This window comes from Balearica regulorum, chromosome 13, assembly GCF_011004875.1.
Source record: "Balearica regulorum gibbericeps isolate bBalReg1 chromosome 13, bBalReg1.pri, whole genome shotgun sequence".
In the NCBI taxonomy this organism is placed as follows: domain Eukaryota; kingdom Metazoa; phylum Chordata; class Aves; order Gruiformes; family Gruidae; genus Balearica; species Balearica regulorum.
In genome coordinates, this window is record NC_046196.1 from 5,771,940 (window position 1) to 5,900,305 (window position 128,366).

General features: G+C 38.2%; 1 protein-coding gene across 1 annotated transcript; it reads right to left on the reverse strand.

Annotated features, from left to right (window-relative positions):
- Positions 1-36,048: 36,048 nt before the first annotated feature.
- Positions 36,049-98,849, reverse strand: CDYL2 (chromodomain Y like 2). Its single transcript, XM_075765986.1, is given in 11 exon segments — positions 36,049-40,607; positions 42,833-42,976; positions 43,711-43,921; positions 48,631-48,803; positions 55,843-56,060; positions 64,808-65,402; positions 97,734-98,048; positions 98,051-98,216; positions 98,218-98,303; positions 98,305-98,600; positions 98,771-98,849. Coding segments are annotated over 11 exon segments (2,442 nt in total). The 3' UTR covers positions 36,049-40,448.
- Positions 98,850-128,366: the final 29,517 nt, after the last annotated feature.

Consider the following 128,366-nt stretch of genomic DNA (forward strand, 5'->3'; position numbering starts at 1 on the left):
AGCCAGGCTAGTGGTTTTGTTGTGCATCATTGTGGGGAATTGTTTGATTCTCCTTTCTGAGTCCTCTTTCTCTAGGTCAGCAGCCAGCAGTGAGTAACATTAAGTAAAAATAAAACTCCTATTTTTAGTTCAGCTACATAATGTCCTATTTATAATACTGAAATTTCAGCTACTACCTGGCCCCTTTCAATTCTATGAACCATCTCTCCTCTGTTAACCCTCATCACTCTTTTTTCACATCTACCCCATTTGATTCTTTTACAGTTATTTTTGTAGGTTTGGGGATGCTTTTCCTAGACGGCTCTTAATTCTGCACAGTGCTGACAGCTATCAATGCAAGTAATTTGACTAGAAGTAAGGGCAAGTAGCAGGTAGCAGGGGATACTCAAAACTTGGCATAATTCATCCTCAAAATTTTAACACCATGGAACTCTTAAAAGAAAAAAAAAAAAACCAAAACCAAACAAACTGCAATCATAATGATGTATCAGTTCCTGCAACATCCAGATAAATATTTGCTTCTGGTTTCAATCCCTCATGACTACTGAAAATAAGATACTTTAACTTCATTTTCCTCCAGATGATACATGACAGTCATTTTCTCTTTTTTCCTCCTTTTGTTTTGTATAAATTTTAACACAGCTCACCACACTGACAATATACCAGTGAGAGGGAGACAAAGAAGGGCATATACGTAACATCTCATGGCTAGCCAGTAATCTGCCTACTCTTTGGAAGTGAAATTGTTAAAAATGTGTTCAAAACCTCAGAGTCCAGCTGAAGTCTGGGGTTTTGGCAAGTAAAAGATGGCCCTCGGCACAGGACCTTAGGAAAAATGCATTTGTGCAAAAGCAGCTGTTACCCTGCCCGCAGTCTTGGAGATAAGGCAATGATTGTAACAACAGGAATAGTTCCAAAATATGTTTGTCACTTAAAGAGTTACAAGGAAATGTTGATGTGCCACTGGGCATGGTTCTGCCTCCATCATATTGTGGGCTGCAAAATGGTAATATCACTCTGGTTAAGCCAAAACTAATATGGAATAAATCCCAGTTAGAAGAAGCTTATGAAATCAGATAGACCCTACTGTCCACCAGGGACCAGGCACTGAAAATAACTTTTGTAAAACATTTTATTTATTTCTTCCATATGATGTATCTCACTTGAAAGAAATGAAATTACTTGTAAACCTACTGCTTTTCAACAGGGTTGAGTCATGCTAGAGACTGATGAGGAGTTGGATGGGGGTGGAGGAGGAGGGAATGTAATTCTGGTAATGTGGAGACCTTGTCATTGTGTGGCAAAGTTTGAGTGTTAAGAGCCATGATTATGCTCGAGAGAAATTTTTGCACGATATGTATGATACATGATGCCAGATATACTGTGCTGGGCTGGGCTGTGTTGGAAACTGAATAAATAGATTGAGCAAATAGTTAGCTAGGTATGGCTGGTTTGTTATAACAGAGGTAGCAAAGTCTGATGGCTAGAAACGGCCATTCTTTAGGAAAATGGGGGGGGTGCTTTAAAGGAGGCAAAAATAATGTAAAACCACAATTAAAAAAAAAAAAAGCAACAAAACCTTTAACCCATGCTGCTTCACAAAACTCAGTGGCAGAGGTACAGAACACTATATGTAATTAGATTCCATATATAAATAGCTCCATATTTCATGGAATTTCAGGTGTCTTCTGACCGCTAACAAAAAAGCTATTGTTTTCTCATGTCCTGTTTCATCTCCTTATTTGAATACAGATCCAAAGAGAATTTCTCCTTCTCAGAGAGCTCTTTTTTCCCCTCTTTAATATGCATTTTTAAATATCAGAATAAATGATAAAAAAATGAAAAACAAATTAGGTATAAATAAAGGAAAAACTATATATCTTATGGCTGCTCTGTCTCAAAACTTTCATCTGTAGTTGGGTAAAAGATTCCTTTAGGAGAGAAGGGCAATGGAATGAGGTTAGGTGTGATAAACATGTAATTCTATTGTTATATTTAGTATTGCAGTATCTGTGAGAGGAGAGAAAGGTGGCAGGGTAGAGATCTGCAAAAGAGGAATATTTGAGGGTTGTCAGTCCCAGCTTGAGTAGACCACATGAGTGAATGAGGTCAACAGAAAAGTAAAAATAGAAAATGTGAAAAAGAGGTAGGGTGAGAAGAGCCCCTTGGAAAATGTCCACAGAGTATGAAGGGAGGAGGAAGAAGAGAAGACTACTGAACATAGCTCTGAGAAGAAAGGCAGGGAGGAAGCCCACTGAGTATACAACTATGTACCGAACTGAGGTTTTAGTGAGAGATGGGTAATTTGTGATGTCAAAGATTTTGATGGGGGTTTGTAAGAGATGGTAAGGAGAAGATGATATTAGGTCTTGAATTTAAAAAGGCCATCAGTGATGCCTGTGATGGCTATTTTAGCAGAAGCTAGAAAATGCATGTCTGTAGACCTGAGGTGGAGACTGTTCTGTGTTCACAAGAGCTTCCTGAGTGAAGAAATTTCCATTTTTAACCTTCTTTACCTTTAACAAGTTATGATCATTTCATGTCTTGTAACAGACATCCTCCAGCTATTCATTAAATGACTAATATTCTTGCACTTTATACAGTCATAAATAATGTCTGTTAGATGTGACCATTCCTGGCAGAGCTCCAAACTCTGTTTCTGCAAAGAAGCATTTGTTTCCCTTCTACTTAATAACAATCACGGGAATGAGGATAATGCTATAGTATTTTTTCAAATATTTGGAGAGTTTACTGCAACATAATACATTCGCTACTCATCGCATTCTCCCAAATTATTTTTATTGATGACTAACACCCGCCTCCTTTCTGATCTCCCTTCCTCTGTGCACCTTTCACTTTGAGCAGAATCCTTTCCAAAGCAGTCAGCTAGATCTGACCCAAGTACAAATATGCTAAATTATGCCATTGTTCTTCTGTTTTTCCTGAAGATTTTTTTTTACCCATTTGATATTGTCTTCTTGGCTTTGTGGTACACGGTACATGCATTTAGTATTTCAATTATTTCTGTGTATTTAATTTCGATATCTCTTTTTGGTTTGCTTTTCATAAACTTTGCAAATAGTTCCGAACTGGTGAAGTTTTCAAACCTGGTGCTTTACTTGTTTCTAGAGCCTTAAGTGCCAACTTAGTATAGCTACGTCTGCATTTGCAGTTAAACATCTTCACTTAGAGGCTGGTTTAAGACAGGAGAAAAGGAATACTGACACAGAATTTAGATGCAGCATAATTCTTTTCATTTACATTAGAGAAGAATGGTTCATGCAGGCAATGATGGCTTCAGATATTTTCTTTGAATTAAATGAAAAGCTACTATAGTTCTAGAGCATAAAACGTGACGATAAAATGCGAATACACTGCTTGCTTTTGCACACATGCATTCTGCTTGCTGTGGATGAAGGGTCATGACTGATAATGAAAAAAGTGGGTGAAAACAGTTTGCGTCCCTGTATCTTTGATTCATTAAGGTAGATAGTGCACTGAACAGGATTGAAAATATTTGTCCATAAGCAGGGAGAATATTTACAAACACAGGTGATGAGTAGTTTCTTATGGTGGTATAACTGTTCAAGCTTGTCTGTTTCATGGACACTAACAGAACAGATCGAGTTTGTTCCTTGTGAAAATGGGCCAATGCCTATCTGTTGGGTTGTATTAATCAGCGCTGTCAAATTAAACTGTAGGTGAAATTCCAAAGGTAAGGCAGCTGATCCACTCTTTCTGGTGTATGTGAGAAATATGACTGAAACACTGCTTTGGTTTTTGCTTTAAAAGTCTTGATTTTTGTATTAATAATAATAATAAAAAAAAAGATACAGGAGAAATACAAATTCCATTAAATAAATGAATATGTATAAGAAAGAGAAGGCTATCTTAGGAGCTAGCTGCAAATAAGAGAGAGTCTTAGTCACAGGAAATTGGGAGCACAGTTCAAATAATATATTTAAGAAAGTCAGCAGCATTGAAGCAGCTAGAAAAGAATGTGTGGTGAGAGAATACTATGCTAATAATATATAGAAATACAATGCTACTGCAACCAGTAATAACACAGAAAACGGTATGTAACTGTCTTCAACTGAGATGGAGATAATGAAGCAGAGATAAAGTAGAATTTAAGCTTGAGATACAAACTGTTGCTTCAGAATCCAGAAGTTGTTCATTAATTATCTTGGAAACTGAGAGCCTTCGAGATACTGCCTCTTCCTTGAATAGTTTTGTAAAAATTAAAATACCAAATTAATTGCAGAGAAAACTGTTCTTCATATTTTGTCTGAAAATTAGGAATCTTAAAAATTATTTCTCATCCTAGCCAGAAAATTTCTAACTTTTATTCAATGAAACTAGTAGGTCAAGAAGCATAAGTTTATCTTGAAATTAGGTAAGTTGGCAGTATTATGTCTATGATAGGTTACTGTCATTCCAATCATTTCAGTAGTGTATTAACAAACAGCTTAGTAGGCAACTGGAAGATGATCCCAGAACACATTACATTCACAGATTCAGTTGACAGACAATGCAATCCTAAAATCCTTGCTCTGCTGAAACACAGTGTGGCTAACAGTGAATCTACCAGAGAAACACTTACTGGCAGTGATAGCAACATAATAGGGAAAAAGTAATAAATACAGAGGCCTTTATGATCAAATACAAGTTATCCTTTGTCTTTGCCATATGCTGAGGTTAAATGATGAAAAATATTGCTAGAATTTTATGATTTGCTACCAACTATGTTTAGAATTTAAGGTACTGCTTTATTTTGTATCCCCCAGCTTTTCAATTCTAAATCTGGTTCTCCTGAATAGACTTGGGTTCTGGAAATTTGAATGATTGCTGTAATTTGCAAGAGCAATTGTGTAATCGCATTTTGCAAACTAGGTGGTAGAAAATTCATTTTGTGGAAGACAGAGCAAGGTATGAATTTATGTTTCAGAAAAGCTTTCTTTCCACCACTGAATATCATGATACCTGTATAAAAATAATAAAACATCAGTAGTACATGAAGACAGACATGCACGAACCTCTAAGCACATATAGAGAACCAGTTTGTTGGTTTTTTTTTTTTTCCAAAGAACTGGGGATCCCAAGGTCATTAAAATGCCATAAAAGCTTAGGTTTTGAATACTATTTTGGAGCTCCTCTGGAGCAGGAAGAAAAACAAAAGTGAACAGGCAGGACTTGCAAAAGTAGACCCCCAAATCTGTGTGTGATGTTCGAAACACCAAGTTCTTCACTGCCACATTCTTGCCCTTTCAGCTGAAATGGGGCATGGAAGAGCTGAAGACTGGTCTGGGATTCTTGAGTGCTCTGCTGTCCAAGACCCTTTATAATCTGCACAGCATTCCTGTCTTTTTCCTATCGTTAGATCCTTTTTTGAGGAAAAAAAAATCTAAATCATATTGTGGATTTTGAGATTTTGCATCCTTGAGCTCATGGTTCTAAGGGAGTAAACTTGAACAAGGAGGCAGCAAAGACTTATTTGTCCTTCTTGTCCCAAATGTTTAATCATTAAAATGCACCAGTCAGATAATTTTATGTGTGAAAATTTTGTAATACTGCAAGGCAATATTTCTTAAGTGATTGAAAGGAAGCATGGACTTAAAGGGTAAAAATACACTGCTCCAGAAAAAACTTCCACTTGGTTAAGTAGGATTTTTCCCTCAAGAGTAGTTCTGAATCTGGTCTGTTTATGCAGACCCCTTTTTTGCTGCTAATTCATGTTTTGCATATGCATAAGTCTGTTCTGGTGGTGGTGTTCTGGTGTTGGATGTCCTAGGCTCTAAATGCTCTCACTTTAGTTGGATAAGTAGATGTCCTGGTTTTGGCTGAGATAGAGTTAATTTTTTTTTCTATTAGCTGATACAGTGCTATGTTTTGGATTTATTATGAGAATAATGTTGATAACACACCGATGTTTTCAGTTGTTGCTGGGTAGTTGTAGTGTCTACACTAAGTCAAGCACTTTTCAGCTTCTCAGGCCCTGCCAGTTGGGAGAGCGCAGCCAGGACAGCTGATCCAGACTGGCCAAAGGGATATTCCATACAATATGACATCATGCTCTGGATACAACTGGGGAAGTTAGCCAGAAGGTGGGATCGCTGCTTGGAAACAGAGTGGGCATCAGGTTGTTGGTTTTTTTCTTCTGTTGTGGTGAGCAATTGCATTTGTGCATCACTTGTTTTATTATTACTATTAATATTATTATTGTTGTTGTTGTTATTCTCTTCCTTTGTTATCCTATTAAACTGTCTTTATCTGAACCCATGAGGGTTTTTTTCATTCTCCTCCCCATCCCCTTGTACAGGGAGGAGTGAGTGAGTGGCTGCGTGGTGCTTAGCTGCCGGCTGGGGCAAAACCTCGACAGTAGAGAAAAGCAATAAAATTAGCAGGTAAATGTCTCCTTTAATTCAGCTGTGGAAAAATCCAGATGCTCCATCAATTTGAGTGACAGCTTTGGACAAGAAATTATCATGTTTATTTTCCTCCCAGTCATCTTCCTCATTGTTAAAGGACAGGCGAGTAGATAACTGGTTCTCTGCTGGTAATGTTCATGACAGCATAGAAAATTAGCTTCAAGTAGGTGTATTTCTGAAATGTATGTTTTTCAGTCCCTGTCAGGGATTGGAATTTATTGGCTGTTATGGTTTTAGTTGCTAGTTAGCATATTTTTGTCTTTTATTCTTGGGACCTGTGTCACAGATGCCTGTGTCTCAACAACAGGTGCTCGGTGCATGTTTTGCATGGTAAAATTTGGTACAAAAATTAGGCTTGTATACAAACTCCTATTTGCCATGCTTTTTTGGTTTGAAATGAGAACTGAGCCATGATTCTAAAAGTTGCTGTCCTGTTTGAAAATGGTTAAATGGAATCGTGCAATTTATTCTGCACAAAAATGAAATTAAAGCAGATAAAGATGCTCTTTGCTTACTGTTGCTGTCAAGTTCTCCATTAATGGTGGCACATTAAGAAGAGGAGGAACATGCTGTTCATTGTTTCTTTGCTGTTAACATAAAGCAGTTACTCTTGATTGGAATTTGGAAAAAGCAGTGACGTTTCTAGGGAATTGTTCATGACTTGATACTTAGTGCCCCTGTAGTGATATAATTTTCACTCATTCTTCTGAATTTTATCCTTTTCTAAACTATCTTAGTTTTGGCCCTTTCCCCTTTTTCTGTATCTCTACTGTGTATAAACATAAATAAACACAAATTAAGATATTAAGTAGCTTTTGATATGAATATGTGCAATAGGAAACTTCCTCTGTTGCCTGATCCTTTAAGAATTATGTACCACATAGTAATGTTGCCACTAAGATTTCCTAGACCAGTGTGATCCATTTTGTTTTTCAAGAAGACTGCAATGATCTTTGAGTTTCCTCTTGCTGCTTTTCCTTCTGACATTTTGCTATAATTCTGGAGAAGGTGGAATAGGAGCCCTTTTTGGACAATCACCACAATTTCCTGTGGAGGAGAGTTTTTGCCTTCCCCTCAAATGTGTGCACATCTTAGAGGCTTATTAACCTTTAAGATAGACAGAACTTTTCTCATGCAATGGTGTGTAAGGTGCATAACGATAGAGGCCAACCCTTATAACCTTTCTGCTCTTATTAGGTACAAAACTTTAATAAGCAGGCGTTAGGTCTTTCATGTCTTGGCTGTTTGTCTTAGTGCTGTTCTCTTTCCCAGTGTATCTGTAATATTGATTATAGCAGCTGTCAAGGCATGTTGAAATGATCGGTGTAAACTACTATCACTACCAAAGGAACAATGTGTGTGGCAGTGTTTTGCCTCCATGAAAGTTTCTCCCCTGACACGTTTGCTGCTTCCAGACACGTGGGGTACCAAGCCGGGTAAGCTGTTTTGCTTTGGTAGTTGTGCATCATGCCTAATTTTTTCTCTACTTCTCCCCGAGCTGGCAGTGATTCCACAGGCAACAATGCAGTTCATTGACAATCATCCAGGAAGAATTGCTTTGTTTTCTTTATTAAACTGTGAGTTGATAATACAGAGGCTGGAATGGGCTTAGTTCTAGTAAGTTAGAACAGCCTAGAGGGTTTTCTGTGCTATACCAGCAATCTCCTGTGTACATCCTGTAACATCCCTACTGCAGTGTAAATCGCTGGGTAGCTCAGCATACCTTTTATTTAGCTGAATATAAATAAACAGCAGGATACTTGAAAGAAATAACACTCCAGAGAAAACACAATCCTAGTGCAATTAGAGCATTTCTATTTAGATAATTGCTCACTGAAATTATAAGCTTGGATCTAATCCTCAAAGGATACAGAAAATTGGCAGTTCCAGGATGATCTGCTTCTTTCACTCTTCCCCCCCCCCCCATACATTAATATCTTTGTTTCTCAAACCCTAAATGCTGATTTTTTTTTAATCCTTTTTTTCCTGCTATAGCCAGAGTGATACTGAAAATGACAAAATAGCAAAGGATGCCCTGGAGATAATCTAATTTTTGAGGGAATCTGTGTAGAGGAGTGATAACAAGCATGGTAATTTACTGCTGCTTGAAAGAAAAAGATGACCTCATGCAGTTACAGAGGGGCTTGCCCTAATTATGGGTGCAGACAGGGTGGTCACTAGGGTATCGGTGAGGCAGGCAGTAATCTCCACAAACAAGTACTTACCTCAATGACTGTTCTCTCCTACCCTCTCTTTTATAGGACTATGCTTTTTGTGAATATTGTTTTACATTTCTAAGGACTGTAGCTTGGTGCTTAGGCAAGGAGGTAGAAATAAGGTTCTGTCCTGACTGTCCTATTGACTTTGGATGTGAGTTTAGGTAGGCTAACTCCATTTCTTTGCATCCTTTCCCATATCTATAAAATGGGGATTACCAGCCATGGGTAGAGCGCTTTGAGTTACTTCACATGCTTTAATTTTGTTTCTTCTTCACTTCTCTATTTGTCAATTTTTTTTTTTTAATCCTTAAACTTTCTCTTAAACTGAGACTCTTAAAAGCCAGAAAATTGGGAGTTCAAAGAGACTTCCCTGTTACACTACTCAGCAGAGTGCTCTGAAAAAGTAATGGTTTGGCCAGAAAGAAACTGTTTTTAAATACTGTAATCCATGTCACTGCTTTGTTCAGTTGTGTTTTCTTAAATGTCTCCTCAGTTCTCTGTTTGCAATGCATTTTATGAGACATATTTGCACTTGCAATTTATAGAAACACTTGCTGCCATCAACACCTGCCAAAAAGTAGATTCTTTAAAGATGGAACTAGCATAAAGATCTTAGGGTATGTTGCAGTTCATAAGATTAAAACCAGAAGTTTTAAAAAATAGCATTTCAACACATTAATTACTGAAAAATGATCAAATTCATTGATAAAGCAAAATGTGAAGCCAGTAAAGATGTGTATGAAGTACTCTTATGGGTATTGAAAATTGACTCTGTATTTATATGAGAAGATTCTAGATCAGAAAAATCAAATGTTGCCCTGACTTAGAAATACTTGTTGGCTAGAGGAGTAAAATATGCCTTAGAAATAATTTTTTCTGTGTGCAATTTTTTTTCTGCATATTCCAGAACTTAGATTTTTTTCACAAATATAGGAAAAAATGGGTATGTATCCATATGCAGTTTCTGTGCACTAGGCCTCTTCCCCAGCTCTTTAACATTTAAGGGAAGGGAAGAAGTGTGGGTGTGAAAGTATGGGGGCAGTTTGAGAAGGCGCTCTTTAAATGGTATGGGATTGTGTCATTCTGTCTCATAAATTACATCCTCAAACCGTCATTTACTTCTTAATCCTACTTTTGAATAATGAATATTCATCTAATCTGTTCTTGGTTCTCCATGTGACTCCCATCGCTGAAGAACATCTTCCCACAGCCACAGAAAGGCACTCTTAATTTCACTCCTTAGGACGACCGTGACTGAGATTCGCAGGGGCTTGGTCTGCTGTGTTTGGAACAAGCCTGGAAGGTCTGAGTGCAGAAGGATAGATGAAATTGCTTATTCTCCTTTCCACGCTATAGCCTGATGGCATCAATCAGTTCCAGTCCCTAGCATAAAGTAAAACTGATACAGGCTAAGCCTCTGCCTCAAAGGACTGGTCTTACTGATTTGGAATTGGTAAAATATAGTGACAGTCTGCTCAGTATCCTCCCCATTCATGGTCTGTTTGACAATCCCACATGGGCACAGAGTAAAAGCTACAACAATGGAGGGTTCTTCTGAGCTGAGGAAATGCTTGTTGACAAATTTCCTTGATTTTAATTTTGAATCATGCTGTTAGATCAGGGCACATCAGACCTAATGGCCGATGAAGTCATCCATGTTTTCCTTTGTTGCTTGTGGACTGCTGAATGTTCACTTGTATTACTGCAGGACACAAGTTTATGAAGTTGATGTGTTGTTATCAAAGCCTTTTAGTGTGGCCATTATACACCTCTTTTTTTTTCCCCCTCCTCTTTAGCAGTCAGCCATCTGCAAGAGCTGTTTACTGTATCCAAATGATTGTGATAGCATTCAGTTAAGGTATAAACAATAGCAGAGCTGGTTTCATTAGCAAAGGGCATGCAGAATCAATGTCTAGGTCTGATTCCTTCATTCTTAAACTTGTATCAGTATAATTCATGTTTAAGTGGTTAACTTCTGATTTACTTGAGCTCAAGTGAAAACAGATACAGGTCCACAGACTGACACTATTCATGTTGATGGGAAACCATTTATATTGCTGCCAAATTGTTGGGGTTTTTTATTACAGTGGCAGTGAATAAAAGCCAGAGTAAATCATAAATTTCACTACCTATAATATGTAAGAAACTGAGACATCTTATAGTAGCAGCCCTAAATTAGTTCATAACAGTCATTTATCTTCATTTTTTTTTTTCTACAGAGAATGGCTGAACATTTTTAATACACATAGCTTTATTTGTGCACTGATATGAACTATTGTTACCTTTCTTAGTGTTAAAACACTCTTCACTGATTATATAGTATTTGTCCCAGAGAGGAAAACAGTTGAAGGACTCCCATGTCAAATTTTTATTCCTGTAGCTTCTCAAAGAATATATATATATATAAAAATAATTAAAAAAATCTCATGAATCTGAACTTAGGCTGCTAGATTTCTACATTTCTGCAGGGAGTGTATCACAGATGAACCAGGCTTTCTCAGGGGGGATTATACCTCATTACTTGGGAAAGTTAATTGGTAGTGCAAACCCCACAGAAGCATCCACTTCATCTGCAGGCACAAGATACCTGAGCTGTCCACAATAACCTCATTTTCTAGTCTTAAAAAAGAAAAAGGAGAGAGTCTTGTGCACTTGAATATTATGAATTTAACTAGAGTGAGTCTATAAGCTGCTGAAACAAATGATTCCACTTGGTGCGTTACTGAACGCTGTCAGGAATCACATTTATTGTCTCACCTCACACTACACTACTGTTTTGCCGTGCAGCTTTATATTGAATGCTCCCTGGGGAGAGTCACTGTGCCCAGCACTGAGGAGCACGTGCGTGGAGCATTGTATGTGGATATTCAGGGAGGGCGTTTACCACCAAAACCAGCTGCAAACTTCTGTATGTCATCAGATTCCTGTGAATTCATGTGGAAGAGAGTGGGACTGGAAGGCAATGTCTTGCCTGTATGGAACACACACAAAAGATCGGAGTCAGAGGGACTTGGACGCACCAGCATCTTCTGTCCTATCATATAAAAGGCTGCCTGATATTTACAACAATGTACCTGATTTTCCATTTGCGTAGACTTTTCTGAAATACAGTTTACTTTTTCTTTGCATCTCCTATAATACATATGTTGGTATTGTTACTGGAGCGAACAGAGGTCTTTTATTTCTGTACGTCTGTGGGGAAGGTCCCCTGGTCTGTTCAGCTTCCAAGCTGAATGGATATTAAAACTAGTGCTGACAATATCATGTCATCACCAGTTCTTTGGAATAGGGCTTGTGCTCATCACAGTGTTGAGTGTTTCTTAGAAGACTGCATTCTAGAAGGCATAGAATTACTGGTGCAGGAAAGAGGCTGGATCCTATGTGAAAATAAAAGCAAGATTGTATTAAAATAAGACAATATTTGAAACAACAGCAGAGGCTTCTCAGCATTCACTGCTAGCTGTTGTTGCCTCTTAGAGACAACTGGATATTACATGCCTGGAAAGTCTATACCATTCTTCAAGGTTTTTATGATTTTTCTTACTGCCAGTGGTTAGCACATATCTGTACATAAAACTGTTCTGAAAATACCTTTTCTTATTATAACTCATCCAATCAGAAGAATAACTGCTGATTCAGGTACTTCAGGCAGGTTTTGGGACACAGGAACTGCTTTTGTGACTAGGCAGTTTCGATAAACAGCAGAGAATGGTACCAAGCTATGGCACCAGCATTTGGGGCAGTGCTTACGCAGTATGTCTGATGACATGGTGGCAATGACAGCATGTTGGAGGATGCAAGTTCCTTTTACAGACATGGGTGTTTACAAGGTTTGTGATGCCAGCCCTGTGTAGCCTGTATTGGTTCACACCAACAAAAAAATGTAGCCCATAAACACGGAGAAGCAGGAAAAACAGATCAGAATGATGATGCAGGCACTCTCAGTGTTTTTTGTCCTTTGTACCATTTAGCCCAGGCTCTTTCTTCTCTGCTGCTCTTGATAGTTGTCTGTTCTTTGGGACAGGAGAGCAGAATTTGAGAGTTTTGGTGATAAAATATAAGGTCAGGTCCAGTCAGGGTAGAGACATAATGTTGTTATGTCCCAGCAATAGGGAGACCTAAAGAAATGAAGAAATGCCTTGCCACGTTACCATCTCACATCTTCCCTCCTCTCAGCTTGCTCTGACTCTCACAGCCATGGTATAAAGGCTCCTGCACAGAGTTATCCATTGGTAAATACAAGAAACCGTCTGGGGGGAGTAAAGAGAAAGGGAATGTTGTGCACTGTGGTGTCAGTTATGAGGCTTCAATGTTTTGTTTGCCCCAGGACCTGAAACAGCTTGTGGTCTGAGAGCTGAGGTTGAGCTGGAGTTCTGTGCTTTGGGGGGACACAGATCAATAAATGCATGTTGATAACAAAGGAAGATCTGACCCTTGGCTGTCACTTCCATCTGGCAGCTGGAGGCCAGGGAGGGATTTCTTGCAGCGGGGGAAGGGACCGATTCGTTCTGTAGAACTACAGCATGACTCTGCTGGCAGAGGCCAGCGACCGAGAAAATGGCTGATGCTGATTTGAACCACTGAACTGGTATCATTTCACAGCCAGTCTAAGTCAGATTGTCTGTCTTGTTTCCCTTATTGCTTTTATGTGTTGATCATGAGCACTATACTTGCTCTGGTGTAACACCAGTGGCTTTGAAGAACTCAAAAGTCGAGGAGGAAATGCACACATGCACACGTAAGCATGCACATGCACATGCACATGTAAGCATGCACATGCATAGAAGGAAATCAGGAGTCAGCAAAGCAAGGAAGAGTTGGCAACAGAAAGTGATAGAAGTGTAGGAAAGAGTAGCATCTTGAGGAAGTCTTTTAAGGGTTCCTCCTTTCATCAACCACATGTTTTAGTGATGAACCCAGTGAAAGGTTTAGTAATCTTACAGCAGAAGCAGAAAAGGAGGAGATTCTAGACAGCACATTTTTTCTTGACCAAGCAAGCAATGTTTGGATGAAGTAGACCTTTATTGTTTTGAAAATAAGGCAGTGCTCAAAGCCATGTTTGGTTTAGTACTTTTCATTACTGCATTAAAAAACCTAGCTTCTCCCTGAAGAGCTTACAATAAAGTAAACAAGGCAGAGGAATAAGGAAGCATGTGAAACGATAAGTATTTATTATAATTTTTAAAATAGATGGAATAGGATCAATAATTTGCGATACTGTCTACAGTAGGGATTTTTCAGGGGAGTGAATGTTGTTTAAAGGGGTTATTTCCATCAAGGTCAAAGAATTATGTTGTTCCAGGACACTGTATTTGTGAAGTGCTAGACTGCCGAGGATACACGTTGTATGTAGTCTTTGTTGTCAGTTAGCTCAAGCAGGCTAACCCTCAGGGATCTGTTCTCCTCCTGTCCTCTGGATGTTATTGATCCTGCTGTACTGCTATTTGTACATGTTCTTTCAAGGTATTGTTAGACTGGCTGAATAATGTACTTCTGAATAATAATATTTTGGCACATACAACATTTTATTAGCCAGCCAACTTTCAAAGAGTGGGAATGAAATAGTGTTTGTGGAATGGTATACTGGGAGTCAGGACATAGAGTTAAGCTCTTCTGGCTATGGGTCCCAAAGGAAAAGATGAATGTTCGGGCTGGAATGAGAAGAGCTTGGACTCCAGGTACGAATGGAGGGGAAGGACTGTCTTGCACTGTACATAAACCACACTGCATGACAGACCTCATACAATGCTTTATTTGCTAGTCTAAATCGCCACAGCTATATGAGGGGCTAACAGGGATGGTCTATATGGAGGCTTCACCTTCATGTGCCTTCTCAGTGTGGAAGTGATCTGCCATCCCTTCTTGGTCGACATCAGTACTACCTAGGTCACACCTGATGGTTTTGCCATCGTGGACAAAGATGATGGCTCAGGCTTTATCTTCTGTAAGAAAAGATAATCTTGGAGTGTTCTGTGCACAGCAGTTTTAGATAATATGTGTTAAATTTGTCATTGCAAGATTTACCCAGAATGCATTAAAACATGTTAGTTTTGTGAAAAAAGACCAATGCTTCTAGGTGAGATTGTTATCCATGCAGTGGGCTGGAAGAAATTGAAGAGCTCTGAAAGTTTTGGTCTGAGCTTGTTGCCACTGTGTTGCAGAAACACAGTTGCCATAGCTAAGGTGTCATTAGCTTTTAGGTCAATATTATAGTGCTTTTGAATTACCTTCCCTAAAATAGACAGCAGTTCTACCTTTTCTTTTTGTCATTTTGTTTCCACAAATTAGACACTGCACATTAAAAAATGCCTTTACATACATGAACACATGTGCACTCTCACACTGTTTTTTCTTTCTTTTTTTTAGCCAAGCAAACACTAGAATGCATACATAAAATTAAATGCAGGACAGATGTCGTAGTTATCATATGCATAAGCAATAAGTATAATTTTGAACATGACAGTATTATCTGTTGTACTACAAAGCAGAGAAACTACATCTTTTCTACACTGACAGAAGCAATAGTAAAAGTTAAAACATCATTTTTCAGGTTCTATAAACCAAACTGACTGATGTGCTGTCTGCTGAAATATACATTGCCTCAAAATTGATGCTGCTGTTATTTTTTAATATGTCTAAACTTTTAGTGATTTGTCTTCCTCAAAGACAGAAAAAAGAGGTGGGGGAAAGAAATTCCTAGCATCTGCCCATAATGAAGGATTCTTTTTATTCTGTATTTCAAATCTTTCTTGATCAAACCCATGCCATTCTCTGAACTGCTTCTCGAGAAGGAAAAATAGTTTTTAGCCTTGAAGACAAGAATTAAACAGCTTGCCCTAGAGGGCTCTAAAACTAATAGCAAGGGTGAACACTCTTGTAATTACTCATTCTGGTGTTTCAGGTTTGGAAAATGTAAAGTAAAACAATCTGAATAGTGTTTCTAAATGGCTGCACAGTAAAAGATTTTCATGTCCTGAGAAGGATAGGAGATCTTGATTCTAAAGGAGAGGAAAACCTGGGATGGTTTAAAACTGTCTTACAATATACTCGGTTTACTCTTTTCTGGGCCATTACTTCTGTATTTTATCTGTTGAAGAGGAAACATAATATTTCTCATCAGGTGAAATAAATTAACCTTCCTTCTGTTTCCCATTTATATACTGAAGATAAAAAGTCATGACTTCCTGGTTGCTTTAATCTAGGATACACCAAGAACACAGCTGAAGAGGGCCTTCCTGCTTTCCCCCTTCCCTCCAGTTTTTCCCCTGTTCAATAAAAAGTCATTATTTATCTATTTAGCATCCTGCAATGCCTAAAGGGGTCAGTTAAGTGCTGTTGCTTGCATGAGGGAGATGATGAGTGAATTGGAGGGAGAAGGGCAGGGGATGCATTGCCAACTTTCATCGGTCTAAATTTTTCTAACAGTATTAAGAGGCAGGTCTATGCTAATCTAGTTTGTTTTGGCCTAAGTGGTTTTGGTACCAGTTAAAGTGAACAGCTGGGAGCTGCTCTGAAGGGGCAGTGACTTCTGCAGCTGAGTTGGTGGTGAATGTCGGGGGGTAAACCTTTTCCACCAAAACAGCTATTCACAAGGTGGGTGTTTGCCCACACCCTTAATTTCTTCTCCTTGCAGCATTGAAATAGGAATCTAGTAAAATAGATGGCTGCATGCAAAACCCTTAGATATCTGCTTGGTGCTGAAAGGTCTAGATGTTAGTTTCTTATTATTTCTCATCTCTTCCTATTTGGCAGGTATGGTATTTTAGTTTATTGGAATACAGAGCACAAGGAAGTTTTGCTATGACATGTCTCAGGAAAATATACTTGAACATACTGTCAGTTAAGGGATTGGCAGACATCTTACTTGATAGTTGCAAGAAAATTCTGAGAATATATTGTTCTTTAATTTCTTTATTCCCATTAATTGAATGACTGATTTCTTCAGGAATTAATAGCTCCATCTTCTTTCTCTTCCCATCTCTTGATCAAGACCACTGAGGGTCTGCAGTAAGATAAAGTAGGGAAGAGCTGATGGCAGAAGTTGTGTTTTGTGGTATTCCCAATCCGGTGTTCTTCATTCTTAATCAGGCATTGATTAAGAACCCATGGCATTGTTTTAACAGGAAAAATGAAATCAAATTATAACAAAGCATGAGCTATTACTTTTTTTCTCCAGTCCTGCCACCCAAGGTTTTGAAGGAAACCTGGATATGAGTGCGTGCTAAGTCTCTCCACTGCACTGAACCATTCAACCAGAAGCTAAGTGAATCTACTGTTTGCCTCTGCTCTGGCATGGCAGTTGTTGGACAGCTGTCTGGATATCCCCATCAGCCCTGTGACACTTTCATGCGCAGCAAACCTATTTTTAAAGATTGGGAGCAATGTCCTTAAACAGCAATAAAAGAAGCATGTTCCTTTATGTGGCATGGGCTGTGGGTGTATAGCGTGTACTTCTTAAACTTTGAATTCTTGATCCTGTTAGAAGGCAAACCAATAGCCAATCTGTTATGAAAATTCTTATCATGAGAACTGTCATGGCAAGAGTTCAGTACACACAGCATAAAACATGCTTAAGGCAGGTAACAAAACGAACAGAAAGATTTTCTTAGATCTTCATCATCCTCTTTGTTGTCATTGTTTTGTTCTTGATTCCCTTTTTCAGAAAATATTGTAAAATGTCAATGATCTGGATGAGGGGATCGAGTCCCCTCTCAGTAAGTTTGCAGACGACACCATGTTGGGCGGGAGTGTTAATTTGCCTCTTGAAGGTAGGACGGCTCTACAGAGGGATCTGGACAGGCTGGATTGATGGGCCGAGGCCAATTGTATGAGGTTCAACAAGGCTCAGTGCCAGGTCCTGCACTTGGGTCACAACAACCCCAAGCAATGCTACAGGCTTGGGGAAGAGTGGCTGGAAAGCTGCCCAGCAGAAAAGCAGCTAGGGGTGTTGGTGAACAGCTGGTTGAATATGAGCCAGCAGTGTGCCCAGGTGGCCAAGAAGGCCAACAGCATCCTGGCTTGTATCAGAAGTAGTGTTGGCCAGCAGGAGTAGGGCAGTGATTGTCCCCCTGTACATGGCACTGGTGAGGCTGCACCTTGAGTACTGTGTTCAGTTTTGGGCCCCTCACTACAAGACAGCCATTGAGGTGCTGGAGTGTGTTCAAAGAAGGGCAAGAAAGCTGGTGAAGGGTCTGGAGAGCCAGTCCTGTGAGGAGCAGCTGAGGGAACTGGGGTTGTTTAGCCTGGAGAACAGGAGGCTGAGGGGAGACCTTCTCGCTCTCTACAACTACCTGAAAGGAGGTTGTAGCCAGGTGGGTGTTGGTCTCTTCTCCCAAGTAAGGAGGAATAGGATGAGAGGAAATTATGTCAAGTTGTGCCAGGGGAGGTTTAGATTGGATATTAGGAAAAATTTCTTCACCGAAAGGGTTGTCAAGCATTGGAACAGGCTGCCCAGGGAAGAGGTTGAGTCACCATCCCTGGAGGTATTTAAAAGACGTGTAGATGTGGTGCTTGGGGACATGGTTTAGTGGTGGACTTGGCAGTGCTAGGTTAACGGTTGGAAGTGATGATCTTTTCCAACCTAAACAATTGTATGATTCTATGTCAACAGCACAGAGCTTGGAAATTAAAACCTGCATAAATTATTCTCTAGTACAGCAGAAACCGATGTATTAAAAATTATGGAAGCAAGTGTCTTTTACTAAAGCAGAGTCTTTTGTACAGATCATAGCAGCTGAAGTTGGTTATTTAGCCTTTCAGAGACCTGGTTTATATTTTATGATGGGAGATTAGAAGCATTATTGAAATGTGATAAAAATCAGCTGCATGTTCTGAAATTAGCGATGTATTTCATCTGGCTGCTTTGTTTTTCATAGGATTCAGTACCTTCTGCACTGTAGTGCACGCTAGAAGACCTTCGGAATGAAAACATCCTAGATTTGATATTTGTGTCATGACCAAGGGAAAAAACAATTCAGTACAACTATCTAAGGAGCAAGATTCTACATGGATGTAAATTACCACAGCTCCATTGATTTTAGTAGATCACAGTATATAATGTACAACTTGGGGACCTAGTTCTGAATAATGTTCCTTACAGTATTTGATGCCATGAATATTTATGTTTATCTTTCTTGCAGACATGGTAAACTAAACAACTTGCAAATGTCTACGTTAGAAAAAGAAGTCCAACCAGAAAAATGTTATTTGAGCAGTTTGTGAGAGGAGAAATAGCCAATCCAAGTATTGTATTTGAGCTTCATGCTTTTTTCATGCTGTGAAAATGACAAAAGTCTTAGCTGGGATCATGTATTGGTTTTAAAACTGAGAAACCTGCTTTGAGAAGTTGATGTGATCTCAGCTTCCTGCTGTGTTCACTCACACCTGTAAGAGAATATTGAGTGTCAGTGTGCTTGGATAGATTAGTGTTGTTTTTGGCAGATGATACAGACTGGTAAAAATTTAGTATTGTTTCTTACAGATCAGTAAGAATCAAGAAATTGGGTTAGCAATTTTTTTTATATGATGTGCTTTGGCTTTTGTTATATAAAAATATTTGACAAAGTACTGTAGATGCTCTTAAATAAACTATCTGCTGTAATGTCATTCTCAACTACCCCACCTCTCAAATTCTGAAGTAAAAAGTAAAGAACAAAATAAGCGAAATATGTAAACTGAGCTGATTTGTGATCTTGTAAATGCTAAAACCAGCTCAGATTCTTCTCAGAATATCTGTTTGCATATTGGTGCCTCCTAGTAGATTTGATGAAGTGCAGCTAACTGTAACAAGAGGCTTTGGGTTCATTCTAAGTACTGCTGAGAACACCATGAGATCGGAACACAGGAAGCTTTAGGGCATGTCAGAAATGGAAAGTAAAAAATCTTATATTACATGAGGACTAAGAAGGCTAAAAAAAAAAATCCGTTGAATTTTATCTGTGGTTATAGGCTTTGCTACAGTAATCCTTGCACATGAATGCATGCATTCACAGCTGTTCTTTAATGTACATAAACAGTGCACATACTTGTTCCGTGCTGCATTGTGCTTCCTCCTCCTCCTTTTCAGCAGTAGTGAAACCTGTTCTTGCAAATGCTGGTAATACCCATGTACGAAGAATGTAGTAAGGAACTGGGGCTTTTGGTAATAAATACATGCTTATCTGACAACATGTATGTTTTCTAAAGTACTTATAGTCAGAGCTCAAAAAGAGCAAGTTATTTTTGGAGTTTTCAGTGTTGCTTCATGGGTTCATTTGCTTCATTTCTTCTCTGTAACAGCAAGAATTCACCTATAGTTCTTGCACCACAAGCAGTGAAGTGAGGAACAGTAAAATAAGCTCTGTTAACAAAAGTGGTGTCCTTGAGGAAGATCTGCTATGTAAAATACTCTGCAGCCTATTTTGACATGCTCAGAAGATAAGTGAATTTCCATATGTGCATACCTCCATCAAAAAGCTGAAACTTTGATTGCCAGTTTCCAGTTTATTGTAGGCTTGTATGTCAGCTGAGTTTAATGTTGTGCGTGGTATCCCTTCCATAAATGTTTTATGCAAATTGCTGAAAGCGCATTGTCAGATTTACTAGAAAGGTAGCAATTTCAAGAATGAAATTCGTGAATTAACTTCCTGTACATTAAAATGGCCAGCAACTTGGTATTTTGTTCTTTTCTGATTTTTCAGGTGACTTATGCACAACATTCACACTTAACCATGTAGACAAGAAGAGTAATTCCTTCAGAGGCTTTCTTGTATGATATGTTTGTTCCGTAATCATCAGAGTTTTTCAGAACAGTCTAAGAGATGTGTGAGTACTATCCCTGTTTTACAGGTAATAAACTGAAGTAAAGGAAAGTGAATGACAGTTTATGCTAATGCTGGTTGCCTAAATTGAGACACCTAGGACCTAAGTTACCTTTTTTCAACCACTATGTGGTACATACACTCTACGATCAAGGAACAGCTTCCATTGCAGTTCATTGGTATTTAGAAATGTTGTACCCAAGGATCTCCAGGCAGAAGCTCTGAAACTGTGGAACAAGTTTGATTCAAATGATTTTCCAACTATGAGAAAGTAAAGCAGAGATGGGGATGAAATCCCATTCCACTACATAATATTCGAGTGTCCTAACATGAGACTGTCTTCTTTTTGCTTGCCTTTCTCTTCCTACTGCCTGCCATTTTGTTTCAGATGTGCTTGTGAACTTCAGCAAAAACATTGCAGCCTTTTTCTCTAAACAAACCAAGTCCAGCATGTATCCGTCCTGAGCAATAGGGACTGTGGAAAAGAATAATATGGAATTACATAATCTAGGGCCATATGATAGTGCATAATGTATGGATGTTTCCCCAAATACTAGTTCTGCTGCCACCTTGCGTACCACCTCCCAAGTTCTTTCCCTTCCTTTCCCCCTGCAAAGTCTTATCCTGCCAAATATGTTTTAGTTCTCTTCCCTATTTATCTGCTGTTCTCGTCCATCTAGACAGACTCCTGGCATGAATGTTTAAAGTCTGGCATTGTCAACTGAAAGCAGAGTTGCTATGCTAGGCTTTACCTTGGTGGGGCTGCAAGGCCAGGAGGATTTCTGTAGAATAGCAATAGTTTACTGAGCTGCTGCCATGCAATACCCAAGCATGTTTTTGTGAGAGAGACTTTGTTAAGCTTCATGTTTAATGATTTGTTGACTTTAAGTATAAAGCAAATAATCAGGCTGAGTACCGTTCCTAAATGGCATCAGAGTAACCTTCTGTAACCTCTTACTGTTTTTTGTGATAAAACCTCTTTAATAGACAGGCTTGCTCTGTGAGATCGTACCTTGTTCAAGTGGCTGGCCCTGGAACAAGAACATTTAACTGCTTAAACAGAGGTGCTCTTAGCTTGGAGTGTGGAAGACAAGTTTGATTTTTGTTTCAAGATGTGAAAAATCCAGTCTTCACTGCCAAGTCTGTGTAGTTATATGTTGTTGTACATAGTCTCATACATAAAACACGCTACCATGTTGACCCTGCATATGTGTATAAAATAGGACAGTTTAGCTTAAGCTTTGACTGTACTTCCATCCCTCTGTTCAGTGCATAAGAATAACCAGACATCCTATCATTTCATTATTTAGCAGCAAATTCTCTACCCATTCAGAGGTTTTACTGTAGGTTGTGACTGTCAAAAAAAATATAGTGTATCTGTGGCCACTGTAGAGCATTGATGGAAGAGTTGTATTGAAGCCTTACTCAGTGACACAGAAGAGAGGATTTTTCTATACAAACATCCTTTGGCAATTATTGTTGACAGATGTAACAACAGAAAATAATGATACTTTAATGGAAGTTAATATTTCAAATGTATTGAGTATATTGTGGCACTAGTGACTTTCTGCAGTTGTCCACAGAGCATCCCAAAGGCATATTTAAGGTGCATTAAGCAAGAACTACTTAGTGTATATTTTAAAACACTTAGGGATGGTAGAGCACAATAGAAGAGAACATTGTCCATGATCTGTGGTTTCGTTTGCAGTATATTCAATTCAAATCCTGCAATTTGTGGACATTTCTGCTTGCGTATATCAGCTGCAAACTAAAACTCAGAGATCCATGTGCCCATTTTTGAAGATATATATGCAGTTTTGATGGTATGAACACCTGTACCTTTTAAAGGTAACAGAGAAAAGAGGGATGATTTGAAGTTGTTGAAATATGTTATTGGAAGGGTAGAAATATTGTAGTGTGTTAATAGCTTTACTTTCCTTCCCCCCATGTGAATTACGTATGTTGTACTAATAGACCAAGTGTATGTTGGGATGAATGAGTAATTGAATGAACTGTCATATCTCTCTCCCACTCACCAGCTTGTGGAATCCACACTTAGGGACTGTTAGCAGTGATCTCAGCTGCAGGGCAGTAGATGTGAAGTTCACAGCTAATCTAGCACACTCACAGTTAAAAATGTTTGCTTATTGCTTCAAAAGCATCACTGTGAACTCTCACACTGGGGTTCCAGTAGACCTCATAAAAAGTTACTGTTCATGAATGTGCAAACACAAAAGGGAGAAGGTTCAGTAAATAAAATGGCACTTCAGTCTTGCAAGTAACTCTAGAGATATTCAGTGTTTGGTTTATGCAGTCGATATTTTCAGGTGTATTCTTCTCAAGTGTAACTTCCCTCGTAGGTCATACCAAAAAAACTTGAAGCTCTTCAGTTCAAGAGTTAAAATAGCTTGATGCAGCAAGGAAGCAAAGTTTTGAGATTTAGAATGACAGTCTAGATGGAGTAAGTAATTTCTTCTAAAAGTAACCTTCCCCGGGTGTGATGTATTTTAAAGTGTGTTTGGTAATGAATGCTATAGTTAAATTTAGACTTGCACAGTAAGCCTGTTTTATAAACTCATTTCTTTTCAGCAGATTTTTTTTCTCATCTTAGAAGATGATTTTGTATGATTTTAGATTTTGAGAAAAACTGCAAAATCCTTATTTTTCTTTCTTCTGCCTAAGCTTCTTATCTACATTCAGACCATATCATAATTTCTGAGTGTTTTTAATATTCATCAGGGTCACAAGCCAAAACACATTACTGATCTCTTTGGACATTTTGTTCCCCAAAACTTCACCCCTTTCATTCTTGTGGCCTCCCTCCTTGTCCCTGCTTTCATTGCTTTTTTCCCAAGGAGGCCTCTCTCTGTCTTGGATACATTTCTTCTAAACTGGGAACTGTTTTTACCCTTCCGCAAAAGAAAAAAACTTTAAAGAGCTTAGAAATTCCTTAGCTATGTAAAAATGCAAGCCAAAATCTAGAATGCCTTCAGTGATGTAACTGATGTCATTTGATTCTCCGAAGTTTCCTGACAAGGACAGGGAAACAGGGACTTGGTGTGCCTAAAATAAAATAAAATAAAATAAAATGTTTTAGGAAATCTCTGCTTCCCCATATGCTTTTTTTTTTCCTCCTTAATTTAGAGGCACATCAAATATTGTCGAGAAATGCTAAAGAGCAAAACGAAACATTCTGTATGATTCAACCTAAAAAGTTATATGATATTTTAAATTCATAATCCCTGAAAGTAGAAATTGCACTCATTTTTAGTGTTTGTGGAATCACCACTAATAATAGGAAAATATGTAGCTTTTGTATATCTTAAATGAACACACAGTTGATATGTTTATGGTAATGTTTTCAGTGTACATGTGTATATATGTTGAAAACACAAAAAGAAATTTATCCATTAACATTACCAATATTTCATGATCAGAAGTTTGATTAATTTAATACTAATATTTTCTGATTTCCTGCTCTTCTGAGAATCACTTTTAAACAGGATATTGATTCTGTTTACAAAAAGAAGAGCCAGTTTATTAATATAAAATTGGAATTGTGCCCAGATGGAAACATGTACTCCCCTGCAGCTATCTGCCTTATATTGGAGCTCAATGCTGAGGTTCACCCACCATCCACAAATAGTATCTGACTATACAGTAAAAGACTTTTGGGACTTCTTTTTAATTTTTCTTTCTGTATATCTTTGGTAGATTTCCTGCAGAGATTACACGACAGATATCTGCTGAGGGTCTGGGCCAGTGGAAGTGAAAATGTCTAGGTTCTCAGTAGAAGGTCCAAGGCTCTAATCCTGACCCATGGAAATTAGCCTATGTTTTGTCACTGGTCTCAGTCCATATACAGTTATGCCCTTTCCAAAGAGAGATTTGTTGACACTACTCATGCAATATGTATTATTTATTTACACATAGTCTAATATGTGTAATTTCTTAGTCACTTTATTTTGCATTTACTTAAAGTAAAATTTCTAGCTCCACAGTTATCTTGTGTGGAAGAATGGTTAGTCTATGTGATACTCTTTATTTTTCAGAGGAACCTTAATATCTCACAAGAGGACACTTAACACAAGTGTAGAGTGGTGTACATGTATAGAACAAAAATATGTCTCCATTCCCCTCTGGTATCTGAGCTTTTAAAAAAACTTATGTTTTTATTGTCTCTCTTTTGACTTGATCAGTTGAGCACAGTTTTGGAGTTTAGCATGATAGTTAAGTTGGAAGGGGGAACTGGTGGTGGAAAAAGGTGCTTCATTGATACAATCTTGTTTGGGGGATTTCAGTGAAAAGTACATAAATATCTTTGCAGATTGAGACTGAAAGCAGTTTGTATGTCACGCCACGTGTTTTGCTGGAGCAGAGAATTGAACCTGGATTTTGTATAGCTAAACCTACCACCTTAACCTACCTACTTGTTTTCTCTCTATAAAATGGCTGATTCATTTGGATTCATTTGAACTTCATTTGAAGTATGAACTAATTCATTTGAATGATTTGAAGGTACTGATTCATTTAGAAATGCACATATGACCATGAGAAAAGTAAATAGAGGATTGCAACAAACTTGTATTGCAAAGAAGGGAGTGCAAATTTGATCTGCTGTGGTGTCTCTGAGTTCAGCTGTATTGGCTGGAGCTTAATTTGGGGACAAAATATGTTTCTCATAAATATGATTAAACAATGCAATAAAGCAACTGATACTTTTCTGGTAAATGACTGGTCACATACGAAAACCTCTCAGTCTTCCACCCTCACAAATCATTTAAATTCTGTAATTCCTTGGGGTTTTAAAATTACTTCCAGTATTTTTAAAAGGGGCCATTGAGTAGAGATGAGTAAGCAACCCTTTTCTTGAGATAAAATAGACTCTTTGGCTTGCAGTCCCTAATTCATTTGTCTTGCTATTGGTCACAGTGGAAGTATCTTTACATTTTTTGAATCAAATGTTGTTCATAACGATGAACTCTAAAATCAATCATGTGATACCCACTAACTGCTTGTTTGCTTGTTAATGTCATTGTGCACTGAGAACACTCCATTCTCAATATCCTTACATTTCTGTGGTTATTTTAACAATTGTTGTTTATGGACTTCAAAATATTATTTAAATTAATCAGTGCATTACTCTGTCACTCATGTTCAGGCTAGTTCCTACTTCCCTTCAAATCACTAAAAGCTCTCTTATCTATTACCTTTCATTATGTGGGCTGACAACAAATCCATAGATGCATTGAGTAATTCCAAGTTTCAATTTTGAGAGAAACATTTTATTTCTTCTAATTACCTTTATTAAAAAAATGCATTTCGCCACCCTCTTTTCTTGTAGTAAAGCCCTATTTTCTACTACTTCGTTTTGTTGCTTACCCTGTTAGTTTCTAAGCCCTGTGTTCATGAAGCTGTTTCACAGTTCAAAAATTTGTATCAGCTGCTAACCTGTGCTGCTTTTTACTTGTGTAGTCTCTCGATCCCCAGCCTCAAACCCCATTTTTAAATCTCATACAAACTTATTGTGTTTCTTTCTGCTTCATATTGATCCTGAAGACCTCCCTCTAATGTGATGATTGTAATAAATGAGACTGTGCAAAGGCTAGGTAGAGTCTGATGAGCAAAACTGGCATATCTCCCATATCTGGGCTTGATCCCATTTCCATTCAAGTTGGTGAAATATCTCTCATTGATTTTAGTACAGCAAGGTCAATATTAAATTTCCATGTATCTGTATTTATAACTCTGTATTTCTGATGGTGAATTTTCCTCCTTCTGGGACAGGAGCTATGTCTTTGTCTGTGTTAGCACAGCATCTTGGCAGCTAAGCCAAATCTGGGTTTGGGATCGCATCTCTATTGTAATACCAACAACAAAGACTGGGAAAGAAAAAGAAAAGGGAAAAGGATTTGGGTGTTACTGATCACCTTACTGACACATTGGAACCAGTGAATTTGCTCACTCTGTATTCAGTTTTACAAATTCTTAAGTGAGAGAAGATAGCTCGGCTGTATTTTATATATATGAGCACTGTGTCTCATCTCAGACTGTGTGTATACATATTATCACCATCCTTTTGTCTGTTTGTAGTGACAATGCAGTATCATAATGCTCCCACTGTTTTGGTTTTGTTTTAATTACATGACTTAGTGTTATTTACTAATCAGTCTGGGAAGGTTCCTTGAATTTAACTGCTGCATGACATGTAACATCCTGCGTTGTAGCTGAGCAGCGGATATCTAATGCCACATGAAATAAAGACCTAATTCTCCTAAAATAATAACACAGAATTCTGCAGAAAATTAACTTCTGGATTCTAGGGGCCTGTCTTGCAACAATCTCTCAAATCAAAGCTTCCTTCTGTAAAACTTGAAGAACTAAGTTTGTGGACTAATTCTGCACGTAGGTGATTTAGATATATAACCAAGCAGGAAAATGCAAGAAAAATGTAAGAAGGCCAATGAATAGATACTATCTACTTCTATCCAGTATCATAGCTTTTTTCCAGAATATGGAATGTGAGAGATGTAGCTGTAATGCCCTCATCTACTTCATGGATTTGAATCTACTTCCTGCAACATCCAAAACTCTATCCCAAATGATGAACAGGATACTTAGAAGTGAAGGAGGGCTTCGCAGTGCCTCCCATTGAGACTGTTCTACTTTGCAAGGAGCAGTTAAATGTTCAGTAGGCCAGTGAGAGCAATCATACTGCTGTGACTTACTGGTCAGGGCACTTGTCTGGGAGGATGGGAATGAGGTTCTTGTTCTGTTTCAGCAGTGTGGCTTTGTGGATCAGCACAACATCTGGAAAACAAGCTGCTGTGCATATTGTACAAGCGGAGTCCTGAACAGAGTGTGATGACTAAGTACAAATAGGTATGAGCAAAAGCAAGGTGCAGAACTGAGCAGCAGCAGATGCAATCTAATCTTCATTTCTTGGCTGGTGCTGCTGCTCAGCGGTCTCCTTGATGACTCAGTTACATGGTGAAATCAGCTTTCTGAATCCAAAGAAAAAAAAGTGGCTTTTATGACAAGGGAAGGTTCTTTCTTGGTAATCTGTTCACAAAGTAGAACATTAACCTGCTGCATATCATACTCCTATAATATAAATGTCATCTTCCTTAATGTTCAAAGCACAGGTTTTACACAGTGAAAACTGGGAGGTCTTGCAGGATAGAAATGAGAACATTTTAGAGCATTAATTGACTTACAGGGTGAGAACCTCACCCCAAGCATGTGGGTTTGGCTTTTTGTTCGTGGTTGGTTATAATTCTTTCTGTATCAGTTGAAGATGACCTATTTTTCTAGTGGTAAGATGCGGATCTCTAGAAAATGTATTGTTCTTGTCAAAGGAACAAGACCTTCCTCCTGTTTTAAAAAGATAAGTTATTTTTATGCGTATAACCTGTGGTCAGCTGCTTTAATTAAAAAACCAAAACTGTGATTTAGTGTTTTTGTAGGTCACATGCAAGTAATGTACAGGCAAAAAAAATTCAAGCCTCCGCAAATTCAGCATCTCAGCCCACCTCTGTTTTGTAAGGTGATACAAAGACATATTTTCAAGAAAGAATGTTTTTAAACATATGGCATTTACACATGTTAAGAATATGACTGCCTGAAAGCTTGTTATTGAGCACATGCTCAAAATGCTACCTCAGTGGACATAATGGAATCAGCCAGTGCTCACAAAAGCAGGCATTTCTGTATTTGAAAGGGATTATTGGCACAATTAAGTGCACAAAGACTTTGCTTAAACACTGAGAGAAAGCTTGCCAGTGAAGACACAAAAGACAGGTTCTCAAAAGCAGCTATGTAAATTTGGTACCTAATTTCCATTGATGCAAATTCAAAAAAAAAATCCCATGAGGAATTGCCCTGTTTTCTTCGACTTGGAAGGAGTCCCGTTGCTGCCATGGTGTGTAGTACAGTCATTCCACAGGTAGCCTTAATACCAGGTGGAAGTATGGCCTTAGGAAATCTGAGGCTTTTAATGGTACAGAGATGTACCATGTTAGTTTACAAATCATAAAATAATTTAGATTGGAAGGCCTGCCAGGGTTTAGTTTAACATAGAGTAAAGATAAAATTAAGTTTTAAAATTATTATGTATGTTTATAAATGAATTGTCATCATGTTAATTATGTGAATGTTACCTAGATTTAAGAACAAACTGTACCTTTTCTGGAACTGGGGCCCATATTCACAGCAACCTATCATTAATTAGTGTAAAAGACACCAATGGCTATTTCTGAGGAATATAAAGACTTATAAAGAATATAAAGATTCTTTGAGCAACTTTGGGACATATTAGACTGTCAGCTACTTACTGCATTTATACCACAAGTAGGGAACTACTGTCATCAGTAAGAGGAGCTGTTAGAAAATGAAAATTTTTCTGTACTTGGTGTTACTGGTTGTTATCTTCTAAAGATAATAATATAAATTATATCTAAGTTATAAACATTTTTTTCTCCAGTACATTTTATTTAATTTCTGCTATGATGGCAGTTTTGTGGGACTGCATTTCAACTTCATCCTTAAGCCTTTTTCCCCTGAGCCTGTATCTTCATTGAAGCATTTTTTCAGTTTTAAATATTTGCATTTTCTTTTGGTTGAAATTCATCCTGGCTGTACTGAGTTTCTTTTGCCTACTGCACTTTTTGCTTACACACACAGAATTATACTTACCTCACCATACCTAGCCGCAGCAAAACATTTTGGTGCCTCTTCCACCAAGTTCACTTTTGAATTAAATGCCTAACCCTTTGCTATGTAGTGTTGGGGACAGGTTTCTGCTGTGTCACCTGTGGTGTGTTCAGGTTGTATTGTGTGCTTCCTGACAGGCTCTTCCTTGGTTTTGTGGTGGCTTTTCATTATGACTGTGCAGAAGAGCTGCTGGCCTCGCTGCTGCTGTGTGTTTACTTGTTCCTGTATGTGTTAAAAATATGAATATTAATTTTTGTCATTTATGATGTAATTTCAGTCCATTTTTGGTGGCATGTCTTTTTGCTTGTGGTGGTCTTTTTCAGTGCTTTGGATATTTCAATTTTTTTTTTTTCTTTTAACTTTTGTAGCTCCTGTTAGAGAAACTTAACGTGTACTTTTAAATAAAAGCCCCTCCTCTTGATTTAGAGCATAAGTTTCATAGCTTGCCTGTACACTGGCCACTGTACAGTGGACATTGGAATCCTTTCTGTTTTTAAATGAATTTGCACAGCACATGAAAACTGAATGCAGTCTATTGCAGAATGGTTTTTGCACTCTTTTTTAGTAATTACATATGATTACAGTGCTATTTAAATGCAACCTGATTAAACATTTTATTAGTACTTTACTACTTAATTAACAACTATTGCTGAAAACAGTCCCCATACTGAGACTTATTTCCACTTAAGCATCCATCCTGGTGAAATTTAACTCCCCATTTGAAGGAGTATATGACATTCTGTGGAATGTTTTTTCTTGGTTGTTTCTTGAAAATGAGCCACTTATTTAGTGCTGAGTATCTGAAATTATTTAAAAAATTCTCCGCTTATGCTTTCTGCATAAAAATTGCAGAGACTATATAAATAAAATTCTCAACAATAATTTACAGCCTTATCTGGGTGAAGAGTCTTCATCCAACAAGCCACTGACTTGTAAAGCATTCAGATTTTTCTGCTGTTAAATCAACAATTGTCTTAGTCTTGTGGTGCCACTGCATGTGGCATTTCATTTGGTCTCTTACTTGCCTGATTTGTTCAATATGTTGCAAGCAGTGTAAACTGGTATAACCTGTAGATGCTAGTATTTCCCTGGTATGTACACACAAAAGACCAAAAAGGTGTTTGGGTATGGGAGTGCAAGAATGGGCAAGTAATTTTCTATTTCTAACTGGATTTTTTTTTTTTTTTTAAAGACAGCTTTTGATAGAGGAGTGTTGGGTATATGAAATAGTGCTCTAGAGAGTTCTAGAGCTCTGCAAGATTTCTGGGAATTAGTGCTGGGATGATGGTGGAAGCTTACTTAGACCTTTCTGCATATAGAAAAGACGTATCATGATTTCCTTCCATTGCAAGCGTAATACTGCAAGCTGACAATCTTTTACATTCCTCTTTATGAATTTCAGATGGAGGAATTTAGCATCATACATGGGGAATTTGCTTTCAAAACTGAAGTTCTGCAGGACCCGAGTCTGTTCTCACTGTGTAAGCCAAGTGCGAGCCATGACAGGATCATTCACAGTGAGTGACATCGGTTTTTCATCGAAGTTATTCTTTCGTCATATTTCCAATCCGTAAGATCAGGGTGAAGGGGAGTGTGATGTTTGAAGAGTTAACCTCCTTCTTGCTGCTGTGTTCCTCTGTGGGAGGTTGCCATCTTTCAAGTGGTCTAGATTTTTGTCAACCATTTGAGCTCATAGCTCAAATTATCTTCTTTGGTGCAGGTGCGGCTGACTACTCTGGAGCCTCTGCGACAGTTGCTGATGTCTGGCAGAAGGACAGGGCTGAAGGTTGGGGTGAAAGGCTTTTAAACCACTCCAGCAGGGTTTGGCAGGGCTTGTCTCTTAAGGCCATATATGATGGTTTTGCCTAAACTTTGGGCTCAGGCTTTATGAGGGCTGTTAAATGAGAGAAAAATTCTTTCACAGATCTGTGCAGGGAAACTAACTATGAGTATTTCCACCCTGGTCATATATTAGGTGTCTGCACAAACTAGTTCTTATCTCTGCAGTTTCACAGCTCAGGCTTAACCCAGGGCAGGACAAACGATACCATTAAGTGGATGTTTCTGGCTGGGAGTTGAGTTCCTGTAGAAGTCAGCTCAGGCTGTGGAGTTCAGTGGGGCAATATGGGAAAAAAAATTACTTGTTTGCGTAGGCGTTCACAGGATTGAGCAGCGTGAGGTATAGCAGAGCTAGCTGTTCTCAGCCTTTAACTGGAAGCTGTATCTGTTTGTTAATGGGGGTAAGCTGTAAGTTCACAGCTGGTCTGTAATTACCCTTAACTAACACTGTGAAGGTAATAACTAAAGGGTTTTTTTCCCTCTTTCCCCTCCTCCACAGGTGTCCAATGTGGTTATTTACACCTGTGAAGAGCAAGTAAGAAAGTAGGTATAAAATGCTGCCGTTCTGGTTTGGCAGTGTTTAACAACCTTGCAAATGAGCGTTCAAATTTTTGGGTGGAAGATTGGGTCCTCTTTCAAATATTTTTATTTTTTATTCCTCAATCTTTTTATCCTTTTCTGATATCCTGAATAGAATATATGGGGTAATCATGCAAAGTGATTTTTCAGTGGGGAATTTCTTAGGAGGGATTAATTTAAAAATGATTTAGGAAATCTCATGATTTCATCAAACACTCTGCAAGAACACTGTGAAGCAAGGTAGCATGCACAGATATTCCTTTGGGAATATGACAGATCATTTGAACTGTATTTACATTAGGAAAATGTACTCCTTTTTATATCTGTGCAAGTATTTAGCATTATAGATTCTAATGATCTCATGAAACCCTTCTGCACTTAGCCTTGCCAGGTTTATCAGTGGGATTTTTGTCAGAGTAAGGATTGTAGGGCTGGACTGATATGTGTTCATGAACCTGTTTCTCATCAGTTTGCTGATTACTATTTTCTTAAGCATTTCTCCTAATTTAAAATTTGAGAGCTTCTGTAAGTTCGAAGAGAATTGAGATAGTTGCCTGTACTAATGGAGAAAAAATTCCAGTAATTTTTTTCTTTTTATGGTGTGTTTTCATTCTGTTCATAAGAAAAGTGTTCTCTGGAGTGAGGGTTAAATGCATTCTTGACACTTGATTCCCTACCCTGCCTGCTGACTCACCATTTTGTTGGCACCTAGCCATGGTACAGTTGTGGAGTGTGTTTACCAAGTGCTTGAATCGCAAATGGAGTGCTGTTGGATTTTCTCATACTTGAAACTGTTGGGAAAAGTTTTAGCCTTTCAAATCAGCTATATTGCAGCCTACTTCATAAAGCTCAGTTTAATCTTTCAATCGATTTTTAGAGAAAGCGGATTTATTTAAGAAACATCATTTAGAGAGGGACAGTGTCTTTGTATTCTAACTAGTTACAACCATGTATGAAAGATGAATCCTACCACGTCTAGTGCAGTTTGGGATGTTTCTTTCCAACTGGCATCATATTAGCATCCAGGAAAATAAGTCTATTTTAGCCTGTTACATGTAAATCCACGAAAAATATAATGTCCTGTTTTTCTGGTCTGATTAGGGTAGGTGCAGCGTGGTGCTGGGGATGGTATGGGTATTATCATGCCCTCATCCGTTATTTTTTTCAGATGGGCCTGGTCACTGTTGCAAGAAGCTTGCAGGTTGCTTTTATACTTAATAACTTACATCGCTTCAGATGTCATTCCAGGGAGCAGCCCTGTGCAAAGGAGTGATGAAGGGTCATTATGGCAGGAAGACCCACAGAGGGCTGGACCACTGATATTATTAAGGCTTGCTTTCAGAAGTAAAGGGAGGATCAGGGTCGAGCAATTGTCGACTCCAAACCCCACACTCCAACCAGTGGCCATTGCTGCTGCTGATCAGCAAAGCCATGCTCATGTGACCTTTACCCTTGAAACAGCAGGGAATCCCTTGGCAGCTCAGCTGGCAGGAGTTTTGAGTTGTTGCTCATTATGAGCCTAATGGGCAAAAAGTGGACTTGGAGGGAATTGTTTGCCAGAGTCTGAGTCCCTGACAAACAACTTGCTGCAGCTGCATATAAAATAAACAAATGAGAAGCTAAGATAATGCAGATCTTGAATAATTAGGCATGGGAAGAGTTTTATGTGAATGCCTTTATCCATTTAATGAACCTCTTGTAGAAAGTGAATACCCTCGAGCCTGGTAGGCAGTGTATGTAATCGCTAACCAGAAGGCTGGAAGGACAGCAGTATGAAATTGCTGATCTTTTTGGAGTAATAGAAATTGTAGCATTTATTTACAGACACATCAGAAACACATTTCTGGATGACTGTGAATAACTTACTTCTAGATGATAGTAATTAACTTAATCCTAACAAGTCGAGATTGCTGCTTAGTGTTTAAATCATTTTGCATTATAGAAACTCTGATCTTAGATACAGCTTTTTATCTAACTCCTTAGGAGGCAGTGGCAGTTCAATAGCCCCTGTTTCAAACATGACTCTTAGTTGGAAAGAGCATTCTCACTTTTCTCTTTATAGTTGTTCACTAGCATATATCTGCTTATGACCAATGTATAAAATAAGTCTCACAGGTGTTAGATAGTCATACAGAACGCAAATTGATAAATGTGCCTGAAGAGTTGAGGAAGGTTAAAACACAGCAGAGTATGTCTTTCTACTAACAAGAGTCAGTGATAAAGTTGAAAATGTTGAATTTTATTCAAAATTTCTTAGATACTGCTGTTAAATTTTGAACTAAAGGTATGGAACCCTGCCTCCCATGATAATTATGCCTTTCTGATCAGTGCCACATTATTTTTCAAAGAAGATAACTACAAGACATTCCTTGTACTATTATGGTTTCCTTGTAGAAACTTGGTTCTTAGAGAGACTTACTTACTACTTACTTAGTAGAGACTTTGTATAAAACTCTTCATTGATTCTTGTGCATTTCACGTCTTTGCTTCATCCTCTGTGGAAATTAATTTATTCCTATTAAATGATAAATTGTTTCCTTTTCCTGAAATGAAAATTCCCTTCTTTCTCCTATAGTACTTTTGACAGTTCCAGGTGAAAATGATTGTGTCAAGCCAGGTGGACTTAATAATTGGAATTCAACAAAGTTCTAAATGGTTCTGTTTTTACTATACATCTGTAATGAGCATATTTTGTAAAACCAAGGAAAATGTATAAATTAAAGCAAAGTGGTGCTAGCACAATTCAAATAGTTTGAATTCTAGCGCGGGTTGTAATTCAGCCTTTGTTAGTAATTTGAAACCCTTTTCATGCTATGCCTGTAGATTGGTTTTGAGGATAAAAGTCAGACATCAGAGTCATGAACAGATGCATTACATTTTATTAAATTTTATAATCTTCTGAGGGGGTTTCATGAAAAATAAGGCACCAGGGGGAGGTGAATACCTTAAGTTAATAGGCCTGGAAGTCACCTTCTGACTTTTTCCTTCTCAACCAAACTGCCCTCTAGTCCAACTTTGCTTTGAACTCCCTCAGTCTTTAAGATGATGTCCTTCTGTTTTTCTCACGTGCTTTCATTTGCTTTTCATTTGTTTCAAAACCTCTCCTTGTTCTTTCCATATACAATATTGTATCTGCCTGTTATTCAAAACTCAAAATGAGAAATGGCATGTCTTAGTTTAAGTAGAGCTTTGACCTGTTTGAGTACTTTTTATATCTTAAGTGGGATTAATACCTGCCAGTTTCTACATGCAATTCATAGACTAGTCTTTTGTCTGCTTAAATTTGTAGACCTTCTTTATATATACACTCAGTGGGTTCCTCTGCCATATAGTTTGTTGGTATATTAATTTACAGCAGAAGGACTAACATTTATCTTGCTTAAAAAATATTATACCATATTATACCATATTTGGATGGAATTTTAAATTTTAAGTAATCTTTGCTTTCCTTTAAAATTCAAATGTTGGCAATTTATGTTAAGACCAAAATGTATCAATAAAACTGTTAGACAAGAAAGGTGTCATACTCTGTTCATCATGTGCACGTTGCTTAGTCCAGTGCAAGCTATAAGTTAATTCCTGACAAGAGTCACCATAATAAATAATTGGATTTGTCAATTGTGAAGCAAGACTAAATTGCTCAATCCTCTGCTCTAAATAGCTGACCACAGTTTTTACTTAGTGTCCATCAGGTTAAAGCTAACCAATATAATTGCTAGAACATAATTGTTGTCCTTTGAATCAAGTGTTGGTATTTTTTTTCAGACCTTGTTGTATAGGTGGTTTGGGTAACAGTGGCTCCCTGCAAAAATATCCTTCCTTTTCTGCCCCAGGCAGTAGTAATTTACAGTTACTCTTCTAATCATGGGAGATACATGATTATAAACGGCCCTTGTGGATGCTACAGCCAAATGATCACCTTGTATACAAGAGGCCCCATGGAAAGACTGCAGGCTGTAACCATGTAGGAGGACCACAGGGTGATAGAGCTTCACACTGCACCAAGGGGGTTCTGGCTGAATCTTGGCATTCCTGGCAAATATCATTTCAAAATAAAATTCGCATTCACTCGTGTGGAGCTGAAATACCGTATGCAGTAGTTGGTTCTGGACATACATGCTTTAGGTGATGTGCACATGTCAAATAGTGGAAGTGATAATGGTGGAGAAGGTGTCCTAGAAGTGTATTTATAAGATGGTTCTTGGTGGTTTTCTTGGGTTCGATCATGAAATTATAAATGAGGTGGATCATGATGAATGATTTCACAGAGTTCTTTTAGTGCTTGTTTTTTGCCATTGGGAAAAAAAGAAAGTTTTAAGTTTAATTTCTCTTTTAAAAAGCTCATTGTGTGCCTGCTTTCTTTTAAAAGGCAGGAGTCCATGAATAGCTTTATCATATATAATGCAAGGGTCTAGGACTACTATTTATCACATTCATTCTGATTATGTAAAACTGAAAATGACTGCATTGAAATGAAGTTTCAATGTTTTTATTCAAAGCAGCTTCTCACAATGTATAAATACTGCATATTAACACACATGAAAAATACAACTTCTAAGGCACCCAGAAATGTGTCCATACACTAGTTACAAGACCATCAACAAATAAATTGTGTACAATTTGATCTAGACAGTCAATATTTGATATATCAGAAGATACAAGTCCCTCAGTACTGTACCAGTTTCAGAAAATATTTACAACACTGTGATATAGGGGTGCCTGTACCCTTATATTATTATAATATGTACTCATCATTACAAATATTAGAAACTGTTTTAGTCTGTTCCATGGCGTTCCGACAAAATAACTTAGGGGCCTAATTTGCAAAGTTCTACAATTAATTATTTGTGCAAGTTCTGAAAATAAATTTACATTGACATAATTTGTGAATTTTTGGTTCTTTGCTTCATCTCAGAGGTTTGGTAATAAGCCTTACCAATAGACATGCCATCCTAGCTGAACGTCACTCCTTTCCCAATAGGTCAGTGGATACATCTTTTCCCCTTATACTTGACATGGATGAGAATGCAGTGTTTGTAGCAGAAAGAGACTATTTGATCTTCAGGACAAATGTCAAACTAGTTCACTGGCGAAGGAACTAATGCTTTGTTAGAATAATGCAACTCTTTGGTCCTTTGTTTTTTATGGAAGGCATAATACTTTTATTCACTAAAAATTGAAATCCTGTCTGTGAGTAAGCAAGCTAGTGAATGACTTTCCATGTAGTATTTAAAGTAGCAGTAAAGAGATTTAATATGGCTTAAAACATACGGTTAATTGGGCAGACACAGATAACACATCTAGGATACCAAGTACCCAAATGTACTATGATTAAGATTGTCTATAAGTCTCTTATGTAAACTTCTTTAGTGTCTCCTAAAGAGCGCTGGCTTTAGCCAGATTTGACTTTTATAGACCCAGCCACACAAAGCCTGAGATTAAACTACTGTGGTTGGGAGCACAAATGCACAGTTTATATATAACAAAGCCCATGCTGACAAGTCTACCTATGTTGTTCAAAAGAAACAACCCGTATTATCCTTTTCACAAGAAAAACTTAAGGCCCTGTACTCTGATTTGCTAACTTTCTTACAGCAATTATTTGGGGAAGTCCTTAGTACTACATAAGCAATTATGTAGCTTTAAAGATTTCTTGTACCTAATGGTAAGGCTTATTCACAAATGCAATACATTTATAAATTACATTTAAAACTGTAAAGGCTGGCAAAATAATAAAAAAAAATTAACAAAATAAAACAAACCCCAACCAAAATTGTCTGTTTATCCCTAACATTAAAAGAGCATTTTATTCTAATGAAAAACTATTGGCACAAAACCATTATATTATAGATTAAAAGAACAGTTAATAGTAGTGAAAAAGATTGCCTAAAACGCATACCCTAACCTACCACAGAAATATAAAAGTTTATATTCTGAAAATATATACTGTATTAAAGTTTGTAAGCTTATTCATTTTAACAGAAATGTACTGAAATAGTAAACTAAGCAACACTTATCTACAGCAAAAATATACATGCAGGACAACACAAAATAAATTGCTTACCTTTAATATCTACAAATGCAAAACTGTAGATTTTTAAAGATTGTACAAAACAATTTACACAAGAATAAAATAACATACTTAACAACAAATTGCATTTATAATCTTAAATACTGTGAATATTAGTAAAGGTACCCAGACTAATATGTACAGTACATCTAGATATCTGAATACCTAGTAAGGACAGAAACACAAGAGAAAATTGATTCTGATCTTTAAATACTGGAAAAGAAGCTTTTGACATTTTATTACTCTTTTTTGAAGGGAAAATAGATTCCATGAAAACTAGATTGTAACTGTATAGATATGAATAATTAAAAATGTTAACTATGGTTAGCGCTTGCTTTAATGGAAAAATAATTCTAGAAAATGTATTTCAACCATTCCTTTGTCATAAAAAATGCTAAGATACAGATATCTGAAAATTCAGATGAAATGATGCAGTTTAAAGGTCTAAGAACTTATGATTCTTCTCTGTTTGAAAATCTCATATGGAAAGCATACCTTCACATTGCTGAGCAATTTTTCTATATTTATCTACAAAAACCAAGCATAGTATCGAAATAAACTTCCTAATATCTTATTAACACATGACTAGGGGTTATGGCTCTCTGGACAGTAATAAAGGAAATAAAGGAAATTGAGGAATCATGGTACTTTCCATTGCTTTTTTTTTAAATTTTATTTTCTGAAGTCATATGCTGGAGGCCTGATTGTGCAAACACGTATGCATGTGAGTGGTTTTCACTTGAGTAATCCCTCCCATTTGATGGGACTGCCATACAGGGACTCACGTGTGCACACTGGCGTAGTAGGGGTCCTGTGGCCTCGATCCAGCCCAGTCTTCGCCCACGTGCTCTGTGGCATTGCTGGCAGGTTGTGGAAATCGGCAAGTATTAGTATAAAACTAGTGGTGCATCTATCACTTCAAATAGTTATTGAAAGAGTTCTGTTTCAGACATTTAAAAATAAGTAAGTTGCTTCTTTTGATAACTTTTTTTGAAAGCATTTAAAACAGGCTAAATAGAAGCCAGATTTTGTCTTTTTAATGAAGAATTTCCATGAGAATTTCTGCATTTAGGGTAATGATTTCCTTAAAATTCAGTGGTACAATTAGGCCATAGAAACAGCACTTTTAATTATTTGTGGAAAAAGAAATGTTATATTAATGTATTGAAGGCTACTGCTTACGATAATCACGTTCGTTAACTTTATAAAGGCTTTGTTGAAATTCTTCACGGAAATACTGGGATGGAGAAAATCTAGCAGCCTCCTTTGCAGAGGTTTAAATCATAACCAAGTCACTGAGCTGAAGGATGGAGAGCAAGTGCACAAATTACAAAGCAAACAAATGTGCAAAGCTTCTGCTTCAAAAGGTTTTAATTTGGGCATACTAAAATGGCAGGTGAAGTCACAGAGCATGCTTGTGTTATTTCCGTATTAATTGCCTTACTAGCAAGAAAGAAAGGAGAGAGATCCAGTGTTCACAAGTCAGTCAGTGTCACTGAAAATTACTAGGATCACATTCTAAAATAGCAGATCAGATTTTTGTCGTTTATTGTGGACTGCTTTTATGGATAGCCATAAGTTCTTGTAACAGATGGTGGGGTGGCCAGATGTGGAGAGCTGGGAAAAGCAAAACAAAACCTCTCCCTCCACTTAGTTCAATACCTAGCACCTTGTATAAACTGCTGGCCCACACCCAAAGGCCTCCAGAGCAGAAATTATCTCACACCTGAGGAATCAGGCAACTAGACTAAGGCTCATAAGGATTTGCTTTTAGACTTCAGACCAAAAGAGGATGTTTAGACCTGAAAAACAGTACGATGCCACATAACGGCACCACTCACCCTGTTACTGACATCCGGCTAACAGGAATATAGTAAACTTAAATAAAGCATCTTGTTGGCAAGCCCTTCAATGCTCCTCAAGAAGGCAGAAAGTGAAGAGAGACTTAGGGGGGGACTCGCTGTTTCAGAATCCACTCTTTTTTCCCTTAACCCTGGCAAATGAATCTATTATTTCATACATTTTTTGTACAATTTTGCACATAGAAGAGCATGCACGTGGCTGTTTCTTTTACTGCCCACAGCATTCTGTCTGTTTTCTATATATTCTTTACTTTTCTACACAATTTGCTGCTAAAAATGTGTTTGCATTCTCATGTGATGCCATTAATTCAGTCAAGGGAAGTATGAAAATAAGATCTGTGATCAATAAACAGCTGAATATGAACACAAAATAAATAAGTTAAATAAATTCAACAAAGAAAAAATCCTAGTAGTTTTTGTATAACTAACTTTACATATTATACATATAAATTATCAGATTTTTCCATTATACTGTTAGAACTTATTAAAAATAATTAAAATATTTCTAAAGTATGGTGTTTGGGTCTACAAAATATTGTGCTGACCCAGTTTTTAGATTGAGCCCTCTGTGTCAGCCCAGATGTGTTGCAAGAATAAGTTAAGAAGGACAGACAAAATAAATCAGTACAGATGGTGTGCCATCCTGGGCCTCAGTGGTGCTTCTCAGCACATGGAATGTATACTTTTATTGGGATGAGCATGTGAAAGATGCAGCCCTCTGTAGAGATTATGTGCACTGAACAAGCCTGCCTACCTCTCGGTTACACAAAATCAAACCAGCTACAAGCAGCTGTGTAGCTCACAAGGAAATCGACACAACCATATGTATTAGGATACACTGTCACAAATTCCTCAAGGATGCATTGCCTTTGCTTTTCAAACACAGGTAATGTTTGACTGTTCACAAGTGGAGCATTTTCTCTTTGCATTAGGCCAAGACATCAGACTTCATAAATTTTGTCTTGCAAGTAGCTGAATAATGAATCCAGTCCTTTGGAAGAACTCCACAGCTGTTTTAACATCTGACACTCTTTCTCATTCACATCTTCAAGTCCGGATTTCAGGAAACTCCGCACAAGACATTTGGACTCTTCCAATACCTAAAGCCAAAATATCACTCAGTATTTTATTTTGAATCTGAAAAGATTATTATGGATAATGGCACGAACAGCATTTTTACACTACTGACTCTGTTTTACAATCCAAATAACTCCTTTGGGCACAGAAATTAGATCTGATTTACAGCCATAACTCCACTTGCTGATAGTCAGCATCTTTAAGAATTGAGGACTTCTGAGGTTTATGCCTTAATGCCAACATTTTTAAAAGGAATGAGGGATTCTGAAGTACCTTAGTTTATTGAAGGCCTGCCATGAAGCACTAGAAGGAGCTGAACTCCCTCCTGTCAAAAATGCGATCCCTCAAAATGAAAATGTGTGAGGCATGATATATTGGCTACCTGTTTTCTGGAAGGTAGTCCTTAAGATTATAGAGGTTGGAAACCCAAATGCGGATGTTCATCATCTTTAACAATTTTCCCTCGTGCATCATTTCCTCATCAAAACAAATGAATAGGAAAGGGCCTTTATTGCAAATACCTTTTTAAGTTTATTTCCTTACATTTTTATAAAATGAGTATTTTATAAAAGAAGGCTGTTAAGCAAAGCAAGCACCCTCTGACTGTGTTCTGGAGTTAGATTTCTTAGCATATACAAGCAGTCATAACAAATCACCTAATGTTTTTACAATGGAAAGCCCAATCATCTCAAGCCCTTAGAAATCGCTCTATGTTCTTAAAGGCATGAACAGCAGGTCCATGGTTGCTCACATAGTTCAGCTCATTTTGCCCAGACCCATTTTTAGACATTTTTAGATTGCCTCCTTTAAAATTCTTTTTGAAATATATAACACCGGTATGTATCCCAACCAAACCCGTTAATAATTCATCCATTATTGATTTAATGTAAACTAATACAGTGCTTATGGTAAGGGAGACACATACTATCATCTCACCTTTGTCAGCACCTACATGTTAAGCCCAGTTCCTATCTGTTTTAGGCTACAACGCTACTATTCCAAAATAGTATTTCTCTTTAATTCAAGTAAATAGTGTTAATTGCGAATCTCGGGGCCTGTGTATTTCTTTGGTCTGTTTGTGAACAAGTATCCACAGTGAACTTTGATGAGCTCATCATATTAATTGTTCCTGTGATGTCAGCCTGATTTGCATTGAGGATCTCAGAGAGTAAATCTAGTCTTTGACAGTTTTAACTCTCATCTTTGTCCACAAGTTAGCACCAGTCTTTCTAACAGGGCTCAAGAGAAAACTTCATTGGCAGCCAATAACAGTGAAGGAAGAATTCACAGTAAGGCCCAGAGTTTTTCCCAACTCATATAATAAATGTTATATCAGCACCATCAAATAAGCTTATGCTACATTTCCAGAGACTTTCATTCTGAATGTCTTTTGTGAGATCTAATCTACACTTCATTTAATTAAAAACCTCCTGCGTCTCTACCTTCTCTTTTACAACAGATCTTTTAAATGAAACTGAGGGATGCTAAGACAGTTTCAGGCATAGGAAGTACGGTAAGAAACTGCAACAATTTGCACTTTACTTAGTGGAGTTTTAGTGCAGCCAGTACCACCTTCTTCACTGCATTTTGTTTTAAGCAGGGATGTGCCCAGAATAGGACTATATCTGCCTGAAGGGAAAAAACCTTAGGAAGTAAAAATAGGACAGGATTTTCTTTCAACTTTTATGTACACAAAAGGAAAGTTATAATACGCTTTGACCAGTCTGTGTTCAAATCCCTCTGTGTCTGGATCTCACCTCTCCTTCACAGCAGAGGTTAGCTGGCACTACCCTACCCTTCTGGTGCCCTGTGTAGAACATTTTGCAGAATCAGGATCTATACAGGTGCAGAAAAGAAGGCAGATTCAGCTGAAACATAGCAGGCCAGGACAAGGTGAAAGGCAAGTATATTTTCTTACTGGCCCTACAGAGATTTCCCAGTACAGTTGTATAGTTTCAGATTCTTCCACCTTCATGAAGGAAACCTATGCTAAAATCCCCTTTCAAAATCTGGGGCAAGGAGGTTCCACTCATACTGAATAATGTGAAAATGAAATAACCCTCCCTGACCCTGAAAAATGAGAAACTCCACGAGCTCACTGATCCCTATCCACATTTTCTGTTGTTAGCCCTCTTCCACAGATATGGTTGTGGAAACTGAGAATCCACCTTTCTGATATGATGGGCCTTGGGAGCACACCTTACCTCTGTGAAGTGGAGTTTAGTCACAAAGCAGTTTGATTCCTTACCACTGCACTGCAGGATGCCATTTCTTTCACTCGTAGCATCACTTCTTGGCTAAATGTTGTTGGCCAAAATACTTGTGACACTAGTCCTCTGCTGCAGGCTTCCTGTGCTGTCAGCTTTCTCCCACAGAACAACATTTCATTTGCCTGTGAAACCAAAAGATGACTTGTGATCTTGGGTTGTAATTCCCTTAAATATTTTCCATACTTGCCTGCTATTTTCAAGATTAAATTTACAAATGGTCTCCTGTATCTTTCCATGCTGCAAAATACTTTAAAAGGAGTTTCGGTAGCTATTTAAGGATCGTGCAGGTGGCCAGAGCACAGCATGGGTTTCATTTAAGAGAAATGTGCTGGCATGCATGATGAATCTGTATTGCTGATTTTACAAGAGTAACTGTCAGTGATACAGTGATACTGTGCCAAGAGTCATGGAACCTAGCATGAAACACTTTGTGGGGCAAATTCTGCTTTGTTATACTGGCAACAACATAGCAACCTTACTGGAATTAGTATAGATGGTCTTTAGAGAGCAGAGAGCAGTATCTTCTCTGTTACTACACAATCCTAACACTATACAGACAAGTACTCTGCAAAATTATTCTGCTAATGCATTTCTTCCCTTTTCTACCATGATCTTGACAACCTTTGCTTTTTCAACCTGTGTTCAATCTTTCTTGCATACAGCATGTGTAATATATTGAATTCTGAGGTCATTTTGTGATAAGAAATTGGTAGGGATTAGAAGAACTTTCCACAAATTTCATTACCATTCATGACAACTAAGAGAAACGGTTGTTTTCTGTTTTACTTTTTAAAGAGAGCAAGAAAAACATGAATTTAAGAAAGGTTCTTCAGCAATTTGAGGTAGAAAACCTTACCAGTGCAACACCCAGAATTTGTGGGAAAGTGTATGATGAGCAGCCAGCTGGAGTGAGTCGGATTGTTGCATACGGTGTCTGAAACCATGCCTTCTCACTTGCCCAAACGATATCACATAGTGGTAAAATAGAAGCTCCTAACCCAAGAGCGGGGCCGTTGATAGCAACCACAATTGGCTTCTTAAATTGAATAAAAGCTTTTACAAAATCCCTAAAATAAAAAAATAAAAGATCTTGAATACAGAAGTAACACTTAGATAAATACCCAAGCTTAATGTACTTAATCTGAAAACAAATTAAAACCACAGATGAACACAATAAATGCCATGGCCCAGTTTTATGAGGTCAGCATTGCAAGACACTTTCTAGTTTGCATATGGAAAATTTTGCTCTTATTTAGTTATTTAATCTTTCTGACTACCTGGGATATTAAATAGTTTTGTATATGTTGAATATGAACTGATTAATTGGAATGCACTGATGCTTGTCCTTTTTGCAGAATGGTTTGGTTAGGTTTAGTTTTACTTCTGGACCAGTAACTCATGAGTTTGTACACATAGTGCTTCTCAGTTTGCTCCACAATGGGTAGTATGGATTCTGATGACCTGGTTTGGCTAACTTACTGAACATATTGTAGCGTGAAAGACAGGAAACTCATCAGCGGATTGCTGAATACTTATTTTTTTCAAAAAGTTCTCTTGAGATCCTATGTCAAAGGTTACTGGAAGTCCCATCAATGGATTGGGAAATAGTACACATTTATGACATGCACAGTGGAAAGAACAAGACCCACAAAGAGGAGTCAGAGAGAGAAATGTTTGAACAGGAAAAGAATTAGGCGAGTGATCGGTTTGGTCTTCATTGCTAACGTCGTCTGCAAAGACATAGCAAAGTAGATGCCCTTGCCCGTCTGCACCAGTAAATGTGAAGCAATGGGAAATAAAGGGGAAGTAAGTGTGATCGGATTCGTCTGGATGAATGAACTAGAACGTGTTAAATTCTGTGCAATGAGATTATTTTAAATAAGTTACCCACCAGCAACTGTGGAAAGACATCTGTTGAATGGAACAGCTTAGACACCAATTAGGAAAAAGCATGAGTGTAATTGTAGGCAAATTATGGGCTCCAGCAGCTCAGTGCACAGCAGGTATATGGAGGCAAACGAGATGCTCAATTACTTTAGAAAAGAGACATGTATAAATCAAATTCAAAATAAAAAAAGGAGATTCTGTTCCTGCACTGGGTATTTATTAGATCCAGAGTGCATCTTTGCTGACAGGTTTTAGGAAAGAACATTTTGTCAAATGTGTTCTTTGATGAGTTGCAGCTCTCTCACTGAGGTCAAAAAGACCTAGACTTCTGTATCTGAGAACAGGAGGCATGCCTTGCAGGTTGGAGTGCCGATTTGGCAAAAAATGGAAAACGTACCGAAGGTAAGTATTTTATTGGACTGATGTGCAAGGGCATTGGCTCTATTTTAAATGAAAACGAAGAGTCTGAGGTGACCCAGCATTAAATGTTCAATGAATGGCTCTGTTTTTCAGACCATCTAGTAAGGAGTTTACTTTTGACCATGGGAAAACAGAGACTTGTGGGAATTGATGCAGCTCTGTTCACATGGTGAGTAATCAAACAGAAGATAAGCAGCAAGACAAAGAGAGTGAAATAAGGAGCATCCAATTGTCTGTTCAAGACTATTCCTTTCTAGAGGACAGCAGGTTTAAAGAGAGTTGTGGTTCATTTTTGTTTGCAGAAGCAATGCTGTTCCCTTATCTCGTTATTTCTTCAGTCGTTTATGGTTGAGGAATGACTGTGGATCACTGCATCTGATTAATTCCAGAATTTTGAGAACCTTAGTAGTTAAGCAAGTAAGCCTTCCAAGCAGGACTACAGATGGGAATAGGGATGTGATGAATGATAGATAAAAAGAACAAACTGTGGATAAATGGTGGCAGCAGATCTGAGGACCATGTGGAGGCAGAAGAAAACAGTGTTGTGGAGAAAAGCAGGAAGCATGTGGTGATAAATGGGACTGGAAGTGAATACGGAAAAGCAATTAGGGATGTGGAGAGGAAATGGTTAGATGGTGGGGAGGAAGAACAAAGCAGAACACATTAATGGAGGGGAAGGGTTGAAGAAAATGTGAAATCTTCACATGCGTGAGCAAGGAAGGGAGGACCTGGAGATGGGGAGAGAGTGGAACAGAACACCGAGAAGACACAATGAGCCTTTGTCATGAGGGAAGGATGGGGAGCACAGAGGATGGTACAATGCATGGGTATGGAACATACCACCTATAGGATGGAGTGCAAGCCTACAATATTGGGAGTTTACAAGGGGAACAAATGCATGCATTTGGTCTACAGAAGGTGCAGTGTCCAGCACTCCAGTTATCTGTGTTCCCTGTTTGGTATGTTACTTGTTTCAGTGAGTCATCTTTGTAGCCAGAACCTCGCATGTTTCTAGGTCTCTGAACCATAAGTTCACACATGTGGTTTCTGGGCTAGAAGATCCTTGTTTCAATTCAAGGCAGTCTTTGAAAAGGACTTAAAATTGAAACTGTTGTTGCACAGTAAAGCCAGAAGCTCAAAGATAGGAAAAAGTGACACATGCAGAAGGCTTTTGGTTTTGCTAGAGGGTATCTGGGAAGTTGACCATTGAATACACTTTGGGATGCTCAAGATACCTCTGCATTGTTTCAGAGTTCTTGCTGCAGGTCAGGGCTCACAAGTACATCAAAGGCTATAAAGAAATTGAGCAAGTAAAGTTGTCTGTCTTGGTTTTCTTCTGAGCACACCCAGAATTTTATGTATCATCAGGTCACATAACGATGCCTGACAATGTGACAAGGAGAGATGATGTGACAAGGGAGACTGATGTTGGGAATACCTTCCCATGAGCCTTTCGATTGCAGGGCTCTGTAGGTCACACATGCACAGCTGCAGTACAGTCTGTCTGTCAGCCTTTTCCCTGCTCCAGGAGTGCAGTGCTGGACACACGCCTGGATGATAGCAGCTCAGGCTGATGGATCTGTGCTCCATGCCTGGAGAAAAGCTACAGTGCCACAAGTCTGTGAGCTGCAAGCCCCAAAGGCACTGGATGAGGACCAAATGCATAAATCATTCATGTGAGATGAGAGTTGATGGGTATTTAAACTTCAGTTTTAACTTGTGATCAGTACACAAGATCCATAATGTAGAAAGTGGAAACACACGGTAAACAAGATTTTAATTTCATTTTGATACAAGTCTAAGTTGATGTAAAGCAAAGGAGGCAGAGATCCGTTAATGTGTTTTAGGACATCCTAACCACTGAAAACGCGAAGTGTACATTTTTTTCTACTCTTATTACAGTATATTTTCCATGAGTTGAGTCCTTTGTTCACAGAAGGCACAGAGTGTGCTAAATGGAAAGCGTAGTGTATTGTTTCCAGAAGTACAATAAAAATCTATTTCCAGTGGGCCTGAAGCCGATGTTCTTGACAAGGAGCAGTACATTGTACCACTGTTTCAAGAGTGTTCTGTGAATCCACAGATGGAAAAACTGAGTATCATAGTCTGGCTTATACTCATTTAAATGGTGAATTGATAAGTATACCTGTATATTAAATGTGTGTAGATAAATGTCTACATGTATAACAATACCTATCTACACAATATTTACATGAATAATATTAAATTTGTGTCTTCTAATGGAGTGTGAGTGTGCCTGTGTTTTCAAACAAGAATAGTGATTTTCTTTCCTCATGGGTGGTTTTTTTTGTTTCACATTATTAAAAATCCCTCACATTAAAAACCCAATAAATTAGGATGTGTCCTTCAATGGGTTTTTCTTTTTTTAAATATCACTACATGATACTCAAGCATAGCTAGGGTCTTAAAAACATAACTTATTATATTTAAGAAGTGAATTTTGAATTCTTTTAAAATAATTACTACTTTGAAAATTTCAAAAGTATTATAGTGAGAATACAAACTGATCTGCAGTAGTTGTAACCAAGATAATTGGTGGTTAATACATGTCATGTAATAACTAAACCTGATCTTATGTTATACTAATACATCCAAAATATAGATCTGTCATAAAACAAATTCTTTAATATTCCATTACAGAATTGTTGCATAAAGTTTTACAGCTCTCAGAAGAATAATATTTATTTGTAGGAAGTCAGGGGGAAAAAAAGGGACCAAACCCTCTTCTGGTACAGACTGGTGAAATGCCATTGGCTTTAGTAGATATGTTGATTTATACTGGAAGATCTGCCAAATATGTATAAAGTATACCTTGTGGATAATGGAAATATTTGGTGATGTACTGTGCAGATTGATTTGTAGACTGCATGTCATAAACCCTGGATTTCTATTAAGGTAATATAATATATATAAGGAAAGTCACATTTTAGTTATGAAAATAAAACTACATTTACATATATATTAAGTAATTTCAGTTTAAGAAAAAGAGTGGAGACCCTTCTAATAAGGTTCTGAAATACTGTGGCAGACTGCTATTTCAACACAATATGAGTAAGCCATGGATTCCCATTTGTACTGAAATTCATTAAAATGATGAACATTAAAACAAGTAAAATATCTGCCTTTCAGAAACCACTTTAGAACATGAAGCAGTAGCTAATTTGGAAAAAACAACAACAAAGTTGTATTTGAATTTGGAGGAATTATTTGAAATATTAAATACAGAGAACTGGAATAAAATAAATCCCTATGGATATTAGCACTGCAATAAATGTGCTTTCTTTTCTAATAAGGAAAGGTCCAAGATTCTTCTTACTAAACAAATTTGTAGGACTATAATTAGAATGCAATCAACACTTCAATATACAACATTTTTGGACCTGATAAATATCTTTATAATCACACACTGCATTTCATAATTTAGAGATCATAGGTAAGCTTGGGTCACCTTATAGCTTCTGCAATCCTAGTGCTTTCCTTTCTTCTGTCATTGGATAACCTGCCAATTAAATATGAGTAATCTAGGCCACTACAGAATACACTTCCCACTGCGCTGAGAAGTAAGAGTTTACTGTCATCAGCTGATGCATTGCACAATGCTCTCCGAACTTCCTTCATGATCTGTGGATAAAGAAAAGTAAACAATTCGACATGCATGCCGTTGCAATATCATTTCCCTAGTTTTACAAACCTTATTGATTTTGAGAGACTTAAATTTTGGGCACTATTAATACTTACATCCATTATATATATTTCTATAATTTTAATATACTTAGAATGGTAACACTGAGAGTTTACAAAATATTTTATATTTGGAAGTGCTTTGTTGATGCTTACTAATTCAAAGAGTTTTTAGGACTTGGCTGTATTTGCTTATTCTATGGGAAATTCTAGCCAGCTTATGCTTTTTGATTGCAATTTAATGGTTTCAAGTATCACTTTTTTATCTTCATCATGTATATTCAGTGTACATCACTGTATCCTCAGTAACACAGTTTTCACAACAGTAGCCTATTAACCTCAACAGGTTGTATGCAAAATCTATAAACCCCAGTTTTCAGTTCTTTAACTACTTTTTATATGACTTTAACCAGAGCAAAGCAGGACAAAAGGACATCATATACATCAACATGACAAATATATTATTCATTTTTCTGTGGTTAGCAATATTGTGAAAGTCTACAAAGTGAGAGCAAAAAAGCCACTTGAAAGAGAGACATTTTGACTCTGATTTACAACTGGACCAAGCTATTAATTACACCATAAATCAAACCTAATCAAAATCTGTATAGAATTGAGCTGCTGGTATTGTAAGGAAACGACCTTTCATCTGAGCAGAATTGGTTTTCTAATGATTTTAAAAGGAAATATTAGTTCATAAACTTCTGGTGGATAACTTCTTGTTTAGTCACAGTTCAGTGTAGTTTGTAAGCGGTAATTGATTTCAGCCATTTCAGAGTTGCCTTTTCTCTTTAGTGATTGGCTCCTACTGAAGTAGGGTCATGATTTCATCTAGTGAGATGCTTCCTATGCTTAAACATACCCAGTATGTACGTAAGTACTTCTTACACACAGGGTCCCGTTGAGTCAAATTTTTCTCTTCTGCACTCGAAGATTTGCTGTTAGTGTGAGTTTAGATAAAAAACAGCAAAATGTGATTGGGGGGGATTAAGTATGGTTTCCATGTGAGAGAAAACCAAGATTTTTAGCTTGTGATTATTTTATTCACTATCTGTTTCCAAAAATTCTTTAGATCTCTGAAGTGCCTTATTCAAGAAATGTCCCTAACTAACCACTGAAGTTTTGTTTATACCATTCTAGGTAGTCTTTTATTAGAAATCCTGTGGCTTGGGAGACCAAGTTTGAACTTGTATATTCAAAACACGCAGCGCCATGCTACCTGCCTGCTTTCCATATATGTTTGGATAAAAATGATTGTTACTGTCTGCTGAGACTGGGCCATGAGAAAGCAGGTGGTGAACTTTTAGCTGCTTCACTTTTACAAGAGCACTTCAGGCCGCCTGTAATACCGAGTATGTGACAGTGGGTGGAAGTGAAGTAATTAAAAGCAGCAGAATTTGAAAGTGTATTTGAAATTCTTGTGCAGGTACAAAAATGTCATCAGCTATTTTACAAGTACTGTTTATTCTCAGCGGCTGTCTCAGCCCTCAGTTCGTAAAAACATAACAAAACCACACATTTTGTACAGGGGAAGCAAAGGGAAAAAAAAAACCCCTAAAACTTCTGTTCAAAGTTAAAAAAGAAACTTTAGAAGGTGCTTAGAATAAAAAAAGATATTTATGTTGATTTTCCAAGTTCCATGTGAATGTAAGATTGTCCCCTTAGTTTATTTAAAATGTTCTCAAAATCTGCTCTTTCTTAGGGAAGATGTAAAAATAATATCAGAGAATACCAGTCAAACATTTTTATATACAAAGAAGAATGTTGCTTTAAATATGATGCCATGATAGGATACTCCATTCAGCCAGTTTCTTTCCCGGTCCCCTTCCTCCAGTGATATTTACCTATGTACCATCTCTTTGATGTTACCACTGCTATCCTTCAAACACATCATTACCACTACAAACATGTCTCTTTTTTTATCTTACCCCTCAGTGATGTGGATGGCTAAAACCATCTAAAAGTATACCAAACCTCTGAGCAGAGGTTATACTACGTGTAGGAAAAAACAATATTCTGCTATCACTGTTTTTGCAATGTTTTGGAGAGGGTGATATTAAGAGTTTGTTTTTAGGAACTGATTTCTCAGATATGGTTGAAAATGCGAAGGCTTTGGCAGTATTTTGGATAGTATTTCTGACCAGGAGTGGAAATTTAGTTCCACTGCTCCACTAGTTTCTAGCAAAAGAAACAGTACCAGAAACCAGGAAACCATAATGTATTGGTGTTTTTAGTCTCCAAAAAGTAATTTTACAAAAAAAATATCTGTAGGTTTGTCATTAACTTTATCATCTAAATGTGCTCAGATGCTCATTGGAATTCACCAATGCCATCAAAGTCAATGCTCACTCCCTTCTATGCCATGATTCCTTTGCTGGCGCACTCCAGAATTCACCTGGTCACCTTGTCACTCAGGCTAGTGACAGCCAGTCCACTGTTGCTTCCAAATGCCTGGGCATCGTGGCTCTTCTCATTGATGACTTGGGTATGGGTATGTCTCACCAGATGTTTGTATGATTATAGGAAAGCTACTAACAATGAAATAAAGATAAAATGATGGTTTGTCTGTAGGGTTACAGAACTGTCTATTAAACTGCAGGACTGTACAGTAAGTGTAATTTTAGTTCAGAACTGCTGTCTGGTTTTAAGTACAAATTGCCATTTACTGTAGTAGTGGATTCCGTTTGCCAATATAGAGATACTGTGTCTCTTTAGCTACATTTCTTTGTCAGATTCCATATTCTTTTTCTCTCTTCCATGGTCCTTAAACCTTCCCTCATTTTGGTGTAACTATGACATTTGTCCAATTAAATTTTACCTTCTCTAGTGGACCAGTAGGGCTCCATAGCAATATTCTCCCATTCCATGCTTTTTTAATTACTTTTTTTTATGGTCTTTTAGTTAATTTTTGAGCCGTGAACAATATTTTTACTTGTATGCATTTGACTAAAATTTCTGAGGAAGTATTTATAGTATGGGCCAGTTCTTTTGCTCGTGAAAATCTATCAAATTATAAATTTAGACCAGGCCTAATGCTTCATTTACTGTTTTATTGAAACCAAATATATAGTAAAATTATCTCTTTCTCAAAGTTGCTTATTTTTTTTAATCCTGTCAAGAAAATAAGTTGGTTAGTTCTTTAATAGGACACCTTATATTGGAAAATAAACGTGAAATATTTAAAAACTTCATTACACTTCTAAGAACTTATTTTAATTCATTTCACTGGATGTAGGAAATTTTAAAAGGCATTTGGTGTCCTTTGCTTTCAATATTGCTTACATTCTGGGGAAATCAGGAAGCTGGGAATTTATCACTGTAATTATACAAAGTGTCTCAAACAGAAGCCTCTTGTTCATATAAACAGAAATACTAGTTTAAAAGGTTAACTTCTCTGAACCACTAAGGATTCACTGTTGATATTCTTAAAGGTAAATATTCTGAAAATATTACAGTAAACCACAGTTTTAAAGCCATTCAGTTGTTCTTAGAACCTCTTCCACAATCGTACCTTTTTACATAAGTACACTTTTTGTTACTAACTCTTTGTGCAAACAGATTCTGAGTCCCTTTTGTTTGATAAATAAAGGACTTAGGAACCTATAAGTCTAGCTTCAGGAGGAGGTACTGGCCAAAAACCCAATTTGTCTTTGTATGAGAGCAAAAATTACAGATAACAGTACACTGGTACCTGCCTTTTTTTTTTTTTTTTTTTTTTTAAAGTCAGGAGAAGTTGTAAATAAGGAAAAATGAAGGGAAACCAGTACTCCAAAATGCACCTGGTAGAACTTCAAACCTTGTAATTCTCATGGCTAGAAGTTTGAAACCTGATTCTTTTGTATGAGAAGTGTATTTGAGGTAGTTATATCAGTCCTCAATGAAAACATTAGCAGTTTAGGGTATGCTTTGCTTTTAATTCAGGGGACTATTAATTCCTAGCTCTATTAATAGTGTAAAATAAAAACAGTGGATGAATCCATTTAATCTTCAGTTTGAAACAGAATTTGGATCCTTGAAATGTGCTGAGTTAAAACAGCAACATCATCTTTGGAGAAAGAATTTCAGAAGCAGCAAAAGACTCGTGAGAGAAAATGCCCTAATGGAATTTATAATGATGAAATATTTTACATATCTATTTTCAAAATGGATTTTAAAAGTAGCAAGCCTAAGCCACTGAAATAAAAACAAGCTGTGCTGTTTCATGACACTGGCTTGGAAGTTTTACAAGGTTCTTGTAAAACATAAGAAAGAATTTCTATAGTGCCCTGAACATTTTGTAGAAAAAACTCAATTACTAGAGTGGCGCTGAGCCAACTTCAATCAGTGCAAATGCTGCTGGAAGGAGCATCGGCACATTTCATGCTAAAATCACCTCCACAAACCCACAGGTGTGACGTGGATACCAAAAACATAGGCTGAAGATTCAGGTAGACTTCTCTAAGCTTTTCTTTTCCTTTTTTTTTTTTTTTGTATAAATAAGTTCTTCATTATTTTAATTAATTTGGCATAAATAGCAGAGGCCAATGGTTGAACAAAACTATTACATTTCATCTGAAGATTAAGATAAAGCACAAAGGGAAGCAAGGTTGTTTAGGGGTGAGACTGATTTTGTAGAAGCTTAATTTTATAATGATTGTGGGCAATGCACACCTTTTTTTCCTAACATAGATGGCCTAGAATAACCAGAGCACTATTTTAACCACACCAAGTAGACTGCTCTGAGTAAATTAATCATTTACTATTTGGCAAACATAATTTACCGAATGTCTAATAAAGCTTGAAGTTAGCATTTCTTTTGACAAAATGAAAAAACACACTTTCTTCATTTTGTAGGAATTTTGTGTTTGTACTTTCTATTTACTGGTGATAAAAGAGGTCAAAACTGAAAATGTTGTAAACGTCCCTAAAATACTCTGTCAGTTTGTCTCACCTATGGCTATGGGTGGCAAACTGCAGGGACAAGGCATTCAACATATTCCTCCTCTCCGCTCCTTGGATTTTTGCTGTAATTGCCAGCAAGGATGTGGAATTGCCAATATTGGAGGTGTTGGATTTTGTGGTGTGAATGATCATGGCCTGCAGCCTGGACTGAGGCCAAGGAAGTCATTTCATGTTTGACAGCAAGCAGCCTTCAGAGGGCAAGAGCTTTCAATTGCTCTCCGCCTGGATGAGTTTTAAACAGACAATCTCAATGTGGAGAACTCATTACCTTGATTAATTCCTGACCATCCAGATCCTGGTCAGTAATGTAGTTTTCTAAAATGTATTTCCTGGTTTTCAAGTGAGCTTCAATAAAGGTTCTAGAAATAGACTATGCCGGTGATGCAAGAAGAGGACTATTATATGCTTATCATTTATTCTTCCACAGAGGTGGGTTCCCGGCAGATTGAAAATTTTCAAAGAATGAAATGAATTGGTTTGGCAGACCTGAAGAGTCTGAATTAATTTACTGGTTAGAGCATTTGAACCCTGCTGATGTGGAACAGCACAGCCAACAATGTAAAGGTATGTCTGCTCAGCCTGAACATAGTAAGTCCTTGATTTCATACTTTTTCAGGCCCTTGAGCTCTTCGTTTAAATTACCTGCAGTGTCAATTAGTGGTAATTAATACATGGATGGAATGATGGATTTGATGCAATATCTAATGCGTCTTAAGGAATCAGTATTAAAAGCAGGTGTTTGGTGTTCTGTGTTAATTACCAAGATAGTCCTTTTAAATATTATATAGTTTAAAAACTCAGAGTGATAAATGTATGTACCAACAGTTTAACTATTTAGTCTCATCCTGTGTATTAATGTCTATGTGTAGGTGCGCATTTGGGAAGGGGAGTCAAATTTAGGGCCCATCATACCTGCCAGTGGTTTTATCTGAAGCTCATTATAAATAATTAATTTCAAAGTTATTCAGTTTCTTATTGAATACAACAATTCCTCAAAGCTACAATCTACTTTTCCCTCAAATGGTGCTCAAACTGGTATTATTTGGTATACTCATAGCTTGAAGTGACTATAAGAGAGAGCTGCACTGGCATGTCTGGAGGCAGCAGAGGTAGCACACCACGGGCAGCTTGAGGAGGAACTCTGCCTGCAGAATGCTCACACAGGCAAAACTGGTGCAGGGAGGCAGATCCTGCAGTTTCCTCTCCGATCTATGGTAACTCCTTTCCATCAGGCCACTACTGCCCACGTGGAACAGGGCTCAAGCATGTTCTCTGCTCTCCAGGACATACATCCTGATGCAGGCCTTTATTGACACTCCTTTTGTCCTGACATGGGAAAGGTATACCAGGGCATCATCACCCACTATGCTGGGATCGCAGGGAATGGAAGGAAAAGCTTCTCAGCCCTTCCAGTGACCAATATATGAACTGGAGTACTACAACCTACAAATCCAAGTCCAACTCTAAATGTTTGAAATAAGGGAAATAATTAATATCATTTACATGTTGTATGACTTTATGCAGTTCAGCTGAGAATAGAGGCCCTAACTGGTTAACATTTCATACATAGGGACTCATAAAGTGATTTAGAGAAAAAGCAGTTAGGGATCAAGATAATCTTTTAGAATTACTGTCTCAGGATACAGCCTGAAATTCCTCCGTATGCAACAACTAGAGCACTATTTAAATTAATAAAATGAGAGAGACCAGATTCCTCCTAAGGACAGTAAATATCAGTAACTTCAACATGTGAGCAACTGCTTCATACAACCCCATGCTGGAAATACTGATTCTGCCATTCCTTTCTTTACTTCTCATTTTTGGTTTCAGACATGTAAATCAAAAAATATTTTCCATTGCATTCTTTTTTTATAGCAATCCCAAGCATGAAAAAGTTAGATATATCTGAACTCCATATTTCTTTTTTTAAGATAATCAATTAGGATAAAAATATATAAAATCCACTTCGAGTGCAGATTTTCCAAGATAACCCACACATTAGAATGGCTTTCTTTGGCTTTTACGGCTACATGCTTACCTCTGGGGTCAGTGCATTGTTATCTGAAGTCTGACTCGACAGCAAAATATGTGTGAAACCATCTTCTTTCCGGACTACAATGTCCCTGAATCGGCAGTTACTTTCATTTTGACGTACGCTGTATCTTAGTCTCTTATCGAAGACATAATCTTTCTCCCCATCCAGTTTCCTTTTCACAGTGCTGTGTAGATTCAAGCTTCCATTGGCCAGAGAAGAACCTTTCAGACAGAAAGAATCAAAGCATAATTATGTCTATAGCTTCAAAGAAATGGAGCAATACTTTCTATTAGCTTAAACAGAGCTTCGTATTTACAATAGCCTCTATGTGATAAGTCTGATAAATCAAAAATATGCCTGGCTGGTCAAATGTGGCCTCAAGCCATTCTTACTATTCTGTATTCCAGCATGCAGTACTTTTTGTTCTCTGATCAGACAACCTCTAGATCCAAGAACTATGTAGCATGTAGGGCTGGTACTCTTAAAGGGATTCAGTTCTGCTTCGAAGATGAAAGCAATTGTATCATAGTCTTTCATATGAATTTGGGGTGATCCCTGAATTCATAGGAAAATTCTACTTCAGCTTTGGAAGAACTTGACATGACAGGTTTAGTCTAAATCCCATCTTTCAAAGTTACGTTTACTTCCTTTTATGGTGACCAAAAAGTCATTATCAGTTTCAAATGACAACCTGAATACACACTTGTTGCACATCTCTATGTAACAGTAAGTTAAGGGAGTTCTTACTAAGCTGACACAACCAGCGTTCTCTTCCGTGAATCCTTCTGGTTAGCATTACAAGTAACCATTAGCCATCCTCTTTGCTCTCATCCCAAGCTTCTGCTCATTGCATTTTACAGTAACAATAATTACTAATAATTACTGGCTTTTGACTAATATTAATATATGCTTTGACTGATATTAATATTGGAATTTGTACATGGCTGATGCCATTTTGGAGGCTATCCAGCAGTAGGGAAAAAAGGAATTATGACAAGAAAGATATAGTTCCTCCTTAAAAACAAATAAGAGTAATAATACATCAATTTTAAAAGGCGGATTAATCTGACTTACACTGTGTATGAACAGTAAACTATTACTTCGATTATGTTTACCGTTCCTGTGTAATAGGCAATACATTATGATTGGTAACAATGCTGAGTTGGAATGTTGAAAATATCTTTACAAGATTTTTTTGCAAGATTCCTTTTCTAATTACAGATGTTTCACACTATTGCCATTAAAAGTAAAGCAGAGACAGGTTGTTGAGGAAGGGAGATTAAAGTTACTCTGTTCATTAAAATAGTTTCCAAATCTGTTTTTTGTTTAAATAGACATGAGTCCACACTATACCATATTTTAGAAAGGCCAAGAAAGAGCTGAATGAAAACACCTTTGTTCTGTTCTTTACTCCTGCCAAAGCTGACCTGTTCCAGCTTCTGGTATCAAATAGCCAGGAATCTTTAAAGGGCAGATGACACGAATATTAGGACATAGATTTAAATTGTATAGTTTAAATGACCACTATCCAATTAAAAATGCTCTGTTGGAACAGAATTGAATTTTGGATTAGCTATGTTTCAACTTGATGTTTATGTAGGTAATTGAACTGTCTGATACCTCTCAGTTGGCAATGGCCAGTGGAATTGTTCACAGCGTGTGAAATGCCTGTACACACACTGCAGTTATGGTATGTGATGTTAAAATATATTGAGAGTGCTCAATAGTGTTTAACTGGTGCATCATTTGGCCTCACCATGTGATGTGTGCATGCGGGTACACATGTATCTACGCACAGAAATGCATGTTTGTTAAAAAGTCTGCTATTTCAGTTGATCATAAAACTTTCTCATCATTAAATTAAGAGATACCATCTAAAGCATCACCTATATTATATTGACTAGAGGATTTAACTGGTGCAATGAAAACATTTACAAATTACATTAGATTACCAATTTGAAAATAAATCATTTGAAGCCAGCAGAATTTAAAATCTGTTTTCTTGACAATAATTCTCTAAAAGTGTAGAAATCACCATGTGCTTGAATTTTAAAAATTATGAATAATTTCTTATGGCATGTTTCTTTTTTCTTAAGGTTTTGCTACTGCATATATTTTGATGTGTATTCTTACAAACAAAAATCAACTTCTGAAATTAGTAATGGAAAACTAATCACATTGGGAATAATATACTGAAATAAATTAATTATTTGACTGAGGCAGACTTTTAAATATTGCATTTTTATCTATTCAATCCTTACTATATAGTTTGACCCAGCAATAAGCTATTAAGATGTGGAGTTAAATCTCCCAAAAAATCATAAAGAACTTACAAAAAATCAGAGGCACAAATGACCACTGAATGCAAGATGCATCAGACTAACTGTACTGATTATCTACCTAGTGTTGAAGACTATGCCACGTATATTTTAAATACAGATGGTAAGAGAATGGTATAAGATTAATTCACAGAGATAATCCAGCTCAACAAAAAGCCTCATACTAATAATTTTATTTTAATTTTTTGTTGTATTCTTTTTTGAGTAATATATTCAGTTTGTAAATTGTATATATGATGTAAGAAACTATAGATCTTATAAAAATATTTTAACTGTCTGCATGCCAGCTGACAGAAATTTAACCAGAGGAAAGAAAGACGTAACTTAAATATCAGAGAAACATAAATGGAACGCTGTCATTTCCAAGAATGGATGATTAACAGAACAACAAGTGAGTAACTTGTTGTTTCAGTGTATACTGTGCATCCCTGTAATCTTGTTTAATCTGATAAACTGGAGAAAATTATTGGCAAAATCCAAAGACAAGACTCAAGTTAAACCAGGCCAATTTAGCACGTCTGTTGCATGGATGTGATGGAGCTACTGAAGGTTTGCTCTGGAGCCACTACGGCACCCAGATTGTCTCTGTGTGAGGCTTAATAGTTAGCACCTGCTCAATGCACACAAGGGTAACGGCACCTTAATACGTCAAGATGAAAAATGACTGTGACAAAGGAAAAAAGAGGCATTCTCAAAGCAATCTATACTGCATGTGAAACAAATTAAAGATGTCACATATTAACTTAGGAAGATTTAGGTACCTCTAAATGTGGTAGTAGTGAGTATTTCATGCTCAGTCTAAGTACAAAAAGAAACCAGAGCAGGATAAAATATTCCTTCTTTTAGTGGGAGTTTAATCCAATTATTACCTTGTTTTTAATCAGCAGTAGAACTTGTGGAATACCTAAAACCTGATATTTAGAAGAAGTTTCAATATTTTTTAAGGGAACTTAAGATATTCCTAGACCACTGGTGTATCTAGTAATCCTCCAAGAATGGCAGTACAGGATGCTATTTAAGGAGAAAATGCAAGCTTGGCCACTTTCTGCAGTCCTTTCCCCTAGTATCACCCCTAAGTGTTGTATAGGAATATGAGAGGATTCATCCTTCCTGTTTCCTTCAGAATTTGCTCATGGACCTTTTAATGGATTTCTGTAATCCCCTTTTGAGCCTGTTGATGATGTCTGTCTCCACAGCCTCCTGTGGTATGAATTGGAGAAGTTGTGTAGCCACTACACAGAGAAGAATTTTCTTTCATCTGTGCTTTTATCTGATGTTCTACCAGTTGCAGTGAGTGGTCCCTAGTTCTGCTATTGAGGGATTTAGTGAACAACAGTTTGGCATTTACTTTATCTGAGGCCTTGATGATTTTGTAAACTTTGATCATATTCCCCCTCAGCCTCCCCTTCTCCTAACTGAAACCTCTTCTATTCTTGTAATCCTCTTCATCATTTTAGTTGCCTGTCCCTGTATCTTCTCTAGTACTCCACTACTGTCAAAGGGAACAACATGTAACGGTGTTACTGCTGCTGCTGTTGGTACTAGAAAGCACCTAAAGTTTCCAGATTGAGCCTGAGACTGGGCTTCCATTATACCAGGCATTGAGGAAAATGCATTAGAAATTTATAGTCTAAAAAGATGAGGCAGACAAAGAGTAGGAGAGGAAAGAGAAGAAAGATCGCAATGAGCCTCAGATCACTCAACGCTTTAGAGAACTCAGTTCTCCCCATTTCCTTCCACTGCTTCCACCCACTAGAAGAGGACACCTCAAGCTACTGTTATTTTCAGATATGTGTTTTCTTAAGAAGAGTTTCATCCCAGGCAGTTTAATGGAGCAGTCTCTGTGCCACCATGCTAGGTAGTGATCCTGGTGCTGGCACTAGTGTGCAGGTAGGCAGTGATACTGTGAACTGACCTGATGAACTGTTCTGGCTGGAAACTCACCCTGCAAAACTGTGGTTAATTTTCAAACACATCAGGTTCACCTTGTAGCCTCAAGACTGTTAAACCAGAATTGGTGCAGGAGAAGGGATGGGAATAACGATCAGGTTATCACGGGAAGGAGGGCTGGACTCTCCTTTTGTTAGCAGCATGCATTTATGCTGAATGAAAAGGATCATGGAGCTAAGGCTTTAATTTTTCTAGGTGAAATAAACCATGCTCCCTCACTCTCCCTGGTGACAAACAGCTTGGCATTCCTCAGTCTTCCCAATAGCCTTTTTCTTTCTCCTTTCTGTCTTTCTTGTGGGTCATGGTTAATGCTGTACATACTTAAAAGCAGTGTTCTGTTGATAATTTACTAATAATTTCAGACTTCTCCAGCTAAGGGGAGCATCTGTAAGATATCTAAAAGCAATGAGTTTTTATCCAAACTGGGAAAGCAAGCATATTTGGTTGTCTTTTACTACCAGTATTGCTCCAGAATAAATAAAACAGAACAAGCTAAAAAAAACAAGAGGAAGCAGTGACTAAAAGTTCATAGAGAGTATTTAAATTAAGGGAACCATGAGACTACAAAGATTTTCGTAATGGAGAAAAACAGTGGTTAGTGATACATGACAAGCAAAACTTCTTCAGCAGATGGTACAGAAATAGAGTGATGTAGAAAAGGGAAAGAAAAAATTAAAAGGGGATGTTTTTTGATGCTGTCAAGAAACTTGACAAAACAATCACTCTCAATTACAGTATCTGGAGAGAAACAGACATGTGGTAACAGAAGACAACAAATATCACGAGAAAGAACAGTATTGTTAGCTCCTGGGAGCATCAGTGGATGTTATCCTGCAGACTTTTTCAGTATTTTCCAATTTGCAGACCCTTAAATAACTTTCAGTAAAGATGACTCTACTCTCCTTATGACAGGATGTGTAGAAGGTTTGGGTAAGAAAGGTCTGTCCCAAGTTCAGCAAGGTTCCAGGCCTACACTAGGGTGCAGATATGATTTTGTGCATACATCTGTAGGTATACAGTCATCTCTCTGGGGTAAATAGTGTACTGGTGAGAGTTTTATCTATAGGTTGAGCAGGAAACACTTGTACCCAAGTGGATGTATACACAAAACCAAAGACGGACTGGTGGAAATCCATTCAAGGAGTCTTCAAAAACTAGTTTTCAAATAGCTATTATTTCTTTCAACAGAACTGGCATACCACAGATAAACAAAATAGCTATTTTTTGATTGGTTATAGTTTATAAATTACTAATTACATTGCTTGGTTCAATATACTGGTAGTTAAACATTATTATAATATGAAAGAATACTGGTTCAAGTTGATGGGCTTTGGACACCTTCAACCATAGGCCAACACTGGTAGCAGAGCTGGGCCTATAGCTGGGTTTTCAAATTGTGGGGAATTTTTGAGTTTGCCAATTCTAGGCTTCATCTCAAGACCAACTTAAAATTTCTATATACATTTTCTGTGCACTCTTACACTTAGCTGTAAAATGAGTCTGACATTCATTTGGGCTTCATATAGGCAATCTCAAAACTGACACAGATGTCTATCGGATTCTGCATGGGGCTGCCCGGGAGGCACAGCTTCTGGGAGCCAAACCCAGGTCCTCCAGGCTCCCTCTTTGTTCTCCATATAGTGCCTGGGAGCCCTGCGAGCGTTGGTGGGGCATGCCGGACTTTCAACTGCCAGACTCTGTGGCAGACTGCCTGAAACCTCTGGCATAGCTGGCTGCCTCAAAGCTAAACGTGGGAGTCCTGCCAAGCAGACTGCCACATTGCTCCCGGTCTCAAGGGACAAAGCCTTGAGACCTTGGCTCAGATTTGGAGAAAGTTTTGAAACCCAAGATGTTTGCAACAAAACTTCTGTTATTCAACAAATTGGCATTTTTCTCTGAAACTTTATTCATTTGTAATTTGTAAAATTTCAGACCAGTTTTAGTGGACACCTATCCTGTTTAAAATGAGTTTGTGATACTAACGGGACATGTGGCAGAGTCTCACTGGCATCTTCTGTGCTATTTCCCTGTGAGTGAATACTGAGGGAATTCAGTAAATTGCTGGACTTGTTGAAGAGTAGTGCAAGTTTCTTCCACTTGACATTTCAAATGATGTAAAATGCTGTATCAGAAAATGTGACTTCTCTCAAGCTTGTAGGGCAACGTTAGAAAAAAAGCTAGTATTTTTATTTTGACCCTTCTTCACCAGTTTCTGTCTGCTCTTACTTTGGTAGTCTCATCTCTTCTCTTTGTAGTTTTCTCCACTATGCATGTGCTGGGTATCACAAAGCAAGACTGGAGGGATTTCTGACCTTGGGAGTGCTGCTGAGTATGGGTTTTTCAGACGAGAACCAGGTAGAGATTTAAAGATCTCTTGCTTTTGCCTATAGGGAGGTCAGAATGCAAAGGAGAAAGGAGAGCACAGTACAGAATAGATTTGGAGAATGCAAAAACCATCATAAAGAAATGTTTTAAAGGACCTGCATACATCAGCTGTTAGGCCAGGAGCCCTCTGTACGTGGCAGAACACCTGGATGCTTAGGCAAAGCAGCTTTCTACTGAAATAGAGCTCTCTTACAGGGATTATTCAAACAGGGGGTGGTGGATGCCATTTATTAGCTCCTGTGGGGACAAATGGAAGGCTCATTTGACCTTGCAGTTCTCTGTAGCCCTTCAGTTCTTCATTAAAAAAAAACAACAACAAAACCAAACTCTAAAATATGGGAATTACTGCATTTTAAAGATACATTTTGTATCAGAACTTCCCCAATGAATAACATAAACCAAATGATTAAAAAAAACTTCATTAGAAACAGTAAGAAAGCAAAGAAAAATAACTTTATACACATCTGGAATTTGATATGCAAGTCTTTATAAAGAAGCAGCCTGCACACTCAATTCTAAGTGTCATTGACATCATCAGGGCTACTTATGCATTTAAAGCTGACCATATATTTTGCTCGTTTGGGAGTCTTTAATGAGATTTTGGATGCCTGGGTTGAAAGATCCCAGCAGCTATAGGATGTAACGAGTAAGACTAGGCAAGGTCAGTTCCACTTCCCAAATCAAGCAGCATTTGCTACGTTGCCAGTAGGGTGGAAAATGGAAAGTGAGGTGATATAATTTAGGTTGACTTTTGAAAAGTTTTTGGCAGGGCAATTCACAAGAAGCTGTTAAGGAAATGAGTGCTATCATGGGCTACAGAAAGTGGCTAATAAAAATAAATAATTGGAACAAATGGTTACTTTTCATCATGTCAAATGATTAGTAGTTGGCTGCCCCAAGGACCTGCAGAAGGATTAGTTTATTTAATGTATGTATTAATGAACTGGGATGAGAAGTATGAGAGGAAAATTTGAAAGGAATACAAAATAAGTAGAGTAAAATTTAGGAAAGATTTTGAAGAGCTTCACTGAGTCATAAGAAAAAGGTGAATTGGCAACAGTAAAGCAGATTAAATGCATAATGAAAAGAATCATACATATAGCTGTGTTTTAAATTAACTGTAACCAGTAAGGCAAAAAAAATACTAAGAGCAACTCTGTATCACTCAATGAAAACCTTTATGCAGTGTGTAACAGCAGAAAAAATAATTCTCAAAAGGTTGTATTGCCACTATATCAGTAAGCAGTAGGAAATAATTTGGAACAACTCCTGCTGGTTTTAAAAGGTATTAAAAAAACCACCCCACACACCAAAGGCACAAGAGGATACTGAAAACTACCAGGAATCTGGAAAGACTTCCACGTGGTAGGAAGGCTTAAAAGGCTGGGGCTGCCTACAGCCTGACAGGACGTCTTCCTCTTTATCCTTTCATGTATGGACAAGAGCTTATTCAATGAAAGCAAAGGTCAAAAAAACCCCAAACCCAAAAACTTGATCAAATAAAATGTGCATCTCATTGTTAGCTCCTGGACATTACTGCCACAAAGCATCATTGTGGCTTTAAGTTTGGTAGGATTAAAAAAAAAAATTGGACACATACATACTTAGTTGCATTAAACTGAACAGTATTTTACAAAGAACGTAAACTTCTGTTCTTTGAGAACTCAGTCGCTAACTATGGGCATTAGAAAGAAATTTCTCCTATTTCTTCTTGTTCACTTCAAGGCAGTTTGTACCTTCCCATAAAGTATGTCTTGCGACTTCTGAGGTACCCAGACAAGGACCTGGCAGTGCTGAGTACTCCTGAATACAACTGGCATCAATACTGAGGAACTCAAATGTTACTCGGACATACCAGGATACTTTAGCAGGAGTGGCATTAATTCTGTTTCTAAAATAATCCTGATCTTTCTAGGCCATTGGGTCTGTGCACACAGAGAACTGAGAAGTGATTTGTTATTTGGTGATACACAAACCCAACGTTGCAGTATTATACACACCTCCACTGTCATTCCTACCCCAAGCCTTGCCATCATTTCCCCACAAACACTTTATACTGCAAAGACATGTAATAAAGCCCACACTGCTTCATGGTACTCCATGGGAAATGGAAGGAGAGAAGCCAAGCGATAAGAAAATCATATAATATATGGGGAAAGACAATGAAACTTATGTGCTCCTCACCGTATCACTTGTGTAGCATGACAATGATTTTTCCACGAGTGGACTCTCTGCTTGCAGTTGCTGCAATTAACCCCCCCACCCCCAAGACTGTAGATGTTTAAATCACATACCAATTCCATTCACAACAGGTGAATCGTTATTAACTTCCAAAACGCTGGGCAAATTTTGTTCTCCTTCATGATCGTTTAAATCCATGTTTTGCTGTTGTGAGCCATTCCCAAAATGTCTAGAATCTTTCTCATGACTGCCATCTCCATTCTGCAGACCATTATGTGGCTTTTTCAGTGGCATGATCTGTAAACCGCTGGGAGTAGTTCGGTAAGTCACAGTTTTAGCAGCCCTGTCATTAGCAGATGCTGGCTTTGCTGCGTATCCTCGTTTCTGTTTTTGAAGAGATGGATTAATTCTCTTCCTTTTGTGTGTTGACCCTTTAGACTTCCCAGATTCAGAAGGTCTATGTGATATTTTCTCAACAGATGACCCTCGGCTTTCCCGTAAAAATTTTGGAGCACTGGCCTGTTTCCCATGTCTTGATCGCTTTTCTCTAGTAACATGTAGTCCATTGAACTCATCAATAAATTCCTCACAATGTAGTAGATGATGTTCAGGTTCCCAGGTGTCTTCATTGCTTCCGTAGCCTTTCCACCTGATCAGATATTCCCATTTGCCCTTCTTGTTCTTCCTTTTGTCTACAATCCTCTCTACCTAAAAGAAAAACCAAAAATATCATATTAGAAAGAAAAATAGTTTGGTCATGAAAACAATGTTCTTCATTCACAGCTATGAAGGCCTTCCTGACACTGTAAAGACACCTCAGTATTCATGAGATTCTCCTAAAATATGAACTGACTCTGACACCCAGGCTAGCCAAATGTAGCAACCTATTTTACAGCTTTAAATGTACCTCAGTTGCATAGCATGCAGTCCAACACTGTGTTCCCATCGGATCCTATGTAGACCATGCTGACTGCTGATGAGAACCTACTTGGGGTGTGTATAAACCGCCTGACATGACGTTTAGTGTTACGTGTCTGTTCAACAAAGAATTCCCGTGAACAGACCTGGCAGTACAGGAGAGGAACGCAGTAGCCCCAGCGGTATTTTGACAGCAAACCTATTTCCCCTTCTGGAAACATTAAGAAGAGACATAAACACCTGATCAGATCTGGGAACCTGCAATAGCCACAATGTGAAGAACTGATCATTGCCCTGAATCCACATGTGCATTGTATCCCTATAAACATCTCCATACTTCTTCATGTCTTCAAACTATCTTGAACACAGAACCGATTATAAATTACAGTATTTTACACCAAAGAGTATTTGCAGTAGTGTACATCCACTTTGCTACTTCCAACTTATAAAAATTTGTATTTTTTTTATGAATGCAATATTTGAGTAAATACACAAAATTTGTGAGTGCACTAATTAAAGAAAAAAAAAAGCAAATGAAAGGCATAAAGGCAGGATTCTTATGCAGAAGTAATGAATTTCATGAACCTATGCTAGAGAATGTCAATTTAAGGAACGTTTCTGCACCAAGGGATAAGAGACTACATTGGGACTGCAAGCTGAATGTGAATTAACAGTATCATGCTGTTGTCGAAAATGGACTGTACAACCGAAGAGATCTTTGTGCTATCTCAGCGCTGGCAAGATCTCAGCTAGAGGGAGAGTGCATATGAAAACCCAAGCACAATCAGTGGACAGCAAGTCACCGGTTTAAATTGCATCAAGTGAAATTTAGATCAAGTCATTAGGAGGAGTGTAGGAAGAATTAAGCATTAGAATAGGTAACGTAGGAAAGGTATGGAAGGTTTTTAGAAGAAATAGTTTTTGTTAGACAAACATCTGCCATGAAAAATCACTGCTGGAAAATCAGGTTATGATGAGAAAACCTTTTGAAGTCTCTCCTAAGTTTTATTTTCTGATTCTTTAATCTTTTAATTTTTTCAAAATGTGGCTTACGAGGGATAAAGATGCCACTAATGAAAACAACAACATTATTGTTAACCGGAAGCACTATTGTTAATTTAGAAAAATAAGTAAGTGGCTAGCTAATATAGTAGTTCACATTGCTCTTCAAAGAAAAATCATGTCACGTGAGGAACTACAGTGGAGTCTGTATGGAGAATTTAACCTTGAGGAAGGGCAATCACAGCGGTGTAAGTAATTGTTCTTTTTAGGTCCCCAGTTAGAGCAAACCAATGGATTAATTCTGTCTGTTCACTGGCTGGAACTGTACATTCATAGAAATCTTGGTGGGTTCCCCAAAGGAGTATAAATGTAATTAGCAACTAAACATTACACCTCTATCTCAATTCACTGACACAGGGACTCTGCTAAGATATCTATGTCTGAGTCATAGTGGACAGCTTTCCTCCATCTCCAGGGCACTCAACTGCAGCATCCCAAATAGCTTGTTCTTGTGCTCTGTCTTATCAAGTATCTGCATAGAACCACTGCAGAAGCAAAGCAAGGCATCATCTTTACTCTGAATTTAGCACAGTCCCCTTCAGGATTGCTCAACGTGGCAAAACAATTAACTGAAGCTCAGTCTAGGCAAGTTTGAGATCATTTGTCTGAAAAGAGGAAGAGTCCTCATACAAAAAAAATGAACTAGCATTTTTTTTGGTCCTCATTCGGGATGTGTGGCTTTCAATTGTCAAACTAATAGACTTATTATGATCTTGTTGACATTATAGAGAGCAGCTGTCCAAATTATCCCTGGCTTTAAAATACTTCTCATCCCCCTATCTAGGACTAGCCAGAAGGACTAGTACATTGAACCCTGGAACTCTGTAGTGGCCTGTGGTTGTCTGTGGATTTGTTACTTTAATTACTGCAGCTCACTAAACCAAGGAACAAATATATGTGTGTGTGTATATATATATATATGTATGTCCTGGGGAAAAAATTAAATTGCTGCTAAACTCAGTAGACCACAGCTATCATTACTGTAGAGAATTTGGTTTAGAGCTGTTGTGTCTGTACTAACTAATAAACAATACATGCATTCCCCTCCCTTTGTAATTCAGGAGTTTGGACCTGGAACACAAATGTGTCAAGCTGATGCTACCTTGGAGTACCTTCTTTCTTTGGAGGGATTGCACCAGTTGCATTTCCCCACTTGATCACTGAAGTAAGCACCTCAGAAAGGACAGACACATACCTTGCCATTTTCAGAATCACAAACAAGAACCATCTCTTCAACTTCACCCTTTTTTCACTCATGCACATATCTTTACATTTAACTGTACCGATTTCTCGCTTTCACATTGTTACTCTCCTACAAGGAGGAAAAGTGAAGGGAAAAGAAAAAGGAGGAAGAGTGAAGAGAAGGGTTTTGTGGAGAGCATTTTTTTAGTATGGAAAACACTCAAGTATTTTGGTGATGAGGCATTATGCATTTCAATTAAGAGGATAAATGGAGACAACACGAGTGGTCTTTGTTTCTGAGAAACAAAATACTGGCAATGGAGAATGTGATTAACCAGTTCAACACATCATGAAGGCAGAATAAAAGTATTTATGAAATTGGGTCAAATTTAATAAATGGTTTCAGGAAAAACATTCAGAAAGCAAATATATTTGGGACAGATTAAGCATGTCATTACTGCATTTTCAGAACAAAACTATCAATGCTTCACTTCCAATTTGACTAACAAAACTAAAATAAAGAGGGACTAAATAAACTAAGGACAAAATGTTTTGTTCTGGTTAACCCCCCTCTCAGTTTATTGTTCTGCTGGGGAGGAAATGAAAAAAAAGTGAGTTGATCCAAAATTAGTTGTTTTCCTTGAGTTTTTGGTTCAGCCATCATACCCACTGGCTTGACTAATGATGCATAAAAAGACTGAGTAGATATTTGCCTCGTCCTCATTATTGCCTCATTGTTCATTACTGAATGCATTTGAGGGGAGCATCGAACATACTTGACCTCTCAACATGGTCCCTTTTCTTTGTCAGGGCTTTAAGTTCTTCATTGATATTTATCCCCTTCAGAGTGGCACTGTGTTTCTTTGCTGCACACAGCAAAGTGTGCTTCAGTGCAGGCATAAATCTCAGGTTTTTACCCACACCTGGTACTGTCTGCCCCATTTTCCTTCTATTCGCAGTCCACAGTAATAACAAACATCACTATTTTGTTTTTTTAATGATGTATATTTAACAGGTAGTATATAAAGTAATATATAAAGTATATATATAGTATATATATAAAATATATATAAAATAATAATCTTGCTGCATTTACTTTAGGTTTCACAAATTCATACGAGTTTTCTTAATGAGAAATAATTCTGTGACAGCTAGTGATTAATAGAAATAATACTTTCATTCCTTCCCTAGAATAAGCAATGCACAGTTCTGAGAACATGCAGAAAATATCTATGGCTTCAATGTCTGGTTTTCCATTTCCTCCCTCAGTTCTGTCTTTAATGAAAACTGAGTAACATCTTCCCAAAAGTGACCTTGGTAGTTACAGTTTGCCAAACCCTTGAATTCAATATACTTGGTTTGAAAAACTAAGTAGTTAAATCTAATAAAACTGAAATGACTGCAAAGTTTGCATGGGTATCACAGTTAAGAGAGTGCTAGAATTGACATATACCATTACTTGCCTGGACTCTCTCTCTCTCTCCCTGCCCCAGCTAATTCTGGATGAATTGAGGTGCTGATATGTTAGCACAGAAATATGTTTAAAGAGAACAAATAGAATGAGGCCAGGGCATCTGTGCAAATGCATTTGCAACACACTTTTTAGCTTCCAACTAGCCTTAAACCTAGCATTATACACAGCTGCACAAACTAGGATGAAAGTCATAAATAAAAGCCTTTTAAAATTTTTTTGCATTTTAAGTTTTATGTGAAATAAAAAAATACTAATCATTTATAGTACAAATACATAGAGCTTCATAAGCTTAAGTGTCACGACGTGGCGATCAACTGCTTATAGATGCAGAGTACAACACATACATCCTCCATCACAGAAGATTCAGGGTCAAAATCGCTCATTTAACAGTGCAGCGTTATTGTCCACTTATCAAAATAAATCTAGGCTAAGTTAAAAAAGGGTAATTCCTATTGAATTATTTCTATAGATATAACTGTAAAGTCAGAGCACAGTATACCCATCTCACAGTTCACAGGAGCTCTACAGAGCATAAATAAAAATCTTTATGCTCCCAGAAAACACCTTCCAGGAGATAATACACTTCCAGAAAGGTTTGGAATATTGTGTATCTACTCAGTGATTTCCAAAATAAGCATGCGTTATCTCCTCTTCTTTGACCATGCATATCTATGTGAACTATTGAAACTGTAATCTGTGATGCTCAGATGGTCTCTGTTAGCATACAGTATAGAGCAGCAGAGTGATTTCATGACATACACTAGAAAAACTGTTTTTCATTACTATAAATTATAGGACTTGTACTGTTTTATGTGTTTTTTTCATTGGAGGTCTTTGTCCCATGTTGTGCCTCAGGGTGTTGGAAGGGTATTTGAAGAAAGTGCCAAGGAAAGAAAGGCAGTAAGATTTCTGAGGGAGATAAAGGTCATCTGATTCAACATGTCTGTCTTTTAAAAATTCATTATTGGCCTAACTTCCTCCTTTTTGTTACCGTCACTTTAAGAAATAATGTATTTCACTAGTTGTAAATATCTTGCTTGCTTGCATTTCTAACTTATTTGTGTTCCTCTTGTATTTGTATTGGATTTCTCAAAATCTGGTAATTGGAGCATTTGTTCCAGATGTATGAAAAACACGGCACTGTATCTTCTGAAGCAGTCAGTATTCATGTTAGAAAATTATAGTGGAATGGATGCTGGGTCTCTCTTCAGAATCTGACCCACAGTTTAAAACCTGAGTAGATCCAATCAATGTGCCAACTATGACCCCCCTGCAGTAGTAAATTTGTGCAGTTACCTGAAGGTCAAAATGAAAGGGCTAGACAGTCATAAAAATGAAAGGGAAGACATTCCTCATCTGAATTATTCACAGGCAAAACATCAAATGACATCTTCCTAGGAAGTTCAGTGAACACCCTGTTAATGTCAAGAAGACACTGCTTTTTATTCGGTTCCTTTTTCTCTTTTTAAGTATATGGATTTTTAATTTTCTACAGTCTTCTTGGAATCAGAAGAGGTGTTAAGCTTGCTCGGGGGAATCCTGAAAGTTCTGCATTTTCACTGGAAAAAACCTATCATCAGCCTCATATTACACATGGTTGCAAACCACTGTGTTAGGTGTATGTGTCCTCCAACACATATATATGAAGACTTATGACAGAACAAATAAATGCTGCAAAAACTCCTGCTGCTCTCTGTATGTCAGCCTGCATCTTTGATCCTCCTCTCCTAACAGAAGGTACCACTGTAGAGGCTTCCTGCTATGTGATTCGATGGTCCAGGTTTATACAGAAAACCACAAGTGCACTGCAAGTTACTTTATTTTAAAGTAGTGGTGAGGCAATTGGAAATTACTGCTGAAAGACTTTTCTGGACCCAGCATTTTGCCTGCATCAGTACGCTGGTAGTTACCTGGCATCCAGGTATTTTAAAGAAACTGAAACAAAAGCCTTGCTCTGTGCTTTCCTCTTTGCGTAAGGGTCTTCTGGCAGAAGGAGCTTGCCTTTATTACCAGTTTAGATCAAATGAAGCCCTGGCTGATAGCCAGTGAATCACAGCTTCCATGTAGATTCGATGTCTAGCAGGCTCATGCCATTTTTCTTGGAAGTCCCAACTTTCTCTGAAATTCAGTCTCATCAGAACTGAAATTCTGGTCTGGTCTCTCAGTTGTTCATTTCATTTTCTTTTGAAAACTGCCCTGATGCCATATCTCCACCTCCACACCAGGGCTGTGTTCCCCCCCTCGATGCCATCTGTCCCTGTTCCTGACTCTACTAACAGAACCCATTTTCATGCCCTTGTCTTTTCTCATTTTGATTATGGCAGGTTTCTCCTGGTCAGAACTTATAGTGCTCAAATCTCCCAGTCTGTTAAAGCAATTTCCCTCTCCCACTCTAAATTTAAGGATGTAATCTAAATCACTTTCTTTTATTAGGATATTTAAGTGTATGTGTGTAAGCAATACCCATGGTGGAAGCGCCAGAAACATTGTGGTTTTTGGAGCTAAGAGGAATAATAATATACACAAGAATCTTGCCCTGGAAGATGGGCAATTTTGTATAGATCGATACTATCCCTTTGGAAAGGACTGGAAAAGGAAAATTGACAGCTGACGTTGGGACCAGGATGGGACTTCCTGGTCAACATGTGTAGTCCCCATCATTGTAGGCAATTACATCCTGTAAGCCCTTTCATATTGGATATGTTCATGGTACAGAACATATTTCTGCCTGAGTTTATGGTTGACAGGTTGCACAGCAAAGACCTCTTCATTCTTAAATGTAACCATTTTGTAAAAAATATTTCAGGTTTTCATTTGGAAAGCAAGACAGTTTGCAAAGCTATAGGAAAAGTGCACTAAGAACTAAAGATATTTTTAGCGGTAGGTTAAGCTAATCTTGACAATGTTCTTTATATGGAGGAAGAGCAGGATTTTTTCCCTTGCAGTCCAAGTGTGCACCTGTGTCATCACAAGAACTGTTAGGCAGTGTGGGGGGAGATCTCTTTAGGTCTGTTCCTCTGTAAAGGTTTAAATCCCTTTCACTGACAAACATTAATCAGCACATAAAACATATTTGAAAATCCAGAGAACATGGGGCTTTCTGTTTATTTTAAAGCATAACAATGCATTTAATTTATCAAATACCCATTTTCTTTTGTACAATAAATCAGTTCATTACTGTATTTCAGTGGTCATATTTCTTAAGGAAAGGAAAGCAAGAAGCAGGGCATACCAAATTCTTGATGTCCTTTATATTAAATTGTGGTCACACACTCTCTACAAACTTGCTTGCACAATTTCTTTCAGAATGAATCTGTTAGAAGGCTATCATCTAGAGCATTTGAATTTGATGATAAATGCATACTTTTATTTCAGTACTAAAGTACAGCTGGTAATTTTTACTATACTGCGAAATGTGTTTTGTACATTACAGTGCACACTTTACATTTAGAAACAACAGGTATTTTCCTGGTTTGTACACCAGCAAAGTAAAAAATACATCCTGTTTCTATTTACTATCATAAGAGAGATTTAAAAACACAGTGTACGCTGCTAATCTAAGAGAATCGAGACATGGATGAAGTTTGCTTTAAGCAGAACTGTTCTTGTACAGTCTATTCCTGTGACAAGCACAGAGGACTAAAAGATGAATGAGAAATCTAAATTCAAGGAGACAAAACATTTTGCTAAGCTCTACAAAGAGCTGGCTGTTTTGGACGTATGTATGGCGCTCAGCTTTCTAATACTGTGGATTACTTCCTCAAATGTTTCTCTGCTGAATTCAACGGGATTCTCCAGTTGTACATCATTTGAGACTACACGTATGGGAAAGAAGAGTTCAGCACAACCGAGGAAGGGCCTCATTCTGCCTATGCTTCCTTTACAGTACTGCAAGTCAGCAGTTATTCCCAATTTACTTAGATGCAAGTAAAATCAAAGTAGGAAGCCCTTGGATCTAAACCATTAGGGTTTTTACTTTTATTTTAAAAGCAGTTTATAGGAACAGGATTTTAAGAGACTTCTAAGCAAACCCGTGTTTATGTGAATGCATTGCAGTTCTTTCAGTAAAACTGCCTGGAATTTTAAAAAAATACTCATGTTTCCAAACAGATGTGGAAATGCATAAGCATTAGGTAAAAAAAAAAAAAAAAAAAATTACTCTCACTAAAGGTGCTTTTCACCATCATTAAAGAAAGTCCAGAAATGCAGGAAGCAATTATTAATTTACATAAAAGCTGTGCCTGAAATTATTGGAAAAAAATAATACTATTTTCTTTTATGTTCATTTGCAGTTTGTTCTCCTTTATCTTGTTCAGTTCTAGCTTATTTTAGCCTTCTGTTGTACATTCACTCAGTCTTTCTCTTGACCATATGGACTCCATTCAGATTAGACTCAGGGCCAGGACTTCAGTTCAACACTTTTACATCCACCCCAAAGCTTAACCAGAAGTGAAGATTCCACATAAAAAAATACAAAGGTTCAGCTATATTACAGTAGAAATAAATATGTGAACTACTCTGCTGTCCTACCACTCCGTGACTCATTGCTTTACAACTGCTACTGGTACGACTGTCATAAAATAAACCACATGTTCTTGTGTGGTAGGTAGAAAAATATTTTCTTAGCCCTTTTACAGCTAAGTGGTAAAGTTGAGCAGAAAGAAGTGAAAGCCTTGGTTTTGGGGAGCTGTTCATTGCTTGGTGGTTTCCATAGGTGCTGAGGACTTGGGATTTCAAGGTGAGCATGAGCTTCAGCTGTTCACGGAGGTTTTACCAACTTTGTGTGACAACTGAGGAGACCTGTCTGAGAGCAGCTAGCTGGCTTTGCAAAGTTTATGTGCCAGGGAGAAGACAAGAGACAGCAGGAGGGTACAGCATTTTGGAGGGGTACAAGGGGATGGATACCAGTCACTCTAACCGGCCATTGTACAACATACGCTCCTTACCAAAGTTTTTGAAGTTAATTTTACGGTAATCTTTGAAAGAGGACAATGAAATAGCTTTGCAAATATTTTCAAGGAACATGTCCCGTATTGAAATGTTAGTTTAGTAAAAAATTAAGGCTCTGTGTTGGAAAACAGGACAAACGGACAATTAGATCGTGTATTAGATAGTTACTCCAAGGTACGGGACGCGGAATAGCAATTTTTGGGTATGGTGTGTAAAGAATCTCCAGTGACAGCATGTGTTTTCTAGCTACTGTACACAGGAAGCTGCAAGTATTTTTGCAATGATCAATACATATTTGACAGAGCAGCAAGTCAAAAGAATTCCCAGCTTACAGACCTGAACATGAAGGAGGATGGTAATCTCTCCTCCATCACTGAGACAGGAGGGAGAGGAAAATGAAGAACTCTGTCCATGTTATATGAATGGCTGGACAGGGATAAGGAGATGTCAGAAGGATAAATCAGATATCCATTTTATGCTTTCTATTCAAACTAGAATAGGAGGCAACTGGTTTGGAGCATCCATATAGCAAAGGTAGTAACAATCAAATTTGTGAATAATGCCATGCAGGGATAGGTTTTAGAAGTAAAGGGCTAAAAATAGATAACTTTGTTCAATATAGAAGAAGGTTGAGGGGCGATCCTTTGAGTGAAAAGCTGAAGTAGCAGTTTGTAAAGTAATGGGATAAGAGAAGAAAAGTCATTCAACACAAAGGTTTCTTTCAGAATTCAGTAGAATTCTTCATTTTCTTGGTTACACAAATGAAGCTGATGTGATGGCAGAATACAGAAATGAGCCAAAAAGAAAGGTAGAGCCGAAAAAAGGAATAAAGAAACATGCTTTAGGCAACTATAATGGCATGATAGAGCACAGAATTTTACAAGTAAGTATCCAGGATACCACTGTAACATCACAGAAAAATGGCACATAAAATTTCAAAAATTATCTGTGAAAGAGTAATTGTCAAAAAAGGAAGAATAATACATCATTATCCCCTCAGCAATAGCATTCAGATCAGCAGGGTCAGCAGGTCAAGTTCTGGACTCAATTAATTGCATTGGTTTTCACTGCAGATTTAACTTGTGTTCGAGACCTGAATTCTGTCCAGTGTAAAACTAACTTACTACTGGTGCCTGGAAGGAACAAACTATCTTACGGACAGTAGTAAAGGCAGTTAGGAAAGCTGTCAGTGCTCATCAGATTGATGCATTTTAAATCGGCTGAGAGTGCAGCTAGTTAGAAATCTGCATGCAAAACTGGGGACAGTGCTCTAAACATGGAGATGCAAAGGCATAAAAGCATATTCATTGATTGAACGTAAGGGTGTGTTTTGGAGCAATTGGATAGAGTCTGTGAGAGGAGGACGTTTGCTTACAGTGTGGATGAAAGGCACGAACACATCCGTGCTTGTGCAAATGTCTGCAATGAGTCAGACTGACTTCACCACCCTGCGTGGCAGGCTCCAGCCATGTGCTACTGTGCAACTCCTCTGGCGATGGCAGAGTCCCCCCGGGAGCTGCTACCAGAGAGGCATGCTGCGGAAGGGACAATCACAGGTTACCCTTCTGCTGTCCTCAGGCCCTAGATCCTCTTGAAAGCTGTTGTTGACAACAGATGGTCACCATTCCTTGACCTCGGTGAGTCCTGTTTCAGCCTCGGTAATTCACACCAGCTAAGGAAGTGTTAATTGATGAGTTCTGAACATCATTATTCCTGATGATAGGGTTTCAGCCAAGTGTTGGCAGAACTTCCAGCTGTAGGGGTTGCTACAGACTGGAACCCATTACTCCTTTCAGGGAAGTCCCCAGGAACAACACCAGGGTTTCTCTGGTGGAGAGGTCGAGATCTTGCCGTCCTGCTCAAAATGCCTGCCAGATCAGTCCAAGGGTTACTGTGGAGGTGTGTGCCACATCTCCATGCTGACGGCTATCTTCTCTTTCTGTTGACAGATCAAGCGCCAGGGTGAGACTGGAACTCTGATGAAGCTGAGGAACCATTTAGAAATGTCTGTGCTTGAAGCAGTATTGAATATGTAACTAGTGAATATATTACTGAGGAAATTTTCCATGTATTTGTTAGTCAGATTCCAAACTTGGCGGTTGTGTTAATACCTCAGCTGCTCCTGGATGCATCTACAGCAATGATGTGGCAAAGGGCTTTGTTCCATGTACCGCCGTAGAATGGGGCACTATATTTTTATAAATGTAGGGTTTCTGAGATTGATTCCCTACATTTGTCTCACTGGGATTAGACTAGTGTATGTTCTTTCCGTGGCACTATGCCAGTCACAAACTGAAGCTGTGGAAGGCTGCAGCTGTCTGCTTGTTATTAAATGAGGGTTAGTGCAGAGACCAACATACATGGGTGCTCCAACACCCATACTGTTTTGCAGATACTTTATGAACGGAAGCTTAAATTCACACTTTAGTATAAGAAACCTCTGAGTCACATTTAATACTAAGATCCCACTTGCAAATGGTTCACGAAATTACAAAAAGGAGTTTTAACAAATGGCTAATAAGATATTAGAGACTCTTATGAATATCGCACCTAATTAGTCTTCTGATTCTAATGAGTCCATGATAATCTTCTGATGTCCTTGCCATCTTCCCTAGCAGAAACTATACATGTAGTCAAATACTGGAACAGATGTCCAGAGAGGCTGTGGAATATCCATCCTTGGAGATACTCAGAACTTGACTGAACAAGACCCTGAGTAACCTAATTAAGTCAGTGCTGCTTTAAGCAAGGGATTGGATCAGATGATCTCCAAAAGGCCCTTCCAACCCACATTATTCTATGATTCTACAATACATAAATTTTGCCTAAAATATTTACTAACAATTTGCTATTCTTTATTAATTCTTTTCCACTTGGAAAAAGCAGCTCTGTTTGCAAAACTGAGTTCTATGCAATCTGCAGAAGTAGGTGTATGAACTAACTCAGTTAAGCTGAGTTTAGATTTACCAGGCAGCTGGCAGGGAGTTTCCCACAAGCAGCTCTGAACTTCCTTCTTTCCTTGGCCTGATACCATCAGGGTTTGTTGACTTTCAGGTCACGCAGCAAGAGCAGTCTACTCTCTGAGATGTACAAAGGAGAGATGGGTTGGAGGACCAAGGTCAGCTGATCACAAGGTTAAAAAGATTTTATTTGTCATTAAATGGATATTTTTAAATACTGAGGTACATTATGAAGTAATTTTTCACTGTATTTTCAGTGTTTGTATGAACACTTAGTATTTACAGTGTAAGCAGAACAAGGAATGTGCTAAACTGGGGTGTGAACATACAACATGCTCCATGACAGCAGCTATGTATTTGCTCTTCATCCAATGTGAAGGAATTAAAGACAGCCTGAATTCAGGAGGGATAAGTTACTATAGATTTACCACAAAGATAAGAGGAAACATGCTAATAAAAATACATTTCTAGTTCTTGTACCTATCCTGGAGGTTTGTGCAGAGATAGTAACAGAATGCTCCGCAGGACAGGGTGCTTAGATGCACGTTAAAAGTCTGAGTTTCTGTTTCTAGTCCTCCTCACCACCTCAGCTTTCTCTTCATTTTTAAGTGCCTTATCTGAAAAGAACATCCTCTCTGTAAAGTGATTTCAGACCTGGTGTTGAAAATAGGAAAGGTGCATTGAAATAATTTTGATGTACAGCAGTCTACAAAATGAAAATTCTGATGAACCAAATCTGTTTTGAAGCCTAGTGAGCAATATCAAAATAGGGAAAAAAACCCCAGGATGAACCTGTGCTGAATATCTGCATTTAGTATTTCTCCTAGCTGCTGCTTCTATTTAGCAGTTTTGTAGGAGATTATGTGGTATAATGTCCTGACAAGACTAAGAGGTTCCTAGCATACTTGGGAGGAGTAAGAGACTCATAAGATGAATACACATTTCCTTTGGCTGGGAGAAAGAATACACCTGGATTAGATGACTCTGGAATGACATAAGGAATTTCTGATCACACGTCAACCTTTCTTTTTCTCCAAAGAGCAGTCATGTGCAAAGGCATACATAGAAAAAACAACGTAGAAATAAACAGTTAATACATGTGATGGAGAAGTGTTATATTCTTACTACTTCAACAGAAATACTGATAAATATTGGGGAAATAATTGCTTTTATTGTGCTTGCCAGCTGTACCCTAATGAAGGAACACAGACCTCATCCTTTTGAGTATTTTTAGGGATATTAACTAAACTTGATAAGGTATCTAGAATGCAACTAAACTTGCCTTCTAGATAAGAAGAAGGAAGTATTTTATATTTTGATGTTTTGAAGATTTCAAGGTGATATGCACATGGTAAGAGTTTTTAGTTTCTTTCCAAGGAAGCAAGAAACTTCAGGTGGTCATGGAAGAAGGATTTAAACAAACTGATGGTTTGTCTTTAAATAATCAGATAATTTCCCTAGAGAGTACGTATTTCCCCAATTACTACTCTGAAATGTTATTTCATAGTTACAAAGCACCATGCAAATCTATCCTACTAAATGGATACTAATGATCATTACTATTAATTAACAGCATAACAGGTGGAGCTTGGAGCAGTGAGCACTTTCCTTTAATATGTAGTATGCCATAATGTTTTACTTGTCCTTAAAATTAAATGGTCAGAATACGTTAATCACAAAATCTAGTATAGAGCGTCTGTCAGAGCAGTGCTAACGATTGCTTAGTGTGCCCCAAAGACAAAGATGTTAGTTTTCCAGTATAAAAATTCGCTATTATTCTGGAAAAGACCTTGCCCTTGGCTGTTGAATGTCACATGCAGTATTCAGAATATGCACTGTACAGTACAGGGCAAATACAGCACATGCAGTACCGTATGCTACATTCTCTTTGCAATTTCTGCCTTGTTGGCTCCGTTAATGCACACAATTACAAATAGGCAGTGCAGATTTTAAAAGGCAAGTTCACACCCGTGAATTACTTTTAAAGGGAATCTGAGATATTTTACAACACGTGTAAGGGTATATGCTGGTTAGATGACAGCCACTGAGGAAAAATGAATGGGGAACATTCTTCAGTTTCTTTCTAAATAGCTAGAGTCTTCTGAAGGTGACAATAAGGGAGAGCAAAACATATGAATCACCTGTACATCTCCTACATTTTGCTGGAAATTTTTCTTATTCAGATGAGCACTCCGAGGTGTTAAATAACTTCCTCTTACGGCCATATAATATCAAGTAATTTTTATTCGAGGTAATCAAAATGTTAGAAATCTTTCACTTTCAATTGTTTGGTGATGTACCTTCTTATTTTTTTAAACCCTTCATAATACTATATGAATTAACAATGGAGAGTCCTGTCCAATTTAATCAATAAACCACTTCAGTTTTGTGTAAGGAACATAATTGCGTTTTTTCTTCAACATAAAAATCTATTTGGCTTCAGGTTTTTTATGGTAGATATTTAGAGAGCAAAGAGATTTTTCAAGCTGTCTTCTACCCCAGAGTTTGTATTTGAGGATGTAGGTTCTTTCCCCTGTTTAATGCCCATCTAGTTACAGGACTCGTAAGTCAGTAATATGAAATCTAATTATGGACATAATTGTAGGCATTGTTCAATGAATGGCATCCTGTGATAATCTAAATATGCTGCATGTGCAGTGAGAAAATTTTGTAATTCTAAAGAATTACAGTCTGAAATAGTTTGTTATTTGTAACAGCATAAAGTACTGAAAATTTCTGCTGCATGAGAGCGATATGCACTTCATAGTTTATTCACAGACTAGAACTCATTCTTGAACAGTTGGTCACCATGCCTTTCTTAAAAGCACAGGTTTTTAACCACTGTTTCAAATAAAAGGCTAATAATATCCTGTTCATCAGATGTTCTAATAATAATGGTGAAAGAGACTCTACATGTATGACCTTGAGCTTTCTAGCATTTTAGGTGTTTATTGTGTAGTATAGTCTAAAAATAAAAGACAAAACTATTAAAATAATAGTGACCTTCCAGAGTGAATGCCATATGACACTACCACATTTTTTTTTCCAATGTGACCAAAGTTTTCTTTTTTTTTTTTTTTGACAGATGATTAGTCTATGGTTATAAAATTTTTGGGGATGTAGTATATCTTGAACATTTTGAAAAAAAAAAGCCTAGAATACAGATCTAGAATAAGTTTTATGTACCATGGCACCAAAGAAGTACCAATGCCACTTCCATTCAAGAGGAACCTATGTTCCTTTTCAGTGTGATGGTCCAGATTTAGTTAATTGTCATGGCATTACTTACAGGCCCTCAGATTCACAGATTTGATGGCCAGAAGGGACAATTATATCCATCTAGTCTGTCTTGGATTGCACAGGAATGTTTTTCATTCAGCAGTTCCACTTCAGGTCCCAAATTCTGATTTAGTTAAACAACATCTATTAGAAAATCATCGCATCTTAATTTGAAGTGATTCACAGAAACTGCACCGTTGCTGTTAGTGAATCTTTCTAAGTGCTATAAATAAAATGCTATAACCTTAATGTTAAAAAGGGCGTCTCATTTCTAATTTACGAAGGGTACGCTTCCAGCCACTGGCACCTTTTATATCTCTGTTAGCTAATTTCATTTTCCAAACCTTAAATCCTGCAAAGTGGTTTACAGCTAACTGAACAGATGGTCTCCATATTTAAGTTTTGTAAAATTTGGGTGCTAATGTGATGGCTCTGTCTAAAATTTTGTAGGGGTTTCAGAAGCCATATTCTAAAGTTTCATCATAAGTATTAGGGTTCATCACTTGTGTTTAAAGTTCAAATTCATGTTACTTCATATAATTTTGAGGGAGAACATTTTTATGAAGTGCAGGACAATAATAATATAGGCCACTTATTTTCTTTGTTTTCTTGCTTTAAAAATTGTGCATCTCTTGAAGAAGGCACAATCTTGACGAAAGAAAAAGGAAAAATTAAACATAAGGAAGATGTGCAGTGTTCAGTTCTGTGCCCCTGTTTTATTCCTGCTATGCAAAAAGTTTACTACTTATTGTCTTAAATCTCTACCCATGTGTTCAGTCATATGGACAAAGAGAACAGTTTTTCCCTGTGCTATACTGGATCACTGCATACAACTATATAATTACCCACATCTGCCTACAAACTGCTTTATATCCACATAAATCTGTACCCTTTCTGAAACAGGACAGCAATATCCTCATTCGTTTGTGAAAAATTCAAGTGCTAAATATTTATTCAAATTTATTTAGAGTCATAATACTACATATGTGCAAAACCTTAAAAAGAAATCATATATGAAAGTTGCACATGCTGTAAAAATTTAATAATCTACTTTTAAAAAAATTTGTGTTTTTTAAAAACATGCTATGAATTCAAAAATACTATTAAATTTAAAATTAAATTTAAAACAAATTAGAACACTAAGAATATTCTGAAAGCAGGCATATAAAGCACTAATCAATGTAAGGAAAGAGTTTAAATACTTTAGAGTTTACTGGTTTGTATATTTTTTTACCATAGTAAAGTACATTCAAGTCTTTTTATCCCAAGGATTAGTATCCTCTCGATACATGTGACTGAAAATAAGAAAGGAGTTAGTTTTGCTGACCTGAGAAACTATTTACTAGGCACAAGTGATTCACCATGAAATGTGTGGTGGGAAACGAAGAACTAACAGCATTTTCTTCTCAACCTCAAACTTATTAAATAGTTTGTTGAGACTGTCGGGGTATGTAGAAGAACTGCTGTAACCTTAGAGCAGACAGTGAATCAAAAATTACATGATTTTCTCAAATGAAATTCATGACTAGTGAATCAATTTCTACCGAAATAGCTCAGTTCTGCATTTCGGAGATGAGGGAACTCCATGGGGTAAATTCAGTCAGTAGTTTGCATTAGTGGTACATGAGCTCACTGGTCCAGGGCAGCCGAGTATGAACGAGATTTTCATTCACTGATGAAAGTACCTAAGTGACACTTCCCTGTCCTTATAATACTTCTCCAGCCTACATGAAAACTGTAGATATTGAGTTTAACTTTGAAGCCAAGTTTTCTGTGGAGTCAGCTGTGGACAACCTGTCTCACCTTCCAGGTTCCCAATGTGTGGAGGCGGCAGAGAGAGGCAGTGGGGCCCTGAGAGCCAGAGACGGGCAGCAGGGGTCACGGGGCTGTCGGATGACTTCCCAAAGACAAGGTCAGCAACATCCTGGGAAACTCCACTAAGCAGTACAAAGGGATGGGATGGGAAGAGCACAGAGCACGGCTGAGCACAGAGAAAGTGTCTTAGAGCCTTCAGAGCAGAACAAGTAGTTTGGGATTAGGAATGATCTGGAAATCACTGCACATATCGCCTAAATTACATGTCCCTGCTGGTGAAGAAAGTGACTGCCATATCCATATGTCACATGGGAGATTTACTACTTTCTTGAGCTACACACACAAAAATGAGCGGCACATATCATAAGGAAAGGTACAGCAATCCCGTTGTGTTCTAGGATGCCTTCATTTACCTGAAAGAGTGCCACAATCTTTTGCACCATGAGCATTCTGGAAAGTTGTGAATATCTTCACTTAAGGACCAGACCCTCAGGTATGTTTTGGTTTTACATAGCTGAAAACCTTTTCAAAAGGCTTCATAAAAAAGGGAAAGATAGCTTTACCAAATAGTAGAATAACATAATTTTTTTTAATATACATAAATCATGCTTCTGTAAGTGACAGTAGAACCCAGCATATCAGACACTTCCCTAATCATCTCAGTCAAAAGCTATAGATTATGCCTTAGAAGAAATCACAAAGCATTAAACCACTGGTAGATTCTGATATGTTATTTATACAGTGCTATATTCCTGGCTACGCACAACCAAATCTCTCCAGCACTGTAACAAGCAAGGTCAACTTGGGTAGTTGAAGTTTTATTTTTTAAATGACTTTTATAAAAATATTTAGCCCTGGGGCTTTTAATTTGCTTGGTTTGTCTACCGTATTTCTCAGCTTTTGGTATTAAAGCACACTGGAATAATTTTATAAAAGCAATTTTTTAGTTTTTGAGTGTTACAAAGTAGACTGTCCAAGAATACATAATTTACAATACATGTCCATTACTAAAACTGTACTGTAGCCAGAAAATAGGTGTGATATAGTACTTTTCTTTTAAAATTATACCAGTTCATCACCCTGAGTCATTTTTAGGTTTCTATGGTGAATGTTTTTTCTGCAGAGGAGGCCTGAGAGTTTGCTGGCTGGCTGACTCTTTCCTCCAGTCCTAACCACTATGGGAAACAGGTGCTAGAAATCCTTTTCAGAAGCAACCTTTAAGTTTTTAGGAGGACAGGGTGAGAACCCTGCTCATTGTAAGACAGATTCTGATCCAACTATCCATTTCTTTTGATGAGAGTGATTATATGACATGGCCAACTGTGATGTGGAGTTGATAGCCATGATTGTAGAATTAATAACTTAGGAGATCTCCTTCCACTCTGCTTTGCTAAAAGTGAGATAAATGGTGCTGAAATGAATCCTTGCCATTCATGTTTTACAAGAACAATATTAACATTCATGAATGTTTTAGCTTTAAAACCCTGTGATGAGTTTGGTTAACAAAAATGCCAACTCCTGCAGGTACTTATTTCAGAAAGCAAATCAGTTTGTTTCTACATGAGTATGGACCTCCTGGACTTCTGTGAATGTCTGTGAACACGGTGACCTGGGGCAGCGGAAGCCGTATGCAGTACAACGGCATTTAAGCTCCGTTCAGAGAAGCCTGATCAACTTGATGCTGAAAGCAGCTGCTAAAGCAGGTGAGCTGCTTACACTAAGGTTGCTGATGTTGCTGCAATTGGTGCAGCATAGAACTGGTGCAGTTTTTTAGAGCTCTATAGTGTACAAGGCTCAAAGGTCAGACTCAGAGTGCTGCTCTGCAGGGCTGAGAACTCCAGAGAAACTCTCAGTCCTATATAGGATTGATTAAGCTCACTAAAACAACACCCAGTCCTAAATGAGCCACAGCTTTACTTCCTCTCTGTTGTGGCTCTTGAAACTCTGAGAGTGTGATTCCTTCACACAATAGCAGCGAGAAGCCACAGATCGAAAGCAGCTGCCACCATGTTTGCAAAGGGGAACGTGCTCCTAACAGTCTGCAATTTCTGTCCCAGAAGTGCTGCAGCTACTGGTTCACCCCATTCAGAGATGTCTCTGTTTGAGTCAGAGCTTCAAGTAACCTTCTCAGAAATGGAGCTAAAGACTAGTCATCGCAGAAGAAAAAACCCCAAACCCAAAGCTGACTGTAAACCAGCCTTGGTTCATCCTCAGTCTCCCTCAGTTACACGGTATCTGTCACTGCAAAGCCCTATTACGCTACTGAATAATCAGAGGGGGAATGAAAAGGTAGGTCTTGCTATCAGTTCTTCTGTGAGATCTAAGGCTTATCATGCAGTTTCTCTGCTAACCCTGAGGCTTACTACTCAAGCACTTTCCAAATCTTGAATACATGATGTATCAAATACTAAATATCTGTAGGCAATCCCCAGATATCCTTTCGGTGCCTGTAAAAGTGTATGCATTTAAATACACATCCAAAACATACCTTTGTTATTCTCAGTACTAAACAACATTCTCAGCGTGTAACCCTGCACTTTGAAAGATCAACTGCCATTAGACTGCAACTTTTGATTACTGGAGATGCTTGTGATGTTGGAATGGCTGCCTTTTGGTGATAATCAGAGCAACAGCAGCTGGACATGAAGAAAGATGTTTAGGGAAAGTTCTGTTAGAATTGTTCTGAGCTGCACAAAACCCTGATATTAATAAGAGAATCTAGAAAATTTACAGAAGTGTTATGTTAAGGCAGAAATTATTTCAGTTACCTAAGGAATTCTGCCTTGTGGCTTGGGGATAACACAGCATTAAAGAATGTTGTCCTTGGTTTGTGAACTGTACTTTGGACACGTATCTTGAAATGGACTGTAGGAAATCAAGGGGTGTATGCTCTAAGACATAACAGCAATGCAGATTGCATATCCAAAATAAAAGTTTACACATCTTAATTGATTAGCAAGCAAGACTTTTTTCCCTAAACACTAAATAGGCTACAAGAGCAGCAGTTAATAGCAGGGGAGGAAAACTGCATCATTCGTGGTACACGTAGACAGTCCAGTTCACATTAAAAGGAGACCTGCCTTTGTCTTCTAAACACAGCAGGTTGTCAGTGGTATTTGATATAAGTAGATGAAGCACAAAAAAATAACAGCAGCACAGTTGCAGAACAATTCAAATCACAGCCCACAGTAGCCTGTCAATAAGTGGTAACCATGCACACACTGCAATATTTGATACCACTTCTAAGAGTGAGAAATGTGGTATCGCTGGCACTCACTAGAAATACTATAAGTAATGTCAAGTCAGAAACTCAAAGCGTAGGATGGTCAAACAATGCAGGAAAAGGAGCCGGCATCCTTTGTGGTGCTCATGACACAGCTAAGGGACGTGTTATTCAATTGGGAGAAACAGCAGTCTTCATCAATTCTTCTAGCAGTTCCTTGAAGCTCTCTGAGGCAGCAAGAACAACAGTCCATACGAGTTTATGAACTACAACAGTCAGTCCGCATGTCAAGCCATGCTGTTCTTCGATGAAAGTGCATTCTATCAATCAGTGTAACGAAAGATTGATGAGAATAATAATCCAAAGCTTGCGATATGTACAATGGGGGGGAAAAAAAAAGTTGTCTTCCTTGGAGCTTGGAATTTTTGTTATCTTGATCCACTTGATAAATGCCATACAACATAGTGCTTGCATTGGCCTTAGTCAGCAGGGAGAGATGACAAGGCCACCTTGGCACTCCTGCGTTAATCTGTCATCTGATGCAAGTGCATGCCAGTGCATGGGCAAGGCACTGGAAGTCATTTGCTGGTGGTGAGAAGGAGCGGGGAAGACAGCGGGAGGGTGGTGGATGAGTCTCCTCCCCATGACCTCCATATGGTCTTTGCTGACTGTGGGCGTGGGAGGGGCAGAGCACTCCGATACTCCTTGGCTGTGTCAGGTCACATAGGCAGCCTGCCTGCCGGGTAGTCCGAGGGTGTATTTATACTTCAGCTTCCCTAAAGGTACTGAGACATCGGTAGTATGTACAAAACAGCAGGTTCTAAACCAAGGGAAAGTCAGAGGAAGGAGTTGATCCAAATCACCTGGGCTCTGAAGGCATTTGCAATTTTGCTCTGAGACCCACGATTCCTACAGTTAATTGACGATCACTGATCTTGAACACCAAGAGGCAAATAAAATGAGGCAGTGAGGTGGCCATAAAAGCTGTCCAAGGACTTCACCGTTTTTATTTTATTAAGAAACATGAGTGTTTCTGTGGGTGTAATGTAAAAGAGATGCTATTTCCCTGGTATATGTAAAAATACATTATCAAATGCAGCTTTCGCCAGAGTGTCTGTTGTGTCTTTTGTGGATCATCAGCGCACAGATGATTAGGGCTTCTACTGTACAGAAGACATTATCAGGCCATAAGGGTGAGTAACAGAAACGTTTGGTGTTACTAAGTTTTGCAGCCTGAATTGTCTACATTTTATTTAATTGCCTGTCTCATACTTTGTTTTTATATATAAAGACAGAAAAGCAGTCATTTTGCATTTCCACTGTAAAAACTAAAAAACCAAAAGCAAGCAAACAAAAAATATTCCACCCCTTCTGCTGCCAGAGAGCTGAAGCTGATGATTATTGCTTCTTTCATTTTCCTGGTTTTATCACTGTTTCCATACTATTGTGTATTTTGCTAACTATACAAATACTGATACTGTTATGTATTAATCTGCATATTAGGTATACAACAGTGACTACTTGGTTAAAACATTGTCAAGCTCTTCATCACCTCTATCGTCTCCTTTTCTGACTGTTACAGTACATCAGTTCTGACATTCCAGCACAGAAGAAAATTATGAACCATTGGTAATGTTTAATTACACAAGAGCAGAAGCTGCTTTTCAACTTTTCACATTTTGTGATTGTGAAAAGCTTGTGCACCGAGACTCTATTAGAGTCTCGCTTTCAGTTACTGCAGTCAAATCGCAAAGTTTTAATTGCTTCATACCAGCCAGTATTTATTCCTTCAAGAACTTCCAGGTTATTTCCCCTGGAATCATGTGAAGGCACTTTAGTACATAAATGTAGTTTCCCCTATAATTCCTAGCACTTAATTTGGGATCCAGAAAGTTTCCATCCTCCTCCCTGTGTGGATTTTGATACTTGAGTCACATTGCTATTTAATTTGAAGCTATACTGTTATGTCGTACTATTGCTGAACCTAAAAGGTTGCTACTTCCTCTGCTTAGGTAGAGATGTTCAACCACTTCTCATCAAAGAAGGTCTTCTCATGCTGCGTCATCCTAAATTCATGCATTCATTGGAGTCTGCTATTCCTCCCTTACATTAATCACCAAAAAACTTTGCCATCAACATCTTTGCAGTCTAAGAGTCTCAGAATCCATTTATGAGTCCAGTAAATATTACTGTGTGTTTTCTTTCCATCTGAACTGTGTTTAGCAAGGATTCCCCAGCACCTTTCCTGTGCTGAAACATCTGAAACCTATCACAAAAAGATTTCTGAAAGATAAATTCATCAGGTGTATTAATGTGATAATGTGATTTTATATTTTGCAAAACAGTCCCTTCTCCAAAATGGGAAATGATTTAACGGTTTTAAAAATAATATTAGAGCAAATTTCAACTGCTGAACATTTAAAGGAAAGTCCATTAGCATAGTCAAACAAATTTTACAAAGCAGTCTTTTAAAAAGCTATGTAATGTCACATGTTATTTCCATTTAGCTCACGGTATTACACGTAATACCTCTCTTATTACTGAGACTAGTAAGATACATAAGCAAAGCTCTCTCCTTCACAGTTAGGCTGACAACTGAGAAGAATTTACACCACCACTGCTCATTGCAGTGACTGTGAAGTGGTGTCAAAAAAAAGTTAATTCTTGTAGGTGTGAAAGAATTTGACAATTTGAGCTGGTCAGTTGGAAATGAGACTGTTTATATTTCAGTATATTAGTAATTACCATTTCTGGAAAAAAACCCAACACAATAGCAACTTGATAGGTTTGTTATAAGTTAGTGGCTTTTCAATGTATGTTCACGCAAGCCCCTTAAAGATTGATAAACGTGTATTAACAACCCTGTACAGCATTAAGAAAGCCTACAAAGACCATCCAAAAATGTAAATACAGAAAAATTATGGATAAACCCTTTTAGATGCAGAAATGCTTCTCTCATAGAAGTAGGAGAATCACAGAATCATGGAAGGTAGGGGTTGGAAGGGGCCTCTAGAGCGAATATAGTCCAACCCCCCTGCTAAAGCAGGATCACCTAGAGCAGGCTGCACAGGATTGCGTCCAGGTGGATTTTGAATGTCTCCAGAGGAGGAGATCGCTGGTTTTATTTTATTAATATAACTTTCTAATAATATTGACTCGATCATTCGCCTCATTCCATGCATTCACTCAAATGTTGTCTAGTTTGTCTTTATCCCTTTTACCCCCGTTATTAGCCAGAGCTATGGCAATGAGCTAAAACTTCATTTTTATTATGCATGTTTGATTCAATGTTAGTTCATCACCTCCTCCCTTCCATTCTTCCCTTCGCTCCTACCACCTGTTGCATCTTCCTGGAAGTCTAGACGGTGAGGTCTCTCAAACAGAAACTGTCTTTTTCTGCATCGGAAACTGAACCCACTATCAGACTTGTTTAGTTTGCAAGGATACTAACTGACAATGATTAGCAATTAGAATACCAGAATACAACTTGTAAGGCAAGTATGTTTGTGATCTCTGCAGACCATATCAACATCTTAGTCAATACTTATGTTTGTTTAATGACTGTAGTAAGAACAAAACTAAGAACTGCCATACAAGGTCAGACTAAAGGTCCATTTAGCTCAACATGTTGTATATTCTAATAGAAATTAGGACTAGGTGCTTCGGAAACTGCATCTGTAAAGTAAGTGCTGCTGCTGCCCTTGCTCTACCCTCCTAGCTTCTGGTGATTAGCAGTTTCAAGACTCTCATGCTGAAAGGTATAAAGGGATCTACCCTCCAAGCTGTTTTACCATTCTTTGAAACCATTTACAGTTCTGACATCCATGGCAATGAGTTCCAAGATTTAAATACTGTGAAGAAATATGTCCTTTGCCTCAGTCGTTTGCCCAATCATTTCATTTGCTGCATGCCTTTTTTTGTGCAATGAGAAATAGCATTCATCACTGAATTAACTAATCATCTCCCATTTGTCTTTTCCATACCATTCACATCTTCCTTGATCACTTCTTCTACCAGCCAGAAAGTTGTTGTAAGGTGTCTTTTCACTGACAGCCATTCCATACGGTGCAACACCCTGTTGGCCCTTCTCTGTATCATTTCTAGTTCTGTGTTCTTCTTGAAGTGGGTGCACTACTACAGATGTGGAAGCACAATAGTATTCCCCAGTGACACGATGATGAACATCTGTTTCATTCTCAATTGCTTACACTCAAAATTCTGTCTGCCTGAGGTTTGCCTCTGATAAGCAGTAGTCTGGTCCCACGGGCCAGACACCCATTAGGACCTGGAGCACATTTTTCTGGTTTAGTTTCATCTGAAAGGAGTGTGGTCACTGCTCTCCAAGACAGTTCTGTGATGCAAACGGAGGTGTGGTGCATGGGGATCACAGGGAGATTCACTTCAAAAGCACGTACCCGATCCAAATTAAAATACTAATGTGGACACACCCAAAAACTTTCCACAATCATTCTAAGATCTCTCCTGAACAGTAACGGCTTCTTCAGGGCTCACTGTTATGCATGTATAGTCAGTATTATTTTTCCTTTGATCATTAGCTTGCATTTATAAACACTGAATTTCAGCTGCTGTCATCCAGCTCTTCCCTATCAACCTTTCTCTTGACAATGTTAAGAATAATCTATAAGTTATCACCAATAAATGTGATTATTTTCAAATAATTGATGGTTCTGTAGTATGACACAGGTGCCAGTACTGATGTTTGGAAAGTCTATCACAACTACCCTTCATTGCTTCCTCGCTGTGAGCCAGGTAGTCCAAGAGATGACCAATCCTTCTGGGCCACAGTTTTGTCTCATTAGCAGCTGCTCCTGTGGGATCTTACAAGAAGGTTTTTTGAAAATCCATTTATGCCAGGCAGAGCCATTCTTATCCACATATTGACTAAGAGTTCTGTGAGATGTGCCCTTCCTCTAAAAATTCATGTTAACTCTTCTCCAAACTAAGACGTGCTCACATATATCCGCTGTTTCTATTTCTTTTTATAGGTGCTACTAATTTGCATGCAATGGAGCTCAGACTTAGTGGTGCGCAGTCCCTTGTATCCCTTCTTAATCCACTGGGTGCTGAGCGCATGTAAGTGATTACATTATTAAAGATGATTTCAAATAAACCCCACAAAATCTAAATAAATGCAGTGAAGTGACTTATAGAAGAAAATATCCTCATTGTTCCTGATTTGCCCCTCTGAAGGAATGGGCCGCGAGTTTTGTGGGTGGTCTGTGAGAAATCTAGTAAAGCCCAAGTGGGGCAATTGCTATTTTCAAAGAAAAGTGTCTTTCTGACAGATGTTTTCAATGCTGGTTTTGGTTTAGTGTTTTGTTGTAGTCTACTGATCATGCTGCTACCGTTTACAGTTTTGCAAGAGTCAGCCTATTTCCCCTTCTTTGGTAAGCCACAACAAGAATAATTTTTTCCTATACAGGTCAATCATATCAACTTATTGTGAAAATTTTTAGAGACCTAATAGATTTGCAACAATATTTTATATTGTGACTCATAATGAGATAGTATTGAAATAGTGTTGGAATCTACATTTTCTCTGTGTAATAGAAGAAAACAGATTGAAGTGTATTTGCCTTCAGCTTTGCAATATTACCAGTCTAAAGTTTTAATAATAAACAAAAAGTGTGACATTGTTGTTCAACAGGCCAAAAGGATGATTTTGCTTTTGTCAAAACCAGAATATTCTTATTCGTAAATGTAAAGCAAGCCAGCATTCACATACCCCACTACTAGTTGCCCTACATTGCAAATACTTCACTTTAAATTGCGTGATATATTATATTGTTCTAATAGTTAAAACACAAGGAATAGTTAACTATTTAATTAATCTTTTTTTTGCCAGTGTCAGGACACCAGTGTCATAAAACGCACTGCAGAAGTTGTCTGAAAAATATATGGGTAAGGAGGAACAACAAAAAGGGACTGCACTGATGAAAATGTACAGAGCCAAGAAACTGTAACACTGCTAAAAGTCAAATGAATGGACAAAGAAATGCTATTTACAGCATAGCTGGCCATCACAATTACTCCATTGATTTTAAAAAAATAATTAGCCAATTTCCTTCAATATTAGACTACATTTAAATTTTGCTATTATTTGGACTGCCTCTCTCTAAATATTTAAACTTTCAGAAACAATTAGTAAACAATGAGTTTGATTCAAAATTAAAATCAAGCAATAAAGAGCAGCCCAACGTAAAGCACTGTATTTGTCATTCAGAAAGCCTTACAAAAATTTATGTCATTTTAATCTTCAGATAGATATGAACGATGACCCTGGACAACAAAGGGAATCATGTTCAGTTCAGTATCTTTGGTGGTAGGAAAGTCTACACTACAAATGTTTAGGCTTTCGAGAGTGATACAGAGCAGATTTTCACTAGCCCTTCCAAGCAAGAGTATGCTTATGACACATACCTTGAGATAAACTACACTGGATCCAGATAAAACACTTCATCAAGATTGTAACAAAACTGTAACATGCATAAGATATCAATTGGTTTTCAGTATCCCAAAATATGCCAAGCAGTTTACAATGTAATGAGGAAGTTGGAATCGTGGTAACAGAGTGACGTTGTAGGTAAACAAGACAGTCATTATGTGCATTGTAATGTTCCATATGCGGCTCGACACTGGAATTTCTTAGTAGGATAATGAATATTGCCAGAGTTATCCAGTTACGCTTTTGAAACTCACTTGGTATCTTTAGTTTAGAGAACTACAAGAGCGGGGCAGAAGGGACCTCAGGTTAACTCTTTGTTATTGGCTTTATACCTCAGTTTCATCTATTGTCCAGAGGATTGTCCAGTTTAGGATTGAAGAATACTGTCTGCACTGCAAATCACACCTAGTTTGGAATAGTCTTCAAAACTTTCATCAGGTAACAAGATTTCTAGATTTCTACTGACTTAGGTATTGCTCGCAGGCTACCTTATTTTGAAGACAGTTGTCTTCTAAATACTGATTTTGATGATAAATCAATGACAATGTACAGATACATAACTGATCCTTCAAAACAGTTGTTAGCAAAGCTTTTCCGCTAAAAAAACCAAAAACCAACCAAGTAATCAGGTGTTACTTACAGATGACCAGAGGTTTAGCTGGTGGGAAAAACCCCTGTTAGTGAAATCAGCATTGCATCCACAGCTTGCCATTCTACAGAAGGAGTAGATGCTTAACTCTGTTCTATATTCCCCAAATCCTACCTCAAGTCACTGTTTACTGCTTGTGAAATCAGTCTTGTTCTGTCACCATGGAACTGTTATATCAATAAAGAGGTTGATTTAAGTTGAGAAATAATAATGTTTACTTAATTATACCATCTTCTTGCAATTCACCTCTGTCTTAGAAGATACATATGTGAAATACTTTAAAAACAGATTTCTACTTTCCAGGTCAATAAGCAGGTTTAAGTATGCGTCTCTCCCAAAACGTGACTCCATTGAAAGATATGGAAGATGGAAAGCCACAATGCTAAAAACCTTGCATTTCCTCACTTTGTAAAACAAAGATTATTTTCTAAACTCTGCATCTGCAAACCAAACCTAGCATCCAAAAGTTCAGCCGTGTTCTCTCCTATTTGCATGTCTCCACATGCAATAAGGATTCAGCAGGCCAAGCAGTGCCATTATTATCTTCAAGTTTTGACTTTGCTGGTACCTGAGTGCAGGTATAAATGGGAGATGTTGTAACTCATCTGGAAATACATTATCTTTCTGCTGGATCACATGAGCTAAAATAAACTGCAGCTCATTCTCACACAGCTGCACAAACAGGCTAAGATTTAAGTGAAACCTTTCACTTGGTGGACAAGCCTCCTATCCATGGGCATTCTATCATTTCAGTGAGAAGATGCTGTTTTTTAAAATGTCACTTTTCCACAAAGAGCAACACTTTAATGCAAAAACTGCTGAATTTTAAAGACTGATTATTGTGATCCAGAAATATATGCATGTGAGAGTCCCCTTCAGAGATTTAGCTATAATCTTTAGGTCATTTACCTAAGGTGCTATAATATAATCTGACACAATGTTAAAATAAGACTTTAGATTTCAACATCGTTGTCCCTAATTGTGTTCATTGTATATAAATCCCCAAAATATTAAACTAAAAAAACAGCCAGCTTCATGAACATCTCTATGAAATTGATAACTGATTCATGTAATCATCAAAAAAGTTGAATTTTATTGCAGTAAACGGAATGCTCTGTGCTAGGAAAAATAAATCAGGTGTGCTGTTCATATTCAATTGTCTTGCCCTCTAAAGCCATTTCATATACTTTTAATACCAGAGCCTTTGTGAGAGAACTATTTGGGTTCAGATAACGGCAGAACTAAACTGTACATGGAAAATACAAAACATTACCTCAAATTACTGACAACAACTTTAATGTGAATCAACAAACTTGGTATTTAGGAGTAAATACATTACCCTCTGTTACCAAAATGAATAAGGATTTCCTATCACCACATACAACAGTGTATTTGAACCATAAAGCAAAATGGGGCTGCCTTACTGAAGGCCACTGTGAATACCTTTTTGCCAGTCCTTTATTTTTGGTTTGGTATTTCTAAGGAATATGCACCGTATTTCTTTAATATTTAACAGGTCACCTCTTATAAGAAAAAAAAAAAATATTCCATGACACTTTCACCCACTCAGAAAAGCCTGAAGTCATAAGCACATGAAAGTCAAGCAAAGCCAAACTAGTATTTTATATAGCCTGAGAATTACACTAAAATATATACAGCATTCCTTACTGTTAAAGGAAAAATATTTACTTAAAAATAAAACTTCAAACCTAACACATACCTTCTATCATATAACGGAAGTAACTCTCTTTTCATGTAAAGTGTCTTGGTTCTAATACACAAATCTAGAACTGACTACCAGTAAACACAGAATTCCCAATGGGTGTTCTTTTGCTTCTAGAACAAATTGGTATCTGTTTCACAGTCCTAAAAGAAACATAACAGGAGGTATTTCAGATGATTGGAAACCATTTCTAACTAGAAAAAGGCACCTAGTTAACCAAACACTGAGGTTATTCTGTCTGTGATCTTATTTTGCTTCAATATAAAGATATTAATTGAATTTATCTTCAAGTTTACAAGGTTGAAAAGTCTTTTAAAATAACACAGCAGTAGAAAATGAGTGAACTGACAGGATAAATATGCACACCTATTTCCAAAACTTAAAATTTTATGCTTCAGTTTCTTGAGTGCCACCAAAATATGAGAAGTTAGTATAGGTAATACACACTGTACTTTCTAATGTGCTTTATCACCGCTCCTGGATCATGGTTGGCTTTAACAAAAATAATTTTGCAGCCAGTATTAAACACTCCAAATTGCAGAGGTAATTATTGTCTTATTTGCTGAAGTTCAGTAAGAATCCTTGAAGGACTCAGATATTACTAATGGAGTCAAAGGGGAATCAGGAGCATAGTGTACCTTTTGAACGTCATCAATAGCTCGCAATTATTTCAAGCTAAAATCCTGAAACTGTTTAATGGTCATCCTGCCATCCACATAATGTTTTATTTATTCAGGAGGACAGAAAAGAATGATGTATCCAAGCAAGAACAGAGGTGTCAGCTCTGAAGGCACAAAGCACTTCATCTCACGTGCTAACAACTGGTGTGGGACATCACTGCTTTTTTCTAATAAGTCCCTTTGATGCGGTTGGTTTTCTGGGACAGGAAGGAGCAGGGAGGCAAAGCTGAGTCATTTTTTAAATGATGCTACTACCATCTACACACTTGCTAACTGTTAGACATACAAAGTCTTCAGCTTTCTAGACATTTCTTCTGACCTCTGTCATGGAGAGCTTCACAGTGGAGATGCAAAACGTGGATGGATTGATAACCAAAACCCTGCACATACTTTTCCCCACGTGTCCAACATGTAGATGAAGATTTTACACCATGACCAGCTGAGAAGGGAATATTTCAAACACCTCACACAAGAAATGAATAGCCATACTTCTTCCACTTACCTGTTCTGGTGGATACAATTCTTCCCTATTATACAATGATAAGCAAAAGTAGTTCAAATGGAGTAACAAAGAAAGGAAGTGATTCAGAGGCTTTGAACCACAGTACATTCATCCATGCAAATGCAACTGGGCCTAAAATTGACTGCAAACTGGGTTATAAGTCTGCTCTCTCACAGAACACCTACATGCCTGGTCACTACTCGAACAATGTCACTCGTATGCGATGCAGTAGTACCCAACACACAGCCCTCATCCAACTGCCAAACACTGTCATCTTATAATAATACAAAGATCACAAAAAAGCAGAATTTTTTAATGATGCGTAAGAGCTAAACTAGCATGGCTACCATTAGCCTAAGAGATATTAGTTTTATTTCTTTCTAGAACTAGTCGAAACGTCTGAGGAAAACTTAGACAAGAGCAGGCAAAGATCCCCTACACATCCCAGAAATTACTAATACAAAATTGTATCACTAACTTTTTCGGGTCAAAGTTGTTCTTCACAGAACTCCCACTGGCTATTCTGGAGTCACAACAACAGCACAGCTGACATGCAATAACCTTAAAATTGCACAGTAATATGACAGATATCACAAAATGGTGGGGGAAAGGTCAACGATACTATTCAAATCATCATATACTTCCGACAATTTAACACCACGTAGGAGAACGTAAGTGCTGTTCACTTCAAAGAATGTCTGTGTCCCACACAGCAAAATACAGTTCTACAGCAATGTCATCCCTTAACTAGGACCTTTGCTAAAGACTTCAAGAAACCACAACAAAGTAAAAACTGTCTACGTGAAACCTGCCAGATCCTCCACTTCTTGCACTTAAGACCCTACAGCTGATCATCAAGATCATCAAACGGAGAGTAAGTCCAACCATGTCCAAGCAACCACAGCAGCAGTTCCACACCCAAGCACACCCTGATGGTTGTGCAGCGCCTAATCACAGGCACACAGTTCCAACTGGAAGGTGATCATTTCTGTCCTAGCCTAACTGTGCGCTCCAGACAACCGCCACAGAAACAGCCATTTCACCAGGAAACGCAGAGCCTGAGGAGGTGCTCCAGACCAAGAAACGTAGGACATCCAGTCACGTTTGGTTTTTTCAGATGGTAGACTTCCACCCTGGTTCCACTTAGTGGAGCTGGATATTTAAAACACTCAGGTCCGGCCTTTCTTATTTTTAATTTCTGCTTTCTCCTTCTTCTTTGGCAGGGTAAGAGTGGCTAGACTTGTTCTCAGTTTGGGCATTAGAACTGGGTGCCTGAGGTCAAAATTTGGCTGGGTCTTGCCGACTGCCTGCCAGCTCCTTTTTCTCTCCCTCCACCCGACCTGGAAACGGGGCGGCCGTCGCCCGATGCATTGCCGTTCTCCCCGCCGCTGCGGCCAGAGATATGTGTGTGTGTGTGGGGGGGGGGACGACACGACACGACACCCCGCATGCCGGGCTGCGGGGGGCCGGGAACCGGCGCGGCGACGCCGCCCGCCCCACCTCGCACCTCGGGCCGCCCGGCCCCGCCGGAGCGGGGCCCCCGCCAAACTTTGCAGCCCGCCATGGTGCCGGGGGCGCAGCGCGGCCCCCCCCGGCCCGGCCCGGCCGCCGCCCCCGCAGCACCCCGGGCGCGAGGTGAAGCAACCTGGCGCCGGCTCCTGCACTTTGCACAGCGGGCGCAGAGCCGCCTCCATCCCTGCGCCTCCCGGCAGCGCTAAGGCGCATTTTTTCGCACTAATCTGCACATTCAGCACGTCCAGAGCGCCTATGACTTTACCTGGACTTTCTCCACTCTCCGGGCTCATCACACTGCGATCGCCTCCCCATCCTACCGCTAACTCTCGCTCTCCTTCACTCCTTCCTCCTTCTCTCTTGCAAGGCCTGCTAAGATCAAGCCCGATGGAAAGTAGAGAGAGAAAGAGAAAGAGAGAGGCAGAGGGAAGGGAGGGGAGCCGCTCCATCCCTCCCTCCCCCGCCGGCACACACGCCAGCCCTTTTCCCCCCACCCCAGCCCTTCCCTCGGCGATTTCCTCCGCTCTTCGGCAACTAACAGGGCTCCGCGGAGCGGCTCCCAAACGTGCCACCGCTGCCCTCCGCGGCGCCCCGGCCGGCGCCCCCCCCGCCCGCCACCCTCCCACCCCGCGGCCCCCCGCTACCTCGTAAAGGTCCCCTGAAGCCATGCTGGGTTGCGGGACTGGGCTCCTCCGCGCCGTCTCCCTCTCTCCACCTCTCCCGCTCCCCCACTCGCTCTCTCTGTTGAGTAAACTGTGTTTTGCAGAATGACAGGCTTTGGGGCTGGCTGTGCGCAGAATCAGAGGCGAGGAGAGGCAGAGAGGCAGGCGGCGGGGCTGGCGTAACCAGCAGCAGCTCGGGCGCACAGCGCCGGGAGCCGCGTCTCCCCCGCGGCGGCGGGGCCGGCGCCCCCCCCACACACAGCCCGCCCGCCCGCCGCCACCCTCCCCGCCCCAGGGGGTGGCACAACGACCGGGACGGGTCCCCCTGCGCCCTCCGGCAGGGAAAGTCCCAGGGCCGCTCGGAGGGCGGCCTCCTCTTGTTCCCCCCCCCCCCCCCCGCTCCGGGCCGGGAGCGCTTCAAACTCTTTCCGCGTCCAAAATAAATAAATAAATAAAATAAAAAAAAATAAAGGGGGGGAAGGAGCGGCCGCGCGGCGGGGAGGGCCGCGCCGCCCGCCCAAGGTCACCGCGGGGAGAGGCGGGCGCGGGGCCGGCTCCCCGCCGCCGGCCTCGGGCGGCCCTGCCGGCCACCTTCCCGTCCCCTCGGCGCCGCATGGCCGCCCCACCCACCCCATGGCCATCGCCGAGGAAATGGAGGTGGCGGGATCCCTTCCGCCAGCCCCCCGAGGAGCAGCAGCCTGCGGAGGGCGGCGGGTTTCGGGGCCACCTCTCGCCCACACTGGCACCCACCCTCCGCCAGGCAAGGAGAGGCCTCTCCCACTCCCTTGCAGCCATTTTGCAAATTAGCCAGCCCTCTCCAGGAAATGGAAGCCACCAACCTCCCACCACCTGGTCTTCACATGGAGACACTCTGCAGCCAGCATTTTGAAGCGGCTGTGGGACATGGGGCGGCACAGAGCCATCGGCCGTTGTCACGTTAGAGCCTTCTGGGCCTTTTCTCTGAAGAAAAAGGCTGCCCCATGCCACTGGCACCCTTGTGGCCCAGCATGGCGACTTACCTGAGCAAGGGACCCACATGAAAATGGCGCCAAGCAAGCTGAGCAGTATCTCGACCTCATGCCTGCCTTTATGCGCCATTACTGCCGACCGCCTCTTCCGCAGAGATTCCCAGGTTGAGGAGGTTTTCTCATGCCAACTCGGCCATGAATGAAGGTGAACTACCTCATCACGAGAGGACGCCCTTCTTTCTACCAGGCGCGATGGAGTCTTGAGGAGACAGGAGCTGGTATGCGGCAGAGGACTGCGAAGCAAAGGGCTGTGCTTCTGTGGAGGCTGCTTGAGCATCAAGTTGTGTTCTTGCAGCTTCACGCTGTGAAGGATTTGTTTCTCCAGGTAAAGTGTTGAGCGTCCTTGCGATATTTTCTTTCTTGATATGAAAGAGTGCAGTTAGCGTTTGCCCTGCACAGCTCTTCACGCCTTGGCTCCGCAGCCAGCCTGCTGCAGTTGTTACTAGCTTTTAGACTCCATGTTGTCACCTCATAGCTGACCTGTGGTAGTCATTCCCCCACAGCACGGGAGTGATGCTGAGTGCTGCGCAGTCTGACTTTGCCGTGGTCGTGGCTTTCGTTCGTGGCTTTCGTTCATCTTCATTGTGTTGGCATTTTTCATCTCTTTACTTCAGTCCTTTGTGTAACGCTGCACTCCACGTTAATGTGGGACTTGGCACTGCCCAGACTATTATCTGAGCGGCAGATTGGAGCCAGTTATTGAGTATAATACAGTAAGTCTGGGCATGGTTAATAAATGTCGCTGGTATCGAGCGCTGAATTATTTCTGAAATTTCATTTATGACCAAAAAATATGGCGTGATCCAAGTGGGGTGAAGCTGAAGACTCTTCTGACTGAGAGGATTCCTGTTTGAAATATCAATAGTGGGTATTTTGAACATTGTCACTTTTTATCATAAAAGTAGGAAATAACACATGCACATCCAACTCTTGACTGACCCCATCTCCTGAACTGTGAATATTACCTCTGGTGATTATGAACTTGCCAGCAAACCAGCTTAGTATTGACTTACAGTTCAATAAAAACTATCTTATGGTAGTTTGGAGCTCAGAGATGTTTATGCTTTGTGTGGTCTGCTGGGTGGTGTGATAATGTTGAATTCCTAAGGACAAGCTACTCTGCTTATGTAAAACATAACTGGTTTTTTTAATCTTAACTGAAGCAACTGGAGGGTTGTTCTCTGCTTTCCAGTTTGCCAGCGATATTTGGATTGTTGGGATTTGATATTTGAAGAGTAAAATGTTGAAAGGATTAAGAAATACTGTAAACTACCCATGCCATTAGCAATTTTAGTAATTAGTGCAGCAAAAACTTAATTCCCAAGAAATGCATTACTTAATAATCACACCCCATGGTTTCTTTTTGATAAATCAATTATTTTGTCTTATTGTAAAGTGACTTTTATTGTTGACAGTAGCGAATCAGCTCTTTGGAGTGCACATTGAGCAGAATATTCCATTGAGAAGTAGACGTTTTAATACATTTCTCTTCAAAGTCTGCTTTATTACACTTACTATTTTGCTGCTTTCCACAGCAGTAAACAAAATGGCAGTCTGATCCGGTGAGTCATTTTTCAGATGCGTTCTAAAATATTCCTTCTCTGAAGCTGTTGGCTTTCTTCATAGTATCAATTTTCTCCAAAGGTGTCTTGAATTAATTAAAAAATGCCCTTTCCCAAGCTATGGAAGAATAGACTTACTTTCTTTTGAGACAGGTCGTATAATCTCACTGTTCTTTCTGGTCTTCGGTGTTACTCTGCTCTCAGACAGCTTAAATTAGAACAACCCACCCTGCACCATATTGGAAGAAATCTCTGTGACCTGGTCTGCATCTTAGAAAGTTTCATTTACATTGTACAGTGTTTAGATGGCATTAACACTGTCAATATTGTTGCTGTAAGATTTACAACCCAAACAAATATTAGTTTGGAAGTTTTGAAAGGATGAATGCTTTAGTGAATACTTTGAAGAGGGGAAACATCTTTTTCCTGATTACTCATTCCTTGGTTTAGAGTACCCAGTCCCTTGGGATGCAGTGGTGTGTGAGTCAATAGTGAGGAGCAGAAAGAGGACTTCTGCAATTGTCAAACCCAGGAAAAGTTGACTGTGGTTTCAGTGTATTTCCCTGTCATTTAGCAGAAAACAAGGTTTTAAGTTTTAAAAAATCCAAGTGACCTTCATTTGCCCGGCAGGTCTCTATTGTAACTTGTCAAGTCATTCAATATACCTCGGAGTCTTTTAGAAAAAAATAGAAATATTTAAACTTATTACCATTTTTTTAAAGTTTCTGATAACAAATTTTCTGGAAATACATATTTTCCAATTTTAATTGCCTTTAAATGGAAATATCTTTACTCTGAAATGAAATTGCTGCAAAATCCAGATTTTTCCACAAATTACAAACTTGAAACTGAATGTTTTTGCTAAATCTGTGATTATTCATTACTCTTATTGTTTTGCCGCCTTCTCCTGTTTCCCATCCCAAGAGACCAATGCAAGCAAGGCAGGCATTCCAAGTGTGATACGTCACATTTGAACACTTCTTTTGGTTTGGTGGATGCTCTGCTTTCCACTACTTTAATTACAGGAATTATCTCTCAGCCTGAATAAATTTAAAACTGAATCTATTATATTTCAGAAAGCTAAAATACTGTTGTCTTAGCTGTGCCATTGATTTGTTATTGATTGTTTAGTCAGTCCGCCCAGTGCTATGCAAATACTGTAGATACTGTACAATCAATAATACAGTTACCCCAAGGAGTGTACAACATTTTGTCAACGAGCTCTATGAAAAGTCACTGTAAAGGGCTGCATTCTCTCTTGAAGAGGAAGCTGAATGATGGACGAGCATAATTTGGTAAATGGAGAAATGGAGAGAATTCCTGGACTAAGGTATGAAAATTAAATGAGAAAAAGGGTGAAAACAAGGCATGAGTGAGAGGAAGGAGAGATGGACAAGGAACCAAAGGTGAATGCAAGGAGAAAGCTCTGCAAAGCCTTGGCTGTGTGGAAAAAATGGGAGGCAAAAGGGAGTATTTTAGCAGCAGCAACTGGAAGGGGAAGCAGGGAACAAGGTAACAAGATGTCTAACTTGAACCCAAGAAGGGAGGAGGACCAGAACATGTAAAAAGTCAGTGAGGGTGAAAATGAAAGAAAGTGTTTTAGAGAGTTCATAAAGGAAGAGTTGACAGGAAATGGTGAGTAGCTACAGCAGGAAGAGGAGAGTCACTTACGACGCCACTGTTCTGGCTGAGTGATAGGCAGGATAATGGATTTCCTAGGGCTTGGTACTGTGATGGCTGTAAACTCACCTATTAGGTTTGAGAGAGAGCTAGAATACTTCAGGAAGCTTGTTAGAAAAATTATCCAAGATATGAAGCTGAATGGGAGTTACAAAACAAGATGAGGATGTCCTCAGCATACACATAGCATCTAAAAATTAGAGAATAGATGAACATGAAAGGAATATAGGAAGGTGCAATTTTTTTTTTTAAATAATTGATTTACATCATTAATTGATTTTTTAAATAATTAATTATTTTGTAACAAGAGGAAGTAGACTTGGGAAAATATACTTTACCCTATGCCCTTTACAATATACTTTACCCTATGCCATGCTGTCTTTGAAAGCAAACAAGTAGTTGTGATTGTTTGATTCTGATGCTAAATTACTGTCTGTCTTCAAACCCTTCTTTGGTCCTTATAACATGCAATTACTTATCATCAAGAGGAAGCATTTGAAACAGAATCTGAAATACCACAGTATAATGAAATAAACAATAACCCGTAAAAAAGAAAGTAACGTTTATTTGTTGGTGTACAGCATATGCCATGGAATAGAACTTTTCTGGCGTTGAAAGTATATTTTAATGGCAGCTGTTCTGAAAACTGTCTTTACTTACAACTTTATCGTTCTGTTCTGTTTGTTAAGTATGGCAATATAGTTTTGTCTTATATTGGGAAGGAGAAAAATGAAACTTTGACCAAGGATACATGAAAAATGGATGTCAACTAAGATATATGGAAAAGACGTTAATACATTAATATTTCATATAGGAGTCCATATGATGCAGTTGTATATAGTTGTCACTATTCATCTAGACTTAGAAAATAAGGAAGTCTCATTGCTTAGCACATATTTGCTTGTCGGTTACTTTAAATGGGAAATATTTCATATTAAGTATAATGTGTGTGATGATTCTGTGAGCTGACTCATGATCTATTGATTTTAACAGATCTCCATGCAGGTATGAGGATCAACTCATTTTAACAGACTGAGATCACGTGAGAAAGAGAGATGGAGAAAAAACTGCCTTAAAAATTAAAGCATGGAATGGTGTGTCACAGGAGAAGGGAACGAGATAGTGTACACCATTGTAAAAAAAAAGGCAAGTACAGAAATTACCGTGCTAGAGGAAACTTCACTGTCAAAACAATATTTCCCTAAACCAGTACAAGCAGTGTTCCATAACAGCTGTCACTGAAGAAAACCTGGTAGTGAGTAAGACTTCACATCAGATAGAAGTGGCTCAGAGTTGGTTTCTGGTGTGAGTCAGCAAAGGTATGTTTTCCATGGATTATTATCACAGCCACATAACAGCCTTTGTAGAAGATGCTTTACTAGAACACATACTTGTTCTGGAACATAAATGATTATGTAGAGCCTCATTCAAAAAACATGGAAGTGAGCGGAAGTATTCTTTTAACTTCTGTGAATTTAGGTGCCTTCCACGCCTGTTCATCTCTCTTTTTTCTGGTTCCTCTTGCTATACAGTTGTATCATTCAACATCTTATTTTACGAAACTAGAGCCATGTCTGGCAACAAGGATTGAAGCTGATCGTTGTTATGTATTTTCTTATGTTGAAAATTGAGATTTTGTCTTTGTCTGAACACTTTGATTCTTTTGCTGGTATCTCCCAATGACACCAAAAATAACATCTTTCCATATTTTACTCCCTCTTGTTTGCAAATCCTGTTTTTCCACCTGACATGTTGTCATAGATAATAGAAAGGTGCCAAAACATTCCTGTTGAAAGATTTGCTAACTTTCCAACTAAGGCAAAAAAATTAATGGGATAGTGTAGATCATGTAGAAGTCAATTTCATATGGGAACTTGTGTGTATACAGAGCTTTCAGAATTGATGACTGAACAGTTGAATTTTCAACAGATTTATTAAATCATTATATACATCAAGCAGGAGCAAATGGCACATATTATTTTCTTATATTCCTGCGTATCCTGAACATCAGGTAAGAGTCCAGTGTTAGAGACTTTAGTTTATGGCCTCATTTTTATATGAGTAGAATTAGAAGTGTGAAATGGATAGCTCAAGTGGTTTCTTCTATTAAGCAACAAATGACGGTGTGTAAACACCAAAGAATGTTATAAGTTGTAATGCAACATGGGGTTTGAAATTTGCACAGTGCCAATTAAAGGAAGTTGGGATAAGTTTTATTAGCACTATCTGGACAAAATGTATTAGAATCATTATGAAGAATCCATAAATTGTAAGATGATAGAAAACACTGTTAGATGTAGCTGACTGAAAGATTCTCTTACGGTAAGACATCTGAGAAATTCAGTATGGTTTACACATAGAGTGCATGTAATATCCAGAGTGATCACAGTGTATTACAGCACATTAGTAAGCTAATGGATTTTTTCCCTGAAACTTTGCTCTATAAAAATTGCACTGAACTAGCGATATTTACTAATATACAAATATGCACAGTTTTAGAATTTACATGAATGATTTTATATGTTAAGCAATACTGTGTTTTGTGATTTTTAATCACAGAGTCAGCTTGTATCTCCATATTTGCCACTCACAAAACACCCTCTGTATAGCTAGCCTACTCATGAGGCTTACACGATGAAAAGGAATATCACTGCATGATTATAAGAATAACTCTGAAACTATGCACAGTCATACAACATTTCAGAAAACTGAAAGAATCATTCCTTACAAATGAGAGACAGTATGGAGCCTGATCCATTTATGAAAAGGATTACAATACTTGTGAGGATGGAGAGCCTGAAGCAGAAGATGCCTCCAAGTCCTTTTTTCTGGGCTTACAAGCAAAAACCCCATAATACACTGAAAGTGTTTAAAAATACATACAGTTATTAGAAAAGCACAGAATAGTGGTGGTTGGAGAAAACCTCTGTAGCTCATCTAGTCCAACCCTTCAGTTCAAAGCAGAGTCATCTAGAGCACATTTGCTCATGACCATCTCCAACTGGGTTTTGAGTATCTCCAAAGATGGAGATTCCACAATCTCTCTGAGCAACTTGTTCCAGTGTTCAACCACCCTCACAGTAAACAAGGTTTTTCTTATGTTTAAATGGCTATTTAAATTAGATTTCATAAAGCTAAATTTAATCAGTTTATTTTTGATGAGATTTTCAAAATACTTACTGGAAATGTATTAGTATCTTGAACACAATGATCTGAAAACTGAAATGTATCACGACTTGATGATTCTCATGATCATGGCAAGTTGCGCAGTCAGGGATGAAATCCACATCCCAACTTTCAGGCTCTTGCTCCACCAATTGATTGGATTATCTATGGCATTGTTTCTGATTACATCCTTTAAGGAGAGACTTCTTTTTGCAGTTATGGGATTCTCAGGCCCTGGGAAATTATGTTAGATTTCACTCAAGAAAATACATATATATTATATTTGAGTACCATAACACAGCTGAAAATATTATTATGAGCTAGTAAAGGATTAGCTACTCTCTGCCTGGAAATTTAAAACAAAGAGCTTTCAGATCTTGACAAAATGGGAAAAAGCCTATTGTAGTCCAGGGAGAAGTAGCATTAATTTTGTCTGATGGGCATTCAGAAATTCTTTCTATGCCTAGTTAGCTAGAGTTACTAATGACACACTTTTTTTAAAGATGTGTGTATTTACAGGAGGTTTCTTTAGGAGCAGGGAAGCGAAATTTTAAAGGAATAGTTTTTTATTTTGCCAAGCTGTTTTATGTTTTGAAATAATATATGCTATATGGTGCCTTATTGTACAGTCTGCACTTTAAAAATATGCAAATATATCATGCATGTTAATTATTTGTTATTATAGATGCCTTTAAATACAAGCTAGTGGAACTCCCTATTTACATACAAGGTCTGTTGCTGGGTTTGGTAATATCTCTAAGAGGAGAATTATACCCACTGTGAATGAATATACAACAGGCTCTACGTTACAGTACATACTTAACTATGCTAATCCTTAGGACTACTTTTTAAGGTAAGGGCTATAAACTAGGCCTTACGGGACCTCGTATTTGCATTGCATTTATTTGTGGGAAAAGTATGCTTCAAAAGCATGCTTATGCAGTTTTTGAAAAAGAACTTGCAAAAATGGTAATATCTTGTTCTTAGACATTATTCTAATTTTTTTATACCCTCATTTTTAGACATTAAACATTCTTAGCTTTAGAATTGTCAAGAATTTACCTCTATTTAGTTTTTGCACCAAAGTTATTTTAAAAAATTTTATATCCATTTGCAATACTGATTTACAAATAACGAACCATTTAACTTTTCTTTAGTGTCTCTAGCAGAGTGTATCGGTATAGATGAGATGGCAACCAGCCTACTTGTGGTAGGCATGGACTGGTCCAGAGTCTCCACAGGGCTTTCTTAAACCGAAATGGTCTCACTTAGAGTGAGAGTTAAAAGAAGTAAATGAAAAAGCCTAGTTTTAATTTGAAAGACTAATTCATTTATCATCAGTGTGAATCAAGAGTAATTCTTGGAAAATCAGGGAATGTAAAACCTGAGTAGAGATGAGAATCAGGTCTATACTTTTATACTCAAACCCAAATTTCCTACACAATATCTGGTTGGAACAAAGCAGGTTGGAGCATATTAAAAGCCACAACCTGAAAGCTGGACTTTCAGTGAATTTAAGGTTATGACTTTAGTATAACAACAGCAATTTGCATTCCCTGAAATTCTGGCCTGGAGTCTTTAACTGGAGGTAAATCACATATTGGTAGGAACCAAAGGACTTGCTCCTAGCTCACCTCTCACCACTGAGTCTTACTCCATGTTATTTCAGTTCTATAACAGTGCATTAATTTTACTTCTTCATCTGCTCTCTTGGCAAAGTGTTACTTCTGGTTCAGAGTTTCCTTAAAGCAGAAGTTGTGTTTTTGTTTCAGCTTGGCATTCTGGTCAGTTGTACTTGCAATTCTCATTGACTTGTATTACTGTGCGTTCCCTTGATTGTTAAACAGTTAGGCCAAACTAAATAAGCCTAACTAAACTTACTGTATGGAACTAAGAGCTGAGTTTTGTTTATTTGTGAGCTCATGCAACATGTTGTTTGTAAGGATATGATACAGATAGTTTTTCATACAAGACATAGTGCAGAATATTGGTGCTGATATGATCGGATAACAATCTTGGTTTGTTTTTTGTTATCTTGGACAGCCTCTCAGTTACACTTTTTCTTGTGCAAACCCAGCTCATTCTCATTCTATTTCTGGGTAATGAAACATACAATTTTCTGTTCTAGCTTTAACAACGCAATTTCAGAGCATGTGTCAACTAAGTATCCCTGTGAAAATGGCTACCCAATTCCTTATCATGGTTTTTGTTCATATTTCCTCTCTAATGCAGAAATCTTTGACATGTGTTCTCTACCCTGTTAATCCCTGAACTGAATTTTAATTCTGTTCTGCCAGCAAAGGCAGATGAGCACCTGGCCTCACTGAGGCTACTGTAAATTTTAAATTGACTTCACTTAGAGACTGGGACCTTGCACCTGATGTCACTGTGCTATGTAAGGATAATTTTCAACCCTTTCAACCTTGTTGATGCAAAGCAGTATAGTGTGCCTACGTGCTAAGTGATATGGTGTGATAGCAGTTGGGCCATTAAGGTGGTTGTGGGGACTGAGAACCTCCTGAAAGAATGGGCTGAGGGACAAAGGTTTGCTCAGTGCAGAGAAGAGAAGCCTAAGGTGGATCTAGTAATGGTCCTTAGAAGTGGTAATAGGGAGGATGTGCCAGATGTTTCCACGGTGCGCGTGACAAAAGGATGAGGGCCAATGGTCACAAGTTGCAAGAAGGGAAACTTTGGATAGAAGGAAAAGAAAAGATCACAATGAGAGAGGTTAAACACTGGAATAGTTGCCCAGAGAGGTTGTGGAATCTCCATCTTCAGAGATTTTCAAGACTGAACTGGACAAGGCCATGGGCTGCCTTATCTAACTTTGAAATTAGCCCTTTGAGAAAGAGGTTGGACTGGATGACCTCTGGAGGTCCTTTTCACGCTCAGCTACTCTGTGATTCTAAGAAACCAGAGAGAAAGATCTAAGGTTTTTCTGCTTGATCTGTAACTGCTGTTCTAAGGATTTTACTCCTTGAAATTGCAACTGTTAACATCATGTCAGTACATAGTTATACGAAATAAAAGTGTTCAAATTACCTTGTGTGGGTGGAGGTAATCTGTGCAGCCTTGAACTGCAAATAGTAATTAAAAAGGGTGGTAGCAGAATGTATCCTGTGCTGGAGCTCCTGTTATCTGCATGGCTGTATGCTCTTTCTTCACTGCCTTGTGTACAAGTACCAGCCCAGCTTCAGCTGAAGGAAGGCAGGAAGCAAGTAAACTTGACAATCATGAACTGCTTGTGGTTGTTGTGATACTGATGTACTACTCAAATGTGATTTTCAGCTAGTAAAACACACCTGCAGGTGGGCATTTGTCATTTCTAAGAGGACAATCTGTTTCCTACATCTTTGTGTTCATTCATATGCCTTTATATTTAGGTTTCAGGCTATTTCAAAGTCTAATTCTTGAACTTTTCCAGAATGTTAGCAATACAAGTCTGTTACAGGGCAGTGTAACCCAAGGACACAATCGTTTGATGGCTACTTGATGATTCTTGTGTGCACCTGCCAACATTTGACATTCAGAAAGTGGTAGAGTTGGCTAATGTGTGTGGACAGTCTTTCTGCCTTAGCAATCTTGGCGCTGTTTGGTTGGCAGCAGCTGCAATCTGAATGAGAGTTTCTTGGAGGGTTCAATACTCGGTAGGCCTGTTAAAACGGGTAGTTTCCTTGGTTCATCAAAGCAGCACAGCCAGTGCCTGAACTGAGAGCAGTACCTAGTATCCCAGACAACCTGTACCATACTGTGTGCCACCTTCCCATGCATCTGCACAAGGGCTGAGTTGTAGTCAGATGCCAAGAGCCAGGACTGATTCAGCCATACCGAATGGCAAAGATGCCATGCTTTGCTTCTGCCTCAGGGCCATAGCTGTGCACAGTGTCCAGCAGCACTGGCCAAAACATGGTTTTCTCTTCATGCACATACCCAAAACCACCTCCTTCCCTGTCCACAGGTGTCATCCTCTTGCTGCCCTGTCTGTAAATCCAGCGCTGTCCCACCCATTATATCTCACCATGGCCAGCGTGCAGGACGGGCGTGGTGCTGGCTGCTGTGGTGTTACTTCTCAGAGATCATAGGCAAGCTGGGCTGAGGGCTCTGCTTAACTTATGTGATTACTTCAGTGGTTCTGGTGTTACGTGGTGGTGACAGCAGCAGGCAGCGCTGCCCTTGCCTCCTCCTGCTGCAGCCAGTCGTGCTCAGTAGCTGCCTACTTGCTGACTCTATCCATGCAATCAATCGAAAGACTGAAAAAGCGGTTAACGTGGAGGAAGGCTCATAAAAAAAGTAATCTGCTCTCAACTAGGAAAGGAAAATATACCTGTGAAATATGTTTGAAGTCTTGGGTTTCAGGTCTAAACGAACTGTTATACATGTCACAAAACCAGCCACTTTTTCTGGCAGTCTCAAAAGACTAATACTAGTGGATCTAAAACCAGAACTTCCCTGTCATCTTAAGTGGTGGTCTGCTTAGCCTGAAGGTTATGTGTGTCAGCTGTCTACTCTTGAGAAATCCATGAATACACTTCAATCCTTATGATTGTTAGCTGTCACCTTTCTTGATTCGTAAAATTCCTAACAGGGCGAAACTTGCCCCTTTTTTCACAGGATTATTAGGATAGAAGTAATTCAGTTCATGAGCTGGCTTTAACAGAACACTGAGAACAAGCTACTGATTTTAACTGTGTTGGAAGGTGGCACTCTTATTTCCACTTGACAGTTAGAAAACTTATTTGTGCAAAAATGTCGTGAGGAAGATAAATTTCAGGTGTAGTAGTAATATTGAGCTATGCCCCTTCAGGAAGTCCAGCTCAAAGACTATTCTTTTCTCTCAATAGTATCTATCTCCTGAGTGAAGGCAGACATGGACATGGAAATTTCATATGGACAGAGAACGTGTAAAGTTACAAAAAGAAACTGTGTGTCTTGTCAGAGGACAGAGACTACAGATAGCAGGAGCCACTGAGAAGTTACTGTTGGGACCCAGAGCAAAATTGAGCAATGACAGATAAAACTTGTAACTCAGGAGGACTTCTAAATCAAATGACTAATCCGCTACATTAGCAATTGCTCCTTTGACCTGTGATTGGTCTCGAAACTATGTAAGATCTGGTGGCTTTAAAGGCTCTTGTTACATACTCTCAGCTCTCTTTTCAGTAGAAATTACTCTTTTTCTTTTTTTTTTTTTATTAAGAGGTAGTTCATTGCTGCAGATTTCAGAACTATACCTAAGGAGGGAAGAAAAGTGGGTATATGTTGAAGAGATGTACCAACCTTATCCTTCACATAGGTTAGTCTTTGGCATGTAATATTTAAGCAACAAGTCTCTTGCTAGGTAAAATGTATTGCTGTTGTCCTACTGTGGTGTCTTCAGAATGTATTTTGTAAAGTTAGGCTGAACGACAGCAGTGACACATTGTACTTGATAAAGCTAGATATAAAGGATTAATTTTCTAGTTTATGTGTCTTTCTTTGTGTGTGTCCATGATAGATGACATGACAAGAGAGTCCCAAGTGCACTCTGAATACTAAATCATTCATAAATGCTGATGATGAGTATTCACCTTTCAGGTTGGCAAATGTACTGATTCCCTTGATCTCACTGTCTTTCTCCAATGCTTCTCAGCAATGGAGTTAGATGAGAAATGGTGGAAAAGCGCTGAGGCTCCTCTCCCTGCTCCAGGGCATCAGATGTGTTCACTATATGAGAAAGAGATGTGGTGCCTTTCTGATCTATCATCTTGAAATTCTTTTACAGAGAGAAAATCAGGGTAGAATTTATAAGGAAATTTATTGGGTAGAATACAAAAAAACCACCCAAAACCCTGAGAAATAAAAGATAGAAGAGATACAGAATTAAAATTCCTTCTCTCAGATCGACACTGGTTTATTCATCCAGTGCTTTGTGCTACTAACTTTCAGACTGTTTCACTGTTTTGCACTTTCCAGGCTTTAGCAAATAAGGAGCTTTTTATAATACTCAAGCAAATGTTCCTTGTGTGTTTATTTTGCATCAAAATCAACATTGACTCACCAAATGTGATTATATACTCTTTTTTTTTTTCTTTCCCATCATTGATGCTGTTTTTTCCCCACTTCTTTTTGCAGAAGTAAGTTTATTGTATCCATCATGAAATCCATGGGCGATATAATTACACCGATCTTTGTGTAATATGTTGTATAGACATATGTCCCATTACTTCTGTTGTATAGGCTGTCACTAAACTTTTAAAACCTACTCCCCCATTGGACTTGGTTAAAAAAGCCTTTTGAGAGCTTCTGGAAAATTCAAACTGATTTCAGTGACTTTTTGTTGGAGATTTAAGAACCCTTCTTGATGTTTTCTGGTTTTGTTCTTAGACCAAATACTTTGAGAGTTATCAATTCCAAAAGTACCTGAGAAATCCAAAAATCTAATCTTGCACCAATGCTGTCCTCCTGCTGTTTCCTGGTGGTGGTGAGCTCCAAAACCAGGCGCATCTGCAGGACTTTTGCTTTGCTCTTTTCTTACCTGAAATTATCAATGAACACTCGATGATTTGGGTTTGGGAAGAGTGATGTGGCAGCTCTAGGTTAGCCATGGATATCCAGGAGGTTTCAGGAGTTCCCAGTGTGTCATGTGCCTTTACTTTTGCAGCGATGTAGACCTGGCCCTTCAGGATGCCCATGGACAGTTAATTTTTGCTGTGCTCCTGAAGCTCATTAGGGGAGTGGAGGACCTATTTTAGAATAAGGAACTAAAAATTACTTGGCTTGTTTAGCATAGGAGGAGGAAAACTGAGACACAATGTGAATACATCAGGGAATAAATACAAGACATGGAAAAGAGCTATTTAAGCGAAAGGGCAGTATTTGCTTATATAAAAATGGGTCTAAACTGGCCATGAATATATTCTGTCTGGAAATCAGAAGAAGGTTTTTTAATTATATGAGGTTCTGGAACAGCCTACAAATGAGGTAGCAGGTTCAGAAAAAACCCAGCTGCTTTTAAGGTGGAGCTCAATACTTTTATGAAAAGGATTATATAACGTCGTGACTACAGACTGCAGCTGATGACTCAGGAGATCCCTTCCAGTACTATGTTCCTAAATTTTCCTGAGCAATTCAAGTAAAAGAAGAAAATGTCAATTTTCAACAATTTGTAACTCGTCTCAGCCTGAGTACAATTCAGTGGGATAAAGAAAAGACACTTTCTTAGCTTAAGGACATTCTGCCGTCTGCATTTCAAAGACCTGTGGCAACCATGGCAGCTTGTCAAAATAGTCATAAGAATGTTTTAAAATACAAGGTTTTAGACATTATGAACCTGGGACCTGCCAATAACAATAATGTTTAATGTCTTTTTAAAAATTTCTAAAATTTTCTAACCTAGGGGCAAGCTCCATTTTCATCATGTGTAGAGGGAAGGACAGGTATAATCCATTTAAGGGAAAATTTTTGTACTAATGTGAATTATCTGTGGCCAAAGACTGGTCTGTAGCAATTACATGTGCAATATACAAGCATTGTAGGGACACATAACTGCACAAGAAGTTGTAAGAAATGTTCTTCTTCATTAATTTGTTGGTAAAATGCTTCATATGTTTTACAGAGCAATATTCTGTTTACTAGGTCTGGACCATTGGTTCAGTAACGAAATTCTCCATGCCCATTATGCAAACTTCCTTTATTGACACATACAGCTTGTTACTGATTGGAAATGCTGTAGAACTCTATAGTAAGGCTGCAAAAACTGGGAGATGATAAGATATCTATTAAACCATGTTCTTGTTTGCAAGCTTTTCTTTCAGTATTTGGGATTTTCTCATGCACTAGGCTCACTAGAAACTCTTACTTTGGCCTAGATGAATCCCTACAAGCAGAATACAAACTACCTTATACTTGTGGATTAAGAGTCAATTAATGAGGACAGTTGGTATTGCCTCTTTGGTTTGGCTGAGTTTCTTATGAGCCAAAAGCCTCTCCAAGATTGCAGTTCTCACCTGCAATCTTAGCAGCAAAACCTATCTGAGAAATAACTAATCAGTGCATTTTCTTCCTGGCCTAATTGCATTTCTCATGAATCAGCTAAACCCACTCTGGGACTTTAGCAGCTATTTCTGTGTCCCTGAAGGGAGGTGGGGATTGCAGGAAGCTTGCAGCATTGCTCTGCTACTGCTAACAAATTTATCAGTGTCAATGACTTCCAGACTCTTAGTCTGAACATTAAAACTAGTAGTTGCAAGTAGGACATTTTTCATCAAAACTTTTTCTTTTTTGCTGGAAAGAAAATGGCTTTTCAATTAAATAGCACTTTTGGGATGGAAGAAGAACTTTTGTTGGTACATTTATTTCTTAAAATCTGAAAACATACAAATGTTCTCAATTTTGATAATCAAAAACATGTTTTATAGAGACCCCCTTCCCGACTTTAATAAAATATTTTTGTCTTTGATTAAAACTTTCCATGAAAGAAAAAATATGGCTTCCAAAACCCTGTTTGGGTTGTTACAGGTGGAGTTTGTCTGGGATCCCTTACAGCTGCAATAAATAGGGTAAAAAGTGCTTGTAATAATTGGTGAGTGTCTATCCTTGGTCAGTGTTAGCCAACACTTACAAAGTCTCATTTAAAAAAAAAAGCAATAGAAATTTAATGTTTCTGTTGTTCTATAGTGTAGTACTGGCATTTTCTATAGTGAAAAGGTTACCCTTTTTGTATGTTATGTTTCTATCTGAAGAATATTCCAATTTTCAGTTAAAATGTGCTGAAAGAACTCTGGCTTGTCTTTTAACATCCATTACTAAATATTCGAATTCTCCAAAGTGCAGGAGGATACTTTATACTACTAATGACTGACTGACCTTTATATTAACACCACTTCGAAGAGAGTTTAGTGGCTTACCTCTTTAGTGAAATTAATGAATTCAAGCATTCCATTAATAAGTATTTTGATTCATAGTTCTGCTTTAAAACATAATTATATGTTACACATAATGTTGCTTATACTCCACTGTATTCTGTCTCTTCATTCAAAAGCTGGCTTGTGATGTAGTTGCATTTCCATTCTTCCTTTTATCCCTAAAGCCACATCTTGAAATCAGTGGGGCCACATCATTGCAACAGAAAAGTATTTGGCACTGCATTGTCTGAGAGTCTCATCCCTCCGCACATTGTTCTTATTGTAACTGGAAAACATATGTCCTATTACTTCTGTTGTGGAAATATCAAGTAAGATGTAGAACATCGACTACAGTTGTTGGGGGAGAGTGTAATGGCTGAGGATGCCTCTGGAATAAATGCTGGAACCTGAAGAACAGCTCTCTACATTGCTTGCTCCAGCTTTCCACATGATGGTAAAATTCTGAGACCAAATACATGGTAGACATTGGCTGTTTTGTGATACAAAACAACACTTTCCTTTCTAAAATTGTGAGATTTATCTCACCATTTCTGTTTTAAAAGACTGTTCTTTGGAAAATGCAGATTACCTTTCATTTTTTTTCCCTGTTAGCAAGTGTCATGGTTTAACCCAGCAGGCAGCTAAACCAACCATACAGCTGTTCGCTCACTCCCCTCACACCCCTCAGTGGGATGGGGGAGAGAATTGGAAAAAAAAAAAAAGGTAAAACTCAGGGGTTGAGATAAAGACAGTTTGATAGGACCAAAAAGGAAGATGAAGATGATGATGATAACAATGATAGCAATAATAATAATGATGATGATGATTAAAGAATATACAAAACAAGTGATGCACAGCACAATTGCTCACCACCTGGAACTGATGCTCAACTAGTTCCTGAGCCACACTGCCTCCCAGCCAACTACCCCTGTTATATACTGAGCATGATGTCATGTGGTATGGAATATCCCTTTGGCCAGTTTGGGTCAGCTGTCCTGGCTGTGTCCTATCCCGGCTTCTTGGGTGCCCCCCACCTTCTTGTTGGCAGGTCAGGATGAGAAGCTGAAAAGTCCTTGACTGCTTGGTAACAACTGAAAACATCAGTGTGTTATCAACATTATTCTCATAGTAAATCCAAAACAGCACTAGCCACCTGCTAGGTAGAAAATTCACTCTAGCCCAGCTGAAACCAGGACAGCAAGTAAATCTCTCGTTGAGCTTTCAGGCAGGCAAGAAGGTAGTTATGCACTTAAATATTATCATTATTTTTAAGTGAGTACTACAGGGATAGAAAATTTTAATTCAGCTGCAGGTACTTAACCAAAACAATTTCTATCAGGCCTTTCTTTCATATAACTAAACTGAAACAGTCATGAGTCAGCAGTGCATCCTGAATGACTCAGCAGTTTATCTGATTAGGGGTATTCGAGCCTAACTGGTGCAATTAAAGAGAAAAGGCAGCAGAAATGAAAGCATATGACTTCATTATTAGCACTCATTTCCTCAGTGCAGGCAAAATGTCATCCATAAGTTGTTACATCCTCTGCATTCACAAAAGTACTGAGAGGAATCAGTTATTTGGATGTTTCCAGCTCCCATCTCACCACACTGAATCTTTGATTGCAATCTGCAATGTTGTATCTCTAGTGACGCTTCCTGCAGCACAGATTTCTGCCAAACAGCCCAACCCGGTTCACACACACAATTTCTCACACACGAATATCAGTCATGTATTTGTGAGCATCGTCATTCATTTGTCTGTACGGGACAGGAAGATTTGTGCACCAAATGGATTTCATGCCTGTCAGTTTAATCACTCATGTGTGGAGGTTCCTGCACTCCTAGCATGAAGTGATTTGGTTATGGGATGTGTGCATATATTTGTATGGAATATATTTGTATGTAGCATATACAGTCTGGCTATGGCCTAGTTGGAAGTTGAAAACTAATTTCATGACTGATACCTGTATTTTAATCACTGATTCCAACAAAGTCATCATTTCTTTTAGATGTATCCTAGTATTTTCTATTTAGGGTTACTTCTCATTACACAGGCTAAACTAATGGTTCAGACCCATGGTGCCTCTCTTTCCTTCTGTGCTTGCTGCTATTATAATACTTGGCATCCAACATCACAGACACTTACTCAAGGCCATAACACTGTCATAAGAAAGGCCAACTGCATGAATCTGTTGTGGAATGGTGTTTTTGTTAAAGTCCACACCTTTTCATTTTAAAGGTCACGTGATGACATCAAAGATCAATAAATGGTTAGTGTGTTATATTTCGGTGGTGAGGAAAGAGCAGATTAAGAACTGCTGTAAAAAGCAATTGTACTTTTTAAATGGTTACAGCTTTGCATTTTGACTTGGGTTGTTATTTATGCAATTGCCATATTCTCATAACTCCATCATAAATGAGTTGTGAAATTCAATTGTATATCCTGGCCAGGTAAATAAATGGCGACGAAATATTATAATGGCCTTCACATTTCGTATCCATGTGTTTTATCTCAGATAAATAGACTCAATAAATGTTACGCTATATGCACTTGTGCCACAAATACTACATTTGATTCCTAATGGGTCATAAAGTGCCTTTTGCAAACCTTCAAAGAAACGTCAGTCTGTTCTATCGAAAATGTATTTTAGTACTAAATTTACTTTATACTATTTTACCCTACTGAACTTATTCCTGTCTTACATTTCAAACTACATAGATAGTAAAATTTATGTTCTGGGTTTTAGCTGCCTCTTGGTTCTTAATTCCATTGAAGTGGTACAAGCTGGATTCTTTGCATCCTGTTGCATTTTAATGTGTTCAATATTATATTAGCATAAGAATAATAATATCAAACCCTATTATAAGCTGCATGAATTTTATTATTTGAACATATAAAACAGAAGTAATTTACAATATTGCATCAGAGTAAGTCTAAATTATGTTACAGAGGTCCGTGGATCCTCTGTCGTGTTCAACACAGTTTGACCTTAAGTGATGTGACCGATGGTATAAACTGAAATGATGATGCTAAAATAGAGGATAGATGCAGCATCAGCTATAGTCTTGTGACTTTTGATCACTTGAATAAGAACTCAATTAAAATTTTGTGTTAATATGCGAGTAATCTTTAGCTAAAGTAGGATTAGATCAATTATCTGACCATAGTCACAGTTGAATGCATTAATGCTTAAGTCAACTTGGGAAGATATAGAAAAGCTGAAAATCTAACTTTGTAAAGTAATATTCTGTAACTGATAACTTTGAAATAAGCTTGTTCCATCTAAGACCAGAATTATATAGATGTGGCTCAAGGAAAGAGAAGAGCTGTTTATCCTAAGTAGAACATGGCACATATTGGTATAGCCAAAATGTAGAGTTACATCTAGATGATAGTCTTAGTTCCACGTTTATTTTAGTATTTAGGATGATGCAGTCTGGGATAATTCCATTTACGTATAATGGGAAGTTCTTGTACGTTGCAGAGACAGGGCTAATATATCATTTCTCTTAGTTGTTCCATACAGGCTAGTACAAGAATAACTAGTTAATGGTTGAAAGATGTCAGTAAATCTTGGCCGCAGAATATTAAAATTGTAGAGTCTAAGTTAATTAAGATTAATCATATTTATATTATTAGATATATGCTACTGAGGATTACATGTGCATTATAGCTATGGTCTTTGAATCGTTTCTGATCACCATAAATCTTTGAGCTAAAGAAAACGGATGGCTAAAATGGCAGTGGAAGCTGGTGCTGAAATCTTCAGCTGCACTCCATCCAGACTGCCAGGAAACTGCAAGGAGGTTTTCTTTAACTTGTATTAGTTTGTAGAAAGTTATTTAATGGTCAGGGTTTGTTGACACTGAGGAAGAATATAAGACATGTAGTGGTACTTGGCTAAATATTTGTGAAAAAAGGTGAAATGACAGCCAGTCAGCATTACTGTGGCTGCCCCTTAGACCTCATGTTAGTTGAGGGAACTGTTAGGAACCCATCCACCTCCAGCAAGGTCTTTGAAAGACTTCCGAGCAAGTGAGATGGGAGCAAGCCAGATCCTTTGGCTGAAATATTTAAATATATTCTTCTAGCGGTAAATTTCAATAAGTGACAGGACAATTACATGGAAAAAAAGGCATGGGCATGTACTTGGGCAGATAAATGTATTCACCTTCAAATTAAAAAATTTGATCAGAAAACTAGTCTAAATGAGTTAATTATCCTGTTAAAGCAGCTCAGGTATCCAAAAGATTCTTAAACAAAATCTGTTGAGCAATAAAATTAAAACAGTAAAAAAAGATCCATAAGCAAACACTGACAACTGAGCCTACCTGGAATCTTTTCTCCCATTTTCTATCCCCTGGGAGCTCTCAAAAGAAGGTTTACAAGGTAGGTGCCATCGCTAGTGCTCCTTTGGCAGAATGGTGATTTACTGGACTGGCTGTTGCTAGATGTGATCCGTTCCACCACACAAGAGTAATTTGTTTAAAGCCTGTCAGAAGTTCACCATTTTAATAAGAGGGAGATTCCTGTAATCTGCAGTAATAGTAATTAAAGATTTAAGTGTTACACACTTTTATATGTCTTACACACATATTCTAGCGATAATTTATGTACAAAAAAGTGTCTCAAACTGAGTCCCCTGAGGCCAGTGATGTATTTCCCATTCCCTTAGTGAGGTTAAAACTTGGTGAGAGAGAGTGATTAAAATCAGAATTAAAATGTGAACTGTAGGGAGACTTGTGTCCTCTCTAGAGGTAATGTAGTAACCATTGCTCTGTGAAAGGAAGAGTAAAATGATTCTCAGAGACATGGATATTTTTCTAAAAAGTGGAAGTAACATTTTTTTTTTCCTTTTTAAAAGTAAAGAACTTTTTTCAGTTGTGAAGTGCTGGAAAGGCTCTGTTGCTTTTTCTTCAGAAAAAAACCCAAGTCTGTCACCTTAGTCTACGTGCCTCTGCATGTGATGCTCCACAAACCATCATATACGTATATGTCAAAATGGACACTGTGCCTGGGAAGAAGAGGAGATCTAACACAGAGCTATTTATGAGTAGGCATAAGCCATCTGAATGGGGTGGCAGACCTTTCAACACAGCAGCAATCCACTGGGCATGCTTTTATGTTCTCAAATACTCAGTGACTCAAAATCTTTTGTCTTCATCTCTGACTAAAAGAGTTTATGAGGTGTATAATGTGCCGTGCTCTGTACTTCCTAACTACCAGATTGACTTTTGCAGCTCAAATAAAATCTGACGTGCTGGGTCTTCTGACACCTCAGCAGCTAAACATCTCTCAAGGGCTGAGACCAATGGGTTTCCAAACTCTGCCCCACCTTTGTATCGCTTAAATGCATAATGAACGGGAAGGTCAGGGAACACGAAGTTTTAAAAAGCAAGTTTAGAAGCCTGTTCAGTTTGGTTAATTTGATCATACTTTCTTCTTCTGTTTTAATAAGCAAAATACAAGCTGTTGCCTTGAATTTTCTGACCTGATAGACAAGCAATTTGTTGGTATTTCCAGGCATTAATAGGAGCTTTATGTGAGGTAATAGAACAATCGCTGCTTTAGTGCTGTAAGCATTTGTCACATCTCCCTAGAAAGATTTAGCAACTGTAATTTCTAAGTTGTTAATCACTTTTTCCAAGAGCTGGATTTCTCTAGGTTTGCCTTTCTTTTTCAGTGTAGAGACCTGATCGTTTTGAAGTTTTTCCACATTAAATTGTTAAGACTTTTATCCAGAGTTGGTGGAAAGCCTATCTCTTACTTGCTGCTGTAGCTAATAGTTTCAGACTGCATATATTGTATTTGAGATAGATGTGGATGGAGAAATTTCGAAAGTGTCGTATTCCATTACAGTATGAAATTCCATGAAAGCTAAAGCACATTGAAAAATTGCATTGTCTTCCCCATCATTTAGTTTCAAGAAAGAAAGAGCACAGAAAAATGTCAAAACTCAGTAAACTCCATATTAAATATAATAAGCTTTTGGCTTTAGTACTGACAGATGGAAGTGGTGTTTAAAACCTTCGTAGAACCTTTCTCCTATTTTCTATCTTGAATTTTTTCAAGAATGGTTAATACACCTGCACAGTTTGTTGTTAATTCAATGCTGTCATATAGCTTAAATAGACATTCACCGTATTTAGCTCTCTAATGTACTTCAGACATCAATCATAAACCTTTTCAGGCTTCAGTCTGCTAAGCTGAACCTAAGTTCATTTAGTTTTCTTGTGGAAGATAAGCTCTGCCTTTCTCATTCATCTTAGTAATGATTTTCTGTGCTTGATCCAGTTTGTGTTCATTTTTCTTGAATGGGGGTATGCTGTGCATAACACCAGGATAGGAGTGATTCCAGTATCTTGTACAGTGGCAAAATAGAAATATTTCACCTGCTGTCCCCTAAGCTTGAATCACAAACTCACTGAATTGTTGGAATGGGAGGAGATATCTAGAGAAATTATGCTTCAACCCCCCTACTCAAAGCAGGGTCAGAATATCAGTCAGTTGAGTATCAGTCAGCTCGGTATGTCAGCTTAATATTCAGTAGTGGTCCAAAGAGAAAAGAGAATTAGAAACTGAGAAAAATCAGGAAAACTATAAACAAAACAGAAAGCATTATAATGTCACTGCATGTTGTGCACTTTACTCCATAACACTGTATATAAAGTTTTCGTTCTATACCCCAAAGTAAATGCAGTAGAACTCCAGAAGTTGGAAAATCATGGAAACAGTACAGCAAATCAAAGGAATGAAACTGCTTCCTCTTGGAGAATGAATGAGAGTGGGACTTTTTAGCCTGTAAATGAAGGATACGATAGAAATCCATAAAATCAGAACTGGCATGGAAAAAGTGAGGAGAGGGTGGCTCACTGTCTCTTCCAGCAAGATCTGGGGCATGAAATGAAAGTAGCAGCAGCCTGGTTCAGAAAAGCAAAAGAAGATGCTCCTTTAAACCCATGGGATTCAGGTGTGGAACTCTTTGCCACAGGGTGCTGTGGATAATGGCAGTTTTCCTGAGTTCAAAAGGCAACGGGACAAATTTACGAAAGGAAAATCAATCAACAGCTATTTAAGAAGAGACACAACCCCTGACTTAGGAGTTTGAAAGTGTATTCTGGGGAAATATAATTCCCTACTAGCTTTGTTCTTTGCACTCTTTGTATAGACATCTGGTGCCAGGCACAGGGAGAATGCTGGGATACTGGGGTGGGGCAGGCACTTAGGGCCTCTGAGCTGGTATGGATGATCGTATTTATATTAAAGACTCTTCCCTCACAGGTTTGCTCCTTGCATGGCTTTTAAAAGCTTTTGGGTTTAATTTAGAATGAAGTTAAATTTCAAAATTTTGAAATCCTGTGTAAATATTAGTTCGCCTTAGAGCTCTAATTTCTAGACCAGTCACAGTGAAAAATTCTATTGAAGAATACCATTTTTATGTAATGCAAGAGTATAATGGGCCTACTACTTGTTCGCTTTTGCCATTATTATTTTATTGCATTAATAAGGGTACTTCTAATTTACATCAAGGGAAAAGAAAGAGACCACTATTATCTCTTAAGAGAGTGAAATTATAAAGACATCAGTAGGCACAAGAAATGTATATTTCCGCCAAAAGATATATGTTTTCTGAGATGTTTCAATTTGTTCAGATCTGTGTCATCCATAAGAAACGGGAAAAGTGTATGTGCCGGTAGTGTTCTGAGTTGGCCTGAAAAAACAGAATAAAAGCTGATTAAGTTAATGGCTGAGAGCTAAATTCTCCTTCATTTGAGTATGTCTTCATGGGTGTTACAAAGGCTGAATATTGTAACATTTAATGACCACCCAGAATTCAGACTTGCCAAGAGTGAGGACTGAATACTTTTATTAATTGCACAACTGGTCAGACGTACCTTTGGTCACTCAGTCTGTTCAAAGAGAGTTCACTCGGTGCATGCTCTTGAGACTGGACAGGAGTGTTGGCTTGCTCATTCACATTGCAGTAGCTCCTCATCATAGTCCTTCTCCTACCAGTAACTTGATATTTGACCTCACAGAAATGATCTTTTCAGCAAATGTTTGTTGCCTTATATTTCTGTGAATATAGTGGAGTAATGTCTTTGGCTTTAACCTCTTGATAATTTTGTGGGAGAGAATAGCATTTTTTTTTACTAAAACCAGTATAATACAGTTTGATCCTCCTGCTCTTTCTCAAAGAAATGTCCTGCTCAACTGTACTTATATCAAGCTAAGTAAATATCTAGTTCTGTTTAAAGACAGCTATTCTAAAAGTTTTCCTTTAAAGCTAATCGGAATGCTTTTTGATTTTATTTTGAAAAAAAACCAAACAAACAACCAAACAGTGAAAACCCCAAAATGTTCAGTAAAAAGTTTTTGTTTTAAAACCTCAAGGTTTGCTTTCGGAAATGCTTCCAGGCTACCTTATTTCTGCTATTGCCTTCTTAGAGTTATGCTTCAGTTTTTCTCTCATGGAGGTACAAGACTGTCAAACTACAGCTCTGTTCGAGAACAGTAATAAAACTTTAAGCCCTCTGTGTATTTCTCAGTGATAAGTTTGGGGTTATTTTGTTTTATTTTGTTTTGTTTTTAAATGAATCAGTGTTTTTCCAAGGAAAGCCAACGCTTTGTGGAAAACTTTTTTTTTTTTTTAAAGTAGAAATAAAGTACTCCTTTTAAAACCAGATGTTGCCATCTACTCTGTGGAAAGATAGAGGAAAGATATCTTTTGCTTCCGTTCTAGATATTTTAATGTCACCCTTTCACTTAGGCAGATTCATTCTTACCAAGTTAATTTGTGATTCTTTGGGTGCAGTGTTTCCTCTAGCTTATCGGATCAGACCATTGTAGTATTACACCTCACAATGAACAGAGGTCTGTTCTTTAATTCCTGTTTTCACTGTTTTCTGTTAACCTGCATCATCAATGGAAATTGTCCGGAGCCAGTCCAGCAGCTTCTCCCAAGTCATCTTACTTGTTTCCTGCTGAGGGTCTTATAATGGCTTTTCACTGTTTGCCTTTTCCAGGAATTATTTCCTGGTTTCTAGCCAAACAGTGATTCACACAGCATATAAAGGTTTTATTCCACTTCTGTTTTCAGTTTCCAACTTTCTGGTGTTTTCCTGCGATTTCACTTCCAGAAGATATACTACCTTTTTTCTTCCCTTATAACCTCCTACTTCATCCAATTTGCCATCATTTGTCTATTTCTCCACCTCTTCCTTTCATTTAATTCTTCTTTGCATTTAATTCTTCTTTCCTCTTGAACATTTTTCACATTTATCATGGAGTTTTAAGTTTCCCATATTCTCTTCTTTATGAAAAAGTTTTTTCTTCCAGCAGAACACATTCAGACATGGGACTGTCTTTTGATGCGTCTTAACTGTGCAGAAGAACACAAAGAATAGCTCAGCTTTGCAAGTTCTCTTTTATGAGGCCTCATACCCAGCAATGAAAGTTGAAACTGGTGTTCACAGGTAACAATACTATATACTTTTTCACTTTTTTCCTTTGTTTAAGAAGTAGGACTCACTCATATGCAAATAGCAGCAAGGTGTTTTCAAGTAAAAAGCAATGAATAATGATGCTGTTCTGTTCAGAAAACAAAATTGTTTCTAGAATAGATAATGAATCGCAGAAGGTATCGTAATAAACACATCTGCTTTAGTGTAAGGCCAGAGTTTTTAAATGCTATGACCTTGCATTCAGAAGTAACACTTGATTGTTAAATATAATTTGTACCATGAGCTAATTTTGTCACACTTCCTTGATGACTCAAAATGCAATGTCAATCTCCCTTCCACAACTTGTGAGAAATACAATATAAGTAAACTGATTAGAAGTGCTTATTTATACCAAACCATCTGACATTAAATTGCACAGTCTATGGTGGAATAGCTGAACTTGACTCATTCTGAGTGTAAAATATTGAAAGAGGTAGGTAGGGAAACAGCATGAAAACTTTAATCTACATTTTATAGCCAGCGCTGGGGAGAAAATACGTTTAAATAAATTAGTAAACGATGGAGAAGCAGTAGTTTATGTTGCTGTATTAATAGGAAAAAGGGTGTTATTATTCATGATACATGTTGCAATTTTTTGTTTCACCAAACACAATATTTTTGTATTTTGTATTTTTTTTTACTGTTGAAGGTTTAAATTCTACATAAAAATGAAAATGGAAGAGGAAGGAGAGAGGGAAAACTAGAATTTATTTATGAAAAGATTTTTATAGTTGTGTATCTGCTGTCCAAATGTGCACTGATCTGTAGACCAAGCACAAGAGCTCAGTTGTAATTGATGTTCTAGACTTCTAGTTGGATTTCCACACTTCCATAAGCATAAGATATTTTTAAGAAGCCAGCTATCTTCCTAGAGACATATATAAAGGAGAATATATTTACTTTCTAAAAGTTTTTGGGTTGCAGTTTTTCAAATCCTCTTCAAAGGATTTTTTATGTAGAATCCCATATCAGTCTGCATGAATGATTGTGCGTAGTTGTTGCATGCATATTAAACTGGAGTCTCTTTGAGTAGTACCCTTAAAGGCTGCAAAAAAGCTTTTTTCACCTCCAGCGTAGTTGTAATATACAATAATTTTTCACCCCCTTCTCTAATAAATATACAATATGCATATACAAATATATATCCAGTTGTATATGTTATAGTTCATGACTCTTCTTTCCAGTCTTAGAGAGACAGAATTCATAGCAAAATCCAGATCCCCAGGACCCAGCGGTTAGCCATTGTGTGACTGGACTTTCCTGCTGGTTTGTGTCACTGGGAGAAAGGAAATAACAGAATGTTGCTGTGCCCGTCACCGTTTCTTGAAAACCAGAATCTTGTTCTGGAGAAGTACCACATCTCTGTGATTTCACAGACATCTGGAGTGATTTCTTTCCTTCATTTCAGAAATTTTGGTAGTGGCACTGGCTTTCAGTGGACCCCACTTCATTGCTGCCCAAGGAACTTTTGAGGGGAGGAAGCAGCATCACTAAAAAGTGGGTCCAGATGAGCACTGCCTCTTCCTAGTGAGAGGGTCACAACTTTGCGTCTTATCTACCAAAGCTCACAGTATCGAAGCTTCTTCTGGTACTACAGCATTAATTAAAAAAATGACAACCTGCTGTTGCCTCAGTCCCCTTGTATGTCCCATCTCACTGTAACGACTCACCTCAGTTCTCATCCTTCTAGTAAGACTGCATCACTGGATGTGCTAGAGTCAGATGTTGCAACACATGGGCAGATTGATAACAGAAATTAGCCCTATTTTTACTACAGTAGCTAGACAGTCAATAACAAAACTTGTTAGTACCTTTGGTGCTTTTGCAATTACTTATTTCTTTGCAGTAACTATTTTTATTTTCAGCTGAGTTAGAACCTAATAAAACAACTGATGTTGCTGGAAGACACTTTTTAGGCCTTGGTAAGCAGTAGCAGTTCATCAGACAGAGCAAATGATAGTGTGAATTCAGTCCTTCACAGAATGACAGCAAACCAACCACAGGCACGGATCCTTTTGACGCAGGAGTTCTCCTTCCCTCGCTGTTAATTCCCTTCATTTTGTGTACAGGAGTCTGGACTGAAAATAATAGTATTTAATGAATTTTTAAACAATGCTTTTCTTTTTGGATTGAAAAGAGTCGTAGTAAAACTGACTTGCATATGATGAAAACCATTGGAATTATTTCCTTCCAAGGGGGATAAAAGCAATGCACAAGTACAGCCTGTGAGTTTACTGGCATTAATTATATGGTAGTGATATTTTGTGTGTGACAGAAGAATGAAGTCATGCTTTTATCAGTGGCATTTATATTAGTATTCTTTTTCATGGGAGATACATGGTTGACAAAATGTTGATGTTCCTTAAGCTGTTTTATTATGCCATTGATGTTATTAATATACTGTTGTTATGCTAATGAGTTAGTAGGGTTTGTGTCTCAGAGGTTTGTCCACAAAATATACACTGAATGGAGAAAATGTATGAATTACAAAATTGTTATATTCACTTCTGCATCATGTACTTAAGAAGTTGCTTTTATTATATATTGATATATGTACATATGTAAAAAATGCAGAAAAGTATTTTGAAGTGCCTAGTCAACCAGTGAACTTTTTTTGTGAAATGGAAAGAAGAATCTATGTGGGATTTTTCAGTAACAGAATTTCCTCGAAGTCACCATTGCTTATGATTTTGCAGTAGATGTGTTTATTTTCAACTGAGTTAGAAGTTAATGAAAGAAACTCAGAGTCACTAAAATACTTTCTGTTGATTTCAATGAGAAGTTTCTTGAAGCCCTTCCTCATTTTGTGTTGTAAAGGGCCAGTCTTTGCAGGCAAGTTTCCACTGAAATATCTCCTACAAAACACTGCCAGTCCATATTCTGGTACTTCTGCAGATGGCCTTATTTGTAGATGGAGGTATGGGATATGGCCTGTCTTGAGTGTAGTAACTTCAGTAAAACATTTACTTTGCAGGCCGCTTCTTGTTTTGATTTCTTACCACCTTTAGAAACTGTGATCCTGATATCTGAAGAGTACCGTAAATCAGCAGTCACTTTCATCATATTTTCATTTAAATGCTTATTGCAAATGTTGAATATATATATTCAGCATCAAAAACCTGTCATTTATACTACATGTGGTGGCATACCTGGGTTATTTTGCTGAAGGTGGCTGCCCTCTGTGACCACTGCAATGCAAATTATGTATAATGCCTGTAAGTTGGGCTTTATCTAGTTCCTTTACTGTTAATATCAATAATGAATGAATTTTTCCTTCACTTTTCTTGAAGTAGTGAGTTAGTTCAAAATGTGAATCCTGAGTTCACTCTCATAACCTCTTGCTGCTTGTCACAGTATTTTCACAGTATCTTCCCACCTGCCGCTTGCAACTCTTTGGGTCAGTCTCCTTATGATGGTCATATGCCAGGGGACAGAATCCTATAAATGCTCTTGAGACAGAGATGGAGCTGATTAAACCATGATTAACAACCTGATCAAAGAGCTTGGAAAAGATTTTAAATATTCTCATCAAATATACGGCCATCTGCATCAAGGGGAGCAAGGACAAAGGGAATACGACTTTTCTCACCTGCTACCTATTTTTCAAAAGGCTCACTCACAGTCCAACATGGTGAATTGCAATCAGCAGGTACACGTTTTTCAGTCTGTGAGAAGACGTTCATTGTGAAGTTGCCTGAAATGCAACGCAATGGTGATAGAATAATGCTGTAACGGAAGATCAAACTCCTTCTTTCTGCTACATTAGTCTGATTTTTCTAATGCCCTCCCATGAGCATATAGGATCCTTGATGCATGGAGCAATGCTGGCATAAGTTATTAGCTCACTGCCCCAATTTGTTTGTTCATCCTGGATAGTCATGAAATGTTTTTCTTTCAGACTAAAGTCTCTGCTGCCCAATTAGATAAGAGTAAAGTATTTTCTGTTTGCTTGTTTTTTTCTATAAGAATATTTGAAGGAAGAAGCTAAATTATTCGGACTTCTAAAATTATCTTTTTGAGAATATGGTTTTAGGATCCATTGCAAATATCTAGCTGTCAACATCAGCACAAAATTGTTGAGATTGCTTGTTTGTGATAGCAAAGCAGTTAGTAAAAGACTTGGAGCATAAGCTTTGTGATAGATATTTCCAAAACTATGGTGATCAGTATTTACTGTTAAGTCTGGCAATGTGTTATGAATTAATGATGACTCAATTTTTCCCTTTAAATTCATTCATCAGAATGTCCAAATTAGATTATACTGACTCCAGGCTTTTGCTTTAACAGACTGTGCAAACCCCTGTGGAAAAATGCTGTGAAATTTAATGGGAACAAGAATAGTAGGATTCTACAAGAATTTAATAAAGTCCCATGGAAACTTTTATAATTACCCCTAGAACTGAACAGTAAGTGATACCTTAGATAGACTTTTGAAATAGCTCATAAAATTGTATAGCAGTGATATAACTTTCTAGAAAATTATGTAGGATTTTGGCAGAAAAAATTCTCAAAACATCAAAAGACTATAATTTTTTAATTTCCAAAAGAATGTTTCCATACAGGAATAGTCGAGTCTAACCTATCATTAAGATGTCAGATCTATAATGGAAAAAACTCAGGTAGAATACAGCGTCTTTTAGTCTGCGTCAGTTATTTTTACATTCCAAGCATTGCCGTCTAGTTTAAAATGGGTGCCACACCTTGTGGCCGGCTTGAAATGTTGAACTAACTTCTGGCTTCAGCTGAGCCCGCAGAAAAAAAATTTGATGCTTATCACTTCTGTTTGTTTGAGAT